The following is a 143,840-nucleotide window of genomic DNA, read 5'->3' as shown; positions in this document are numbered from 1 at the left end:
ATTGAATCAAATGAATCATTTCCAATTAAGTTTACCACACATAAGGGTGAGTTGCTAGGAGTAATTTAGAGCCACAACGTCACATAGTGATGGTCATACTGTTATTGTCTGTTTGAGGACATTGTTCTTTGCTCTTGGAAGAGAACTGGAAGACAACAGATGGAAGTGGGCCACTAAGAGGTTGTTAATGTCATCGATCCATAACAAGAACACTTTTTGCTACTGCCATGGATTATTTAACACAGGCTAATTCCATTTAGGACAAAACCCAATATCTGTATTAGCTGATTATTCAGTGTTGTTAAATCTGGGATTTTGACTAATTTGTCTCTGTAAGACAGGCTTTTATAGCATAAATCCAAATCCTTTCTGCAATTGTCTCATTTTGTCCTCACAATAATAATTGTTTGAATAAGCAGAGTAACTGTCAAATCCAGCATAGCGAATTACAGGGTGTCAGCAGGGGACTAACCCCCCCCTGAATGAAAGATGAGCCCCCTTAAATGCAACAAAAGTCCAATTTTGGACTAATTTAACCATTCTCCTTTTTGTTAAAAAGGCCATTTGTACTGCTGTAGTGGTAAATATGAAAATAAAAGCCTATTCCAAATTTAACAAACACCCCCGCCTCTGTTTCAAGGTTTAAACCCTTTTTCCCCCCATGTGTCTGCACTTGTCATCCCGGGAAAGTCCTGTATTTAAGCCACTTTTCACGTGTGCGAAAAGGTCCTTTGGTCAGCAAGACGCATCAATTAATTGATGCTACAATAGTGTAGACCCAATGACAATTCCCGAATGTCATTACACTTTTTGGTGTTTTGTAACAGATTTTTCTTTCTATTCATCCAATGGCTGGTGCACGGTGCACTGTTTGGATGCTGGGATTATTTTGGAGTGGGATGAACATGTGCAGGTAGCCTACTTTTTGAAGCGATTTGTTTGACAATAAGAGGAAAACATCATGACTGGTTGTGTTCATGCCAAATTTAAAGGTCATAATAGTTTTTTACTGTTAATGACGTCTTTAATATTAGGCCCATAAAAAAATTGTGCACCAGAGGTCCCGTGAAAAAAAATGTGGGCGGTGGCAACAAGTGGGCGGGGCAACAGGAGATATTTGATTGGAAGGCACTGTCACAATTCTTCTGAATACAGCAGTTTTATCTAGTTGTCATTCAGTCCCTTCTTGAAACGTGACGTGCTTTTCAGAGATCTGTCTATAATTTTGCGATAGGAGCCCTTGAAATGTACTTTTTGACTTGTGGATGGATTGTTTGTCGTGTTTTAGGGTTTGGCCTGAAAAATAAAACGCAACAATATTTAGTGAGAGTGTGAATGTTCTTTTAAATAAATAGCTGCTTATAAATAGATTTGAGAGAGAGACTTGAACACTGCACCTTCTGAAACGATTATCTCTAAGTACTTGTTACTCCTATCATTACAGCCATTACCACTCACTGACACCTCTTCAGTTTGTAAATGAGACAGCATATACATTACCATGCATCATTTACATAAATCAATCCATTTAACTGATAATTGACACGCTGATTGGCAGTAATCTAACATAATCACACCACTTTTCCTCATTGCGGGGCTGACTTCCAGAAATATCTATATTTGGCCTGCTATTGACTCGATCTCCAGATCCCCTGAGACACAGTGTATAATCCAACCCACTATCACTAATTATTGTTCAACTCGGATAACTGACCATACGAAAGCGGCTCAACTTTAAGCCAGGTACATTTCTATGGCAACAAATCCTCCAGAACTAACCTGCTCCGGGGCAGGCTAACTCCACTTACCCTGAATGAAAGTACAGAGCCACGAGATGAGGACCAATGAAATCAGGTTCCTTCCCTTCTGCAAAGATTGCGTCATCATCCCCTATATTTGAGGAAGACAACTGATGAAATATTTTACTAAATCAATGTTTATTTGTGTAAAGAAAATGGTAAAATATATCACATTACACATTTAGTAATGGCAGAATGCATTTTAAACTTCACACAATGTAACGCTTTTGCATGACTTTAAAGAAATCTATAGGAGTGGGAAAAAAGGTGCTTGTGCATAGATAAGCACACCAAAGATGGCATTAACGATAAATAAGTTAAGTTCCTCGGTGTCCACATTACTAAGGATCTATCCTGGTTCACACACACCAACACAGTCATGAGGAGGGCACGACCTCGCTTCTTGCCACTCAGGACGCTGAAAATATTTGCATGGGCCCTCAGATCCACAAAACGTTACACATCTGCACCATTGAGAGCATCTTGACTGGCTACATCACCTTTTGGTATGGCAACTGCTTGGCATCTGACCACAAGGCGCTACAGAGGGTATGGCGTATGGCCCAGTACATCACTGGGGCTGAGCTCACTGCCATCCAGGACCTCTATACCAGGCGGTGTCAGAGGAAGGCCCTAAAAATTGTCAAAGACTCCAGCCACCCTAGTCATAGACTGTTTTCTCTGCTACCGCACGGCAAGCGGTACCGATGCACCAGGTCTGGAACCAACAGGTTTTGCTTTCTATTATTTCTCTATTGTCTTTCTCTCTGCCTTTTTGGGAAGGGCCTGTAAGTACAGTCAACACCTGTTGTTAACAAAGCAATCGACAAATCAAATTGGATTGCTAATAAAATAAAGAAAGCCTATTTCACACCATAGCCTGCTGAATTTGCAAGATAACTTTTCCTTCATTTGGATTTCGGCACAAATAATGGTCACTCTTTGCATCCATAGCTATGTCTTTGAATTGATAATGGTTACATTTCTCCAGCGCCGTCCCTCAGCTTTTTACTGAAGCAGTGGCGAGAAGACACACTTTGTTATTGCTTCATCTGCTGATTGCTGCTTGCTGCTTTAAGGTCATAAATTACCATGACATTTTAGCCAAAAACCTGGTTGCATCTGCCAGGAGACTGAAACTTGACCACAAGTGGATTTTGCAGCAAGACAATGACCCCAAGCACACATCAAAATCACAAAATCAACCTTTTGCAATGGCCATCTCAGTCTCCGGACTTGAACCCCATTGAAAACCTGTCGTTTTAATTGAAGAGGGCAGTCCATACGTGCAGATGAAGGATTTCAAGGATCTGGAAAGATTTTGTATGGAGGAATAGTCTAAGGTCCCTACCAATGTGTTCTCCAATCTTAAGCAACATTGTAGAAAAAGGCTCAGTGCCATTATCATTGCAGCAGGAGGGTGCACAAAGTATTGAAAAACACAATTTAAACATAAAATATGTAAAAACATTTTGATACCTACCTTTCTGAAAAACAAAAGTATTACTTGTAAAAATAAAATCTCTTTCTCTTAGAATTTGTTTTAGTGTACAATAATCAACATTTCTATATTTTGGGAGCATACAATTTAGCTCAGTATTGGTATTATTTCTTTTATACAGTCTTTATGAAGGGTGGCAATCATTTTGGAGGTGACTAAATGTCAAATGTGATCCAGGGGTCCACTTGCCCTGCCTCCCGCCTGGCCTTCTGTCAATGTTCGGTTCCAGTGATGTCGTAGCCGGGAGCAGACAGAGTCGCAGTCGCAGGACTGCTGTCAGTTTGGAGCATGAGCTACAGTGGACATTTCCTCAACACCTTTAATAAGCAGGTGTTGCGACTGGTGCTGTCTAAGCCAGTTACTGTTAGCATGTTAGCACATTCTCACTGTAGCCACTGTTCTCACTGTGGCTGAAAGTACAATATTGAATAGTGTCGTGGAAAATTGCAAGATTATGTTATAATGTTTGTAAGAGTATGTTATAATGCTTGTATAATAGTTGTTACATTCGACAGTATAGACTAGAGTATTGTGTGTGTGTTCCACTGAGGATGGGCCTCTATAAGATAGCACTGACAGAGGAGATTTAAGATGTCTTTGGGTAATAAAGCCTAAAGAGCTTTCTGTTATGCTTAGACATAAATCCCCCACGCCCCTGATTTGTTAAATTACAATACTATAATAAGCTTTTTTTCATCTTGTATGAGGACAATTCAGTTAGCTAGCCAATCTGCATCATTCTGAATTACTTTTGTTTTCAAGTGTCAGGCTACAATACATCTGGAAGACTTAGGGGATTTAGGACAAAACCGTGAAACCGTGAAATAATCGCTGCACGCAAGTAATACGTTCTGGGAGAGATATGGGGATGTGGATATGTATGTGGATATGTATCTAAAATGTTTAAAAAACTTGGGCTCTGGTCAAAAGTAGTTCACTACTGTATATATAGGCAATAGGGTGCGTTTTTTGGAGTCTCAGGATCCTGCACAGTTCAATGGTTTCGGGTTTGGGGACAGCCATAGACAGAGAACCCCATAGGGTTTGGGGACAGAGAAACATGTGCAGAAGCACAGCTGCAGCACTGCAACGCTACTGTACTTCTGGCATACACAGCTTGCTCAGGATCTGCTCATACGGACAGAGAGGTTGTATTGTAACAATGCTTTCTCTTTGGCTGGCTCTTTCACCATACTACAAAAAGAGACCCACTGTGAATTGTATTCTGATTTTCTGAAATGAAGTCTAGAAGATTAAGTTTGGCTGCCAAAAACAATGTTCGCATTCCAATCATCATTTAGAGCACACATTAAACAGGTTCCCTAAAGGGCAGAGAAAAAAATACATGAATCTAATTGTCTATATTTGAGCTGAGCAATCAGAGACTCTGGAGAGTCTTCGAAGTAAATTGTTACAGACAACAATCAAGCTGTTCCTCCATTCCACAAACCCCAAACCTGACAGACTCAGAGGTCAAAACCAATCTCCCAAACTGCATCCCAAAAGGCATCCTATTCCCTAGTGCACTACTTTTGATCAGAGCCCATGGGATGCAGACCCACACTATAACTGACTACTGCTGAACAGGAACAGGCTGCATCGAGGTCAAATCCTACAACCAGTGCACTGCGATGTCAGAATCATTTATCTTCATGTACATGTGATTTATAAACAACCTTTTCATCTGATTATCCTGAGGAGAAACGTGCTCTGCCCTCAGAGAACAATCCAATATGACTGACAAAACAAGAGTTCTCCGACATCTGTACCCACAAAGCATTTACAGACGCTGACGTCTTTTGAACGTCTTCTTTTGGTCCTGTCTGGACCGGCCTTGATTTCAACATCCATTTTTGACCTGGTCCAGATCAGTCTATAATTAGTTCAGATTTGGTCTGGTCCGGCTGGACCAAATCTGAACCAATCATGGTAATTTATGTTTCACAAGTTTGGACAGCACAGTACACCACAATACAGTATAGTAGAGCACAACAGAGTACAGTACATGACAATAAAGTACAGAACACAGTACGTTAAAGAAAAGTAAAGCATAGTACATTACAGAACAGTACAATACAGTAGAGCAGTAAAATTGAAGTAAAGTACAGTGTACTCTACTCTACTGAATTAACCCTTCTGCTGTGTTCCGGTCGAAATAGACCAATTTACAAGTTCTCTCTCTGAAACAATATAGCTAATTTAATCTGATTGTCATAAGGTTCCATGACTTTGTCCACACTGGGCATCTGAACACGCAAAATACATTTAGAAGATTTTCATAAAATTTGGGGTGTTTTATTTAACTTTTGTACACCTGTGGTGTTCCCAGTCAAAAATGAAATGAAATGAATGGGTGAGACTACAATTAGTGTATAAAATTTAGTTCAGGCACATGCCCAGTCATCAGATGGACAGACTTCCTCTCCCAGACCCCCACATTCATGCATGTTTGAACACACACACACACACACACACACACACACACACACCTCACTCCCCTTCTTGGCTTCCATGGGAATCTTCCTCACAGGAATCTTTCCCCAATAGAATCTTTCCCCCACAGGAACCACACCCGTTGGCATTCTCACAAACAATCACAATATTGTTTCAATAATATATAGAGCTTTTCTCACAGCTCTGGTATATAAAGCTTTTTTGAGGCCTTGCTCACAATTCATTCAGTGGCAGCACAATGACCAAACGATATACTGTATGTGAGACTCTTGATCATGTCTGATCATGACACTGGTGAGGAGAGAGTCCTTATTAAACTTTGACACAAAGTAGTCTGTGATAAATAGCACAATATATTTCATCGGAGTACTTGTTACAGTTAAAATAATCCATACATTATGCTTTTTTTTAAACTGAAAAACGAGTTGTATGAGCTCAGGTCATGCTGGCCATAAATAGCAAATAGAAGTTCAAAACTTGTAATGTTCACAATAACTTAGGTTGATGAAAAGATCTAACACAACATTAGGTGATAATATATGTATTATTATGGATATATAATCATCTATAATGGGGCGGTCATTTTGGACGGGGAACACAGAATGAATTAACACGAAACAAACACAACAGGAGGGTTAAACTGTACTGTACACTACTGAATTAAGCTATACTGTACTGTACTGTTCTCTACTGTACTTTACTCTGCTGAATAAAACTATACTGTACTGTACTGCACTCTAATCTACTGAATAAACCTCCACAGTCCTGTACCATACCATATCGTACCGTACTCTACTCTACTGAATAAAACTCCACAGTCCTGTACCATACCATATCGTACCGTACTCTACTCTACTGAATAAAACTCCACAGTCCTGTACCATACCATATCGTACCGTACTCTACTCTACTGAATAAAACTCCACAGTCCTGTACCATACCATATCGTACAGTACTCTACTCTACTGAATAAAACTCCACAGTCCTGTACCATACCATATCGTACCGTACTCTACTCTACTGAATAAAACTCCACAGTCCTGTACCATACCATATCGTACCGTACTCTACTCTACTGTGCTCTACTGTACTAAAGTGTGCCGTACTGTACTCTGATGTTCAAACTCGTAAACCATAGCCTAGACGTCCATGATTCGTTCAGATTTGGATCTGTTCCACACCGACCAAATTTGTACTTGTTTGGGAGTGGAGCTCATTAGAATAATACCCAGTTTTGACTACTTTGAACATCATCACTGCCAATTTTAAAGCTTTTGAAAAAGCTAACACAAGTGCATGTGACAGATGGGAGCAATAATAAATATTCTGTTGCAATTTTCAGTTGGCTCCTTTTTCCTATATTAAGAGGCTTGTGCTATAATACTTACTTAATTGAGAATGTTTGTGCAGTTGAAATTTGGCCGTAGAGTCAACAACTGAAAAGGATTTCCACACGGATTTTCCACATCGGAAAAAAGAAACGAAAAACGTATACACCTTTCATTCAGCACCTAAAATGCGCCTGACATCAATGCAGGGCCGTCAGAAAACGTGTGACGAGGCAGATTTTGCCAGAGCTCTTTCCAATCAGGTGTGGCATCGCAACACCGCTTTTGGTTTAGTTTAATAAAATACATTGACACAAAGCGCTGTTTTTCAAATCGATTTGCTTCATGATTTGTCAAATCCCGCACAATTTCCCTGTCCTTCACTTCGGAGTGCTGTTGTTGGCTCTTTGCGTGTCTTGACCAATCAGATTAATGGTAATTCGCTGGTTGTATGGGCCAGGCACAATACAAAAAGCTTTCTTCTACTTTCCACCAGTATTTTTGGGCCTGGGAACTGGCATTCAACTTACTCTAGAAAGTTGTAATAGTAGAATGCACAGGGTGCAATTTCGAAATTGGGTAGTGCATCATCAGTTTTCCTCTTGTCATTTCAGTCATTGTATACCTCAGAGAGCTATTTATAACTTGTAAGAAATGTCCAGATAAACTAGCCCATTTCAACTAATGTTTTTTAGCCTGCGGGATGTTCTCGAATGGTGGAAGGGGTGTCTGAGTGAAAAAGTTTGCTACTATGCGCCATGTCCCTCTGGCCAGGGTAAATTAAGTCGGTAACGTTGTGTAATTATAGCCCATTTGTTTGTGAGAAAATGTGAATGGGATCAAATTGGGTTTATATTCAAACGTGGGCTGACTAGGCTACCTAGACTTTTTCAATCCAAAATGATTAACTGGAATTAATGAATTAACACAACAGCTGACATAGACTGTGAGTACATTTTTTATTAGGCCTACAGTTGCATAGGGCAGTACTACATGATGCAAACCTGCATAAAGCAAGCTCAGGCCTGTGAGTTTTATTATCCAACCATGTTTCTTTCTCTGTGTCTGTGTATAGGAAAGCCCTATAGTCCTTCTTTAAAAAATATATTTCATATGAACAAGTACAAGGTTGCTGCAGCTTAACAGGGTTTTCATCCTCCCCAAGGCCAGGAGTTTTTCCAGGAGTTTTTTAAAACCATGTGACCTGATTCGAAAATCTTCGGTCCCATCATAGCCCATATTAGGGCTCCCGAGTGGCGTAGCGGTCTAAGGCACTGCATCTCAGTGCAAGAGGCATCACTACAGTCCCTGGTTTGAATCCAGGCTGAATCACATCCGGCCATGATCGGGAGTCCCATAGGGCGGCACACAATTGGCCCAGCGTTGTCCAGGTTTGGTCGGGGTAGGCCGTCATTGTAAATAAGAATTTGTTCTTAACTGACTTGCCTAGTTAAATAAAGGATAAATAAATGTTTAAAAAAAATAGTAATATTAAACCTTTTTACAACAGATTAATCACGTCATACCGTATAAGGTCTGGAGTTTAACCTGGTTAGATCAGGAAAAACTATGGGCCTCAGATTTTTTCCCCCCACACCACTCTGGGACCTGACATCTGTCTGGAACAGACAACTAAAAGATGGCTTTCCAATGTAATTTTGCTTACTGGGCACAAGCTATCTGTTTTGCTCGCAATGTCTGGAAAAGACACCTAAAAGACGTCCTTTCAACTTAATTTTGCTTACTGGGTACAAGCTCTCTCTTTTGCTCCTAACTTCAACCAAGGTCATTAGACAATCATCCAACTCGCCAGCTTCATAAAGGCAGTGGATGCATCACAAATGACACCCTATTTCCTATATAGTGCACTGCTTTTGGGCCCTGTTTCCAGTGGACAGTGCCTCTTGTCCTGACCAGGGCTCTGGCACACTCTCATCATCACTGCAGGGCTTCCGGCAGCAGCACAGTCAGTGACTTTAGTGAGGAGAGGCGAGTCAGCCATATACACATCAGTTTTCAGCTTTCAAGTCTGAATGAAATATGTCTGCATCGTGGATGATTGGCTCACTGACAGCAATGACTGTCTAAACTTGTCACATCATTAAGGCAATGTTAATGCTGCTCAAGGTCAAGTGTGTCATAGCCACAGAAATGTAATAATTTAATCAATGGAATAAAGTGGTTCTTTGTGCACCCAGATTTTGTCCTGCTTTACATATAGAAGCATTTTCAACTTTTATGATTTATGTTTTCTATTCATATCTACTATGAACAACTAGTAGGAAATGCCATCTGCTACATTAATATTCACCACTACATACCTGTGTTTTCTTTAGGGCAAAGCACAGGCTAAAATTTTAAAAAATTCACCAGCTTATCAATTTTAGGATATTTTGGTACCTACAAAAAGTAAAAATGTAAAATATGAGTACTTTCAAAAAGTAAAAATAAAAAAAGTTTTAAAAAGTTTTATGCTATTTTTTTCTTCTTGTGTTTATCATACTACCATCATCAAAATTTCATGTAATCAACCATACATAATTTAAAATGCCATTTCATAGAGAATGTTACAAACTGAACTATATGTAGTAACTTAGTTTGAAGAGATTGTGATTGGGTCTAATTAGCCGTTTAGCGATTGATAGGCAAAATATATTGTACTTCTATTTAACTGCCATTTCCCGAAAGTTAAACTCTTCCCACACGCCAACACATTTTTCTTAGCTTCAGAAGCATCTGCCTTCACAAAAAAAATAGTGGTTATCCATAGATATACAGTGGGGCAAAAAAGTATTTAGTCAGTCACCAATTGTGCAAGTTCTCCCACTTAAAAAGATGAGAGGCCTGTAATTTTGCTTGTTTGTAGGTGACCAAATACTTATTTTCCACCATAATTTGCAAATAAATTCATTAAAAATCCTACAATGTGATTTTCTGGATTTTTTTCTCTTCATTTTGTCTGTCATAGTTGAAGTGTACCTATGATGAAAATTACAGGCCTCTCATCTTTTTTAAGCACAGTTGGTGGCTGACTGAATACTTTTTGCCCCACTGTATTTTCCAGTCTTGTATAGAGAGAATTGTTGATATGTTGTCAAAGTTTAATTGTAGATAATATTGTTTTTGCAAATACACCTTTTTTTACAGCTAGAAATATGAAAAAATGATATATCCACAATCTGCTCGACAAAAGTTCGGTCCTGGAGTGTCTTAAGAAAACTTCCTCCAGTGTCCAGAAAAATGTATTTGCGGAATATGCAAACATGCACATATTTAATGAGATATTGCCTCATTTGTATATTTTAATACAATATTTCAGAAAAGTTGTAATACAAAAAAGTATTATAAGTTAATTGTGATATGATTAAGGGAAAACAAAAATCCTATTAGGTGTGATGCCTAGCCAATCGCCATATAATTAATATAGGTTAACCAGAAAAATTTGGCGAGGATAGAAACAATCTAATCACTCTAATGAGCTCTTTTCAGCCTGCAACCCATGATGTTGAGTCATGGGCTCCCTCGCAAATGGCACCCTATTTCCCTACATAGCGCTCTACTTTTGACCAAGGCCAATTGAGCACATAATAAGTCATGCATGCTCAGACTGTGAGCTGATTTCTGGGACAGAGTTGTAGTGATTTATGGTTCTATGGAATCCTTGCGATGACCCATGGAGTACCAATAGGAACCTGCTGTCTCCAGGTGACATTTATCCCACATGGCCCTCCTTCCCTAAGTTAATTGTGACATGATTAAGGGAGAAAAAAAAATATCCTATTAGGTGTGATGCCTCGCCAATCGCCATATAATCAATATAGCGTGTCAATTGTACACGGTCTAATGAAAAATAGCAGCCATATCAACCATTTCCTCTTTAGATAGATTTATCTACAACATTAACGGGTACCCCAACAACAATAGGATGATTACATTTTGTGCAGCGTGGTAGACATCTCAGGGCGGCTTCATATTTCACCCCCACTGTGTTTTGCTGGGCTCAGAGAGCTGTTAATGGAAAAATATTTGTCTGACCTTGTTGCAGACATAACTCTCCCAGACTCCATTTCATTTACAGGCTTGGACTGAGTAGGAACGTAGTTTATCTTAAAGCATATTCCTCACAAAGTACATATCCAGGAAACCATTCTTATGCACACAATGCAGTGGAGATTGGGACTTTTTGACCGACTGCTTCTTTTCTCCACAACAATGTTTTGTGTCGTGTTCTTCTTGTCCGCACTCTTGTATCGAGGTAGCATCTGTCTGATGCAGACTTCCATATATAGACAAGTTCTGCTGCCCATTAGATCCTTGTGCTGTACTCATGCCTCTTTTCCTGATGACAGGTGACTGATCTCAGTTCCGCGCTGCTACTTTGATCCAAAGCTCCCCTCTATCAAGAATTTAAAACACCATTTCTAGTCTACTCGGCTATAGGTTCATATTACTTTCACATCCTGAGAAGCTGTGGATGTGGACCCATTTGAATAATGCAACAGCAATCACTACACTAACCTACGTATTAGTTTTCTATCTGCATCTGAGGTAGATGTTCTCCTCTCCCACTGATCTATTCACCTGTCTGGTAGTGCAGTGGCTTATGGGTACTGACAGGAAGAGGGGGACTGTAAATCAGACCTGTGGTGGACCTGTAGTCTAATTAAATATTCTCCCTGGTGAGCCACAGACTTATTAGTGATAAGCTCACCACAAGAGAGAAGAGAAATGAACACAAAATATATTAATTAATAAATCATATTAAAGGTCCCTACTGTTCGAAACAAAGTTAGAGTTCAAAGGGAGCCATTTTAAATGAATGAATGGTGTGCACTTAGGATCTTTGTAGAGCAGCGCTGGGTGAATTAGCTCTAGACTACTACCTGAGAGATAATGATAGAGATAATCAAGTGTGTGTCGCATAGACAACGGGCTATTTTGTTTACCATGGTTATGTATGGATGCTGCCTGGATGCTGTTACCATCATTGTTGTTTTGTTTTTCCACGTTAATTCTTAAACAATCATCATACATTGGACGCTCTTTTCTATGTAATTAGATACTCTTAGATTTGGGTGATACAAGGATACAGGAGGAGGGAGAGTATAGTGAACAAGAGAACAGCAGATCAGATTATGTTGTTTTATTCTACAATCAATTCTGGAAACTGAGGTTTTTAAAGATTACATGCCACGTTTCATCATTCCATATGGAATAGAATAATTAAAGTCATAATATGCTGTTTGAACAACTTACATAATGATTGTAGGTAGGGTAAGGGCTTGTCAAGTTCAAAATGACTAAAGCCAGTAAGAATAAGCTTGATAAGAGACTCTTGCTTTGGTGTGACTCAGTTTGCAGTGGACAATTAGTATAGGGAAAACCCCAAGTTTATTTACGTCAAATGCTGGTTGTTGGCAGGCAGTATTAGCTACTGTTTCCACTTTGGTGAAGGATATTTTAATTTAATCTCCATCCCACTGGGCACAGATGTCAATTCAACGTCTATTCCACGTTGGTTCAATGTTATTTCATTGACATGGCATTGGCAGCATTAATGATGACACACCTATGGCCACTACTCTGCATGTGACTTCCTTTGACTAATCCTCAGCAGAGGAGAGTTCCTAAAGGCATATAATTAGAAGAAATAGAACAGGCATTCCCATTCAGGTCAATTATACCATAATGGTCAGTGTTTCCAAGCCTGTTCTACTCATTCTATTTCTATGCTTAAAGTTCGTTCCTCTTCTGTTACGTCACATCAATGTGAAATATGGCCATCATAATGAACGGTTCAGGTTAACCAGAAATATTTGGCGAGGATAGAAACAATCTAATCACTCTAATGAACTCTTTTCAGCCTGCAACCCATGATGTTGAGTCTCATGTGGCACCCTATTCCCCTACATAGCGCTCTACTTTTGACCAAGACCCATTGAGCACATAATAAGTCATGCATATGCACAGACTGTGGGCTGATTGCCGGGACAGAGTTGTAGTGATTTATGATTCTGTGGAATCCTTGCGATGGTTGACCCATGGAGTACCAATAGGAACCTGCTGTCTCCAGGTGACATTTATCCCTACATATCCCTCCTTTCCCGAGTTACCGAATTAGACGCAAGGAAACCTGTTCCTGACCTATGAACCTGTTCCTGACCTAATGAACCTGTTCCTGACCTATGAACCTGTTCCGGACCTATGAACCTGTTCCTGACCTAATGAATCTGTTCCTGACCTAATGAACACTCAGAAGTAATCAATTAACTTGAGAGGGATGGATGATGGCCTAATCCAGTAGAAATGCTCTTCAGAGTCAGACTCGTTCTTTGTTTAAGCTATCCCCCCCTTTCAAGCCCAAACTCCTCATACTTCCACTAGGCCAGACGAAACCCTAAAGGGTGATTGCAATGTCTATGATTGCAATGTCTCACACTATATATACAAAAGTATGTGGACACCCCTCAGGGTTGATTTGGCTATTTCAGCCATATCCTTTGCTGACAGGTGTAAAGAATCGAGAACACAGCCATGCAATATAGACAAACATTGGCAGTAGAATGGTCTTACTGAAGAGCCGAGTGCTAGAGCCTGGCCTAATGGTCCAACATCAGTGCCCGACCTCAATAATGCTCTTGTGGCCGAATGGAAGCAAGTCCCCCCAGCAATGTTCCAACATCTAGTGGAAAGCCTTCCCAGAAGCGTGGAGGCTGTTATAACAGCAAAGGGGGGACCAAATCCATATTAATACCCATGATTTTGCAAGGAGATGTTCGACAAGCAGGTGTCCATATACTTTTGGTCATGTAGTATACATACACATTACTGTTATCAAAGTGAGATGCCGTAAATAGACTTCCTGATATGGCTTTCCATTAAAAGTGTACAGCTCCCATGGGATCTTATCCCCAAACCAATTCAACAATGCACATGCTGGTGGCACACTACACCCATGGCTACATGGGTAATATATGCAAGCCCTGACATTTCATCCCTCCAGTATTGTTTTACTTGGAAATAGGAATTCCTGGAGGTCCTCCAAGATGTGCTTCAATAAACGTAATTGTATGGGGCTGAATAAATTATCTAGACCAACTCAGTTGGATCATGTTGATACTTTTAAAGATATTCCTTGACTGCTGGATGCAGTATTATGTGAAATATTGGGACCTAATACAGCACTTTTTGTGAGCCAAAGCCATTGTGCTTTAGATAATGACCAAGAAATGGCAATGATAATTTCATATGAGAGATGGACTAAATGGGCTTTCTGTCTGTGTGAAGACTCCTCTCTCATCCTCCCTCATTGATTTTCAATATTACAGGGGGAAGGTGCGTTTCCTTTTATTCACTTAAAAAATGTTTTTGACTTCCTCATTTGCAATTCTAATCAGATTATCAAAAAGTTGACTGTCCAGTATTTCGACCAAACATTGCTTTCGTCTTTTTGCAGCTGGAATATTTTCCGCATCCTCTGCCTCGGCATGAGGTGCATTATGACGGTGATCGGTAGAACCATAGAAATATATATTTTTGTAGTTCTGCAGGAAGAACGCAATACGTTACAGATACACTTTAACTCACTGTCTAAACTGGTAAAGAAAGAAACATGAGCTTTCCTTAATCTCTTCCGCACAATCTGAGGCTATTTCTCTCACTGTCATTTACACACTATTAACATCTACGCATGTGAACACCTATTTTTCTATAATGAGATGCCATGACATTAACGGAGTTCTTTCCTCCAATTTTAGCTCACATCATCTGTTATCCTTGAGTTATCCTTGTCACAGGCTTGTTTCAATGACTTAAACACCAACTTAAATGCTCCCAGTAATTCTCCTTATTGTTGTCAAGCAACCTGGTCTCAGATAACGATACAGTATAATACTATATGTCATAGTAATATATGCCATTTTAGCAGACACTTTTATCCAAAGCAATGTACAGTCATGCGTGCATACCAATGATGTACTGTATATAAACCCTGGATTGCTGATGCTATGTACTGGGCAATGAGAGGCTTTGAAGCCAACGGTCAGCCATATTGGATCTTTCATAAAATTATACTTTAAGGAAAATGTTTTTATATACTAAACTTGTTTATGTTTAGCTCACATGATCTAATTTAAAAGTATACGTTAAAGTGTCTGTAATATAATGCATGTGGAAAAAACAAATGTATACATTAGTAAATACATTTATAAAGCTTCCAAAATATTTTTTACAATGATGCCATGATGGTTGCATGGTGGCTTCAAAACAGCACCCACTGTTGTTCATCTAGTGTATATATAAATAATTGGTGCAGAGAAGCTACGTCTGGTGTCTATTTGTCAATAACAGCTGGTACGCAATGTTTAATATTAAAGAAGACTCGAGATATTGCTCATCTGAGGTAGAGTACCTTATGATAAGCTGTAGATCACACTATCTACTAAGAGAGGTCTCATCTATATTATTTGTAGCCATCTATTTACCACCACAAACCGATGCAGTCACTAAGACCGCACTCAACGAGCTGTATAATGCCATAAGCAAACAAGAAAATACTCATCCAGAAGTTGCGCTCCTAGTGGCCGGGGACTTTAATGCAGGGAAACTTAACCTCTACAGGATCGGTGTCACCCCCACGGGACAGTTGAGCTAATGTGCGGTAATATGATTATCATGAGGTTGTAAGTAACAATAACATTTCCCAGGACATAGACATTTCTGATATGGGCAGAAAGTTTCCCATGCTATTATTTGAGGAGAGTGCACAGTTATGAACTTTAAAATGTATTAATAAACCAATTAGGCACATTTGGGCAGACGTATTACAACATTTTGAACAGATATGCAATGGTTCATTGGATCAGTCTAAAACTTTGCACGTACACTGCTGCCATCTAGTGGCCAAAATCTAAATTGCGCCTAAACTGGAATAATAGATTGTGGCTTTTCTCTTTCATTTCATAGATGATGCATTATCTTTTACTAGATCTAATGTGTTATATGCTCCTACATTCATTTCACATTTCCACAGTGTTTCCTTTCAAATGGTATCAAGAATATGCATATCCTCGCTTTAGGTCCTGAGCTACAGGCAGTTAGATTTGGGTTTGTCATTTTGGGCGAACTTTAAAAAAAGGGTCGGCTCCTTAAGAGGTTTTAAATCCGTTTTACCTCATTTCTACCAGCATGTCACATGTGCAACCAGAGGGAAAAAACTCTAGACCACCTTTAATCTACACACAGACGCATACAAAGCTCTCCCTCACCCTCCATTTGACAAATCTGACCATAATTCTATCCTCCTGATTCCTGTTTACAAACAAAAACTAAAGCAGTGACTCGCTCAATACGGAAGTGGTCAGGATGGCTTTGTGGAGTATACCACCTCAGTCATCGGCTTCATCAATAAGTGCATCAACGAGGTCGTCCCCACAGTGACTGTACGTACTTATCCCAACCAGAAGCCATGGATTGCAGGCAACTTCCGCATAGAGCTAAAGGCTATAGCTACCACTTTCAAGGAGCAGGACACTAATCCGGACGCTTATAAGAAATCCCACTACGCCCTCAGATGAACCGGCAGTGTCAATACAGGATTAAGATTGAATCTTACTACACCGGCTCTGACGCTTGTCGGATGTGGCAGGGCTTGAAAACTATTAAGGACTACAAAGGGAAATCCAGATGCGAGCTGCTCAGTGACGCGAACCTATCAGACCAGCTAAATGCCTTTTATGCTCGCTTCGAGGCAAGCAACACTGAAGCATGCATGATAGCACCAGCTGTTCCAGACGACTGTGTGATAAGACTCTCGGTAGCCGATGTGAGCAAGACCTTCAAACAGGCCAACATTCACAAAGCTGCCGGGCCAGATGGATTACCAGGACGTGTATTCAAAGTATGCGCGGAACAACTGGCAAGTGTCTTCACTGATATTTTCAAACCTGACCTGATATTTTCAACCCTCCCTGACCGAGTCTATAATTCCAGCATGTTTCAAGCAGACCACCATAGTTCCTGTGCCCAAGGGAGCTAAGGTAACCTGCCTAAATGACTACCGACCCGTAGCACTCACGTCGGTAGCCATGAAGTGCTTTGAAAGGCTGGTCATGGCTCACATCAACAGCATCATCTCGGATACCCTAGACCCACTCCAATTCACATACCGCCCCAACAGATTCACAGGTGACGCAATCTCAATTGCCCTCCACACTGCCCTTTCACACCTGGACAAAAGGAACACCTATGTGAGAATACTGTTCATTGGTTACAGCTCAGCGTTAAACACCATAGTTCACACAAAGCTCATCACTAAGCTAAGGGCAATGGGACTAAACACCTCCCTCTACAACTGGATCCTGGACTTCCTGATGGGCCGCTCCCAGGTGGTAAGGGTAGGTAACAACACATCTGCCACGCTGATCCTCAACACGGGGGCCCTTCAGTGGTGCATGCTTAGTCCCCTCCTGTACTCCCTGTTCACTCATGACTGCACGGCCAGGGACGACTCCAATACCATCATTAAATATGCTGACGACACTACAGTGGTAGGCCTTGATTACCGACAACGATGAGACAGCCTATAGGGAGGAGGTCAGAGACCTGGCAGTGTGATGCCAGAACAACCACCTCTCCCTCAATGTGAGCAAAACAAAGGAGCTGATCATGGACTACGGGAAAAGGCCCATTAACCTCTATGGGACCGGTGTCCCTACACAGGGATGGTTGAGCTAACGTGCGCTAATGTGATTAGCATGACATTTGTAAGTAACAGCAAACTTTCCAGGACATAGACATGTTTTATATGGGCAGAAAACTTAAATTCTTGTTAATCTAACTGAAGTGTCCAATTTACAGAAGCTATTACAGTGAAAAAATACCATGCTATTGTTCGAGGAGAGCACACAACAACAAAAAACGGTTTGATACATTCACCTGTGAAGGTAAATAATGTACTTACATTCAGTAATCTTGCTCTGATTAGCCATGAGTGTCCCAGAGATAAAATGGAGCATAATTTTGTTTGATAAAATCCATTTTTATATTCAACTGTAGGAACTGTGTTCTACAGTTTGAACCCCTGCTGTGTCTGATTTGCTAATGTCATTTTAGGCAAAAATGTAAAAGAAGGGTGCGATCCTTAAGAGGACGGGGCTGTAGTGGAGCGGGTCGAGAGTTTCAAGATCCTTGGTGTCCAGATCACCAACAAACTATCAAGGTCCAAACACACCAAGACAGTCGTGAAGAGGGCACGACAAAACCTTTTCCCCCGCAGGAGACTGAAAAGACTTGGCATGGGTCCTTAGATCCTCAAAAAGTTATACAGCCGCACCATCAAGAGCATCCTGACCGGTTACATCACCACCTGGTATGGTAACTGCTCGGCATCTGCCCGTAAGGCGCTACAGAGGGTAGTGCGATCGGCCCATTACATCACTGGGGCCAAGCTTCCTTCTATCCAGGACCTATATACTAGGCGGTATCAGAGTAAGGCCCCAAAAATTGTCAAAGACTCCAGTCACCCAAGTCATAGACTGTTCTCTCTGCTACCGCATGGCAAACGGTACCTTAACACCTTCTATCCCCAAGCCATAAGGCTGAACAATTATTCAAATGGCCACCCAAACTATTTACATTGACACAACCCCATCATTTGTTTTTACACGGCTGCTTTTCGCTGTTTATTATCTATACATAGTCACTTTACACCTACTTACATATACAAATTACCTCAACAAACCTGTACCCTCACACATTGACTTGGTACCGGTACCCCCAGTATATAGCCTCGTTGTTGTTATTTTATTGTGTTACTTTTTAATTATTTTTTACTTTAGTTTATTTGGTAAATATTTTCTTAACTCTTTCTTGAACTGCATTGTTGGTTAAGGGCTTGCAAGTAAACATTTCACGGTAAGGTTCACACCTGTTGTATTCGGCGCATGTGACAAATAAAGTTTGATTTGATTTGATCTTATCAGCTAGCCTGGCATAGCATCTGCCCAGGACTGATAGGCAAAAGTCTGGCAAATGACAGATCTTTATTTCTCCAATTATCCCCCTGTGCAGGGTGTCCTTTCACTGTTTCACACTCCGGCAACATTCCAGATGGCTTTGTTAAGTTGGATGGGGTCTTGGCTGACTCACTGCCAGACACCTAAAGATGACTCTGTACTCTGTAAACAGCAGAGGTTATGATTACTAAACACCCTCCAGGCATTCCGTTAGAAATGGTCCTGGAGGCAGAATTGAGCGATTTCCCTTTAGATAGGCCAGCTACAAAATTGTATATGTTATAACAATTCATAAATTCCTAATTCTTAATTTAAGGTTAAGGTTACGCATTGGGGTTAACAGTATGGTTAAGGTTAGTGTTAGGTTTAAAATCGGATTTTATTACTTTGTGGCTGTGCCAGCTAGTGACCACTCTGCAGAGCTTCCTACAGAACATGATTCATGACGAAAAACGCAAACCTGCTTAGAAATGGTTCTTCTTTGCACTGCACAGCAGCTTTGTCTCTCCTCTGCATTCCCATGATGCAGTAGTTGTAACCTTTCTCTCTCTCTTGCTCCTGTGTGTCTTTGATCTTGGGTAACCTTTTGGACTATTAAGTCTCCTCACATATCAGATATGTTTCCTTTCAATGGCAGCATGTTTGCGTCCAAGAATCGTTTCACTGCCTTGGTTTTCGGAAGGCTGCTACAGGGGTTCTGCACTGTAGTTGACCTTGTGCTCCAACCTTAAGGTGGCTGTATGTATGTGTGTCTCGGTGGGGTTGGTATAATGCAGAGAGACATGTTTCCTTTTCCTGTGGACATAGACAATAAAGTAATCTTCTCTCTTAATTGTGAGTGAAAAATACAGATACTAGGGGAAAGATCTGGTTTAGTACAGTGTCAAATGGTTTGGGTCATTCTAACCTCATTTTAAAATCCATGAAGAGTTATAGTAGCTAATTCCACAAGTCATCCCGACTTGTAGCAGGCCTGAAATTAATATCCTACTAGACTAGACCATGCACATACTGCCCCGGATAACATCACATAATCCAATGTAACGCAACATGATGCTAACAAGTCCCCTGCTTGCCTGACACTCCCAAGGAGATGTTTCCTGTTTAGAGCACTCAACACTTAGCTGCTCCGCCACTGGGTCGGGTCACCAAGGTTAATGGGTTCTGATCCAATCCATGGCCCTGCGCTGTGTCACAAATGGCACCCTATCCCCTACCTAATGCAATACTTCTGCCAAGGGCCCACAGGGCTCTGGTCAAATGTAGTGCACTATTTAAGAGACGCAGCCCTGGGCTTTTAACGTCTTGCTGGAGTGCACCCACAACTTGTCGTCCTCAGTTCCCTTCCTTTCAGACCTCTAGTTACATCTTTATGAGATTGTGATTCATTACCGTAACAGCATTCATCAAAGCTGTGTAGTAGTCCAATGTCTTTTTCTAGCACAATTACTTACTTTGATACCTATCCGGAGCAGGTCGGTAACGATCTTCGTCTTCATCGGATGAGGAGTAGGAAGGATCGGACCAAAACGCAGCGTGGTAAGTGTCCATGATTATTTATTATAGTAGAACACGAAAATACAAAACAACAAAATGAATGTAAGAAATTAAAATCGAAACAGTCCTGAAAGGTGAAAACACAAAACAGGAAACAACTACCCACAAACACCAGGTGGGAAAAGGCTACCTAAGTATGGTTCCCAATCAGAGACAACGATAGACAGCTGCCTCTGATTAGGAACCATACCAGGCCAAACGCATAGAAAAGAAAACATAGAAAAACAACATCCTGAAGTCCACGATCATCTCCTTAGTTTTGTTGACATTGAGTGTGAGGTTATTTTCCTGACACCACACTCCGAGGGCCCTCACCTCCTCCCTGTAGGCCGTCTCGTCGTTGTTGGTAATCAAGCCTACCACTGTAGTGTCATCTGCAAACTTGATGATTGAGTTGGAGGCGTGCATGGCCACGCAGTTGTGGGTGAACAGGGAGTACAGGAGAGGGCTCAGAACACACCCTTGTGGGGCCCCAGTGTTGAGGATCAGCGGGGTGGAGATGTTGTTACCTACCCTCACCACCTGGGGGCGGCCCGTCAGGAAGTCCAGTACCCAGTTGCACAGGGTGGGGTCGAGACCCAGGGTTTGGAGGGTACTATGGTGTTAAATGCTGAGCTGTAGTCTATGGACAGCATTCTTACATAGGTATTCCTCTTGTCCAGATGGGTTAGGGCCGTGTGCAGTGTGGTTGCGATTGCGTCGTCTGTGGACCTATTGGGGCGGTAAGCAAATTGGAGTGGGTCTAGGGTGTCAGGTAGGGTGGAGGTGACATGGTCCTTGACCACTCTCTCAAAGCACTTCATGATGACGGAAGTGAGTGCTACGGGGCAGTAGTCATTTAGCTCAGTTACCTTAGCTTTCTTGGGAACAGGAACAATGGTGGCCCTCTTGAAGCATGTGGGTTCAGCAGACTGTGATAAGGATTGATTGAATATGTCCGTAAACACACCAGCCAGCTGGTCTGCGCATGCTTCAAGGACGCGGCTGGGGATGCCGTCTGGGCCTGCAGCCTTGCGAGGGTTAACACGTTTAAATATTTTACTCACGTCGTCGGCTGCAGTGAAGGAGAGTCCGAATAGCTACACTGTTTGTATTCGGTCATGTTTCCGGTCACCTTGCCCTGGTTAAAAGCAGTGGTTTGCGCGAATGCTGCCATCAATCCACGGTTTCTGGTTTGGGAATGTTTTAATAGTTGCTGTGGGTATGACATCGCCAATGCACTTGCTAATGAATTCGCTCACTGAAGCGTATTCGTCAATGTTGTTGTTTGACGCAATGCGGAACATATCCCAATCCACGTGATCGAAGCAAACTTGAAGCGTGGAATCAGATTGGTCGGACCAGCGTTGAACAGACATGAGAGCGGGAGCTTCCTGTTTTAGTTTCTGTCTATAGGCTGGAAGCAACAAAATGGAGTCGTGGTCATTTTTTCCGAAAGGAGGGCCTTATATGCGTAGCGGAAGTTAGAATAACAATTATCCAGGGGTTTACCAGCCCTGGTAGCACAATCGATATGCTGATAGAAACTAGGGAGTCTCGTTTTCAGATTAGCCTTGTTAAAATCCCCAGCTACAATGAATGCAGCCTCAGGATATGTAGTTTCCAGTTTACATAGAGTCAAATAAAGTTTGTTCAGGGCCATCGATGTGTCTGCTTGGGGAAGAATATATGCAGCTGTGATTATAATCGAAGAGAATTCTCTTGGTACATAATCCGGTCGACATTTGATTGTGAGGGATTCTAAATCAGGTGAACAAAATGACTTGAGTTCCTGTATGTTCTTATGATCACACCACGTCTCGTTAATCATAAGGCATACCTCCCACGTGGGTAGCATTCCCCCGCCCCTCTTCTTACCAGAAAGATGGTTGTTTCTGTAGGTGCGATGCGTGAAAACACCAGCTGGCTGTACAGAGTCCGATAGCGTGTCTCGAGTGAGCCATGTTTCCGTGAAGCAAAGAACGTTACAGTCTCTGATGTCTCTCTGGAATGCTACCCTTGCTCGGATTTCATCAACCTTGTTGTCAAGAGACTGGACATTGGCGAGTAGTATGCTCAGGAGCGGTGCACGATGTGCACGTCTCCGGAGCCTGACCAGAAGACTGCTTCGTCTGCCCCTTTTACGGCGTCGTTGTATTGGATCGCCGGCTGGGATCCGATCCATTGTCCTGGGTGGAAGGCAAAACACAGGATCCGCTTCGGGAAAGTCGTATTCCTGGTCGTAATGATGGTGAGTTGACTTTGCTCTTATATCCAGTAGTTCCTCCCGACTGTATGTAATAAAACCTAAGATTACCTGGAGTACCAATGTAATAAATAACGTGTAAAAAAAAAAAATACTGCATAGTTTCCTAGGAACGTGAAGCGAGGCGGCCATCTCTGTCGGCGCCGGAAGTTCTAGTAAAAGGTGGATGGAAAAACTGCCCTAGGTCCCCGGTAAGAGGGAGATGGATCAGTAGAAGACAAAGGTAAAGAACACAGGTTTATTGCCAGCCTAAACACACACCAGCATAACAGGAGGAGAGGAGTGATGTGTGAAGATAACATCTGATGTGAAGTGTGAGGTGTGGTATTGTCACGCGGGACTAGGTGGGTGCAGGAATCAGACGCAGAGAGAGAGAGTAACGGAGTAAAGTGCTTTACTCTTGCACAACAAAATAATAAGCCCAACACAATACAGGGCGCAGGACACTATACTTGACAACCCAAAACCACAGGGTGTCAAGTAAAGAAAAGAAAATACACCACGACCTAACATGCACACACGTAACATTAAGACAATCCCGCACAAAACAAGGGCGGGTCAAACTACTAATTATAGGGAAGCTAATTAAACCAAAATACACACAGGTGAAACTAATAAGACAAAACCAACAGACAAACGAAAAAGGGATCGGTAGCGGCTAGTAGGACGGTGACGACGACTGCCGAGCACCGCCCGAACAGGCAGGAGAGCCAAATTCGGCGGAGGTCGTGACAGGTATTTTAGGTAGTGACGCTAACACACTAAAGGAGACCAGAGTAAATGTGTCCAGAGGTGATAGTCCTTGGATGGAGGAGTCCAGAGGTGAAAGGGAGCAGCACAGAGACACAAGAGCATCCACTCTCTCTGTGCAGCTGGAGGAGACTGAGGTCAGAGCAGCTTGAATTGGTCCAAACCAGGTAATTGGTTTGGATAATCACCAGATGTCAACCAATCAGAGGTCAGTTGACCAAGGTCAGGGAGGTGAGGAAGTTCAACAGCCAGACACCTTGGCACCGGAATGAGGAGGGGTGTCATAGTGGGCAGTAGAAAGCTCTTAGTTTTGGGGGAGCCACAGGGAGTTTTTCACACGTGTCATTCAGTCAATCGGCCTTGCTGTATATATACAGTGGTTATAAAGTACTTAAACAGACTGAGTGGGACTTGCATCCCCGAGATGATATCTGTCAGTTCAACCAGTGACGGATTTAGGTATAGGTGACATGGGCAGCCGCCCAGGGTGGCATCTTGCCGGGAGCGGCACCAGCACAAAAAAAAATGGAATGGTGACATTTGCGCGATCGGCTTTCTATCGCTCACTTGCACGTCACGTCAATGATATCATGTCACCGTGTGGGACTGTGGGTCAATTAACCTTGTTGGAGTGGGCGCCCTGATTCTAGTGTGTGAGCTAGGCAGGCTACTGCCTTGGAAGGTCTCCCACTCAGAAGTACTAGATGGGAAGGGGGGCAGAGATAGGTTGATCTCAGGTCTCTCCACCGGAAGCCAGAGGTAGGGGGAACGGGGGAATCTATCAAATAGCGCACCTAACTTTGAACAGCACTAATGCAATTAGTAAAATCAGTTACAGTATGAAATGCTACTAAATAAACCACAATTCATTCATAATACTGAATATATAGTTGTATTTAAATTTTTAATTTCACCTTTATTTAACCAGGTAGGCCAGTTGAGAACAACTTCTCATTTACAACTGCGACCTGGCCAAGATAAAGCAAGTTTCACAGACATATTGTTGCATTTTTCTCTGGTTTGTGCAAAATTGTTAAGAAAAATATAAAACCAGTCTGCACACCATCAAGGTTTAACGTCTGCTTCTCAAACACACAGATCCCCTGAACGCAGCTCACTTTCCAGCCTACTTTCCAACTCACACTCTCAAACACACAGATCCCCTGAACGCAGCTCACTTTCCAGCCTACTTTCCAACTCACACTCTCAAACACATAGGTCCCCTGAACGCAGCGCACTCTCCAGATCCCAATCACCTGAATTCTGATCACCTGTTCACACACCTGTATGTCATTTACACACACTATTTAGTTCAGTTCTTTGCACGCCATCATTGTGAGGTATTGTTTGCTTTGATACACATTCTAGGCGGAGTGCTGCTTAGTTCTGTATTAGTCCTCCCGTGTATCGTAGTTTTTGGCCATCCTCACTAACGATGCCTTTTTGCCTATTCCCTGCCTGTACTTTTGCCTATCAGATTTCCTGTCATAAACCTCTTTCCTGATCGTCCGGACTACGTTATTAGCCTTTTGCCTGCCTGTACTGTTACCTTTTTGGAGTCCCTGTGTATGACCTTCTGCCTGCCCTTGGACCCAGCTATCTGCCTCCTCCTGTGGTCCTTTACTAATAAACACCTGCTGTGCCCTGCGCTTGAAACCAGCACCCTGTCTCCCATCGTACTCATTACACAAGGTGAATTGGTTTAGTCTTGACTCTTGGTTGACAGTGTTGGGGGATGGGTAATGTACTTTGTGTCCTCCTCCCAGAGCGCTAAGAACCTTGGCGTGATCCTGGACAACACCCTGTCGTTCTCAACTAACATCAAGGCGGTGGCCCGTTCTTGTAGGTTCATGCTCTACAACATCCGCAGAGTAAGACCCTGCCTCACACAGGAAGCGGCGCAGGTCCTAATCCAGGCACTTGTCATCTCCCGTCTGGATTACTGCAACTCGCTGTTGGCTGGGCTCCCTGCCTGTGCCATTAAACCCCTACAACTCATCCAGAACGCCGCAGCCCGTCTGGTGTTCAACCTTCCCAAGTTCTCTCACGTCACCCCGCTCCTCCGCTCTCTCCACTGGCTTCCAGTTGAAGCTCGCATCCGCTACAAGACCATGGTGCTTGCCTACGGAGCTGTGAGGGAACGGCACGTCAGTACCTCCAGGCTCTGATCAGGCCCTACACCCAAACAAGGGCACTGCGTTCATCCACCTCTGGCCTGCTCGCCTCCCTACCACTGAGGAAGTACAGTTCCCGCGCAGCCCAGTCAAAACTGTTCGCTGCTCTGGCCCCCCAATGGTGGAACAAACTCGCTCACGACGCCAGGACAGCGGAGTCAATCACCACCTTCCGGAGACACCTGAAACCCCACCTCTTTCAGGAATACCTAGGATAGGATAAAGTAATCCTTCTCACCCCCCCTTAAAAGATTTAGATGCACTATTGTAAAGTGGCTGTTCCACTGGATGTCTTAAGGTGAATGCACCAATTTGTAAGTCGCTCTGGATAAGAGTGTCTGCTAAATGACTTAAATGTAAATGTAAATGTAAAATGTACTGATGCTCGAGTGCCAAATCAACACATTTGTTTCTATTTGTCTTAGTTACTACTTTTTTATATTTGAGTCTTATTTTTGTATATATTCATATAGTTTTAAATGTTGTGATAATTTATTTGTGTTCTTATATGAATGAAAATTACAGTTAGTGCAGAATGGTGCTAAAGGGTGGTGGGGGGTTTGTCCAGTGAGCCATACAAGCTAGAACCGCCACTGAGTTAAACACCTGACTGGGTCGCTGGTGTTGTGTTTCATACATATTTTTTATTAGACTTTTAGCACAGACAGTCTATCAGAAATGAATGGGGTAGCTTACAGAATTATACTGAACAAAAATATAAAAGCAACATGCAACAATGTCAATGATTTTACTGACTTACAGTTCATATAAGTAAATCAAGAATTTGAAATAAATTCAGTAGGCCTTAATCTATGTACTCTTTTACACATGACTGGACAGGGTCGCAGCCATGGATGGGCTTGGGAGGGCATAGGCCCAGCCAATTAGAATGAGTTTTTCCCCCCACAAAAGGGCTTTGTGACAGACAGACAAATAATCTTCAGTTTCATCAGATGTACAGGTGGCTGATCTCAGGTTATTCCGCAGGTGATGTGGCCGGATGTGGAGATCCTGGTCTGGCGTGGTTACACGTGGTCTGCGGTTGTGAGGCCGGGTTGGACGTACACTTTCTTGCAAAAGTATTCATCCCCTTGGCGTTTTTCCTATTTTGTAACATTACAACCTGTAATTTAAATGGATTTTATTTTAATTTCATGTAATGGACATACACAAAATAATCCAAATTGGTGAAGTGAAATGGAAAAGTGGTGTGTGAATACGTATTCACCCCCTTTGCTATAAAGCCCCTAAATAAGATCTGCTGCAACCAATTACCTTCAGAAGTCACATAATTAGTTAAAGTCCACCAATCTAAGTGTCAAATGATCTTATATATATATATATATGTATATATATACATGCACCTGTTCTGAAAGGCCCCAGAGTTTGCAACACCATTAAGCAAGTGGCACCATGAAGACCAAGGAACTCTAAAAACAGGTTATGGAGAAGTACAGGTAAGGGTTGGGTTATCAAAAAATCAGAAACTTTGAACATCCCACGGAGCACCATTAAATCCATTATTCAAAAATGGAAAGAATATGGCACCACAACAAACCTGCCAAGAGAGGGCCACCTACCAAAACTCACAGACCAGGCAAGGAGGGCATTAATCAGAGAGGCAACAAAGAGACCAAAGATAACCCTGAAGGAGCTACAAATCTCCACAGCGGAGATTGGAGTATCTGTCCATAGGACCACTTTAAGCCGTACACTCCACAGAGCTGGGCTTTACGGAAGAGTGGCCAGAAAAAATACATTAATTAAAGAAAAAAATAAGTAGTTATGCACGCTCAAGTTCTGTTTTGTCTTATTTCTTGTTTGTTTCACAATAAAAAATATTTTGCATCTTCAAAGTGGTAGGCATGTTGTGTAAATCAAATGACAAACCCCCCCAAAAAAAATATATTTTAATTCCAGGTTATAAGGCAACTATCATGACACTAGGCGAGGCCCAAATGCAGACTCAGGAGGCAGATGGTTGGAGTTCAAGATGTTTAATAAATCCAAAGGGAATAGGCAAGAGAATGGTCGAGGACAGGCAAAAGGTCATAACCAGATCAGAGTCCAGGAGGTACAGAGTGGCAGGCAGTCTCGAGGTCAGGGCAGGCAGAATGGTCAGGCAGGCAGGTACAGAGTCCAGAACAAGCAAGGGTCAAAACCAGGAAGACTAGAAAAAGTTGAAAAGGCAAAGTAGGAACAGCTCTGGTGGACATTCCTGCAGTCAGCATGCCAATTACACGTTCCCTCGAAACCTGAGACATCTGTGGCAGTGTGTTGTGTGGCCTTTTATTGTCCCCAGCATACCTGTGTAATGATCATGCTGTTTAATCAGCTTCTTGACATGCCACACCTATCAGGTGGATAGATCATCTTGGCAAAGGATAAATGCTCACTAACGGGGATGTAAACATATGTGTGCAGAAAATGTTAGAGAAATAAGCTTTTTGTGCATATGGAGAACTTCTGGGATCTTTTAGTTCAGCTCGTAAAACCAACACTTTACATGTTGCGTTTATATTTTTGTTCAGTGTATACATACACTACCAGTCAAAAGTTTTATAACACCTACTCATTCAAGTACTTTTATTTCTACTATTTTCTGCATTGTAGAATAATAGTGAAATAAAAACTATGAATAACACATATGGAATCATGTAGTAACCAAAAAAAGTGTTAAAATAATTAAAAATATATTTATATTTGAGATTCTTCAATTAGCCACCCTTTGCCTTGATGACAGTTTTGCACACTCTTATAGCAACTGCTCGGCCTCCGACCGCAAGGTACTACAGAGGGTAGTGCGAACGGCCCAGTACATCACCAGGGCCAAGCTTCCTGCCATCCAGGACCTCTATACTAGGCGGTGTCAGAGGAAGGCCCTAAAAATTGTCAGAGACTCCAGCCACAATGGTCATAGACTGTTTTCTCTGCTACCGCATGGCAAGCGGTACTGGGGCGCCAAGTCTAGGTCCAAGAAGCTTCTAAACAACTTCTACTCCCAAGCCATAAGACTCTTGAACATCTAGTGAAATGGCTACCTAGACTATGTGCAGTGCCTCCCCCCCTTTTACACCACTGCTACTCTCTGTTGTCATCTATGCATAGTCACTTTAATTAACTGTACCTACATGTACATACTACCTCAACTAACCAGTGCCCCTGCACATTGACTATGTATCGGTACCCCCCTGTATATACTCTCACTATTGTTATTTTACTGCTGCTCTTTAATTACTTGCTACTTTTATCTCTTATTCTTATCCATATTTTTTTAAACTGCATTGTTGGTTAGGGGCTCGTAAGTAAGCATTCCACTATAAAGTTGTATTCGGCGCATGTGACAAATACAGTTTGATTTGACTTGATTTGATCTGACATATGCTGAGCACTTTTCTTTCACTATGCGGTCTGACTCATCCCAAACCATCTCAATTTGGTAGAGGTCGGGGGATTGTGGAGGCCAGGTCATTTGATGCAGCACTCTCCTTCTTGGTAAAATAGCCCTTACACAGCCTGGAGGTGTGTTGGGTCATTGTCCTGTTGAAAAACAAATGATAGTCCCACTAAGCCCAAACCAGATGTGATGGTGTATCGCTGCAGAATGCTGTGGTAGCCATGCTGGTTGTGTGCCTTGAATTCTAAATAAATCAAAGACAGGGTCACCAGTAAAGCACCCCCACACCATAACACCTCCTCCTCCATGCTTTATGGTGGGAAATACACGTGTGGAGATCATCCGTTCACCCACACCGTGTCTCACAAAAACACCGTGATTGGGGTCCAGACCAAAGGACAGATTTCCACCGGTCTAATGTCCATTGCTCATGTTTCTTGGCCCAAGAAAGATTCTTGTTATTATTGTTGTCCTTTGGTAGTGGTTTCTTTGCAGCAATTAGACTACGAAGGCGCTTGATGGTTTTTCAAATCAAATCAAATCAAACTTTATTTGTCACATGCGCCGAATATAACAAGTGTAGACTTTACTGTGAAATGCTTACTTACAATCCCTTAACCAAAAATTCAGTTCAAGAAGAGTTAAGAAAATATTTACCAAGTAGGTGATGCAACCGGTCAGGATGCTCTCGATGGTGCAGCTGTGTAACCTTTTGAGGATCTGGGGACCCATGCCAAATCTTTTCAGTCTCCTGAGGGGGAAAAGTTTTTGTCGTGCCCTCTTCACAACTGTGTTGGTATGTTTGGACCATGATAGTTCATTGGTGATATGGAAATGAAGAAACTTGAACCTCCTGACCCGCTCCACTACAGCCCCGTTGATGAGAATGGGGGCCTGTTCGGCCCGCCTTTTCCTGTAGTCCACGATCAGCCCCTTTGTCTTGCACAGGGGGGCAATTTTTGTGACTGCACTTAAAGAAACTTTCAAAGTTCTTTACATTTTCTGGATTGACTGACCTTCATGTCATAAAGTAATGATGGACTGTCGTTTCTCTTTGTTTGTTTCAGCTGTTCTTGTCATAATATGGATTTGGTCTTTTACCACATAGGACTATCTTCTGTATACCACCCTTACCTTGTCACAATACCACTGATTGGCTAAAACGCATTAATTAAGAAGGAAATTCCTCAAATTAACTTTTAACAAGGCACACCTGTTAATTGAAATTCATTCCAGGTGACTACATCATGAAGCTGGTTGAGAGAATGCCAAGAGTGTGCAAAGCTGTCATCAAGGCAAAGGGTGGCTATTTGAAGTATCTCAAAATATAAAATCTATTTTGATTTGTTTAACACTTTTTTGGTTACTACATGATTCCATATGTGTAATTTCATAGTTTTGATGTCCTCACTATTATTCTACAATGTAGAAAATAGTAAAAATCAAGAAAAACCTGTGAATGAGTAGGTGTTCTAAAACTTTTGACTGGTAGTGTAGATTTTTCCAGCATGTGATAGACCTGCAATTTCATGATCATTATACAATTGTAGTACATGTTACCCTACAGAATCAAAAATAATGGATTGGATATTCACTTGAGATTATAGTATGTGAATGTTCTTTCTGACAGTAAATGCAGGGCAAGTTGTAACTGAGTTGACCCCAATGCTTGGTACTCTACCACACTGAGGTATTGCATTGGTTGAGATAAAATACACTCATTTTGATATACCAGACCCAAGGTCCTCTGATTACTGCTTTCTGCTCCTTTATGTCAAAGATACAGTACCATTCATCATGCCTGCTCTCTGCATCTGCTTCAGGCTGTGTGTTATCTCTCTCCCCAGCAAGTGTTCATTCATACAGAATTGGCATCATTTCATTACGTTATCAACACTCCGCAAAGGCCCTTTTCATCGGCACACCTGTTCATTACATTGTACCCTAAGCCCACTGTCATGTTCACAAAAGATCACAGCGGGGCAATTTCAGCACAGCACTCCATTTGTAGCAAAGCGACAGGCACTGAGGGGAGTGTGGTGCGTGCGTGCGTGCGTGCGTGCGTGCGTGCGTGCGTGCGTGCGTGCGTGCGTCTGTTTGGGCTTGTCTTGGGCAGCATAGCTCCCATGTGAAGTCCAGAAGTGTCAGACAGGCAGCGAAAAAACACAAGCTGCTCCAATCGATAATATTTTTTGTCCATTTGAAAGCAAAAAAAAATGGACAGAGCAGCTGATACCAGACGAACGTGTTCAGCTTTCTTGGAGAGGGAGATTTGGGCACATTAAGTAAGTAAAGCTTCGAGCCAGAGCGGCCCATAGAGCAGGAGCCTAACAAAATATTTTGTTTCTGTGTGAGGCAGCTTCATGTACAAGTACACCTCCTGGACAGGAGGGTGTATGTCAAATGACCTCACATAGTCTCACAACACTAGTGTGGTAGGGTAATTAGAGAGCAAGTACTAATTCAAAATTCCTCAGTAGGAAGTTATCAATTGAGCCAACATCTCTGACTGTGCAAGCACTCCTGATAAAGTGTAGGCCATACACCCGATGGCAAGAGCATGTTCCCCTCTCTCAGCCTTAACCAAACAGGCTTTCTGAATTCACACGCTGAACAGCTGTTATTTTAAACATACATGTAAACACATATAATTATTCATATTCTACTGAAGAGCTTCAGCAGAGGGTGTGCTTCGAGTGGCTCCAAAGTAGCAATTTGTTGTTGTTGTTGTTATTATTATTAGTAGTATCTTTATCGTTGACCCTTTCATGTCTGTGAAGGTATATTTTTGGTTGCAAAAATGACTATTTATCAGTCTCCCAACCCCCTCCATCTCCATTACAGTTCTTGCACATGAAACCATTGGTAGTCAATTATTAATCTCCTCATTATAACTAATAAAAAATACACCATCCAGGATTCAATTGCATCTACAATTTCAGGGTAATCTAATAATTTTGATTGCAGACTTCTATATTGATTGTGTGCCCTTATCAAATATCATAACACATTTCTATGCAACAAGTTTATATTCTTAGGTCTACAGTACATCCAGAAACAGAAGTACTGTATGAAAACAAAGCAGATTGTAAGACATGAATATCTCCAATAACTACAAAGAAACTTGCCGTAATCTGTCACATTACAAAAACTAAACAAAGATCAAATGACAATGTTGTAGTTCGTGCTCGCCTGGTCCCAGATCTGTTTGTAATTTTGCCAACTCCATTGCTCATTGTCAAACCAAACATTTGGCATGACAAGGAGTTGGCATGATAGCACAAACAGACGACTGGCACTGGCTACCTCCATATTGCATCATAACCTATCCTTTAGCTGTAGCCTAGGCCATTTATTTGTGTTTATTTTATTTATCCTTTATTTAACTAGGCAAGTCAGTTAAGAACAAATTCTTATTTACAATGACGGCCTACCAAAAGGCAAAAGACCTCCTGCGGGGACTGGTGATTTAAAAAATATATATAATATATACAAAACATATAAATATAGGACAAAACACACATCACGACAAGAGAGACAACACTACATAAAGAGAGACCTAAGACAACAACATAGCAAGGCAGCAACACATGGTTACACAGCATGGTAGCAACACAACATGACAACAACATGGTAGCAAAACAACATGGTAGCAGCTCAAAACATGGTACAAACATTATTAGGCACAGACAACAGCACAAAGGGAAAGAAGGTAGAGACAACAACACATCACGCAAAGCAGCCACAACTGTTAGTAAGAGTATCCATGATTGAGTCTTTGAAGGAAGAAATTGAGATAAAACTGTCCAGTTTGAGTGTTTGTTGCAGCTCGTTCCAGTCGCTAGCTGCAGCGAACTGAAAAGACGAGCGACCCAGGGATGTGTGTGCTTTGGGGACCTTTAACAGAATGTGACTGGCAAAACGGATGTTGTATGTGGAGGATGAGAGCTGCAGTAGATATCTCAGATAGGGGGGAGTGAGGCCTAAGAGGCTTTTATGAATAAGCATCAACCAGTGGGTCTTGCGACGGGTATACAGAGATGATCAGTTTACAGAGGAGTATAGAGTGCAGTGATGTGTCCTATAAGGAGCATTGGTGGCAAATCGGATGGCCGAATGGTAAAGAACATTTTGCCGCTCAAGAGCACCCTTACCTGTTGATCTATAAATGATGTCTCCATAATCTAGCATGGGTAGGATGATCATCTGAATCAGGGTTAGTTTGGCAGCTGGGGTGGAAGAGGAGTGATTACGATAGAGGAAACCAAGCTTAGATTTAACTTTAGCCTGTAGCTTTGATATGTGCTGAGAGAAGGACAGTGTACTGTCTAGCCATACTCCCAAGAACTTGTATGAGGTGACAACCTCAAACTCTAAACCCTCAAGAGTAGTAATCACACCTGTGGGGAGAGGGGCATTCTTCTTAACAAACCACATGACCTTTGTTTTGGAGGTGTTCAGAACAAGGTTACGGGTAGAGAAAGCTTGTTGGACACTAAAAAAGCTTTGTTGTAGAACATTTAACACAAAATCCGGGGAGGGGCCAGCTGAGTATAAGACTGTATCATCAGCATATAAATGGATGAGAGAGCTTCCTACTGCTTGAGCTATGTTGTTAATGTAAATTGAGAAGAGCGTGGGGCCTAGGATTGAGCCTTGGGGTACTCCCTTGGTGACAGGCAGTGGCTGAGACAGCAGATTTTTTTTACTTTATACACTGCACTCTTTGAGATAGGTATTTAGCAAACCAGGCCAAAGACCCCCTCAGAGACACCAATACTCCTTAGCCTGCTCACAAGAATGGAATGGTCTACCATATCAAAAGCTTTGACCAAGTAAATAAAAATAGCAGCACAATGTTGCTTAGAATCAATGGCAATGGTGACATCATTGAGGACCTTTAAGGTTGCAGTGAGAATACCAGAGAGAATACCAGAGAGAATACTATGGACATCAAGAAAGCCAGTCAGTTGCCAAGAGTGTGCAAGGCTGTCATCAAGGCAAAGGGTGGCTACATTGAAGAATCCTATATAGAAAATATATTTTGATTTGTTTAACACTTTTTTGGCTACTACATGATTTCACATGTGTTATTTCATAGTTTTGATGTCTTCACTATTATTCTACAATGTAGAACATAGTCAAAATAAAGAAAAACCCTTGAATGAGTAAGTGTGTCCGAACTTTGGACTGGTACTGTAAATCTGAGACACTCCATTTAGTATGAAATGTTACATTTCATATGGTATGTATTAATTTGTGGATGTCCATCACCCATTTCGTATGAAATGCTACAAATTACAATTTGTATGATATGTTACGAATTTTGAAAACGCATGATATGTTATGAATTCTAGCTAGGTGGCTAACATTAGCGAGCTGGTTAACGTTAGCTAGGCTAGGGGTTAGGGTTAAGTTTAGGAGTTAGGTTAAAGGTTTATGGTTAGGGTTAGGGTTATCTAAAAGGGTTAAAGTTAGGGGAATGGTTAGCTAACATGCTAAGTAGTTGCAAAGTAGCTAAAAAGTAGTAAGTAGTTGAAAAGTGGCAAATTAACTAAATGCTAAAGTTGTCCGTGATGAGATTCAAACTCGCAACCTTCGAGTTGCTAGACGTTCGTGTTATACGCACACCCATACACCCTGGCCTATGTAACCATACCCAACGTAACATATCATACTCATTTCAGTGTCCAGATTTACATTTACTATGTTACGTCTAGTTTATGAGACCAGGCTGTTGATATAGATCTCCCTCATACTGATACGGTAGGTCCTCAGAGGGTCCTCACCAATGGACCAGTAGTGTTCTTGTGCCATAGGGGCCTGCCTGCCTGGTCCTGATATCCTTTCAGACCTCAACTCCCATTTTCCATGGGCCTATTCATATCAGCTAAAACCTATTGAGTTGGAAACATCACTCCATATAAATCATGCAGTACGATTGCTATATTAAAGGCGGGCCCGAACTGGTCCCCATTAACATCGACGGGGCTGTAGTGGAGCGGGTCGAGAGTTTCAAGTTCCTTGGTGTCCACATCACCAATGAACTATCATGGTCCAAAACACACCAAGATAGTCATGAAGAGGGCACGACAACACCTTTTCCCCCTGAGGTGACTGAAAAGATTTGGAATGGGTCTCTAGATCTTCAAAAAGTTCTACAGCTGCACCATTGAGAGAATCCTGACCGGTTGCATCACCGCCTGGTATGGTAAGGCACTACAGAGGGAAGTGCGATCGGCCCATTACATCACTGGGGCCAAGCTTCCTGCCATTCAGGACCTATATACTAGGCGGTGTCAGAGGAAAGCCCCCAAAATTGTCAAAGACTCCAGTCACCCAAGTCATAGACTGTTTTCTCTGCTACCGCACGGCAAGCGGTACCGGTGCCCCTAAGTCTAGGACCAAAAGGCTCCTTAACAGCTTCTACCCCCAAGCTATAAGACTGCTGAACAGTTAATCAAATGGCCACCGGACTATTTACATTCACACCTCCCCCCATTCGTTTTTTACACTGCTTCTACTTGCTGTTTACTATCTATGCATTGTCACTTCACCCCTACCTGTACATGTACAAATGACCTCGACTAACATGTACCCTGCACATTGACTCTGTACAGGTACCCCCTGTACAGAGCCTCCTTACTGTTATTTTATTGTGTTTCTTTTTTATTTGTTTTAATTTGATTTGGTAAATATTTTCTTAACTCTTTCTTGAACTGCCCTGTTGATTAAGGGCTTGTAAGTAAGGTCTACACTTGTATTCGCGCGTGTGACAAATAAAGTTTGATTTGATTTGATATTGCCTGGTCAATTTTTATGAGAATGCTCAACTGCTTCTAGCAAAAGGTGCCACCTAGTGTTTGCGTGCGTTTCATTCAAGTGCAACTCACTGACAACCTTGATATTTGTAAGGAGACGACAACTAAAACATCCAAGTGTCTGTAATAACCGGCATAAATATTTTTTTATGAGTTCTCCCGATAAACCTGGCAACGTTTAGAACAATGAGATCAGTGCACTCCTATGTGCAGTGCTAATGTGTCGGATTATTCGAAGGTTCTGCAGACCCTCAGTGGAAAATCTTCAGTTCGCAAATGTAAGGACACCTGATGAACGGTTCAGCGCGGTTCACCGCCGGAAATTGCGCTCAAAAACCTACTGGCTCGTTGAGGACTACCAACGTTCAACGGAGACAGACTTCTTCATTTACATCAAGAATTTGAAATGATGACGCTCCAAAAGAGTTTGGAAAAACGATACACGGTAAGCGATGCGTTGCGCACAAAACTTACCAACACTTCTAAATGAGCACACTATACCTTTGTATTAGGATGTTGTAGTCAGACTGTAGTCTGATCAGTCACAGTTATCTGTATAGGTAAATGTTGCCTTCTTGGTTGTCGACTGCTCGATTACGTTTAGAATAGCTGCATCTGGTTTCTTTGTAAATGTTAATTGTGGCGAAATTATCAATGAAAATGAACTTGTCTATGATCCAGCAAAAAACGAAATAATAATAATAATAATAATAAGGTATATCTGACCTCTTTAGATATTATCTGGCTTACTGTTTTTGGAATGACTTGTTAATTAACTTGAAGAACAAATGAATGTAGTATTTTCTCCTTCAGGGAATGTATGTTTTATTTATGTTTATGTTTAACTGTTTTAATATAATGAAAGGGATCAAGGGTGTATCCTTCCAGAAAAACAAAAATCTAAGATGAATGTGTTTTATTTGGACAATGCTCAACAGAATGCATGGAAAATCCCTTATCGTTCATAAAAGTATGATTGTCCTTTTCATTGATGCGTAGGCCAATAGCCAATCATTGAAAAATTAGGCTATAGGCTCCAGGCTGTCTAGGAAATTTTAAATAAATGATTTCCCATTCCTTTATTGAATCGTATGTGAATGTATGATATCGTATGATAATCCAATAGAAATCGACTGATTCGTCCATATGTTTAACATAAAATCCCATACTTTAGCCATGAGGGTTAATGAATAAAATGTCGATTTGGAACATAAACAGATTCCTGCTTTAACCTTTAACTCTAAAAGTGAGTAAATGGAAATTAAACGGAAAGGTGTATTTTGGACTGAAATGACACCATGGGGAATTGTGTAGGAGAGACCGTTCCAGCGGTCACCATGGACTGCTGCACATCATTTTGTCAAGTTCGTAGTTCGTAATGGAGTGTGTGCGAGCGCGTACTAGTATCTGTGAGATCCAAAGCTTGGAGTGGGGGTTGGGGGTAGGCGTAGGAGCCTCTTCCATCCTTCTTCTGAGATCACCATTACATGCGTTTGCACTCTGTCCTGTAGATGATCTAAACAAAGGTTACAAGTGACAGGAAAGATAACACAAATGTGTGGATATTTGAATAGACATATGGCTCTGGCCCCAATAATTAAACTTGACCTTTACTAGCACTGGAAAAAGCACAGGAAAGAGAATAGGCATATGACTATGGTAATACTTTACTTGCACACCAGGAACTTTTCACTAGGGTAGCTAATACAATCTTTGTACTAATACAATCTTTCTTTGGGGTGTTAATGCTAAAAAATATTCTTAAGGGGGCTTCAGCACCTTCAAGCCCGTCCATGTTTACTAGATGAACACAGATCAACTCTGAGATGAGGGCATTCAGGCACTGGGAGGGCTTTGTCTCTTTTCATGAATCACCCTACATTTAGAATGAGATTGTGCTTAGCCACAAATGAATGATAGGAAAGTATTATGTCCTCTTTTCACATAAATCACCTAATGTTGTGTTTTCTCTCTGGATGATTAGGATAAATCATTTGTAACACCTACAGGTGTAGTATCTTACTTTTCTGCATGCCTTCCTCCTGCACTGTTTCGAGTAGATGTCCTGGATGGGAGGGAGCACGGTCCCAGTGATTCACGGCCCGCTGGACCTTGAGGTCATGAAAGGAGCAATTACCATATCAGGCTGTGATGCAATCGGTCAGGACACTTTCTTGATGATGGAGTTGGTGTCATGCAAAGCCACGCAGTTGTAGGTGAACAGGGAGTACAGCTGAGGACTGAGGACACACCCCTGGAGTGCCCCTGTGTTAAGAGTCAGTGTGGAGAAGGTGTTGTTGCCAGTCCTCACAGCCTGTGGTCTGCCCATCAGGAAGTCCTGATGGGCAGGAAGTTGAATGCTGAACAGTAGTCATTGAACAGCGTTCTCACATAGGTGTTCCTCTTGTCCAGATGTGTTATGGCCGTGTGAATAGAAATGGCAACTACTATGAATCTGTTGGAGCGGTAGGCAAATTGTAGTGGGTCCAGTGTGCCTGGCATGCTGGCATTGATGTGGGCCATGACCAGCCCTTCGAAGCACTTCATGATGATCGAGGTGGGTGATAGTTATTTGGGCATGTCACCTTGTTTTTCTCGGACACTGGGACAATCGTGGTCTCCTTAAAGCAGGTTGAGACTACAGCCTGGAACAGGTTGAAGATGTCCGAGAAGACACCTGCCAGCTGGTCAGCACATACTCTGAGGACGTGGCCAGCGATGCCGTCTGGGCCGGCAGCTTTGTGAGTATTCACTCTTTTGAAAGGACTTGGTCATCCGGAGCAGCTAGTGTCTTCCTGGATGGCTCGGTATTGTGTGCCTCGAAGCGAGCAAAGAATGTGTTAAGCTGGGTACAACACATTTCCTAATGAAGCTTTTGACTGACGATGTATGTGCCTCAATGTTGATGAATGAGTCCTGGGTGGATGAATCTTTGAACATATTCCAATCAGTTATGGCTGCATCCCATATTATACTCTAGTCCCTATATAATGCACTACGTTATAGCAGGGTTCTAGGGCTCTGATCAAAGTAGTGCAATGTGTAATATGGTTAAACACACGTTAGTTTGCAATTTCGTCATGTTAAAAAAAAACGGAAGGTTCGACAATTTACCTGTCTAACATCAGCTTGCTTGCACTGAGGTGGGAGTTGTGGCAATATTTGAGGTGCGTCCTTAAAAACAAAACAATTTCATGCAGCACTAATAGGATGTTTTAAGACTCACGAAAGCAGGTCTAAACGGAAATAATATTGGTATGGATTTTTAGAGAGGAAGCACAGCCAATCCAGCTGTGATGCACAGTGCCCATAAAAGAGAGATGTGCCTTTTGTGCCAGTGAATCTCGTATTTAGAAACATAAAACAATTATTGTTTCTCCTCATTCCTGTATCACATCAAATCCAATTAATCCAACATCCACACAAACAAACAGAGCTTGATTATGTATTCACGTCTGTAATTCTTATGCTCTACGGTTTAGGTTCTGCTATTCTGGCAGGGTGGGGATGTCTGCAATGACAAAAAACTATAACAGAAACAAGGAGATCAGGGGTATATGTACTAGATCAATGTTTTAGTGCTGCTGTGTGGGTGATTTCCCATTATGATCAAATGTTATTACATTTTAGGAGCGGGAAGTCTTACCACCAGCCAAATTTACAACAGATAAGAGTTTAGTGCACTACTTTTGACCAGAACCCTATGGGTCGTGGTCAAAAGTAGTGCACTACAGTATATAGGGAATAGAATGCAGACAGAGAGTTCTTATTGAGTAAAGTGAAACTTTCAATACTCATTCATTCTCTCCCAGGGAGGGATATTACACCTCTAACAGGCATTGAAGGCAATGAATAAAAAGTCTAATCTCCAAAACATTGTTCATAACAACTTTGACAGTGCATTTACAGTATAGTGACATTACTGCCTGGCGTTTGGAAGACAATCAAACAGGAGTTTATATCAATGCATTCTGAGGATTGTTACCCGGCTGGGTTGTGTTAAAAGTCCCACTCAAGTCTCCTTTTCAGCTCATTTATCACCTGATTTACTTAAAGTTCCAATGCAGTGGTATTTATCTCAACATCAAATCATTTCTGGTTAACAATTAAGTACCTTACTGTGAATATTTTCAATTAAAATGGCTAGGACTGTCTGGGAGTAGTCTGAGTTGGGAGGGGAAAACTGAAAACTAGCTGTTATTTGAAAAGAGGTTTGGAACTATCTTTCTTAATGGTCTAGTTACTAAGGCCAAAATTCCATCCCACCAAAACAGGCTGATATTTCAGGCAGTCTTTTCAAACAGCTCTTACAATAAAATGGCATGATCATCATTTTCACAATTTCACAGTATTATTCCAACCTCATAGTGTGGAAATATACACTACATGGCCAAAGTATGTGGCCATGCCTTCACATTAGTGATTTCGGCTATTTCAGCAACACCCGTTGCTGACAGGTGTATAACATTGAGCACACAGCCATGCAATCTCCATAAACAAACATTGGCAGTAGAATGGCCTGTACTGAAAACCTCAGTGACTTTCAACGTGGCACCGTCATGGGATGCCACCTTTCCAGCAAGTCAGTTCGTCAAATTTCTACCCTGCTAGAGCTTTCCCGGGCAGCTGTAAGTGCTGTTATTGTGTTGTGGAAACGTCTAGGAGCAACAACGGCTCAGCCGTGAGGTGGTAGGCCACACAAGCTCACAGAACAGGACCACCGCGTGCTGAAGTGAGTAGTGCTTAAAAATCATCTGTCTTCGGTTGCAACACTCACTACCGAGTTCCAAACTGCCTCTGGAAGCAACGCCAGCACAAGAACTGTTAGTCGGGAACATCACGAAATGGGTTTCTTTGGCCGAGCAGCCACACACAAGCCTGAGATCTCTGTGTGCAATGCCAAGTGTCGGCTCTGGAGCAGTGGAAACACGTTCTCTGGAGTGAGGAATCACGCTTCACCATCTGACAGTCCAACAGATGAATCTGGGTTTGGCGGATGCCAGGAGAACGGTACCTGTCTGAATGCATAGTGCCCACTGTAAAGTTTGGTGGAGGAGGAATAATGGTCTGGGGCTGTTTTTCATGGTTTAGGTTAGGCCCCTTAGTTCCAGTGAAGGGAAATCTTAATGTTACAGCATACAATTACATTCAAGACAACTCTGTGCTTTCAACTTTATGGCAACATTTTGGGGAAGGCCCTTTCCTGTTTCAGAATGGTCAATGCCCCGTGCACAAAGCAAGGTCCATACAGAAATGGTTTGTCGAGATCGGTCTGGAAGAACTTGACTGGCCTGCACAGATCCCTGACCTTAACCCCATTGAACACTTTCAGGATGAATTGTAACGCTGACTGAGAGCCAGGCCTAATTGCCCAACATCAGTGCCTCACTAGTGCTCTTATGGCTGAATGGAAGCAAGTCCTCACAGCAATAATCCAACATCTAGAGGAAAACCTTCCCAGAAGAGTGGAGGCTGTTATAGCAGCAAAGGGGGGACCAACTCCATATTAATGTGTAAATAAACCACAGAAAAATCACGTCTTTGACTGCATTGGGCCTTTATCAAAAGGTACATCTCAATAGGTGGTCCATGTATCCTCATGTGACAAATGTGTGTGTGTGTGTAAAAATAATCACTGGAGGACGTCTTTAAAGATCCACCAAACATGCCGATTGGCTTGTGTGTTTTTAGAGAGCAATCACCGGAGCTGTTCAACCCATGATAGTGGGCAAATGGACTTCGTCAAATCAAAACCCAACTTCCATGTGTTACCCCTTGTGACACATGGATGTTCCAAACGAGACTAACTTTATGATCAAAATGATCCAATTTACACTTTATAGTCAATTTTGAAACTAGAGTAACTGTTTCGGACTCATATCGATGCCAATGTTGTTTTCAAAGAGATTTTCAAAGGTAGTCACTCTTTAAAGCAGAGCAAAGACATGGAAGTGGCAGATGGGATTTCAGGACATGGACAGTACCCCCTGCTGGTTGACCATCTGTTCCTCCACAGCAAGATTTACATCACAACTTTGATATGGTGACATTAAGAAAAGTTAAACCCAAAAAGTTTAAACCAAAACATTCTGAGGACTGTTATCTGGCTGGATGGGTTTATGTGTGTTTAAATCTGAGTTGGCCCTCATCACTAAGCTAAGGACCCTGGGACTAAACACCTCCCTCTGCAACTGGATCCTGGACTTCCTGACGGGCCTCCCCATGTGATAAGGGTAGTTAACAACACATCCGCCACGCTGATCTTCAACACGAGGGCCCCTCAGGGGTGTGTGCTCAGTCCCCTCCTGTACTCCCTGTTCACCCACGACTGCACAGCCAGGCACGACTCCAACACCATCATTAAGTTTGCTGATGAAACAACAGTGGTAGGCCTGATCACCAACAACGATGAGACAGCCTATAGGGAGAAGGTCAGAGACCTGACCGTGTGGTGCAAGGACAACAACCTCTCCCTCAACGTGATCAAGACAAAGGAGATGATTGTGGACTACAGGAAAAGGAGGACCGAGCACGCCCCCATTCTCATCGACGGGGCTGTAGTGGAGCAGGTTGAGAGCTTCACGTTCCTTGGCGTTCACATCACCAACACTAACATGGTCCAAGCACACCAAGACAGTCGTGAAGAGGGCACAACAAAATCTATTCCCCCTCAGGAGACTGAAGAGATTTGGCATGGGTCCTCAGATCCTGAAAAGGTTTTACAGCTGCACCATCGAGAGCATCTTGGCGGATTGCATCACTGCCTGGTATGGCAACTGCTCGGCCTCCGAGGGTAGTGCATACGGCCCAGTATGGGGCCATGCTTCCTAACATCCAGGACCTCTATACCAGGCGGTGTCAGAGGAAGGCCCTAAAAATTGTCAAAGACTCCAGCCATCCTAGTCATAGACTGTTCTCTCTGCTACCGCACAGGAAGCGGTACCCGGGGAGCCAAATTTAGGTCCAAGAGGCTTCTAAACAGCTTCTACCCCCAAGCCATAAGACTCAAATGGCTACCCAGACTATTTGCATTGCAAATGTACTTGTTTTTAAAAGAAAAGCACATTTTGTTGTCCATTAAAATAACATAAAATTGATCAGAAACACAGTGTAGACATTGTTAATGTTGTAAATGACTATTGTAACTGGAAATGGGTGATTTCTTTATTGAATATGTACATAGGCGTAGCCTCCCTATAGGCTGTCTCAAGTTAATAATTCTAAAAGGCTAATTGATCATTTATGTTAGAAATTATGTTAGCACAGCTGAAAACTGTTGTCCTGATTAAAGACTAGTTGAGTATCTGGAGCATCAGCATTTCTGGGCTCGATTACAGGCTCAAAATGGCCAGAAGCAAAGAACTTTCTTCTGAAAGTTCATTGTCCTCAACTGGCAGCTTCATTAAATGGTACCCGCAAAACACCAGTCTCAACTTCAACAGTGAAGAGGCGACTCCGGGAACCTGGCCTTCTAGGCAGAGTTTCTCTGTCCAGTGTCGGTGTTCTTTTGCCCATCTTAATCTTTTCCTTTTATTGGCCAGTCTGAGATATGTTTTTTTCTTTGCAACTCTGCCTAGTAGGCAAGCATCCCGGAGTCTCCTCTTCACTGTTGACATTGAGACTGGTGTTTTGCAGGTACTATTTAATGAAGCTACCAGTTGAGGACTTGAGAGTGTCTGTTTCTCAAACTAGACACTCTAATGTACTTGTCCTTTTACTCAGCCCCAGTTGCACCGGGGCCTCCCATTCCTCTTTCTATTCTGGTTAGGGCCAGTTTGCGCTATTCTGTGAAGGGAGTAGTACACAGCGTTGTATAAGATCTTCAGTTTCTTGGCAATTTCTCACATGGAATAGCCTTCCTTTCTCAGAACAAGAATAGACTGACGAGTTTCAGAAGAAAGTTCTTGTTTTTAACCATTTTTGAGCCTGTAATCGAACCCACAAATGCTGATGCTCAACTAGTCTAAAGTTTTATTGGCAGTTTTATTGCTTCTTTAATCAGGACAACAGTTTTCAGCTGAGTTAACATAATTGCAAAATGGTTTTCTAATGATCAATTAGCCTTTTAAAATGATAAACTTGGATTAGCTAACACAACATGCCATTGGAACACAGGAGTGATGGTTGCTGATAATGGGCCTCTGTATGTAGATATTTCATTAAAAATCTGCCAATCTGCCATTAGTCATTTACAACAATAACAATGTCTACACTGTATTTCTGATCAATTTGATGTTATTTTAATGGACAAAAAATTTGCTTTTCTTACAAAAACAAGGACATATTTCTAAGTGACCCCAACCTTTTGAACGGTAGTGTACATAATTACCTCAATTACCTTAACACCGGTGCCCCCGCATTGACACATTGACTCTGTACCGGTACCCCTTGTATATATCCCCGCGATTGTTATTTAATGCTGCTCTTTAATTATTTGTTATTCTTATCTCTTACTTTTTTTAGGTATTTTCTTAAAACTGCATTGTTGGTTAAGGGCTTGTACGTAAGCATTTCACTGTTGTATTCGGCGCATGTGACAAATACAATTTTATTTTATTTGAACATAGACTTGTTGGACCCTGGAAATTACAAGATGCTCTCTGCCCCATCTTTGACAGTGCATTCATATGGTGACATTACTACCTGATGTTTTGATGACAAGCTAAATTATTATGATCAGAAACAGGAGTTAAAACCAAAGTATTTGAAGATTGTGATCTGGGATGTGTTTAAATTAGAGCCATGGCAGTGGCATCATTGTGATTTCAGCACCATGGATAGCACTCCATATATCATTGTCTGTCCCACTCTCCATCCCACCAATATTTACATCCTGAAAGCAACTGTCAATCAATGTCTGTGTGAAAGACTAGGTGAATGTGGGGACAGAGGCCTCTGCATCGATCAATGTCCTCCTCCTTACACAGTAATATATTGTTCCTGGGGTTCCATCTTAAATGCTCTCAGCTGATTGTTATATTACCTGTTCTTGGCTACCTTGAGAAAATATGGTGTTTCCATTCATGGTCTCGTGGTTCAGAAGTGAATTATTGGCCAATTGTTTATGTCAGACATTTATTTATTTTTTGTGATTAAGGCGGTCAAATTTTATTTGTTGCTTCTGTGGGTGGGTGGGTACATCAGTTGCATTTAAACTGGACATGAATTGTGTTCTTGACAAATAGAAGTGTCATCCCTCCATACACAGCCTTTCAGAAACTTTAAGAGTCCCAAAATACCACTTATTCTTCCTCTACCAAAGGCAAGAATAGGTTAACCAGTTTTCCCCATAAATATATGATCTCTCCCCTGTCCATTTGTATCTGTCATGCAGAGTTGTCCCTTCGCCATGGTCCATCATATTCAGAGCCTGTTTCTGTGTCTCAAATGGCACTCTATTCCCTATGTAGTGTACTTTTGATTTGCCATTTGGGACGCACGCTGTGTCTCAGCTCCCTAATGGTCAAAATGCATTCCAGAGCAAGAGGCTAGTGGGTGGAATAGAGGTGCAAGTAATATGCCTGGATGTCATAACGTATCTAATTGGATATGAAATGGAAATGGAGATACATTTGACCTCTCCCTTCACCTACAGGTGTGGGATCTTAATTTGACCAGTTTCTCACAGCAGGAAAATAATCCTGCAGCAACAGGAAATGTGGATTATAATGAATGGAAATTAATTAATTTGATACATTTTTAGTTGGGGCAAATCTAGTCTGTAATTTTAAAGTAGAAAAACACAAACTTTACTGCAACAGCAGGGTGATCAAATTAAGATCCTACACCTGTATCATTTTTCCATTTCTATTTCCTGTCATCTCTTTGCTCCAGGCTGTTATTTGTTCCACTCATCAGGTACCACTGTCTATCTCTATTAATGTCCCCTTTTCCAACAACAGGCTTAGCAAAGAGATCATTAACGGGTTTGAATGATTGAATCGGATCATTATTGGCTACAGTGTATGTTGATGATGGATTGTTCACCCACAACTTGATATACAGAGCCACAGGGACCTGGCAGTTTTATAATAATGCAAGATCACCATTGCAATCTCCACTCCTGAAAGGTCATCCATTCCCTGGTGAGATGATAGCTGAGTAATAGCATCATTTGCCGACTTCCTGAGTGTGATTTGCCTGGCTCCGTACAAAATTAAGCACAGTCAGCGTAGTCAGTGAGTGATTTAGATGTCGTCCATCAGTCTTCTACCTCGAATGTGCCAAAGCTGTAAAAGAAAATGTCTACATCCCAAATGGCAACCTATTCCCTATGTAGTGCACTATTTTTGACCAAGCCCTATGGGGAATAAGGTGCCATTTGGGACGTAGACAGTGTGTTCTATCACAACCTGGTCTCTGGGCAAGTCATAGGATTTGGTAGGTAAATGTATTCCCTCCATTTAGTATGATATATTACGCTAGGTTGCATTATGAATGGAATAGCGGTCATACAATATCATACGAATTGGAGGATGTATAGTATCACACGTCTTACCTAGTCGAACAATATAATACGAATTGGAGGATGTAACTTATCATACATTGGCAGATGTATAGTAGAGGACGTATAGTTTTATACGTCTTTCTCTGAGACCAGGTTACTTGTTGCGTTGTAACAAATTGTCACGACTTCCGCCGAAGTTGGTGTCTCTCCTTGTTTGGGCGGCGCTCGGCGGTCGTCGTCACCGGCTTTCTAGCTGCCACCGATCCATGTTTCTTTTTTCCATGTGTGATGTCTTGATTGTACACACCTGGTTCCCATTAAGTTATTATTATTTCCCTATTTAACCCTCTGGTTCCCATTATGTTTTGTGCGTGACTATTCCTGGTTTGTGTTAGGGTTTGTTATCACTGCGTGGATTGTTTTGGCAGATTTATTTTTCAGAATAAAGTACGTTATTTTACTCAGTTCAGCCACTGAGGCCCCTCATGATCAGTTTTTTTGGGGGGGGCCCCCACCTCCATCAAAGTTGCCCATCCATGGTCTAAAGTTACTAGACCATGAGTACATCATACATCTTGATGTACTCATCAAATAGGTATAGTATCAGTGCTCTGATTTACATTCATTTGCCATTTTCCTGGCCTACTCTTGTCTCATTATCTGAAACGGCCAAACTGCAGGATTTGTGCCCATATCTAGAAAGATCAGCATAACATTGGATACGTGATGCTGCAGCTGCCCTCAGTAATGCGTTGGTCCATATTTTCAGCTTCTGTTTTTGCCGAGTAGACAGGTCATAGACTTGGGTTAGCATAGGTCATGTGAAAGAGATATGTGCCTTTGGAGGTTTTTGTTGTTGGAACTTCCTTCCCAGTAGAAGCGAATGGGGCATCTGAGTCCAAAGCAGAGTTATTTCAGTCACTGAAACAGAGTTTTGCGTTAGATTTGAGAGGGACTTGGTGCTCTTCAGAGGGATGACTAAACGCATCTTTAATTCCCATTTTAATCCCATGTTTAATGACACCCTTGTAGCAACTTTGCTTGAATCAGAGAGGGAAATACTCCAAAGGGGGGAAATGATTGTTTGGTGTGTGAGAACCTTTTGATGTTTGAAGCCCTCAAAGCCCTACGGATTCTATCTCAATACAAAGTGATGGGAGTGTTTGAGACATGCTTTCGTTTCCCCGGGGAGGTAAAGTATAGTAAAGCAAGGGGTGTTCAAATGGCATGATATCATAACTAGGTCAATGAGAGGAAAGGGGTCACATTACTCTCTAGTACACACTACACACAACAACACGCAGAGTAAAGGAGTGTCATGTTCAATTGAGTGATATCTTTATTGTGCCAATATGCAATTATGCATTCTCAAGAAATATGAAAAGCATTTTGAAGAAGTGGTTGTTGTGTAAAGATCCTTGCGACATGGGGGTGTGCATTATCATGCTGAAACATGAGGTGATGGCGGCGGATGAATGGCACGACAATGGGCCTCAGGATCTCGTATCTAATTGCCATCGATAAAATGCAATTGTGTTCGTTGTCTATAGCTTATGCCTGCCAATACCATAATCCCACCGCCACCATGGGCCACTCTGTTCACAACGTTGACATCAGCAAACCGCTCTCCCACACGACGCCATATACGCTGTCTGCCATCTGCCCCTTACAAATGAAACCAGGATTCATCTGTGAAGAGCACACTTCTCAAGTGTGCCAGTGGCCATCAAGCATTTGCCCACTGAAGTAGGTTACGATGCCGAACTGCAGTCAGGTCAAGACCCTCGTTAGGACAACGAGCACGCAGATAAGCTTCCCTGAGACTGTTTCTGACAGACATTTCTGACAGAAATTCTTTGCTTGTGCAAACCCACAGTTCATTAGCTGTCTGGGTAGCTGGTCTCAGACGATCCTGCAGGTGACGAAGCCGGTTGTGGAGGTCCTAGACTGGCGTCGTTATACGTGGTCTGCGGTTTTGAGGCCAGTTGGACATACTGCCAAATTCCCTAAATGACGTTGGAGGCGGCTTATGGTAGAGAAATGAACATTAAATTCTCTGGCAACAGCTCTGGTGGACATTCCTGCTGTTAGCATGCCAATTGCACGCTCCCTCAAAACTTAAGACATTTGTGGCATTGTGTTGTGTGACACAACTGCACATTTTAGAGTGGCCTTTTATTATCCCCAGCACAAGGTGCACCTGTGTACTGATCATGCTGTTTAATAAGCTTCTTGGCAAATGAGAAATGCCCACTAACAGGGATGTAAACAAATTTGTACACAAATTTGAGAGAAATAAGCTTTTTGTATTGAACATTTCTTGGATCTTTTATTTCCATGAATCATGGGACCAACACTTTACATGTTGCGTTTTATATTTTTTGTTCTGTGTATTTTGAGTCATACTTTAATAAAATATCAGGCTCACAGTGATGTCTTTTAAAGCCATGGATAAAAGCAAAATGTGCTGTCTCTTTACTCTGCTCTACCATGGTATGACAGTGGTGTGCTGAGACCTTTTTCCCTCAGTGGAAATGGCCTTTCAGATGCCAGACTGAGCGGTGACATGAAATGGCTCTGAGGGGGAGGCAGTAGGATGTATTGCACACACACACCTCTGTATTCTCCCAGAGAATGCTTGACAGGTTAAGCCTGTGATGACTCACCTTCAGATGAGTGGAAAGCAATTTTTGAAAGGTACTGTATTCTTTGAAAAGCAACTTTCAGGTCTCTGCACACCTCCAATGTTGACTAAATGGTAATACGAACTAAGACATGTTTTACTGGTACTTCCAAAGTAAGTGAGATGATATTTTTCAAATAGAGATGTATTATGAATTTAAAGTTTCCTTTTTTTTCTCTCCACTCTCCTTTCCCTCTACTCCCACCAAGTGGATAGTCTTAGTAACTAGTTACATTCCGTTTTACTGGCTCATGCAAATCATTATCAGCAGGGTACAAGACTGAGGATTTGGCTTATTTTCAGTATGGAACCCAGGCTAAATCAAATAAAGAACTAGGGCTATCTTCTGTATACGACCCTTATCTTGTCACAACACAACTGATTGGCTCAAAAGCATTAAGAAGGAAAGAAATTACACAAATTAACATTTATTGCTATATACGTATATATTCAACTGGTGAAAGTTAATTGTTATATGAGTAAGGGGAAAAAATACCCTATTAGGGTGTGGTGCCTCACCTTAAGTTATCATTGTTATTTTACAACTGTATCAGTCTATGACCTTAGTTGCTCTGCCTCATGTTGAGACAGATGGCCAGGACTAATTTGCACATGGCTAATTCACACCATGCCCTGGCTTGGCCCACCTGTCATGTTTATATTGACTCAGCTGAGGTGTGCGTTAAGAGGTGCACTAAGGGGCAGTAGTGAACCATGTCCATGCTGACAGCTACCATTGAAATGTTCTGTCTACCTGGTCTAGCTTAGGTTTGCGTCCTAAATAGCACCATATTCCCTACATAGTACCATGGGGTTCTGGTCAGAAGTAGTGCACTATTTACAGAATAGGGTGACACTTGGGATACAGTGTCCTTCAGCACTCTCATGCCTGCTTGCAGATATAAAGCCCAATATGTCTGCCTCTCAGAGAGGATGAGAGAGATTGTATGAGATACAGTGGGGCAAAAAAGTATTTAGTCAGCCACCAATTGTGGAAGTTCTCCCACTTAAAAAGATGAGAGGCCTGTAATTTTCATCATAGGTACACTTCAACTATGACAGACAAAATGAGAAAAAAAAATCCTGAAAATCACATTGTAGGATTTTTAATGAATTTATTTGCAAATTATGGTGGAAAATAAGTATTTGGTCAATAACAAAAGTTTTCCACCATACTTTGCAAATAAATTCATTAAAAATCCTAAATGTGATTTTCTGGAAATTTTTTTCTCATTTTGTCTGTCATAGTTGAAGTGTACCTATGGTGAAAATTACAGGCCTCTCTCATCTTTTATATGCATCATTTTACACTTGCCCCATTGCTACATTCACTCACTGTAACATAGATGATTCTCTTTATTCTCTGTCTCAACAGTTTGAGCCTTATTAATTTTTTGTAAGAAGCAATTACTTTGTCAGATTGTAGGGTATTTTATGTTGGATAGAATTGGAAATCTGGTACAGTAAAATATCTTTATATGTCAGTGAAGTAATGGAGGGTCAAATTAATGTTTTATGGAACAGCGTTTAATTACAATTTTTTACAATTTTTTAAAAAATGCTGTGATAATTAGCGGTGTGGACTCTACTTTAGGAATTCTCCCCTCGGTTTTATAACTACTCTCTGTGTTAAGTGGTTTTTCATCTCCCAAATGACATTGCTTAAAAAAGTTTCCAGAGTATAAGTCCGAACCCTTCAACCTTCAGAAGCTCAATTACTGCTGTGGGCTGCACTAGTTCACCTTGATTGTCAGTCATTATCCTATTTTATAACAACCCCCAATAACCAAGGGCGTCTTCGATTCGAAAGGCAGGTGAAAAATACTCATTTAATGTTTGCCAGAGCAAAGAAACTTTGTGCCTTCTATTGTGTAGCAGCTATTGCAAAATATATACAATATATAATGATGTCTAGTGTGCTTGTTAGAAGTCTTATAAAGTATCATAGTGAAAAACACATTTTCACCAAGGTCTCTGTGATATTGTAAAATATTTGTTCTGAAATAATAATATTTATGCACTTTTTTTGTGTGTTACAGAGTGGCCTTTGACCCATAGTGTGGATCATCCTATCCTTGGGAGAGATTGTATCCAGCAGAAGAGGGAGATCTGGCCCTGTCCGGAGATGGAGATGGAAAGGTACCATGGGGACAGCTCCACAGGGCCCAACATCACCAACAGCACAGGAGCCCCAGCCAGCGCTCTCCCAGCGGTGCTGGTTACAGACAGGATGGTGGTGCTGGTAGTTCTACTGGGGCTCCTCACCCTCCTCACTGCGCTGGTCAACGGTGCCGTCATCACAGCCATCTGCACCACCAAGAAGCTCCACCTACCTGCCAACTACCTCATCTGCTCGCTGGCGTTCACAGACTTTCTGGTGTCTATCCTGGTGATGCCAGTCAGCATCCTCTACATCGCCACGGAGACCTGGTCGTTGGGCCAGGTGGTGTGTGAGGCCTGGCTGAGCGTGGACATGACTTGCTGCACCTGCTCCATCCTGCACCTGTGTGTCATAGCGCTGGACCGCTACTGGGCTATCACCAAGGCCATCGAGTACGCCCGCAAGAGGTCGGCCCGCCGGGCAGCTGTCATGGTGGGCATCATCTGGGTCATCTCAGTCTTCATATCTATACCGCCCCTCTTCTGGAGACACAGGCCCGGTAGCCATGGCCCAAAACAGTGCATCATACAGCACAACCATGTGGGCTACACCATTTACTCCACTTTTGGGGCATTTTACATCCCCATGACCCTTATTCTCATATTGTACTATAGGATTTACAATGCCGCAAAGACACTTTACCAGAAACGGGTCTCGTCGCGGCACCTGAGCAGCCAGAACTCTCTAAATCACTGCCGTGTGGCACACACCTTCTGCGTATCGGACCTGTCCACCTCAGACCCCACTCTGGAGTTTGACAGGCTCAATGTCACCATCCGTATCCCCTCATTTGAGACAGAGATGGAGGCGGCAGATGAGAGGCACCAGATCTGTACCTCCCGGGAGAGGAAGGCAGCACGTATCCTGGGCCTCATCCTCGGGGCTTTTATCCTCTGCTGGATGCCTTTCTTTCTGAAGGAGCTTCTTGTAGGCTTACAGGTCATAACTGCCACCCCACATGTATCTGATTTCTTAACCTGGCTGGGCTACTTCAACTCACTCATTAACCCTCTCCTTTACACCAGCTTCAATGAGGATTTTAAGTTGGCCTTTAAGAAACTGCTCAGACGAAAGGAGCATGCATAGGTTTGCAGGCCCAGGTTAAACGTACAGTATTGTCCCATCAGAGAATGTATTTAGGAAAGTTACATGCAGTGTGTCCATTGGCTATATGACTTGTGTGATGTTGTGAGTTTCTAAATAAAAGTCTTAAATGATCTGCTTCTTATTCTTTGCTGAAACACAAACTTTGACCAAGAATAATCATGGCCCATAAATGCACATCCATACACAAAGACAAACAATCAGGTCCAAAATGATTTGCCCCCTTGATAAAGATGAGCACTAAATATATAATACCAATACTGAGCTACAGTATACTGTATGCTCGAGAAAAAAAATGTATTTGATCTGTCACGTTCGTTGGAATGAATATCGGACCAAGGCGCAGCGGATGTTGAGTTCCACATAATTTTAATGATAAAGTGAAACTTAACAAAGACTAAAACAAATAAACAATAAACTAACAACGAACCGTGACTACAGAGATGCTACGTGCACTAACTCAAAACAATATCCCATAAACACAGGTGGGAAAAACAGCTACCCAATTAGAGACAATGATTACCAGCTGCCTCTAATTGGGAATCATACACAATCACCAACATAGAAAAACAAACCTAGAACCCCACATAGAAATAATAAACTAGACTAACCCCCAGTCACGCCCTGACCTACTCTACCATAGAAAATATGGACTCTCTCTGGTGACGACGTGACATAATCCTAATACAATTGCTCAGAAAAAAAGATTTTGTTGCTTTTCAACCGATCGCTGCCTGCACCCGCATGCCCGACTAGCATCACCACCCTGGATGGTTCTGACCTTGAATATGTGGACATCTATAAGTACCTAGGTGTCTGGCTAGACTGCAAACTCTCCTTCCAGACTCATATCAAACATCTCCAATCGAAAATCAAATCAAGAGTCGGCTTTCTATTCCGCAACAAAGCCTCCTTCACTCACGCCGCCAAGCTTACCCTAGTAAAACTGACTATCCTACCGATCCTCGATTTCGGCGATGTCATCTACAAAATGGCTTCCAACACTCTACTCAGCAAACTGGATGCAGTCTATCATAGTGCCATCCGTTTTGTCACCAAAGCACCTTATACCACCCACCACTGCGACTTGTATGCTCTAGTCGGCTGGCCCTCGCTACATATTCGTCGCCAGACCCACTGGCTCCAGGTCATCTACAAGTCCATGCTAGGTAAAGCTCCGCCTTATCTCAGTTCACTGGTCACGATGGCAACACCCATCCGTAGCACACGCTCCAGCAGGTGTATCTCACTGATCATCCCTAAAGCCAACACCTCATTTGGCCGCCTTTCGTTCCAGTACTCTGCTGCCTGTGACTGGAACGAACTGCAAAAATCGCTGAAGTTGGAGACTTTTATCTCCCTCACCAACTTCAAACATCAGCTATCCGAGCAGCTAACCGATCGCTGCAGCTGTACATAGTCTATTGGTAAATAGCCCACCCATTTTCACCTACCTCATTCCCATACTGTTTTTATACTGTTTTTTATTTTATTTATTTATTTACTTTTCTGCTCTTTTGCACACCAATATCTCTACCTGTACATGACCATCTGATCATTTATCACCCCAGTGTTAATCTGCAAAATTGTATTATTCGCCTACCTCCTCATGCCTTTTGCACACATTGTATATAGACTGCCCATTTTTTTTTCTTTTTTTTTTCTACTGTGTTATTGACTTGTTAATTGTTTACTCCATGTGTAACTCTGTGTTGTCTGTTCACACTGCTATGCTTTATCTTGGCCAGGTCGCAGTTGCAAATGAGAACTTGTTCTCAACTAGCCTACCTGGTTAAATAAAGGTGAAATAAAAAAAAATATTAAAAAAAACAAACAAGGCAAGCACGAGAGGCAGCCCCAATAATGTTTTTTTGGGGGGGCATACGAGGAGATTGGCTGAGTCAGGTTGGAGACCTAAGCCAACTCCTCGTGCTTACCGTGGGGAGCGTGAGTGTGACTGGTCAGGCACCATGTTATTCCAGCTCCTCGCATTTGCTGGGCTAGAATGGGCATCCAGCCAGGATGCACTGGGCCAGCTCTACGTTCCAGATCTCCAGTGCGTCTCCACGGCCCAGTGTATCCTGTGCCTCCTCCCCGCACTCGCCCTGAGGTGCGTGTCTCCAGCCCGGTACCACGAGTGCGGCACCACACACCAGGTATCCAGTGCGTCTCCACAGTCCAGAGTTTCTGGCGACAGTACCCAGTCCAGAGCTTCCGGCGACAGCTCCCAGTCCGGAACCTCCAACGACGGGCCACAGTCTGGAACCTCCAACGACGGGCCACAGTCCGGAACCTCCAGCGACGGGCCACAGTCCGGAAACCTCCAGCGACGGGCCACAGTCCGTAGCCTCCAGCGACGGGCCCCAGTCCGTAGCCTCCAGCGACTGGCCACAGTCCGTAGCCTCCAGCGACGGGCCACAGTCCGGAACCTCCAGCGACGGGCCACAGTCCAGAACCTCCAACGACGGGCCACAGTCCGGAACCTCCAGCGACGGGCCACAGTCCGTAGCCTCCAGCGACGGGCCACAGTCCGTAGCCTCCAACGACGGGCCACAGTCCGTAGCCTCCAACGACTGGCCACAGTCCATAGCCTCCAACGACGGGCCACAGTCCGGAACCTCCAACAACGGGCCACAGTCCGTAGCCTCCAGCGACAGGCCACAGTCCGTAGCCTCCAACGACTGGCCACAGTCCGTAGCCTCCAGCGACGGGCCACAGTCCGTAGCCTCCAGCGACTGGCCACAGTCCGTAGCCTCCAACGACGGGCCACAGTCCGGAGCCTCCAGCGACGGGCCACAGTCCGTAGCCTCCAGCTACGAGCCACAGTCCGGAGCCTCCAGCGACGATCCCGTCCGAGGCCTCCAGCGACGGTCCCCAGTCCGGGGTCTCCGGCGATGATCCGCAGTTCAGAGCCTCCGGCGAGGATCCACGGTCCGGTGTTGCAAAGGCGGAGGGATCAGAGTAGGGAGGGGTGGCTGCATCCAGAACCGGAGCCGCCACCGAGGGTAGATGCCCACCCCAACCCTCCCCTATAGGTTTAGGTTTGCGGCCGGGAGTCCGCACCTTTGGGGGGCAGCTGTTTATCGTTGTCTCTGATTGGGGATCATATTTAGGTTGCCATTTTTCCTTTTGTGTTTGTGGGTTCTTATTCTATGTTTAGTTGCCTGTCTGCACTATTCGTATTAGCTTCACTGTTCGTTTTGGTATTTTGTTAATTTGTTCAGTGTTCAATCATTAATAAAAGAAGAATGTACTCATACCACGCTGCACCTTGGTCTCATTCGTACGACGGCCGTGACACTTGCTGCCAAGTTTCAGCCTCCTGGCAGAGGCAACCAGGATGTGGGCTAAAATGTCCTGGTACTGGGTAAAGTTCACGATCCTGTTTACTTTAACATTAACCAATGGAAGCAAAATAGCTGGGTGTTTGCATTTGTTGGAGGACATAAAAATGGAGCTCTTTGGCCACACACACCAGTGGTGAGTTTCGTGTAGAAAGAAGACTGCATAGACAGAGGACCTCATCTCCAGGCCATCAGACTGTTAAACAATCATCACTAGCTGACCTCCACCCAGTGCCCTGCCCTGAACCTTAGAAACTCTACCCTGCACTTTAAAGACTGATGTCCTATGTACATTGAGTCCTTGAACACTGGTCACTTTAATAATGTTAACATACTGTTTTACCCACGTTATATGTATATACTGTATTCTAGTCATGGCTCATCCTATATAACTACTGCTGTACACACCTTTTCTATTCACATACTGTCTATACACACTATTCACATACAGTGCCTTGCAAAAGTATTCAGACCCCTTGGATTTCTTCACGTTTTATTGTGTTACAAAGTGGGATTAAAAGACTATTACACAAAATACTCTCATGACAAAAGAGAAAAAAAATTGGGGGGGGGGATTAACGGAATTTACATAACTAAAATATAGTCGTTGCATAAGAATTCCGTTACCTGAGTTAATACATGTTAGAAACACCTTTGACTTCGAAATCAGCTGTGAGTCTTCTTGAGTAAATCTATAAGAGCTTTTTTCTTTTCTGCAGGCTTTGTCAAGATGTTAGGGATAATGGCTAGACAGAATTTTTCAAATCTTGCCATAGATTTTCAAGCAGATTTAAGTAAAATCTGTAACTTGCTAAGCAACTCAGTGTCTGGTGTAAAGCAGACTGAAAGGATTTTAGTATTTTGCCTGTGCTTAGCTCCATCCCATTTCTGAAAAACTCCACAGTATTTGCCGATGTCAAGCATGCCCATACCATGATGCAGCCACCACCATTCTTGAAAATAAGGAGGCAGTTACTCAATGATGTGTTGTGTTGGATTTGCCCCAAACATACAGGTTTGCATTTAGGCCAAAGAGTGTATTCCTTTGCTGTGTTTTGTTGTTGTTGCAGTATTACTTTAGTGCCACGTTGCATACAAGATGCAAGTGTTTTTATATTTTTATTCTGTATATTTGTATTCTTTCTTTTACTATGTAATTTAGGTCATTATTGTGGAGTCACTACAATGTTGTTCATCCGTCCTCAGTTTTCTAGCATCACAGACATTTAACTCTGTAGCTGTTTTAAAATCACCAATGGCCTCATGGTAACATCTCTGAGCAGTTTAATTCCTGTCCTGCAGCTCAGTTCAGAAGGGCAACTGTATATTTGATGTGTTTAGCTGGTTTAATATATAATCCACAGCATAATTATTAACTTGATCATGCTTAAAGATATGTTCAATGTCTGATTTATTATTGTTACCCATCTACCAATCACTGCCCTTCTTTGTGAAGCTTTTGAAAAGCCTTCTGGTCTTTGTAGTTGATCTGTGCTTGAAATGCAATACTTGACTGAGAGACCTAACAGATGTTGTATGTATGGGGGACAGAGGAAGGTTTAGTCCCTCAAAAATCATGTGATTTGTTAAGCCAAAATGTACTCCGGAACTAATTTAGACTAAACAGAGGGGATGAAAACTTATGAAACAACTATAATTTAGTTATGAATGTTTTATTTATCAAAACAGTAATTTACCACTTTGACATGACAGAGTATTTTGTGTAGATTGTTGACAATAAAATTACAATTAAATAAATTTTAATCCCACTTTGTAACACAATAAAATTTGAAGAAATCCAAGGGGTCTGAAATACTTTCGCAAGGCACTGTACATATCGGACTCTGTTCCAGAAACTCATTTTCTACAATATCAAATCAAACCAAATGTGATTTGTCACATGCTTCGTAAACAAGAATTGTAGGCTAACAGTGAAATGCTTAATTATGGGTCCTTTTTCAACAATGCAGAGTAAAGATTGTAGAATTCTCTGAATTCTCTGTCATCAGCAAACTTGATGATGGTGTTGGAGTTGTGTGCGGGCACACAGTCGTGGGTGAACAGGTAGTACCTACGGCTGGGGATGCCGGCCCAGACGGCAGCCCCAGCCGCGTCCTCAGAGCATGCGCAGACCAGCTGGCTGGTGTGTTTACGGACATATTCAATCAATCCTTATCCCAGTCTGCTGTTCCCACATGCTTCAAGAGGGCCACCATTGTTCCTGTTCCCAAGAAAGCGAAGGTAACTGTGCTAAATGACTATCGCCCCGTAGCACTCACTTCCGTCATCATGAAGTGCTTTGAGAGACTAGTCAAGGACCATATCACCTCCACCCTACCTGACACCCTAGACCCATTCCAATTTGCTTACCGGCCCAATAGGCCCACAGACGACGCAATCGCAATCACACTGCCCTAACCCATCTGGACAAGAGGAATACCTATGTAAGAATGCTGTTCATCGACTACAGCTCAGCATTTAACACCATAGTACCCTTTAAACTCGTCATTAAGCTCGAGACCCTGGGTCTCAACCCCGCCCTGTGCAACTGGGTCCTAGACTTCCTGACGGGCCGACCCCAGGTATTGAGGGCATGAAACAACATCTCCACCCCGCTGATCCTCAACACTGGGGCCCCACAAGGCTGCGTTCTCAGCCCTCTCCTGTACTCCCTGTTCACCCATGACTGCGTGACCATGCACGCCTCCAACTCAATCATCAAGTTTGCAGACAACACTACAGTGGTAGGCTTGGTTACCAACAACGACGAGATTGCCTACAGGGAGGAGGTGAAACAGCAGAGGGAGCAGCCCCCTATCCACATCAACGGGACAGTAGTGGAGAAGGTGGAAAGTTTTAAGTTCCTCTGCGTACACATCACGGACAGACTGAAATGGTCCACCCACACAGACAGCGTGGTGAGGAGGCTGAACCTCAGTAGGCTGAAGAAATTTGGCTTGTCACCAAAAACACTCACAAACTTTTACAGATTCACAGTCGAGAGCATCCTGTACGGCAACTGCTCCACCCACAACTGTAAGGCTCTCCAGAGGGTAGTGAGGTCTTCACAACGCATCCCCGGGACACCTACACCCCCCGATGTCACAGGAAGGCCAAAAAGATAATGAAGGACAACAACCACCCGAGCCACTGCCTGTTCACCCCGCTATCATCCAGAAGGCGAGGTCAGTACAGGTGCATCAAAGCGGGGACCGAGAGACTGAAAAACAGCTTCTATCTCAAGGCCATCAGACTGTTAAACAGCCATCACTAACTTTGAGTGGCTGCTGCAAACATACTGACTCATCTCTAGCCACTTTAATGATGAAAAATGTATGTAATAAATGTATCACTAGCCACTTTAAACAATGCCACTTTATATAATGTTTACATACCCTACATTACTCATCTCATATGTACAGTGGGGAGAACAAGTATTTGATACACTGCCGATTTTGCAGGTTTTCCTACTTACAAAGTATGTAGAGGTATGTAATTTTTATCATAGGTACACTTCAACTGTGAGAGACAGAATCTAAAACAAAAATCCAGAAATCACATGGTATGATTTTTAAGTAATTAATTTGCTGGAGTTGCTTACCAAGATGACATTGAAAGTTCCTGAGTGGCCTAGTTACAGTTTTGACTTAAATCTGCTTGAAGATCTATGGCAAGAATTTTAAACGTCTGTCTAGCAATGATCAACAACCAACTTGCCAGAGCTTGACAAACCTTTAAAATAATAATTTGTAAATATTGTACAATCCATGTGTGCAAAGCTCTTAGAGACTTACCCAGAAAGACTCACAGCTGTAATCGCTGCCGAAGGTGATTCTAACATGTATTGACTCAATCAAGATCTTGACTTAATCAAGATATATTTGTGTTTTATTTTTCATATTTTGTTTTTTACAAATGTTAGAATTTTCCTTCCACTTTTGACATTATAATATTTTGTGTAGGTTGTTGACTAAAAAATGACAATTAAATACATTTTAATCCCACCTTGTAAAAATGCGAAATGTGGAAAAAGGTGTGTAAATATATTACTACTGTAGATTGCATTTTAGTTACACTTGTTTATACACACTGCATATTTATTGAGATACTTTACTCTTAACATAGCACACTCTAACATACCTACAGTACTGTTGTACATATCATTCTTAGTATATCTTGAGTACATTTTTCCGGTATAAATACATATAGATTGTATTTGGATTACTGGGTTGTTAATTGGATTCGTATTTTTAATTTTTATATTCATACAAAATTGCCAATAAAGTTTTTTTAATACATTTTGTATCAATATGACGTTACGCAATTACATAACACTAATATCAACAAAAACATAAAATACAATTATTGTTTTATTATCTGTGTACTTGTTTGACATTTTATTGTGTTGTTAGGCGCTAGGAACATTAGAATTTCGCAGCGCCTACGCGACCAATACACTTTGATTTGAACTACACGGAAAACACGTGGTATAAATTGAAGAGGGCAGTCCATAAACGCAGACGAAGGATGTCAAGGATCTGGAAAGATTCTGTATGGCGGAACAGTCTTAGATTCCTCCCAATATTTTCTCCAATCTCATAAAGCATTCAAGAAAAAGGCTCAGAAGTATTGAAGACATGGGTGCCAATCAGTTTGACCTCTATCTTTTTAAGAGAAAAATATATTACTTGTTAAACAAAATCTCTCTCTTTGTGTTAGGATAAAATAATATAATTTTCCAAATTTTTGGAGTATACAATATAGCTCAGGAGTATGTATTTTATACAGTCTATTTTGCTCATCTTTATCAATGGTGCCAATAATTTTGACATCAATTTTAAAATAGCCATGTGGGTTAGTTATGTTTTTGTCTCAATTAGTTTTACCCTACACCCTCAACATTACATTTTTCTCCACTTAATTCACTGTAGGTATCCCTCCATATTGGCTTTTATAGACGGTGTCTTGTTTTGCACACTTTGTACAAAATAATAAAATGCAGTACTACAGGATATTTCTTAACGTAGCTCTTTATTAGCTACCTATAACTGGCATGTTCACGTATCGCCAACCAGGATCAAACGGACCATGACCTAACCATTTGGGTGGTCTTAACCAATCATAGCACAGTATGATATGGCTGTAAAATGCATCCAATTACAATTCAGTATGTTTACACATATGAATATTACAGACGGTAGCCTATGTGAGTGACCAAAGACCTGTACAGGAAACTGACATTTGCACCCATCAATTTGATTTTTTCCCCCCTAAAGGGCCCGATAAGACTGATAGATGAGTCGCTTACCTGCAGGGTGGTATGCCAGCAGCATGCCACCCTGCATCCCACTGCTGGCTAGCTTCTGAAGCTAAGCAGTGTTGGTTCTGGTTGGTCCCTAGATGGGAGACCATAGTGTTGGAGGGCCAGTAGGAGGCACTCTTTCCTCAGGTCTAAATTTTTTTTAAATCACACTGCCCTGTGTAGGGTGCCATCTTTTGGATGGGAAGTTAAACGGGTGTCCTGACTCTCTGTGGTTATTAAAGATCTCATGGCACTTATTGTAAGAGTAGGGGTGTTAACCCTGGTGTCCTGACTAAATTCCTAATTACATTTACATTTACATTTAAGTCATTTAGCAGACGCTCTTATCCAGAGCGACTTACAAATTGGTGCTTTCACCTTATGACATCCAGTGGAACAGCCACTTTACAATAGTGCATCTAGGTCTTTTAAGGGGGGTGAGAAGGATTACTTTATCCTATCCTAGGTATTCCTTAAAGAGGTGGGGTTTCAGGTGTCTCCGGAAGGTGGTGATTGACTCCGCTGTCCTGGCGTCGTGAGGGAGTTTGTTCCACCATTGGGGGGCCAGAGCAGCGAACAGTTTTGACTGGGCTGAGCGGGAACTGTACTTCCCCAGTGGTAGGGAGGCGAGCAGGCCAGAGGTGGATGAACGCAGTGCCTAATCATCCCTCTCCCCTGTAACTATTCCCCAGGTCGTTGCAGTAAATGAGAATGTGTTCTCAGTCGATTTACCTGGTTAAATACAAATTGTGGGACCAGCATGGAGCTTAGAAATCAAAGGGGTGATGAATACAATCACTAGTGATGTTTTGAACTGATAACCTAATCTACAAAACTCATGGTAAAGAACCAGTTCATAATTTTTTGGGCACTTGAAGAAGTTTTGTTGATTTATGATAGTTGAGGCACATACAAAAAACATAATGCATGTAGCCTGCTACTTACTACCACTTAGTTTTCAACGTAGCAGTGGTAGGGTGCCCCGCCATGGACCACACTTGATTTTGCGTCAGTGCGTAAACGATTCTGGTCACATGTTGTTTGCGTACGCGGCAGTGGTACGCGACTGAGTTGGGTGTGAAGATGGCGGACGACGAGGCCGAACAAGGCAGCGCACATACACATAGCAGTGCAACGATTACGGCACTTCGAGAGAAATTACAAGAATTAGCAATCGCGCTGAAGAACAGTGCGGAATCTCCGACTCAGTCGTCTTCTCAGTATTGCCAAGACTTTTGCCAGGTTAGTTATTTATTTCGCTGTGCGTGCTGGTCATTCCAAAATAACCCCTCGAGCCTGTCAGACATTAGCATAGCTAACGATAGTTGCCAATAAGACTAACGTTAGCGAGTTGGTTTTCATATTTTGTGTCGACATAATTGCATTATCATATGCGCAATTAGGTGTATTATCCTTGCTTTGTCATGTCTAATTTACGCAGGGATTTATACAGCTGTTGGTAAAACAAAACTATAACAATGACTGTCCGTTTTTCTAGTTACCTAGCTAGCGACATTAGCTAGCTTTTATTGTAATGGTATATGTAACTGTAGTTACCCAGCTTGGGAACGTTATCATTGTTCCTAAATGTGCGGTATGAAATCAATTTCTTCTTAGCGTTAGGTAGGCTATTCTGTTTCTCAAACTCCCCCAACCCCTCTCCTCATGACCAGTTTGCCTTACTGTGAGAATGTCAAAGGGATCCTTTAGATTTCGTGAAACACATTCTCACGTCAAGTCTGACGCTCTATATTGAAGGTGCTTCACTGGTTTCCTGGCCCTTTCATGTAGTAATAATTTGGTGGGTGCTTAGATCTGTCCTATTTCACAAATGTACAAGTGTGTATTTATACGCACTGTGTGAATTGGAACTGTGATTTGGGCATATCCCACTCTCCCTGAGACACACTAGGAGAGTGGGGTCACGGCCAGGGTTAGCCCAATATTGGACGAAAGGAAGCCTAACGTTACTCCTTATTTCAAGGACCTTACATGTTCAGTTTAAAGGGCGAATTGGCGCTGGAAGCCAAAACAGCCAAATACCCCATCTAAACTTGAATATATTATCCATTATGCTACGGTTCTAGAAACATAAATCCATCTACGTTCATATCGAATCAAAATTATTACTGGCCCAACGCTCTAACTGCTATGCTACCTGCCACCTTTTTTTTCTGTTGTGTAAGCATGAAGCTTGCTACGGTAATCATTTGCATAGTAACAGAAACCTGAACATAGGTCTTTACCACAGTATTTACAATGGTAAATTAGCTAAACCGTTGTTGAATCCGCTAAACCAATACTTAAGATTTCTGTAATAGTATATCATTTGCTTAGTAACAGAAACATGAACAGTGGTCTATAAAGTATAAACTGTTTAATTTTGTAAAGAATATTGTTCAATCAAAAATAGCCTGGGTATTTCTAAGACTGTAGTCTACATACATTTTTTTCAAGTGCAGTGTGTTTGATAGGTAATCACTGGCAATATAATAATAATATGCCATTTAGTAGACGCTTTCATCCGAAGCAACTTAGTCATGAGCGACCCCCGCGGGAGTCGAAACCACAACTCTTGACATTGCAAGCGTTACCATTTTGGAATAAGATTAAAGGATAAAAAGGAACCGTTTCAACCCAAGACCTTGGTCTTTCTAATAATGTTGAAAAGAGTCATAAGATGTGACACAGCTCCGGTCTCCCCAAATATGATGCGTTGCGCTGTAATCCACAACATTTTACGGAGTGTTAAATTTAACACTGCATGAGGTTTCAGTCCACCTGGGTAGGCATCAAAAAGTATGCTTTTGGAATGTCCCAAATTCTGTGGTGATTGGCTCATGATTTGCTAGTGTCAAAGTCAAACCATTAGATTCTCCGGGAGAATTTCAGCAAACGGCCTCCAACACACTCCCGACATGCTCCGAATTTTCATTTACCTACGGTCGTGTCCAAAATGATTGGCACCCTTGATAAAGATCAGCGAAAAAGACTATAAAATAAATTGAAATAGTGAGCTATATTGTATTTAAAATATATACATATACACTGCTCAAAAAAATAAAGGGAACACTAAAATAACACATCCTAGATCTGAATGAATGAAATATTCTTATTAAATACTTTTTTTTTACATAGTTGAATGTGCTGACAACAAAATCACACAAAAATTATCAATGGAAATCAAATGTATCAACCCATGGAGGTCTGGACTTGGAGTCACACTCAAAATTAAAGTGGAAAACCACACTACAGGCTGATCCAACTTTGATGTAATGTCCTTAAAACAAGTCAAAATGTGACTCAGTAGTGTGTGTGGCCTCCACGTGCCTGTATGACCTCCCTACAACGCCTGGGCATGCTCCTGATGAGGTGGCGGATGGTCTCCTGAGGGATCTCCCAGACCTGGACTAAAGCATCCGCCAACTCCTGGACAGTCTGTGGATGGAGCGAGACATGATGTCCCAGATGCGGGCCAGTCCATAGCATCAATGCCTTCCTCTTGCAGGAACTGCTGACACACTCCAGCCACATGAGGTCGAGCATTGTCTTGCATTAGGAGGAACCCAGTGCCAATCGCACCAGCATATGGTCTCACAAGGGGTCTGAGGATCTCATCTCGGTACCTAATGGCAGCCAGGCTACCTCTGGCTAGCACATGAAGGGCTGTGCGGTCCCCCAAAGAAATGCCACCCCACACCATGACTGACCCACCGCCAAACCGGTCATGCTGGAGGATGTTGCAGGCAGCAGAACATTCTCCAAGGCGTCTTCAGACTGTCACGTCTGTCACGTGCTCAGTGTGAACCTGCTTTCATCTGTGAAGAGCACAGGGCGCCAGTGTCGAATTTGCCAATCTTGGTGTTCTCTGGCAAATGCCAAACGTCCTGCACGGTGTTGGGCTGTAAGCACAACCCCCACCTGTGGACGTCGGGCCCTCATACCACCCTCATGGAGTCTGTTTCTGACTGTTTGAGCAGACACATGCACATTTGTGGCCTGCTGGAGGTCATTTTGCAGGGCTCTGGCAGTGCTCCTCCTGCTCCTCCTTGCACAAAGGCAGAGGTAGCGGTCCTGCTGCTGGGTTGATGCCCTCCCACGGCCTCCTACACGTCTCCTGATGTACTGGCCTGTCTCCTGGTAGCGCCTCCATGCTCTGGACACTACGCTGGCAGACACAGCAAACCTGTGGCATTGATGTGCCATCCTGGATGAGCTGCACTACCTGAGCCACTTGTGTGGGTTGTAGACTCCGTCTCATGCTACCACTAGAGTGAAAGCACCGCCAGCATTCAAAATTGACCAAAACATCAGCCAGGAAGCATAGGAACTGAGAAGTGGTCTGTGGTCACCACCTGCAGAACCACTCCTTTATTGGGGGTGTCTTGCTAATTGCCTATAATTTCCACCTGTTGTCTATTCCATTTGCACAACAGCATGTAAAATGTATTGTCAATCAGTGTTGCTTCCTAAGTGGACAGTTTGATTTCACAGAAGTGGGATTGACTTGGAGTTACATTGTGTTGTTTAAGTGTTCCCTTTATTTTTTTGAGCAGTGTATATTATTTTATACTAATACAATTGCGTAGAGAAAGCTCTATTTATTTTTTCTTAAAGATGGGGGTCAAAATTATTGGCAGCCCTGTTTTCAATATCTCACCTTGTGAGGATAACGGCACTGAGCCTTTTTAAAAAAAAAATATATATATTTTTTTTAAATTGGAGAACACATTGGGAGGGATCTTAGACCATTCCTCCGTGCATAGTTGGATCCTTGATATCCTTTGCCTGCGCTTATGGACTGCCCTCTTAAATTCAAACCACAGGTCCGGGGACTGAGATGGCAATTGCAAAATGTTGATTTTGTGGTTAATTAACCGTTTCTTTGTCAATTTTGATGTGTGCTTGGGAATATTGCCTTGCTGGAAGTTCCTCTTGCGGCCTAGTTTCAGCCTCCTGGCAGAGGTAAGTCAGTTTTTGGGGTAAAATATCCTGTTACCGGGTCAAGTTCATAATGCTGTTGACCTTAATAAGGACCCTAGGACCAGTGGGAGCAAAATAGCCCCATAACCTAAAAGATCCACCACCCTATTTTACAATACATATGGGATTATTTTCTGCACAATTACAATCCTTCTTTCGATGCAAACCCCACCGCTGGTGTACATGGCCAAGGATCTCTAATTTCGTCTTCTAATTTCACCAATGCACTTGTATCTTTTAAAACGGGGACCGATGTATATCGGTGAATCATTACCTCCCTAGTACTTAAAGGGATACTTCAGGATGTTGGCAATGAGGGCCTTTGATTAATTCGTGGATACCATTTTTATGTCGGTGTCCAGTATGAAGGAAGTTAGGGGTACAGCTAGCCGATACCCGTAGACTTCCAGCCATTGTGCTAGTTAGCATTGGCCCCAGGAAAAGTACCTATAACTTCAATCAGGGCCAAAATCCCGAAGTATCCCTTTAATTCTTCTGCATTGGCTAATCTAAATTCACCTTAAAAGCACTGTAGCAGACCTTATTAGCATCCGGTTTCTTACTCTGTTGAAATGTGTTACTGAGTGTAGTTTTTTTTAGTCTTTGATGTTGCAGCCATTGTTGCAGTAGAATATCAAGCATGGATGATTATCTGTGGCTAGAGGCAATGACTGTCCTTGTGCTGTGTGGGAGGATGTAAGGACACAGAGAGAGAACAGATGAGCAACATGGTTCTTCATCTCAACACTTAAATCATGTACATTTGAATTCAACGCTGTGTGTTTTACAAAACAAAATAACATCTCTTATTTTAAGTCTCTGTTGGAGATTCAAGATAATAAAGCATTTTTCAAGCAGCCTACATTGTTTTTTGCATTTCCCTTTGCTGTCTGTGTTTCGAGAAATGTTTGTTTTCCACCCTAGCACGCTCGGCTGCACTATGCACCACCACCTTGGTGAATGATCCCTGAAAGAGCGTTCTCCCCAGGTGGCCAGCTGGGTTCTTAGATACACTGTGCCAGTGTTGTCTGGAGAGTGGAGACACGCCGCTGCCCCTGGTCTCTGCATGGAGAGTGATGAATATGGATGATCCCACTTTGCTGTTAAGGCGTCTGCATACTAGGTTTAGTTTACCCCTAGCAGAACTCTGCTAAGCCAAAGTGAATGTATGTGCCTCGCATACTCCCTTAAAAGACCTTTGCTTGAAAAACAAGTCAAATGCAGCAATGGTAACGTTTGTCCCTCTTGAGACACCATAGCCAGCATACACTTCCTCAAAATAGTCAGAATTAATCTAAAATTACTCAAGAAATCTGTAATTAATTTAGATGTTTTTGCACAAGAGGTCTTTGTCATGCCATTTTTAAATCGAAATAAGATGTTTGTTCCAGTATTTCTCAAGTGACAAAATGTGCATGAAAATGAGTAGTCTCTCGTTGAATGACAACGAACACTTAATTGAAGAATCCCTACTGTTGCCCTATTACAGATGAAGGGGTGTAGACTTCGGCTACCGCACTTTGGCTCGCCTCAGGAAAAATGTGTGCACTAACAGCCGAAAAAACTAAACCAACAGAAATGTCAAATGTCATAATATATGCACAAACTGTTTCGGATTTGAAGCATGCGGATGCCTTTAAGCTGGCGGAACTGTCTGGCAGTGTGTGTGCTTTCTACCAGATGTCTGCTAGTGCCAGCCCAGGTTCCCCCCCCTGCCTCTTTTCTCTAGGTCAAAATGGAGGGGTAAATAGGATTCTATGTATCTAGTTTACATGAGGCTTATTCCATCCATGAGCCTTTGCAACAAGGATGTAGGTATATTACATTAAATAAAGATTATAGCCTAAATAAGAACAATTGATCATTTGATTTATTTTCATTTGTTATTTTTCTTCAGAAAATTATTTGGTCTCACAGATTTGTGATGAGGCAAACAACCAGTTAGAATGAATTTTGTCCAGTGCTTTTGATTTTCTCTGTTTATAGGGGCTGTGTATGGAGACAGTTACACATTTGAATGTCACATGCACAACTATAGTGAAATGCCTTTCTTGATAGCTCAAAATCCAACAATGCAATAATCACAAAGGCAATGTAATACTAGAAAGATAGAAACACGAGGAATAAGAAATATGAAATACACAATTTAAGTAAGCATACTATATACAGGAAATATTTATTTACATACTGGAGTGACGGAGGTAGAAGTGTATAGGTGTAAGGTGACTAGGCAACAGGATGTAAGATAAACAGAGTAGCAGCAGCTTTCATGTGAGTGGGTGTGCAGATGTGTAAAGTCAGTATAAATGTATGTGCATATTTTGTGTGAGTGAGTGTGTGTGTGTTGGAGTGACTGTGTGTGAGAGTGTAGGGCCCTGTGATTGCACAGAGAGTGCAAATACTGACATAAAAGGTCAATAAAGATACAAGGTGAACTCAGTCCGTGTAGCTATTTTGTTAGCTACTTATCAGTTGTATTGCTTGGGGGTAGAAGCTAGACACCGAGTGATTTGGACACCGAGGAACTTTAATCTCTCTCTACCTGCTCCACGGCCGCACTGTCGGTGTGGATGGGGGCGTGCTCACCCCCCGTTTCCTGTAGTCCACGATCAGCTCCTTGGTCTTGCTGACATTGAGGGAGAGGTTGTTGTTCCGGCACCACACTTTAGGTCACTGACGACCTCCCTGTAGGCTGGCTGATCAGGAGAAAAGCAGGGTAAATCCTAGTCCAGTCACAGCTTACAGTAGGCACACTGGGCAGCTCACAATTAAATGAAATACAGATGACCTCTGACCTCAGCTGTGTCTGGCAGCTGTGATACAGTTGAAGTCTGAAGTTTACATGCCAAATACATTTAAACACAGTTTTTCACAGTTTTCCTGACATTTAATCCTAGTAAAAATGCCCTGTCTTAGGTCAGTTAGGAACACCACTTTATTTTAAGAATGTGAAATGTCAGAATAATAGTAGAGGGAATTATTTATTTCAGCTTTAATTTCTTTCATCACATTCCCAGTGGGTCAGAACTTTGCATACACTCAATTAGTGTTTGGTAGCATTGCCTTTAAATTGTTTAACTTGGATCAAACCTTTCGGGTAGCCTTCCACAAGCTTCCCACAATAAGCTGGGTGAAATTTGGCCCATTCTTCCTGACAGAGCTGGTGTTACCGAGTCAGGTTTGTAGGCCTCCTTGCTCTCACACAATTTCAGTTCTGCCCACAAATGTCCTATAGGATTGAGGTCAGGGCTTTGTGATGGCCACTCCAATACCTTGACTTTGTCGTCCTTAGCCGTTTTGCCACAACTTTGGAAGTGTGCTTGGGGTCATTGTCCATTTGGAAGAATATTTTCGACCAAGCTTTAACTTCCTGACTGATGTCTTGAGATGTTCCTTCAATATATCCACATATTTTTCCTCCCTCGTGATGTCATCTATTTTGTGAAGTGCACCAGTCCCTCCTGCAGCAAAGCACACCCACAACATGATGCTGCCACCCCCGTACTTCACGGTTGGGATGGTGTTCTTTGGCTTGCAAGCCTCCCCCTTTTCCTCCAAACATAACAATGGTAATTATGGCCAAACAGTTCTATTTTTGTTTCACCAGACCAGAGGGCATGTCTCTAAAATGTACGATCTTTGTCCCAATGTGCAGTTGCAAACTGTATCCTGGCTTTTTTATGGCAGTTTTGGAGCAGTGGCTTCTTCCTTGCTGAGCGGCCTTTCAGGTTATGTCGATATAGGACTCGTTTTTACTGTGGATGTAGATACTTTTGGGAGTGTGGTCCCATGGTGTTTATACTTGCGTACTCCAGCATCTTCACAAGGTCCTTTGCTGCTGTTCTGGGATTGATTTGCACTTTTCGCACCAAAGTACGTTCATCTCTAGGAGACAGAACGCGTCTCCTTTCTGAGCAGTATGATGGCTGCGTGGTCCCATGGTGTTTATACTTGCGTACTATTGTTTGTACAGATGAACGTGGTACCTTCAGGCATTTGGAAATTGCTCCCAAGGATGAACCAGACTTGTGGAGGTCTACAATTTTTTTTCTGAGGTCTTGACTGATTTCTTTTGATTCTTCCCATGATGTGAAGAAAAGAGGCACTGAGTTTGAAGGTAGGCCTTGAAATTCATCTACAGGTACACCTCTAATTGACTCAAATGATGTCAATTAGCCTATCAGAAGCTTCTAAAGCCATGAGATCATTTTCTGGAATTTCCGAAGCTGTTTAAAGGCACAGTCAACTTAGTGTATGTAAACTTCTGACCCACTGGAATTGTGATACAGTGAATTATAAGATAAATCTGTCTGTAAACAATGGTTGGAAAAATTACTTGTGTCATGTACGAAGTAGATGTCTTAACCGACTTGCCAAAAGTTTTAATAACCTAAGTGTATGTAAAGTTCTGACTTCAACTTTGTCTCTCTCAGAACGTTTGACGTTGATGGATTATATCCCTGTGCTGATTCACTTCATATAGAACATTTTACCAGCATGTGGTGGTGGGTTGATATGTGTATCAGTGACAGTCAGTGTGGTCTTTACAGATTATCTGTTCATGTGATGTGGAGCGTTGTTTTTATCAGCTAAATATTCTAGCAGTAAAGATTAGCACAGGCTGAAGGGTTGTTTTGAAGGCCTTTTTATAGTTGTTTGTGATCCAGTAACTGCTGTGTTCCACTCGCGCCGACCAGAGCCCAGGTGAATTAAAAAGCGAGAGCAGGAGACTGGAGAGATTTTTAAGCAGCTACTGTGGGCTATAGTGTGTCTAAGTACACTGCATATTTGTAACCTTTTAGTTTTACAGGTGGCAGGATGTTGTTTTTTGAGTTGGAGGTGATCAGTCATTCTTCAGCAGTGGAGCCAACTTGCCATTGGGTGAGAAGGTGTTAATGGAGCTGCTTGTGGCTCAGTTCACCTCCCTGGCTGCACTTCTCCTCTGCAGGTGACTGGCAGGCCTCAAATCATGTCTGCCTTGCACAAACCTTCCTAATGAACCCCTCAATGCCTTGATTTTATAACTAGTAAAGGGGCTTTTTGTCATTTGAGATGTGAATCTCAATGCACATGGAGACAATACATTTTCTCCATAAAATTGTTGATCAGTACAGGCGGGAAGGGGTTCAATAAACTGTTTGTTGTGGTGGTTGAGTTACAGACCTGCTGATGTCTAGCAGCTATCCTCTCACCTTGTGTTACCTTTTACGTGTCATATAGGGTCATGTTCTAGCATCTAGCTAGCCTTAGCTCTGGCCCTTTATTTCCTGAAGAACAAACGAGGGAGCTCTTACTGGAGTGACCTAGAGGTTGACCGATTAATCGGAATGGCCGATTAATTAGGGCCGATTTCAAGTTTTCATAACAATCGGAAATCGGTATTTTTGGACACCCAATTTGTCCGATAAAAAAATATATATATATATATATATATTTTACACCTTTATTTAATCTTTATTTAACTAGGCAAGTCAGTTAACCTATAGCGACGAGCAATCCCGTATCCGGGAGCGTAATCATAGCCTCAAGCGCATTACCATAACGCAACGTATCCTATTCATGAAAATCGCAAATTAAATGAAATAAATATATTCAAACACAAGCTTAGCCTTTTGTTAACAACACTGTCATCTCAGATTTTCAAAATATGCTTTTACAGCCAACGCTAGACAAGCATTTGTGTAAGTTTAGCATGGCATAATGCTATGCTAGGCTGTGCTGGCAGCAGGCAACATTTTCACAAAAATAAGAAAAGCAACTAAATGAAATCATTTACCTTTGAAGAACTTAAGATGCTTTCACTCAGGAGACTCCCAGTTAGATAGCAAATGTTCCTTTTTTCCCAAAATAATATTTTTGTAGGCGAGATTTTTGCTTGGCTGAGAAATCGACCGAAAATACTTCAACTATAACGCCAAACTTTTTTCAAAATTTGCTCCATAATATCGACAGAAACACGGCAAACGTTGTTTAGGATCCATCCTCAAGGTGTTTTTAACATATGTATTCGATAATATATCCGTGGAGGCAGTTGGTTTCTCATAAGAAACGATGGGAAAAATGGCTACCTCAGTATTTTACGCGAGGTTTTCTCCGGGAGACACCATGCGTCCACTCGCCCTATATGGTCTCTTACAGCCATTCTCCAATGGAAATGCCTAAAAAGACATCACAATGCTGCAGACACCTTGGGGAAAACGTGGAAAACGTAAGCTGACTCCTAGCTGCTTCACAGCCATATAAGGAGGCATTGGCATGAGGCGGTTTCAAAAAATGCGGCACTTCCTGGTTGGATTTTTATCTGCGTTTTGCCTGTAACATCAGTTCTGTGGCACTCACAGACAATATCTTTGCAGTTTTGGAAACGTCAGTGTTTTCTTTCTAACCTTTCCCCACCTCTCTCACTGTCTCTAGACTCTGGTGGAGTATGCTGGTCGATGGAGGATGGAGGAGGACCCACTGCCCTTGGTGGAGGTGTACACAGTGGCTCTGCTGAGCTATGCCCAGGCTTCCCCCTGCCTCTCCTCCCAATGTGAAAACGTTCCCCTCGTACTTGAAAGGCTCTCACTGTAAGTACACCTGTCTTATTGGAGGGGTGTAATGTGCTTGTTGTTCTCCGTGTGCTTGTGAGATTATTAGCCATGTCATTTGTTTAGACGAACCTCATTATACACCCTACATGTAGAATAAAAACAGTTGTTATTTTGATGTGCTTTTTTACTATTCTTGATTATTACAAGTCAGACCTGGCTTTATTCTTCAGATGATCATGTTTAAATCACTGCTCAAGATTTCAAAGGGTTTAGTCATCATGAATTTAGCTGTTTGGGTTGCCTCATTTAGTTTCCTATTGATTGTACAGGAGCTGTGTGGAGCTGCTGCTCTCCCTGCCAGAACACTTCCCAGGTGCCTTGTGGGAAGAGTTCCAATCATCTGTTCAGGTAAAGTGCAAAATTGTCATACACAGGGTGAAATGTTTCTCTTTTTATATTCAGTAAGATATCTTGTCAGCTACCCTTGTTTTACTGTAGAATTACTGTATTTCTGAATTAGTTACTTTATCTGTTCAGGACGTCATTATAATTTTGTCTAAGAGATCTACTCCATAATATATTATGTGTGTTGCTTGGCTGCACCATTTTTAAATGCATAATTGCTTCTAAAAGTACTTACTGTGATGAGAAAAGTGTCAGAGTGAGTCCTGTGTTGCAGTCAGCCCAATCCCAGCTGCAGGAGAATGGCATCACACAGCTGTCCCTCCTGTCTACCGTGGCCCAGGAGACTGGTGTGTGGACCAACGCTACCCTGCATAGTCTTCTCTCTAACGAGTCGCCACAAACAGAGAAAGGTGAGCGTTCTTTTAATATTCTGCATCTAAAATTGCACCCTTTTCTCTATATACTTCTCGGAACTATGTAGAAAGTAGTATGCCGTTTGGGACATCCCCTGCATTGTTATTCAAGTCTTGAACCAGTATTTTATACAACAATGATATTTGTAATTTTTTTACCTGAATATCCCCATCATTCTCTTTAGTTCATAAGTTCCTTGAACTGGAGGGACCCATTCTGTTGGAGCTAAGAGTAAAGCACCTTATCAAGGAGAACTACATGGAGAGGGCTGTACTGCTGGCAAAGGCATGTGCAGAGTATCCCGAGTTTGAAGGAAAAGGGCACTTTAAGCAGATGTACCTTGTCTGCTTGTGTGCCGTCTCAGCACAGGAACCACTAATGGAGGAGGTAGGTTACTTGGGGCAGTCTGTGAAAAAAAGACAATGTTTTTCAGTGTTTAATTGTCAGGCCCGTGGTTTCATTGCATCATTCAGAATTGCTCGGTCTTCTCTATTGATTTAAATTGGACGAAATTGAGGTTATCATCCACAAGAGGGCATGGAAATATTGAAATATTCATGGCAGCTTAAAGCTGGAATCCGTAGCGGTGAAACTGCCATGTCTGTCTGTTTGCTATATTACAAGAGCTAAGCCATTTTATTGTTCTCGGACTTCATTACACACACGATACAACTAGAGTATGTACTATTACACACACGATACAGCTAGAGTATGTACTGTTAAAAAATGTTTTTTTAAATAATAATTACAAATGTGCCTGTGGCGACCAGTGGCGCTGTTTTACCTTATGCGGAGCTTAGCTTTAAGGAAGCTATTAAATACCACAGACATCAAGTGGACAGTGAAATATGTTTTGAATGCAATTACTCTTGCTTAAAAAATATATATTTTTTTTTACACAGCTCTCCAACGTAGATTGCCGCGATGCACTAGAAATGATCTGTAACCTGGAGTCAGAAGGGGATGAGAGGGGAGCCTTCAGCCTATGCTCGGCCTTTCTGACACGGCAGCTTCTCCAAGGAGACACTTACTGTGCCTGGTAACACTGCAACATTTCATACATCAAAGCCCGCCTTATTGAAGCCCTCCTATCTCTGTTTGACATATGCAATGTATGAATATTGTGTTATTAATCCTTCCCTCTTAACTTAAAATTGCCTTTTTCTTTTCTTTTTCTTTTTTAAACCATTGTCTATACTTTACTGTAATATCTTTCTTCAGATAAATCGGAGATTATAGAATTATATCATGATTATTATTTATTTCCTCAAGGGAGCTGACACTGTTTTGGAGCAAACTGCTGAAGCGGTTAGAGTCGTCTGAAGAGACTTTCCTGGACAGATGTCGTCAGATGTCTTTGCTGTCCAAAACAGTCTTCCACATCCTCTTCCTCATCAAAGTCATTCAATCAGAAGTAAGCTTCATTCCAGATACATAAATGGTTTTGTTCAGTGTTGTGCATGCAGATACAAAAAAACATGAACATTGTATACTCAGCACCTTCTTGCTATGTACTCTTTTGTTGAATTCCAATGAGACTCAAAGAATATCCCTTTTTGTTTATTTTACAGGTGGACAAGGTTGGACTGCCAGTGTGCGTTGACATGTGCATACGGGCTCTACAGTTGGAATCAAGTGACGTAAACACCAAGGCTACCATTTGCAAAACCATCTCCTGTTTGCTGCCCACTGATCTGGAGGTAAAGCGGGCCTGCCAGCTGACAGAGTTCCTCCTGGAACCCACAGTGGACTCCTACTACGCCGTGGAGACTCTCTACAACGAACCGGACCAGAAGCTGGAGGAAGAGAATCTTCCCGTGCCCAACTCGCTCCGCTGTGAGCTTCTGCTGGTGTTCAAGACCCAGTGGGCTTTTGACCCTGAGTTCTGGGACTGGAAGACACTGAAGCGTCACTGCCTGACCCTTATGGGCAAGGAGGCCTCCATTGTGTCCTCCATTGACCTGCTGAATGACAATGAGAGCCCAGAGGCCACCGAGGAGGAGGACACAGCTCAGGGTGAGGAAGGATTCAGAGACGTCACAGACTGCTTTATTGACACCACACATGAACTGAATGAAATAGCCGATAAAAGACAGAAAAACCGGGAGACAAAGAAACTGAGAGAGAAAGGGTTCATCTCGGCCAGGTTTAGAAACTGGCAGGCATATATGCAGTACTGTGTTCTGTGTGACAAGGAGTTTCTGGGTCACAGGATTGTACGTCATGCTCAGACTCACTACAAAAATGGACTTTATAGCTGCCCGATATGCGCAGAGACCTTCACCTCAAAAGACACATTGGAACCACACGTGGCATCACACGTAAAGCTATCATGCAAGGAAAGACTAGCTGCAATTAAAACAAATAAAAAATTGGCGAATCCCAAAACGGCTGCTCCTGTTATAGCGGCTCTAAAAGCTAAGACTGAAAATCAACTTTGGACAACAGATGCAAATGGCGAATCTCAAGAACAAAATGGGCAGTCGCTTCAGACAGAAATGGTTCAGACCAAAGTCTCTGGACTTAAGACCGAAAGCAGCACTGAGGAAAACACATGCCCTATTGCAAACTGCAAAAAGGGATTCAAGTATTTCCGAAATCTTGTTGTCCATGTGAAAGCACATGGAGAAAACGATGAAGCCAAGCGCTTCCTTGAAATGCAGAGCAAAAAGGTGATTTGTCAATATTGTCGTCGCCAGTTTGTTAATGTCACCCACCTTAACGATCATTTGCAAGTGCACTGTGGCGTCAGACCTTACATTTGCATACAGTTGAACTGCAAGGCCTGCTTCCTATCTAACACAGAGCTGCTTGTACACAGGGAAGAACATGTCGTATTTAAAGCCAGATGCATGTTTCCTAGATGTGGGAAGATTTTCAATGAAGCATATAAGCTTTATGACCATGAGTCACAGCATTACAAAACGTTCACCTGCAAAGTCCCTAACTGTGGGAAAGTGTTCCATTCTCAGTCACAGTTGGATCTTCACCAGGAGGAACATGTCACAAAAGAGGAGGAGGACCCAGCTACAGACTCCGACCTTTCTCATTCTCTGGACCAGAGGATGCTTTCTGATCAGGCTTCCTTCTCAGAGGATGTTGATGAGGCTTCTCATCCACCAGCATCTGTCGCGGTGAAGCACTCTATAGACCACCTGCTGAACGCTTCTCAAGGTCCTGTTCAGAATGATCGACGATACGTGAACAACAGTGAGCCACAAGAAAAAGAACTTTACCCATGTTCAGAAAGCTCTGTGATTCGGTCGACCAGAAATGCACAAATGCACGACCCAAATCAACTGCAACGTAGACCCCAAGACCCCTCAGTGACTGCTGCATATGACTATATGAGACCCAAATCACAGCCACATAATCCATTAGCTTCATACCAAGATACTGGGGATTTGCACCATGCCTTACAGCCAAATGTGTTACAAGGTCAGGACCAGGGTTTGCTGAAAGGGAGAAGTTATGGATCCAGGAACTACAATTCGGACTACAGAGTACCAGTGCAATTACAACAACAGCATCCACATATGTCTGTTACCATGTCAGCAGCAAGCCAGACCCCCAATTACCTGTCAACTCCAATGCCTCAAACTCTCCCATATGCATCTCATACACTTCTTCCACTAGTCACTCATTTGCCAGCCACTGGTTGCAGAACAGAGAATTCAATAACACAGTGCCCGTTACCAAGCACTCCTGCCCCACAGCAGAGCCCATTACCAAGCACTCCTGCCCCACAGCAACACCCATTACCAACGGCTCTTGCCCCACCCCAAGGACAGAAAGAAAGACACCACTGTGCTTTGGATACATGCGATCGCAACTACAGCTCCTACAAAAGTGTTACCAAGCACATGAAAGCAGTTCACCCAGAGTTTTATACTGAATGGAAACTTGCTAAAAAAAAAATCAGGGAACAAGAAAAAGTTGAAAAGGCCAGGAAAGCTATCCCATTGAGTGTTCCTCTGATTGGGAGCCATAACTATGTTGCTCCACTACAACATCAACAGGCTAATGTTGTCCCAGTTCATAGGCAGAATGTCATTCAGCCACCCCAGTACCCAAACTCACACCACTCCTATGCTTCCCATTCAGCTGCTGTCCAAAGCCAGGCTTTTCCCAATCAAATGGACAACATCTTAGATCCAATTGTACTCTCCCAGCTAGGAAACAACCCCAATCAATATGCACCACCTAGTATGCCATGGCTACAAACACCAGGAAACAACCAAATCCAGAATTGTTATGCCTCCCAAGTATACCCTTCAAACATTCAAGGGATGCCACAAATGGATGCTGTCGGTGGAGGAATGGATGTTTATGTTATTCCGTCCCGTCATATGATGGGATCTAATATGGAAAGACCAGCAGAGCCACTCCAACCATCACCTATGGATAATGGTCTCCAGCCTGTTTTCCCCTCTTACATGGACATTCTGAAAGACTCCAGTCTTTCAAATCAACTGGAAAATGCTGCACCTTCCTACAAACCAGCCTCTCAAAATAATCCAGGTTTTAAAAGTAGAGGATTGCAGAAAACCAACATGGAATCCCACTTTGCCCCTGCAGGAAGCTTGCTAGCAAAAAGCAACAGTGCATCTCAAGATGGCACGATAAACTCTGGAGATGCAAAGAATCAGATGGGCAAAAAAGTCAAGCGTAACAAAAGAACAAAGTGGCCTGCTATTATTAAAGATGGAAAATTCATTTGCTCTAGGTGTGGTAGAGGATTTACAAATCCCAAATCACTTGGAGGCCATTTATCCAAGCGTGCACACTGCAAAGCTTTTGATGAGACTGAACTCCTGACAGCAGACTTGCCTTCATCATTTCTGGATCTTCTGAATTCAGAGCAACTTCTCAATACTCAGCCCCCGCCATCTTCACTGTATAACCCTACTGCACCATTTGCAAATGATGGCGAACAACCTGATGACATTCTTAAACAAATTATGGATACTCCAAATATTTCCAATGTGTTTGAGCCCTTAGCAATTCCCCAGCCAACATTCCAAAATGCATGCGGCCCCTACGGACCTGTCGGGCGCTTGCCAGAAAGTACAGTTATACAGCACACAGGAAATATCCAAGTGAAGAATGAAATTGAGTCGTATAGAGATGGTTATCTTCCACAGTCATGTGACCCTGGGTTTGGAAGCAGTGCATTCTCTGATCCACTTCTCTTTCAGATGCTTGCAGAAAACAACCCTACGGTTTCACTTCACAGACTTCCCACTGACCATATTGATCATTTACTCAGATCAGAAACACTAACGAAGATGAAAGAAGTAAAGGGAACTTCTGATTCTGTCTCCAGTTCAGGAGGGCTGTCTAATGATGGACTTCTGGCTGCAATGGCCAGTTTGGCACAAAATCTTATGACAAACCCTATGTTGCAGATCACTTCACCAGACCCTCCACCTCAAAGTCCAGCAGCAACAAGTAGTGAACTGGCAGAGAGACAGAGGAAGAGTACAGAACATAATGTCAAGAAAAGATTGCGTGAACAGATTTTAGCTGGAGACTTCCAAAGAAGAAGCAGTTTATCTCAAGCAAGCAGCACTGACACAAATGCCAGTTTGAGTCCGGTGTCGTCCAATCCAGCAACCAATGTTGTACCACATTTTGGAGCTCATCAAAGTCCTGAGCCTTCCACGACGATTGATCACGGAATCCCCTCTGTGTCCTCTGACCAAATGAACGGAGCCGCATCCATGCAGAGTTTCACTAATTTCAGAGAGGCTTCCTCTCAACACCATGAGGCTACTGCACCTACCAGTATTGTTGCAAATGATGTTGATCTTGGTCCCAATCTAACACCTGTAAACCAACAGCATTGGATGGTGGACATTCAGACTGCATTAGAGAGGCTAGACTTAGACAAACAGGTCTGTGATATTGCTCCAACGTATTCCTCCATAAAAGCTAACGGCAATGATACTGAGTCATTCAGGCCTAATGTCTTAATAGAGAAGGACATACAGATTCCTGGCGGCTTAATGAAGCCGTTTGCCTGTGAGAGTGACAACTGCACTTACAGGACCATGACAAAATGTGCCATTTTAAAACACCTCACCAAGACTCACAATTACACCAATGAGATGATCAATTCGATTAAGAAAGACCATGGGAAATTTGCTCCATTCTCTTGTCAAATGTGTGATAAGACTTTTACCCGAAATTCAAACCTTAGGGCACACTGTCAGACAGCTCACAGATTAACACAGCAGGAGATTGCTCAACTAAAAATGAAGTGCCAGTCAAGCAACACGGTTGGATTTGTTAATAAAGACGATAAACCAAGTGTGCATTCAGAGCCTCCTTTGTCTGGTCAGATGGTCACAGCTCCCCACTCAATAACAGAGAATATTACACGTCAATATTCACTCCCGGATGTTAACCAAAATCAAGATGTGACTGGAAACAACTTGTTTGCTTCAGGAGAAAGGACAAAGCAAGAATACCACTTGCAGCCTTTAGAACAGCGGACTTCTCAAGGCATGGCTAACTCGAGATTTAATGATAACAGTCTCTCCATGGGAATGCAGCCAATGCAAAGGATACCCATGCATGATCAGACAGTGACTCCATTGATGCCAACATCTGAATATCAAATGAATGCACACTGCTCAACAATACCGCAAGTCCCCTTAATGACTGCTCCTGATACTGATCAATGGTCAAACGGACAAAACATACCAGTTCATTCTATGCCTAGTCATTACAGTCAACAGTCTGGAGGCTATCTGACAGACAGAGCTGCTTCAATGACACCGGCTTCGTCAGATCCCCTTCAGGTTTGTGGTCCCTCGCTAGAAACGTCACCCAAAGTCAAGCAGCAGAGAGGACCAAAGCCTAAAGTTGAAATTCCCAAGAAGACAAAAGAGAAGAAGTCTGAGGCAAATAATGCTTTCAGTCCATACAGGCCATATCGCTGTGTTCATCAAGGATGTGCAGCGGCCTTCACCATTCAGCATAATTTAATCCTCCATTACAGGGCTGTCCATCAGTCTGCTCTGTCCACATGTGAAATGAAAAATGATCAAAATGATGAACCGGCTGAGAAAAAAGACATCAGGCAGGAGAGAGTTATGGATGAGGAACCAGAGGGGGAAGTCACCCAGGTAACGGAATTCCGATGTCAAGTGAGCGACTGCTCGAGAGTATTCCAAGATGTCCCCAACCTGTTACAGCATTACCTCCAGCTTCACAAGTTCAACCTGGATAAAGCAGGATCTCTAATGTCCAACATCAACCTAGGCAGATTCAGTTGTGATCAGCAAGGGTGCACAACGTCCTTCACTGCTTTCTGGAAGTATATAGGACATATTGAAAAAGAACACGACAAGGCAAAACTATCCAAAATGGAATCTGTGGATGGGATGTTCCAGTGTGATGTTGATGGCTGTGCCCACGCTTATGCTACAAAGTCAAACCTTCTGAGGCACACCATGAAAAAGCATCATGACCTTTACAAACTCCAACTGATGAACCAACGGAAAAGTGAAGATCTTGGGAAACCCAGCACCAAGAATTCCCATTACCAACTGACTAAATCAAGTGATGGGAAAGAAAACATAGAGAGCAACAAAAAGATTACAGAGAAGGTAGGTGACAAAAAGAAAACTGACAAGACGGAAAAAAATCATTGGACTAAATATGGAAAACCTTCCTTGAAAACTAAGGATGAAGCATCTGCGATGTGCATAAAGAAGTCCACCTTGCAATACCCTTGCATGATAAAGGGCTGTGATTCAGTGCTGAAGTCTGAACGGAGCATCATGAAGCACTACATGGGGCACGGACTTTCCGAGCGATACTTAGAAGAGCAGAGAAGCCACTTCATATTCTGCAAGAAATACCCCCGACGTAGGAACCCTCGGTCTGGCAGGAGCGATGACTCCAAGTCCGAGACGACATCCGAGATATCCGACAGTGAGGACACAGCAGACACGGGCCAAGAAGGAAGTGAGTATGACGAGTATTCAAAACCCGCCTTACGGAGAAGGGGGCAGGGCGGACTGTCTGACACCAAACCCTCGTATGATGAAACTTCAGAAACCGTATCTGATAGCTCTGTGGTGGTGAAACGCAAGAGAGGGCGACCACGGAAAATTAATTTAGAAAAAATTGTCAAACGCAAGAGAGTGTCCAGACTGACTAGGAGTAATGCAGTTTGCTGTGGAGAAAATGGATCTGACTACGACTCCTCTAGCACTGTCCTTACCCAGGATGAAATGAACGATCAAAGTGAAACATTGACCTCCTTTAAGCCCATGGGGTTCGAGATGTCTTTCTTAAAGTTCTTAGAGCAGTCAAACCCACCTAAAAATTCTGTAAAGAAGAGGATTCAACTCGGAAACGCTACAGTGTTGTGCAAAAGGTCAGATGCATATTTGCATTACCCAAAAGGCTTTGATACCCTTGAGTTCAGGAACCCTCAGAAGCTGACATCTCTTAACAATGTGAAAATTGTAGTAGACAAAGCCTTTTCAGACGTTGCTGATAATCTGCTAAAGCAGCTCCAGGAAATGCGACCCACAGTGATATTAGAAAAATAGTTTTTTCTTGTCGAAACACGGTAACTCAGGATTAGAACGGTTTTCAACCTGCAGCTGAATGGTGCCCAAAAACAATAATACTTAGAATTTTCATTTTTCACTGCAAAATATAAATCCATTTTTTTAGTGGACTATGTGAAAGTTGTTTTAAAAATATACAATAATACAAGTTATTTACTGTAACCTTTAGTCTGTAAAAATCCTTCTCTTATACAGTGTATATTGAGCTCATTTTATATGGTGTTATGGGTAGGAGAAATTAAGCATGCTTGTATTTATGAAGCTTCCCAGCACATTATATGGCCTTTGCAAACAACATTTTAAATGGAGGGGGAAAACATAACATCCTTTAAGTATCCCCATGGGACATTTAATGAAAGGGTCTTTAAAAAAATGGAATGTGGTTTTGTGTATAGTTTGTGAATGTTGTTTCAACATGCCTTGTATATTTTTATTTGTATGTAGACAATGTTTTGTGTACATATTGTTTTTTTGAATCAATTACTGCCACCAGCAGTCTAACTTAATTGAGATAAACGTTTTATTATAGCTTGGATTTCTCACTGGTGTTCATTTTTATCAAGTGGTCATATGTCATTTTGTTTTAATTATAGGGGATTAGAAAACATATTCCCCCACAGGAAAAATAGCTTTCAGGGAAATTGGTAGAATGATCTATTAAAAAATAACTTTTATATTATATTTATACTATATTATGGCCCAGACACGTAAAACCACACAAGTACAAGAGATGCATTGCACAAGGAAGAATGCTAGAGCTCCTATAATCAGCAAAGAGTCAGTAAAAAGTGCTCGGTGTAAAAGAGGAATGTAATTTAACAATAGACTTGTGATATCACACACTAAAACAGCATACCATTTGTTATGGAAGTTTTATGGGGGTCTATTCATCATGAAAGATCAGAGTACTGCATAAACCTAAAATTCAATAATATTGATATTTCTACCAATCAAAGTTGTTTATCATAAAAGCTAGCACATGCACCATATCCCATGAAAGATGAAAGCAATGGATGGAATTACACTGACAGTCATATTTATGTAAATGGCCTCTACTGGAGACATGACATGAACACAAAATGAATGCCGGAATGTCAGTAAGGAAAAAGTCATGGTCTATGTATGAATGGAGTCCATCAGCACTGAAAGTGGAAGCATAAAAGTTGAATTTTAGATTTCAGCATAAACATAATGCCGAAGGTGATTAGCAAATAAATTATACTAGTTACATGTATCACACAAAGTTGAGACATTAATGCCTTCAATACAACCCTAATACTATAAGTAACCATATATGTTAAAGGTGAATAACTTCAGTTTCTGAAATCATTAAAGTTCAATGAATTCCTGATCACACTTAATAAATTAGAATGTAATTTAAAAAGCTGCAGTATGTAACTTCTAAATGTCAAGTGCTATTTCTATGATATTTTACTTTTGGTTTTGTGCACCAGCTGAAAATACAATATCTTTGGTTATGTAAAATATAGTGGTTTAGATGGTACAGTGATTCTCTACACTATACTTGCTTGTTTTGTCACAAACTGAAATTAAGCAAACTATTAGAGTTTTAGCAACCAGGAAATGGAGTTGCAATTTCTGCTTAGTGGGTCTTTCAAGAGGGGATGGGTTTGGTTGTCCTTTGTTGCTGGATCTTGTGAGCCCATCATATCTTTAAGTGTGGGCTGAGGTACTGTTGCTGATGGCGACACTGCCGACTAGCCCTCTCTTCAATAGGGATGTAGTTCTTGCTGAAACACTTCCAGCACTGTTTTGATGGAATGTACACATCTCTGAGACATTCAGCTCATGATGTAAAGAAAGACCTCAGTGGCTTTGGCGGTGTAGCAGTCGACGGTGTTTGGGCAAGAGTCCAGGCTGCAGCGAAGCAGTCTGGGAACGTCAAAGCCACTGTAGAGGAAGTAGAAGGCCAGGAGGGAGCCCACCTCGAAGGTAGTCTTGAAGACGAGGCTGATGATATAGAGCAGGCCTCTGTTTAGTCCTGCCTTTGTCCTCATAGAGCTTCTTCCCATGCCTCCTCCCTCTCCCTGTTCTCGCGGTAGGCCACATGTAGAGCCACCAACAGGGAGCGAGTGGACACCATGATGAGCTGGAGGGCCCACATGCTGAGATGGGGAAGAAATGTTCGAAACACATGTTCTCACTGCCAGGCTGCTGGATTTTGCGTACAAAGTCCTTGTTCTCGTCCTTCCAGACATGCTCAGCAGCCGCCACGTACACAAGGATGCGGAAAATGAAGACGATGGAGAGCCAGATGCGCCCGATGACTGTGGAGTATTTGTTCACCCCACTCGGGATGTTTTCCAGAAACCCCCAGTTTGACATTCTCTAATTACATGAGCCTGTGGAGGATCGCAAAACTGTAGAAAGCAGCATACGTCCCAAATGGAACCACATTCCCTACATAGTGCACTACTTTTGACCAGGCTGTTCAAAGGTAGTACACTATGTACTCGGGAATAAGCTGCCATTTGGGACAAAGCCCTGTAGATACAAGGCCAATACTAAATTCTGCCTGTTATGAAGTCATCTAACAATAGAAATCGATTACAATCATACATAGGACATAGAGTTCTACTGTAGTTTTTTTGTTGCTCTGTGGCTACATTTCTCATTTCTAAATTCACCATTATGCTCTCCACTGTAAATAGAAAAAAAGTATTATATATACTTGTTAACACTGTAGGCTACTTACACATTACAGTGTAATAATGACAATGTTATGTAAAGTGTAACCCCCCAAAAAAAAAAAAAAATGGAAAGGGCAAATATCAAGTTGATAATATCTGTGTAGGAAGGAATATGTTCCTCTTTAATAGGCGTGTTGCACTTTTTTACAATGAGAACTTCTACTGGCTCTGTATTTCCTGGGTAGCCGTACAGTAGCATCATGTATAAATGAGTTACCCTTTTACAAAAACCGAAAGCTTATATATTTTCTATTACTCTCAGGTGAAAAAAATGCCATTGATTTATTTCAAGCACTCAACTTGATCTGTGATAGTGTGCATTTTCCAGTAGCATAGATTAGATAGGTTTAGCCATTTTAGGATCACTATTATGTTCAGACAAATACAATATTGAAAGAAAATAAAACAATTAACTCACAGATTAAGAAACCGGCTATTGCAGTTTTTTTTCTGTTTCTTTCAGGCGCCAATTTTCTGATGCTTGCTACTGCAGTCGATTTCCACGTTAAACACACCTGTCAAAGAGGCCACACCTATTTGGTACGCAGAGGGCTTGTTATTTGGATATTCTATTGCGGACGAGCGGCACTATAAAAATCCTTAGCATAGTTAATTAAATGTACCCTGTATGTGTATTTTTCTATTAAGCGTATATGGCCTATCATTATCTTTATTAGATTGTAGGTTTAACATTAAAGACGGTTTCTGAAGGTATGTTGAGCAATGTGACAAAGGTAAACAAAAAATAATCCTAAATTGAACACGGTCTATTTTCAAATATGCCGTTAGATTTATAGCCTGTAGCTACCATTCATGAGTCAACCCATTCATCTGCATTCATCTGTCGTCAACCCAACAGTTTGTTTTGGGACAGAGAGTATAACCATGGTCACATTAAACACACATGGGACTGAACATCAGTGGTAGGAAATATCAGTCAATGAGTTCAAATTGTGTTGCTGAAAGAATAAAAAAAGTCCTACAGAATTGTATCCAAGTTAAATTGTTTTTTGAATGTCCCTTTCAAGTGCTGACTTCTGTGTGGCCACTGGTCATTATTTTTTTTATTGTCATTCCAGGTGTCCTATGACTTGACTATTAATAATGGGTCTTCACTTTTCTCCCTGTGTAAGGCTAAATAGCTATTAAACTTTTTTCTGAATACAGGGAAATAAAGTACAATTGTTTATGCTGAGTCTTTGGTATAGGCCACTGTAACGCTAAATGCCGAACCAAAGGCTGTTCCACATACTGTCGAAACCAGCCTGTGCCGTAGCAGTGTACTCCATCCACGCGGTGGCGCTGTATAATTGTATCATACAGACATTTCTTGTTGCATTCGTTGACTGTTATGACTTTCAAAACAAATGGACGTTTTGTGCATGCGCTTTTGATTGCTCGGGAATGTTTTCCATCATCAATAACGTTTCCTCAAACGCTTTGCACTCTTTCATACAATAGAGTTGCATAAATAAAGACTCAACATACTTTTGCAATGGCATCTGGAAACGATAAGGATGCCCCGAAAGAAGGGAATTTCAGGATTCCTGGCCTGAGGGGAGCGAAGACCACCACACTTTTCCGAGCTGTTAACCCCGAGCTCTTCATTAGACCAGTAAGTAAGGCTGATGAACTCCTCGGCTACAATTTTATTAGGTACATAGGAGTTTGTTATCAGTGTCGTCTGTTGTTCACATGTCATTACATTTGTGGTTTATTTATTTTACAGAACAAGCCTGTGATGGCCTTTGGACTTGTAACTATCACCTTGTGTGTGGGCTACCTGGGCTACCTTCACGCCACCAAAGATAACGACCAGCAGCTGTATGAAGCTATTGACAGTGAAGGGGAGAAGAACATGAGGAGGAAAACCTCGAAATGGGACTGATCCCAGCAGATATGCAATATATCCTGAACATTATTGTAGGGAAATGGCATGGGCGGAAAGCAATGGATCTGTGTATAAAATTATTATGGTTATTAAATATTGTTAAAATGAGGCAATAGCTGTTGGATTCAGTTATTCAACTATTGAAACAACAATTTACTTTAGAGAATAAATACAATAAGGTAAGCCTATAGATGATTCCACGTCAAGAAAGAGGACACAATAGGATGCATCACAATGAGTTTTTCCTTTTTCAGATACATGCATTTGAAGTCAGACGTTCTTATTAAAAAAATCTTCTACAAAGCAGCATTTGAAGTACTTTAAACAGTAGCTAGTTTTAAATAGAGCAAGATATCCCACCCTATGGGTTGGGAGATAATACTTCAATCATTATTTACTTTGTGAGGTGAGGTCCAGTGTACAAGCTAAAATGGACAGAGTCAAAGAGCAAGGGAAATTCCCAACGTGGGAATAGAAGCTTCACAGAATCCTTCCTGTGTCTAGAGGTGAAAGACGAACTGCAAGAGAGCGAGAGCCCACAAGCCGTACTCACAGCTTTGTTTGGCAACACTGATAAAGCTGAAGCAGTTGAGTACTCACTCAAACCTCATTGGTATGTCCAAACCCCCTTTATTAGATTCACTCCAATGATACTACTTATCAATGATAGCAGTCTGTAACAGATGTTTAAGCGACTATCACATTGAATTGTATATAAAAGAGAAAACATACACCAGTATTACATGACCGAGTTTCAAAATGAGAAGGAGAAGTGTATTAAAGCTGCTACCGAAGAGGCGTGGTGTAAGGTAAAAACTACGGTTTGCAACTGCACATGGGGATAAAGATCGTACTTTTTGGAGAAATGTCTGATGAAACACAAAATAGAACTGTTTGGCCATAATGACCATTGTTATGTTTGGTGGAAAAAGGGGGAGGCTTGCAAGCCAAAGAACACCATCCCAACCGTGAAGCACGGGGGTGGCAGCATCATGTTGTGGGGGGTTCTTTGCTGCAGGAGGAACTGGTGCACTTCACAAAATAGATGGCATCATGAGGGAGGAAAATTATGTGGATATATTGAAGCAACATCTCAAGACATCAGTCAGGAAGTTAAAGCTTGGTCGCAAATGGGTCTTCCAAATGGACAATGACCCCAAGCATACTTCCAAAGTTGTGGCAACATGACTTAAAAACAACAAAGTCAAGGTATTGGAGTGGCCATCACAAAGCCCTGACCTCAATCCCATAGAAAATTTGTGGGCAGAACTGAAAAAGCATGTGTGAGCAAGGAGGCCTACAAACCTGACTCAGTTACACCAGCTCTATCAGGAGGAATGGGCCAAAATTCACCCAATTTATTGTGGAAGGCTACCCAAAACGTTTGACCCAAATTAAATAATTTAAAGGCAATGCTACCAAATACTAATTGAGTGTATGTAAACTTCTAACCCACTGGGAATGTAATGAAAGAAATCAAATCTGAAATAAATAATTCTCTCTACTATTATTCTGACGTTTCACATTCTTAAAATAAAGTGGGAATCCTAACTGACTTAAAACGGGGACTTTTTACTTGGATTAAATGTCAGGAATTGTGAAACTAAATGTAAATGTATTTGGCTAAGGTGTATGTAAACTTCAACTATATATACTGTATTTTATACCATCTATTGCACCTTGCCTATGCTGCTCGGGCCATCGCTCATCCATATATTTTTATGTACATATTCTCATTCACCCTTTTTAGATTTGTGTGTATTAGGTAGTAGTTGGGGAACTGTTAGATTACTTGTTAGATATTACTGCACTGTCGGAACCATAAGCACAAACATTTTGCTACACTCGCATTAACATCTGCTAACCATGTATATGTGACAAACAAAATTTGATTTGACCATAATTATTCCAAATAATGAGTAAGACATGAGGAATCTAATAAAATGACCAAAAGCCACCCATGGACTCCCCCAACAACCGTACAGTATCAGTTCTCTGTCCGACAAGTAGTATGGAGCTGCGGCTTGGAGTAGTGCTTCTTCATCCATTGTAATGTATTCCCTGTGAATCTGGTGATGTTTTTCCACCCCAGTATCAGAGAAATTTGCAATTTTGAAGTTACTTGCATTACTTACCATAAATTAGTGTGAAAGTCACAGGTTTTGCCCAGTATATGCCACTGCTCCTCCTACTGCCACACCCTTTAATCAAATTTGATGGTTGCTTGTACTTTATTAAATGGATCACGCAACTTTGGGTAGAAAACCCACTAGCTTTTGCTCTTGATAAAATAGTCTGGTCATCCTCACAATTGAATTCCTCCATGAAAGCATAAACAGCAATGTAAAGCGTTAACATTGACAGACATAATATTTATTGAATACACCATATATACAAAAGTATGTGGACACCCCTTCAAATTAGGGGATTTGGCTATCAGCCACACCTGTTGCTGACAGGTGAATAAAATCGAGCACACAGCAATGCAATCTCCATAGACAAACATTGGCTGTAGAATGGCCTTACTGAAGAGCTCAGTGACTGTCATCGTGGCACTGTCATAGGATGCTATCTTTCCAAGTCAGTTCGTCAAATTTCTACCCTGCTAGAGCTTCCCCAATTAAATGTAAGTGCTGTCATTGTGAAGTGGAAACATCTTGGAGCAATAACTGCTCAGCCGGGAAGTGGTTTGGCCACACAAGCTCTCAGAACGGGACCGCCGAGTGCTGAAGTGCGTAAAAATCGTCTGTCCTCTGTTGCAACACTTTTTCATGGTTTGAGCTAGGCCCCTTAGTTCCAGAAGGGAAATCTTAACGCTACTGCATACAAGTCATTCTAGACGATGCTGTGCTTCCAACTTTGTGGCAACAGTTTAGGGAAGGCCCTTTCATTTTACAGCATGACAATGCCCCTGTGCGGAAAGGCGAGGTCCATACAGAAATGGTTTGTCGAGATCGGTGTGGAAGAACTTGACTGGCCTGCACAGAGCCCTGACCTCAATCCCATAATAACACCTTTGGGATGAATCGGAACGCCAACTGCGAGCCAGGCCTAATCGCCCAACAGCCGCGCCTGATCTCACTAATACTCTTGTGGCTGAATGGAAGCAAGTCCCTGCAGCAATGTTCCAACATCTAGTGGAAAGCCTTCCCAGAAGCATGGAGGCTGTTATAGCAGCAAAGGGAGGACCAATTTCATATTAATGCCCATGATTTTAGAATGATATTTTCGAGCAGGTGTCCACATACACCTCATGACCATGACTATGTGAACCCTATACATTAAAATGTCCAATATGGGCACAATCAAGTAGCTTCATTTCTGAGATTAAATTAACAAAATCATGTTGGATGAATGCTAATGTTCTGTTTCTAACTATAGAAACTATTTCAGAACAATCTGTGATGGTAGGTGTTCCATGGTAGATTAACTGAATCTATCTGGAGAGAGGAGTACGCAGTCAGTGGCCTTTTCTCATTTGGGGAAAAAGTCTGCCCTCCACCCTCTCTCTGTCCTCTCTCTGTGAGTCGGAAACCGAGTGGTCGAAGAGATGCCAATTCGTTAGTAGGTGAACGGACGAGTCCTCCCCTCTAGCCACCTTTCATCAGTATAGTCATGTGGGTCCTTGTGGAAGAGTTTTGAAGTCTGCCACACCCCCTTTCAATCTTCTTCTGTTTTGTCTAAGGAGAAAAGTGTGTACACATTTAGAACGATAAGTAGCAAATTGTTTTAAAATGTCTTGCACATCTAACTTAATTTATCACTTTACACTTATTTTGGGATTCACCCCGTAAATGGCATTTACTGACGTGCGAGTGAAGGAGTCTCATTTCATACAAGCGCATTTTCGTCCATGTTTCCTCTTCTCGATTTACCTTTTTCAAAAGGAGCTGAGAGAGGACTGAGGAGAGGAGACAGGAGTTGAGCAAATCCAATTGAGAAAAGGCCAGTTATTCAACTGTCATCCTGTATGGAGATCTTTCATTCATTAATCCATTCATGCGTTTCAGTGATGCAGCCCCAGAGCCATTGTTTGTTACCTTGGTGAAGCTTGCAGAATTGCAGACTGCAATCAGTTGACCTCATTACCAAGTGAAAGGCAGCCCCCTCTCACCATTTGGTCATATTCACTCGTTCGACTGGGCATTCATCCATGTTGACAGTATTCATTAGTACTTTGAGGGTAGTCTGTTTTGGGACGCTATATTGCACATTCTTGGCAAAACAATCTGTATATTTTTAGCAGGTTATGGCTGTATATTTGGGTTGTATTTTGCGTAATTGGTTTGTGGTTGTACAACTTAGACAAGTATATGAATAATGCTTTTCTGATGCAACAGGACTGACATACATTTTTTTTTGTTACCTACTTTATAATCCACCTCTGATTTTTCCCTCTAACGTCTCTTCTTGGACTGTTGTTTATGCAGGAGATTGATGCCTTTGTCCAAGAGTTTCTCTCAGTGGTCCAGAGGCTCTCGTCGTGTATTTCCACCCTGCAGACACTCTCCAGACAGCCTGTGCCCTCTGCCTTCACCGAACTGAGTGACTTCTGTTACAGCAGCGAAGCCAAGTTCCAACTGCTGCCGAGGTGAGGGTCTCCATTTTCACCACTGCTCTCTCTTTCAGTTGGACATGACAAGGGCCTACTTTGGGTAGTACAGGTGTAAGCTGAGTTGATCTGCACCTATAGCGCTGCTCACTTCTGTCAGGGTTGCGTCAATTCGAATCTGGTATCAGGATAAATATGACAATGAGTCACCGATTGTATGCTATGCATTTTTTATTAGCTAAGCAATAAGTGGTAAATGCAATTTTCGTATATACGGGTTCTCTGTCCCACCTCGCAGGGCAAAACAGAGAACTGACTTGTTCTTGACAAAGATACTATAAATATACTCTGACAGAAATAGTTGAGTAGAGACCCGGCGTGGTTTAGACTCACCCAGCCTATCGTTGATTGTTGGCACCTAGCTGGTCCCGGCCCCCGGGCGCTCCAGTTGAGAGATGTAACTGTTGCTGTGTAGAGTATCTATGCACTCATGCTCGATACCGTTATCTCGCACCTGGCTCCTGTTATCTGTTCTCGCAACACTACGTTCTGAATGTGCCCCCCCAACTCATTGCACAGGTCCTGTCTTAATGTTATTCTGTATTTTTCCCTCATGAGAAAGGCCCATGGCCCTGAAACTGTTAACAATGTTTCAAGTCAGCTATGTTGCATAACACATACATACATCCACACAAGCCAACAGCAGATAATATTCAATCACATATATGGTAACGGGCTATAGTGCATAACACAGAATCCTCATACTTACCTGCCTCTCAAGTTGCAACGCCTGGTGAATGATCTACCTGTGTAGTTCCATGAATCTAAGTCCTCTGCCCCTGTATTGACCGAGTGCCTGTGTGTTTTATAAAGTTGTTGGAATGGCTGTTTTTGTGGTGTAGGGAGCTGGGCTTGGATGAGCTGCTAAGGCACTGTGAGCGTGTGGTGGAGAAGCTGCGCTACCCTGAGAATGACTCGTGCTATCAGACAATGGCCGGGACGGCCCTCTTCACCCACACAGCTTTCAATATGCTGCAGAACTACAGCAGGTACGGTATTGTACTGTATAGCAGGGCCCGGTTTCCCGATAGCGATGGAACTTAGGCTTACGAGTGTTTTTTTTTTTAACGATGCAGCTTTCCAACAAAACACGTTGAATGCGTTTCCTAAAACGCCACGCAGAGAGAACGTTTGCTAAGTGCGTCGAGGCATGTTGATACTGGTCGGATCGAAATAAATGGTCAGTTTTTTCCCTTTCCAATCTCTCCTTAACGTTCAAATGATTCCACAATACTGATGGATCCTAGAGATATTATCACCTACAGTGCATTCGGAAAGTATTCAGACCCCTCTACTTTTTCCACATTTTATTACGTTACAGCCTTATTCTAAAATGGATTAAATTGTTTTTTCCCCTCATCAATCTACACACAACACCCCATAATGACAAAGCAAAAACTGGTTTTAGATTATAATTTTTTTACAAAAAAAATATAGATATATAGAGAAATATATAGATATTGCATTTATATAAGTATTCAGACCCTTTATTCAGTACTTTGTTGAAGCAGCTTTGGCAGCAATTACAGCCTCGAGTCTTCTTGGGTATGACACTACAAGCTTGGTACGCCTGTATTTGTGTAGTTTCTCCCACGCTTCTCTGCAGATCCTCATCCTTGTCCTAAAGCCACTCCTGCGTTGTCTTGGCTGTGTGCTTTGTGTTGTTGTCCTGTTGGCAGGTGAACCTTCGCCCCAGTCTGAGGTCCTGACCGCTCTAGCAGGTTTTCATCAAGGTTCTCTTTGTACTTTGCTCTGTTTATCTTTCCCTCGATCCTGACTAGTCTCCCTGCTGTTGAATAACATACCCACAGCATGACATACCCACCATGCTTCACGGTAGGGATGGTGCCAGGTTTCCTCCAGACGTGACTCTTGGCATTCAGACTAAAGAGTTGGTTGGTTTCATCAGACCAGATAATCTTGTTTCTCATGGTTTTTAGGTGCCTTTTGGCAAACTCCAGTGGGCTGTCATGTGCCTTTTACTGAGGAGTGGCTTCTGTCTGGCCACTCTACCATATAGGCCTGATTGGTGGAGTGCTGCAGAGATGGTTATCCTTCTGGAAGGTTCTCCCATCTCCACAGAGGAACTCTAGAACTGTCAGAGGGACTATCGGGTTCTTGGTCACCTCCCTGATCATGGTCCTTCACCGATTGCTCAGTTTGGCCGGGCGGCCAGCTCTAGGAAGAGTGTCGGTGGTTCCAAACTTCTTCCATTTAAGAATGATGGAGGCCTATGTGTTTTTGGGGACCATCAATGCTGCAGAATTGTTTTGCTATCCTTCCCCATTGTAGAGTAATAGTGAAGACATCAAAACTATGAAATCACACATAGAATCATGTAGTAACCAGCATAGTGTCAAACAAATCAAAATATATTTTAGATTCCATCACTCTCCTTCTTGGTCAAATAGCTCTTACACAGCCTGGTGGTATGTTTTGGGTCATTGTCCTGTTGAAAAACAAATTACAGTCCCACCAAACGCAAACCAGATGGGATGGCATATCGCTGCGGTAGCCATGCTGGTTAAATGTGCCTTGAATTCTAAATAAATCACCCACCGTGATGTCCATTGCTGGTGTTTCTTGACCCAAGCAAGTCTCTTTCTTATTATTGGTGTCCTTTTAGTAGTGGATTCTTTGCGTGAATCAGGCCTTCGAATTGCTGCAGTCTCCTCTGAACAGTTGTTGTTGAGGTGTGTCTGTTACCCAATTTTTGTATTTTAATTTAACCTTTTATTTAATTATTTAAGAACCTTTTATTTAATCAGTTAAGAACAAATTCTTATTTACAATGACAGCCTACCCCGGCCAAACTCGGACGACGCTGGGCCAATTGTGCGCTGCCCTATGGGACTCCTAATCACGGCTGTATGTGATACAGCCTGGAATCGAACCAGGGACTGTAGTGACGCCTCTTGCACTGAGATGCAGTGGCTTGGACCGCTGCGCAACTCGGGAGCCCAAATAGGGCTGTCTTCTGTATACCACCCCTACCTGGTCACAAAGCAATTGATTGGCTCGAATGCATTAAGAAGGAAAGAAATTCCGTAAATTAACTTTTATCAAATCGCACCTGTTCATTGAAATGCATTCCAAATGACTACCTCATGAAGCTGGTTGAGAGAATGCCAAGAGTGTGCAAAGCTGTCAAGGCAAAGGGTGGGCATCTTTGATGAATCTCAAATAAACCAATCAAAATATATTTTCTAACACTTTTTTGGATACTACATGATTCCATGTGTGTTATTTTTAATAGGAGAAAATAGCAAAAATACAGAAACTCTTGAATGAGTAGGTGTGTCAACTTTTGACTGGTACTGTAGGTCTGTAGCCTATACCGTTTATCTTTTAATACAGTCATCTCTTGTTTAATTTGCAGCGTCTTTATATCCTTTGCCATGTTAGGCAAAAAAATGGGCAAGTTTATTTGTAGTCAGTCAAATTTGGTTCAGCGGTCACAAAGACGGATGAACATTTTGATTTTGCGTTTAGCGGATATCTTCTGTGTATAAAGTGACGTGGAAGGCCAAAGAAAGCATCAAGCGACGTGCTTAGCTGTTCCACGACTGGTCTGAAGCAGTCGTTAAATAACAAGCGTTTTCAAGAGCAACTTTGGTAACGATGGTTTTGAGAAAATGTGAACTTAACATGCAACAATTTTAAAGATTTTACTTAGGTACAGTTCGTATAAGGAAATTCATTTTAATTAATGAATTAGGCCCTAATCTATGGATTTCACATGACTGGGAATACAGATATGCATCTGTTGGTCACAGATATCTTCAAAGAAAAAAATGGGCCACAGGATCTCGTCACGGTATCTCTGTGCACTCAAATTGCCATTGATAAAATGCAATTGTGTTCGTTGTCCGTAGCTTAAGCCTGTCCATGCCATAACCCCACCGCCACCATGGGGCACACTGTTCACAGCTTTGACAGCGTTTCGCCCACACAACGCCATACACGTAAGTCCGGTTGGACGTACTGCCAAATTCTCTAAAACGACGACGTAGTTGGCTTATGTTCTCAGGCATCAGCTCTGGTGGACATTCCTGCAGTCAACATGCAAATTGCTCCCTCAAAAGTTGAGACATCTGTGGCCTTTTATTGCCCCCAGCACAAGTTTCACCTGTGTAATGATCATGCTGTTTAATCAGCTTCTTGCTATGCCACACCTGTCAGGTGGATGGATTCTCTTGGGAAAGGAGAAATGCTCACTAACAGGGATGTAAACAAATGTACATGGGACCAACACATGACATGTTCTGTAGATGTTTGTTGTTGTTCAGTGTAGCTTTTGGAAAACCAGGCCCAGGTAGAAGCGCTTAACCAGTACATTTTGACGAATCATTTAGAGGGAGGAGTATAGTGTGAGTTTAAATGTATTGTTGAGGAGACGAATTACGCATTTTACACACATTTCTAACTTTCTATGCAATGCAGTCAATGGATACATAATGCTGTTCTATTTCAAGGTTCAGCATAGGAGTCTTCTACAATAAGTATTTTCCACAGGTTTAAGGTCTCTTGTCTTTGTTGAAAGGATAACTGAGGCTGCTGAAAGAATAGAGTTGCTGTGGCAACAGGCCTTTTCTAAGGCCCACCTCCAGGTGCAGGTCTACCAGCTGTGTGATGAGGCACAGCAGGTGGGTTATAATACATAACAATTACTCCAGGGTTGTGTTCATTAGGGCATGTAACAGAAAATATTTGTGCAAAATATCCAGGTAGTCCCTCACTGTTTTAAGTGCGTTTTTCTTCCATTTGGTGCCCAATGAAAATGACCCATCATGCGTTTTTGTTTATTTTTGGTTCATTTACCTCCACTTGCAGATAGCTTTTAATCTGTTCAGTTATCAAAAAGAGAAGCTCCAGACGTACAGAATCGAGATTGCTAAAGATGCGAGGAAGGCTGAGACGTTAACATCTGAATTTGAGGCATCCATCTATACACCTGCCATGGTAAATATAGGCTACTCTGATATTTTCCTCCTAAGATGGGTGCATTGAAGTATTAAAGTTGCTGTATGGATCCTGAACAACAGCGGTGTTGTGTTTACATGTCTTCTCTCCCTGCTACCAGGCTCTAGGCTGCTGTGCTGAGGATGTGATCCACACGTTAGCTGACACTCTGCTTCCTGGTGATGCCCAGACCAGGGAAGAGTGGGTGCAGGATCCGGACAGACTGAAGGAGAACTTCCACTCTGCTGTAGAGCGCCCTCATCAGACCCTCGGAGCAGTCACCGACTTCGACCACTACTACAACAAAGTAGGTATTCTGTTGGACTGACCTTTTTATGATTTCTGAGTGTATATGCTAACTTAGAAATGTCTACATAATACTGAAGTGGTAATTGAAATTGACAACAATTATTGAAGATTATTAGGAAGATTATTGAAATTACATTTACGTTTTATATTTATAATAATGTGGTCTATTTAATCTAATGTCATGTACTCAATTTCTTTCATCTCAACAGGCCAATAGCTGGTACAGCATCGTCCTGTGTGAGAACTTTCTCCAAGACCTTCTGTGGGGTGTGAACTGTGACAGCCTCCCCAAACGGTACCACCCGCTGGAGATGCATGGCCCTGACCCTGTGTGGAGGCAGGCGGTCTGTGACTTCCTGAGAAGGAACCCCTCCCCAGACATGGAGTAGCTGGTCCAGCTGACTCACCTGGCCAATGTCATCCCTGACGCCCAGCTCTAGCAGAAGGGCAAACAGCTGTCACAAAGGTGAGAAACTCCAGCTTGTGTGTTGGGAAAACTTCTGTTGCATAATCATGTTTAAATGCTTTAGGAGGGTATTAACTAGTTAAAACTTCTATTTGCTATTTGATTTGGCAACTTGTATGGCAGTGGCCCTGCCACCTTCTCTCCAGGTGCATGACCCTGCGAAAACTCCTGACTTCTCCAGGGGCAGTACCTATCAACAACTTCCAGTTGGCACTGCAGTGGGAGTATGAGTTTCTGAGAGCCCGCCACAGGAAAGGGCCTGGGCCACACACTGCTGTGGGGAATACTCCCTCTCTCAGCTCCTCTGACTCTGGTGTTTATGGAGCAGGAAGCAGCCATGTGGAGGCAGGGAGGGAGGGATGGGAAGGGCTGTCCAAGGTACCAGCCACAAGGCAGCCCCAGATCCACGAGGAGAACATCTCTAGCGTGTCTGACTCGGGAGGACTGTAGGGAGGAGTTTGACTTTGGCTCTGTGGGCAATACCTCCATGGCCAGCATTCAAATTATCCCTAAAATAACGGTGGACTCGCTAGATTTTGAAATGAAACTGAAGCAGTCGGCTACCCTGCCCCAGAACCCCTGGCTCAGTCTGCCTGTGGATGACCTGGAGAACTCTTACACGGTCACCATCACCCAGAACCCTTCACCACATCAACAAGACATCAAGAGCCCAAACCCCTCAGAGTGCTCCCACCACACCGACCAATTATCCAATCGGTCTCGAGACCAGCCCACACAGACGGAGGTACACACCAGTCCTCAGAGCAGAGGGGCACAGCCCAGTGACAGTATCCTATAGGCACAGGACAGCTTTGAGGAGTCAGAACTGAGCCCCACTTGTAATTCCCTCTCCAGCACCATCACAGATGCAGGAGACGTGCCCAACTACACTGCAGAGAGCATTCCCACTCTTCCCTGGGATACGTATGACTTCCATAACCCGAAACGGGACACCTGTGAAAGGTAATGACACATTTATGCTCTTGTCTCATGACATGGTCCACATAGCCGCTAATTGTGCCTAGCACTTATATTGTTTGTGTTTGTAGGATTACAAGCTCCATGTGTAACGGATCTCATCCTCCTCTTCTGAGGAGGAGTAGCGAGAAGGATCGGAGGACCAATGCGCAGCGTGGTAAATGTCCATAATGTTTAATCAAACACAACAGAACACTGGAACAAAACAATAAATGTGAATAACCGAAACAGTCCCGTGTGGCACAAACACTAACACGGAAAATTAACACCCACAACTCAAAAGTGAAACCAGGCTAAGTATGATTCTCAATCAGGGACAACGATTGACAGCTGACTCTGATTGAGAACCATACTAGGCCGAACATAGAAATCCCAAATTATAGAAAAACGAACATGGACAACTCACGCCCTGACCATACTAAAAGAAAGACATAACAAAGGAACTAAGGTCAGAACGTGACAACATGACTGAAGTCTCGTAAATTGACTGGGACCTAAAGGAACAGTGGGGTCTCAGGCAGGTGGCGGAAATACTGGAGGCAGGTTGACTCAAATGTTCAATGGATTGTTTTCATGCCAAAGCAGTAAATAGTTCGGAGCATTAGATTTGCACATTACCAAGATTGGGTAATAGTGACCTAAATCACATTGGCTTAGGCCAATACCTTGCATTTGTAAACACTTTTTGTACAGGTGGAAGAGAATGTGATGGCACAGGAGCAGATGTGGAATGTTCTTCTGAATACTGGGAGCTCAAGCAAAGTGTGGGCGTCATGGGGCAGCGAGGAGCAGACAAGTTTGGTAGGTCGTGATGATATACAGTGCCTTCAGAAATGATTCACACCCCTTGACTTTTTCCCCCAAAAATGGTGTTACAGCCTGAATTTAAAATGGTTTTACATGTTTGTCATTGGCCTACACACAATACCCCGTAATGTCAGAGTGGAATTATGTTTTTTTTTTTTTATGTTTACAAATAATAAAAAATGAAATGCCATGAGTTTAAGTATTCAACCCCTTTGTTATGGCAAGCCTGAATAAGTTCAGGAAAAAAAACATTTGCTTAACAAGTCACATAAGTTGCATGAACTTACTCTGTGCAATAATAATGTTTTAACATGATTTCTGAATGACTACCTCATCTCTGTACATACAACTACTTGTAAGGTCCCTCAGTCAAGCCGTACATTTAAACCACAAAGACCAGGGAGGTTTTCCAATGCCTCGCAAACAAGGGCACCTATTGGTAAATGGGTGTATAATTTTTTGAATAATCAATACATTTTTAAAAAAGCAAGCAGACATTGAATATCCCTTTGAGCATGGTGAAGTTTAATTAATTACACTTTGGATGGTGTAGTCACTACAAAGGCACAGGCGTCTGTCCTAACGCAGTTGCTGGTGAGGAAGGAAACCGCTCAGGGATTTCCCTATGAAGTCAATGGTGACTTTAAAACGGTTACTTTAATGGCTGTGATAGGAGAACTGAGGATGAATCGACAACATTGTAGTTACTCAACAATACTAACCTAATTGACAGTGCGAAAGGAAGCCTGTACAGAATAAAAAATATTCCAAAACATGCATCCTGTTTGTAACAAGTCACTAAAGTTAAACTGCAGAAAATAAATAAATGTTTTTGTCCTGAATACAACGTGTTATGTTTGTGGCAAAGCCAATACAAAAAAAAATCAAGCATAGTGGTGGCTGCATCAGGCTATTGGTATGCTTGTAATTGTTTTTCAGGCTAAAAATTAACAATGGCTCTAAGCACAGGAGAAATTCTAGAGAAAACCTGGTTGTCTGCTTTCAACCAGATACTGGGAGATGAATTCACCCCTCAGCAGGACAATAACTTAAAACAAAAACACAAATGTACACTGGAGTCACAAGTCAGTTTGTCAAATTTCTGCCCTGCAAAGCTGCACCGGTCAAATGTAAGTGCTGTTATTGTGAAGAGGAAACGTATAGGAGCAACGATTTCGGAATGAGATGTTCGACGAGTAGGTGTCCACATACTTTTTGTCATATAGTATGTATTAGTGTTTTATTGTTAAATTCTAACATTTGTTTAAAAAAAAAATATATATATATATATATATTTTTTTTTACCTTAGAGTATTTTGTGTAGATAATTGACAAATTGCAATTAAATCCATTTTAATCTGTAACGGTTTTCTAATGGAGAAGGAGAGTCGGACCAAACTGCAGCGTGTAGATTTCGATCCATGTTTAATAAAACAACGTAACACGAATCAAAATATAAACTCAACAAAACAATAAACGTAATGAAAACCGAAACAGCCTAAACTGGTGCAAACTAACACAGACTCAGGACATCAAGACACTAAGGACAATCACCCACAATACAACCAAAGAATATGGCTGCCTAAATATGGTTCCCAATCAGAGACAACGGTAAACACCTGCCTCTGATTGAGAACCACTTCAGACAGCCATAGACTCTCCCAGAACACCCCACTAAGCTACAATCCCACTAAGCTACACACCACATACAAAAACCCATTTCACACCCTGGCCTGACCAAAACATAAAGAAAAACACAAAATACTTCGACCAGGGCGTGACATAATCCCACTTTATAACACAATAAAATATGTGGAAAAGGTCAAGGGGTGTGACGACTTACTGAAGGCACTGTAAATGTGTTCCTGTATATCAGACTTGGATCATGGGACCACTTAAGCTGGTGAACTACAAAGTAGACCATTGCCCATACATTACAAATTAGATTCCATAAATTAGATTGTGGCTTTTTCCTCCAATTACAAAATGCACTGGTCAACAAACAACCATTTGTACTATTTTCGTAGACTCCCTGCACATTGGTAAGAAAGTATTGTTTTTACAAGATTGAACAGAGATTTAACTTAATGCAAGACAATTGTTTATCTTGTTTAGTGGCCTTTAAATCGTAATAGATACCCCATCAGCTGGTTATCTCCACTGTTATTGTTAAATCAATAACAATGTTATTGTTCTTGTTCTTGTTTCTAGATGTCCTCCAGTGATTTAAAAGCGGCGGGTGTCCTGGGTCTTGATGACAGTCTTGACTCTGCCGACACTGACAACCATAGTGAATGCCGGTCATCAGAGGCAGCCAGTGAAACTGAGGCATCAGAATGTAGCATGAGCCACAATGGAAGGCCAATGGAGAATGGGCCGACGGGGTTGAGGCCCCCTCAAACCAAAAGGGGACAGTTCCTGAAGGAGCTTAAAGGACTGCACGTTCTCGATGAGCTCATCATGGAGGAGAAGCTCAAGATCCACAAGCTCAGACAAGCTGAGAACGAGAGCCTTGATGAAAAGCCCCCTCAATCGACGGGCTCCCGAAGTACGTGCAAGGAGAGGCAGGCGTTTCTATTTGAACTAGAAAGAGAGAAAAGGGAAATGGAGAGGATGGAAATGAACCTAGCTAAAGAGATGACTAAAAGATGTCAACTCACAAAGAGGATAAGCAGAACCAAGAAAGTAGTGAAATGCTCTATAATGGACAGGACTTCTAAACTGACTAACTTGGAGGTTGGTGCTCTCTGCGATGATCTTATATCAGACCATAGAAGCCTCAACGTAAAGCACTTGCCAACCCTGCCCAAACACACCATACACCTTGATCCTAATGAATCCCTTGTTATTACTGCAACCTTTTCTACCATAATGCCTGTATCACAAGACTTTGTTCAAAGTGTAAATGGTCAGTATCCACATGCGGACTCTAGTATATCTGGCTGTGGTGATGCCGTGGTAGAAGTAGATGCTCCCAGCGACAGTGAGTTTATGGAGCCCAGAGCATCACAACCAGTCTTAACTCTACCACAAAGCTATTCTGATCCCAGTGAATTTATTGAAGAGGTTGGAATCCAACACCAAGAGAGTACAGATGAGGAAGGCTTAGATTTCAGATTGGTGTACAACTTGCAATTTCCCCAAGAGGCCACCTTGACACCTGAAATGTGCCCAGAACATGGAGTATTTGACCCGAGTTGGAATTATAACAAACCCCCCCCCCCCCCAGTGCCTAAACCAAGAAAGGCATCACTTCCTGTGAATGACAAAGGGCTAGAACTCAACATCTCAATGGAAACCATGTATTTAACCCTCTGCCCTGATAGTGATTCAGACCCTGACCCCAGACTCGCACCAGAAGTCATGCCAGAGTTCAGCACTCATCCGAAGCCTAAAGGGCGAAGCCTCAAACCTGTGAAGGACCACAGCAATATCCACAACAACAAACCCCTCACAGCTCAACAGGCATCATTATGCAATAACCCTTTGGAGTCCCGTGAGCAGTCCTCTCTTGACAATTCCTCTGTTGAATCAACATTAACACCTGTTGACTCTGCCGGTGTTCAGATAGAAATCCAGACAGAAATCCAACCTCTCCCAGAAATCCAACCTCTCCATCCAATGGCACATTCTGGGTTTAATTCTGAAGAGCTACCTCGTATGTTTGCTGAAGCGATATCTGGGTCATGTGAACCAAGCGGAGCTGATGAGTGGAGAGAAGTAGAGCCCTGATGGGTTTCAGAGGTGTAGGACTGCAAGGAGGGCCATCTCTAGGTCACCTGTCAATCAACCCAATGTCCAAGTAACCACCAGAGACGTAAGGATTAGTAGTTGTTTGGAAAGACATTCACGTTATTCACAATTTGAATATTATACGTTCTTTCAGTTAAATGGGAATGATTATATCTCTCTGAACTTGTATTTACAGATGACCAATTTCAATACTCCAACAGTGCTGGACACAGGATCTGATTTGATGAAAGCAGGGTTTGCTGATCAGGACCTCCCAAATACTAGATTTCCAAATATCATTGGGCTGCCTAAATATGAGGTAATTGTATGAGCAAAGTATTTGGTGTTTGTCCTCGGTCATGTGGCTATTCATATGCTAGGCCGCCACCATACGTTTCCCAACATGGAGACTGGCTTTCTGATTTGCCTATTGTTTTGTCAACAGGAAATAATGAATGGCAACTTTGAACGGGAGACTTTCATTGGACATGAGGCTCAACACATGAGAGGAGTCCTGGTACTGAAGTATCCCATGAAAAACGGAATTATAAGCAACTGGGAGGAAATGGAGAAGGGTTGTCTACTGTTGACATAATTCTATCCCATTGATGTTCTGATGAAGCTGTAGTACCTGGCGGTTATAGGATTTAAACCTCACTGGTCTCGCTTCAGATTTGGCACCACACGTTCCAGCAAGCTGCAGGTCGATCCAGACGACCTCCCTGTCCTATTGACCGAGGCAGCCATGAACCCGCTGGAGAACCGCCAGCGCATGATGGAACTTATGTTTGACTGCTTTATAACGTTCCCCTCGCCTATGTGACCATGCAGGCAGTGCTGGCACTCTACGCAGCAGGGAGGTCCACAGGTGAACTAACTTTTATCTACTCTGTTGATGTAAGTAAATATACAGTAGATTCAGTCAATATATGAATCCATTGATTCATGATTATATTCCTGAGTAAAGGATTGCATGCTTTCACTCTTGTTCAAAGTAAAGATTCAAATCTAGGAGAGAAATTATGTATTTTTAGCTTTAATAATGGATAAGATTGCTAATCATTGTAGCCTTTGTCTTCTAATAGGTATAGTGTTTGACTCTGGGGATGGAGTGAGTCATAGGGTGCCAGTGTTTGAGGGATACTGTCTACCTCACGCAGTGGCTGGCCATGATGTTACAATGCACCTTAAAATGGTATTTGATGTTAACAGTTTATGTTTTTTTTTTTTACAGGGACTCTGTTATATATGCTAATTTGGTCAAAAAAACAATTTGTTATTTTCACCTTTGCTTTCTGCTATCCTGTGTCCCAGCTTCTGCAGGAGCAGGGAGTGTGCATGCACACTTTTACTGAGATGGAGATTGTGAGAGAGATAAAGGAGAAATGCTGCCAGGTGGCCCGGGACTATGAATCGGAGTTAACCTGTGGGCTGTCGGCTAGCAGTGATGTATTACATCATGCCTGATGGACAGGTTGTCCACCTCAGCACAGAGCGGTTCAGGTAAGCCTCTAACCGAACCCCTGTATCCCCACTTTAAAGAACACTCACCCTTATGAGTGGTGATGGTTAAGTGATCTGCTGCTATGTATTGAGGAAATTGAGACTAAGAACTGCAAGTGTTTTAACTCTGCCAACAGCTTTTGATTATGGTACTACCAAGTAAGCCATTGGATGGCCACCAGGGGTCAGCTTTGATCTGTTAATCAGTGATGTCTTCCATCCACAGTGTAAGCCAGATCTGATTGGACGAGACCATTACGGGATGCATGAGAGTATTTTCAAGTCAATCCTCCTTTCAGACATTGTCCTCCGGCGGAGCTTTTTGGGGAACATTGTCCTATCAGGTACATAGTTTTGCTTTATCAGTTGCTGAATACTTGTCCACTCATCCACCCATGTCTACTTCTGTGTCCCAAATGTCACCCTATTCCTATGTAGTGGTCAAAAGAAGCCTGGTCAAAAGTAGCCATTTGACACAGCCGAAAAGTCTTATTTCCTCTGTGAAGGTGGAAATACCCTGCTGGCTGGACTGCCTGAGCGGCTTCAGAGTGAAATTAGAACCATGGTGCCTACAGACTTGAGGGAGTGTGTGCGTGTGACCAGCCCTAAGGACAGAGGTGTATCTGTTTGGAGTGGAGGTGCAGTGCTAGCTAACTTGTCATCCTTTGACTTCACCTGGATCAACCAAGAGGAATATGAGGAACATGGCCCACAGATCGTCTTCAGGAAGTGCTTCTGAGCTGGACTCATCATCTGGACTGGATGGTCCTGAAATGGATGGTGCAATATAGCTCTACTGCATAATGCCAGAGGACATTTCAGCTTGAAGCTTCCAACGCTCTATTACTTTGAGTGTGATATAAAATTGTTCTACTGTTGTCAGGCAGATCAGACAATAGTTGGGAATGTTCTGATTTATGCTTAAGTGACATAAATCCTGATTCAAGACGGTTGCATTCATTAAATTGATGCCTTTGTCAAAGATGTCCTGAGGATGTCCAAAGATTTACTTAGAATCTTCTTATCAGGGTCTGGCAATATGTAAAGAAAGATTACAGATTTGTACGCGCTTCAGAACAGGTTTGAACATATTTCTCTGTGTGCCTCTTGAAATATTAGTTTGTTTTCCCACCCTTTTCTCCTCTTTTCAAATTGTTTTTTTGAGGGGGTGAACCAGGTATTTTGGTGATGGTAGGAAAACCAATCTACTTTATCTGTTTTTGACTCGGGTACACGTTTGTTCACAATATAGACTTTTCTGACTTACGAGTATTGATAAATCGTTCTACGTTTTGTAATGAATGGGACACATCTGTTAAGTGCATGTTTTTCTACTATAAAAGTGTTTTGACAGCAAATACCTAAACTTGATGAGAACGTTGTATGTTGATTCATTGCGGCTATGACTTTCCCATTTGACGGTTACCTTGTACCCTTCCAAAAAATGGCCTGTTCATAATGGACACACAATTGGCCTTATTAGTTTGGACCTTGCAGCATTTTGATAAACCTGACCTGAGTATCAACCCCATTTTGTTGACAGTAGACCTACTACCTAGTGTATGATTCACGTGTTACTTAACCCAGTCTTTGACGCACCATTTTTACATGTACTCTTCAGTGTTTTTTAAGAACTGCCATGTGTTTTTCTACTCTAAAGAAGTGAGGTTGCCATGTGATCTTAATCTCAGGTCTTAAGTGGAAGTCCGTAATCAACCCCTGTGAAATGGAAAGGCCTTATCCAAGGGCTAAAATATGGAGACCGATGAATACTCAGCTCATTGACGTTAGTTCTTGGTCAGAGGTTGAGTTAAATTTCCAGCCTCTCCTTTTTGAACTGTACATTCCATGCTTGAGATTTGCTCCCTTCATCTAGACCAAGTTGTGTATGTAATGTCTGTTTTTATAATAAATATTTTTATCAAAATGTATGTTTCCATTATGTCCTTGTCAGGATATGAGTGAAGGGCTGTAGGAAGTCAGGCGCAGGAGAGCAGATAGTTGGTAGCAAAACGGAGCCTTTTATTTGGCGACCCAAAAGCACACAGCACAACTAACACGAAATACAAATAAGGGTTTAACATAACCCAGCTTAACCAGCCTAATGTGTGCATACATGAACAGATAAACAATACCACACAAAGACATGGGAAAACAGAGGGTTAAATACACAACACATAATGAGGGATATGAGAACTAGGTGTGTGGAAAAACGAGACAAAACAAATGGAAAATGAAAAATGGATCGGCGATGGCAAGAAGACCGAAGACTTCGAACACCGCGGGAACAAGGAGAGGCATCGACTACGGCAGAAGTCGTGACAGTCCTGCATGACAATGTTATGCAAAGTTTAAAAAAATAATTAATGATTATTTAATGACATGAAATTAATGAAAAGGCCAGTAAGATGTGTGCATCAATGCATTATGCTAGCTACTACAGTTACAACATTGCAACTTTTACATCCTGTGGCTCATGCAGTGTTACATTGATTACCATGGCAACCATGAAGATGTGGTACAGAGGTGGGGAATTTGCATGATCTCTAGTATAGCTTGCAGGCTAAAAACATGTCACATACTCGACCAGAAAGTGTAATTAAAAAACATAATTAGAGAAATTGCTCAGGAATGGGGCATGGTGTCGGCAACGTTAGTGGCTTTCCTGATGGGTCCCTGGCTTACAATACTGTCAAAAATTATAAACATATCAAATCAAAGTTTATTTGTCATGTGTGCCGAATACAACCTTCGAGTGAAATGCTTACTTACAAGCCCTAACCAGCAGTGCAATTATTAAGTAAAAATAGGTATCAGGTAAACAATAGATGAGTAAAGAAATATAACATTTTTAATGAGGAGTTCTTCTTTGCCATGATAATTAATGCACCTGACAAGTGTGGCATATCAAAAAGTTGATTAAACAACAGGATCATCACACAGGTGCACCTTGTGCTGGGGACAATAAAATGCTACTCTAAAATGTGCAGTTTTGTCACAACTCAGTGCCACAGATGTTTTAAGTTTTGAGGGAGCGTGCAATTGGCATGCTGACAGCAGGACTGTCCACCAGAGATGTTAATCTGCCTCCAATGTCATTTTAGAGAATTTGGCAGTACATTCAACCAGCATCACAACTGCAGACCACGTGTAATTACGCCAGCCCAGGACGTCCACATCTGGATTCTTCACCTGCAGGATTGTCTGAGACCAGCCACCCTGACAGCTGATGAAACTGAGGAGTATTTATGTCTGTAGTAAATCCCTTTTGTGGGGAAAAACAAATTCTGATTGGCTGGGCCTGGCTCCCAAGCGGGTGGGCCTATGCCCACCCATGGCTGTGCCCTTGCCCAGTCGTGAAATACATAGATTAGGGCATTATTTATTTATTTCAATTGATTGATTTCCTTATATGAACTGTTACTCAGTAAAATCGTTTAAATTGTTGCATGTTGCATTTATATATATATTTTTCTGTATAATTAATAACGTGGCTAGCTAGTTAGCCTTGTGTGATAAAGGCAAGCAGTGTCAGTGACAGTGTTTAGCTACTTTGTTAAATCAATGTTTTTCCTTTTCGGTAAAAATGTTGTGTTGGACCCACAAGTTCTATTCAAAGTTGATCGGACTGTTACCCAGCAAGATGTTAGAACTTCTGGAAGTGTGTAGATTCACTCCATTTCATTATAACAACCAGGTTTGGCTGGTATCATGCCTGAGATCTTCGAGCAATGGGCTCATCGTCATCCGTGTTGTTTTTCCTTTGCAGTTGTGTGTGGACAAGCTCATGGACCAGGGGAGCCCTGCCCTTGACACGATCAAGAAGCGAGCCTACTTTGACATGAATTACAAGTCTCGACGTAATTGGGGGCTTTAAAATGCTCAAAGGATGTATGAACCAACGTTTTATTCATATGGTCTACTAACTAAACACTATCTATGTTGAGACATGAGGCCATTGTCAAGTACCTTCTAAAGACATGGCATACTGGTCTTGTACCTATTCATCAGTTTAGCCTCAAAGGTCGTGTTTTGTGTCCCAGGTGAGTTCCTTGAGGATCACCAGCAGGTACTTCAGTCGAAGCTAGGCCCAGTGAGTCGAGAAATCCCTGACAGCCGAGGGAAAACACGTGAGGATCTGGAGGGCCTTTACCATAAATAAGATTGTCAGTAATGTTCTGCTGAGCTCAGGTCTGGTTTCCCCCACAGACATCACAACAGTGCGAGAGGCTACAGGTACTCACAAGGACTATTTTATTCTCATTTTGTACAACAAGTTAAAGTGGCCATCCTTAGTTGCTACATCAATTTTTTGGACTAATAAATTAATTAATTTTTGAATAAAAATGAATGCCTTATGAGCATAGTTCAACTTGTCATACCCCATCAGAAACCAAAATACAAGCTTGTTTTTCTTCAGTGTTTGTAATAAAAGTACATTTAAACAAACACTGCAAAGCCTAAAAACTTTATTAAAACTATAATGTTGATATCATGGATGGTCAATCCTTAAACCCATAGCGCTGTCTATGAATTTGAGTGGTTACATTTCTCCAGCCCCATCCCTCAGCTTTTTACCGGAACAGAGGTGGGGAGTATGCTTTGTTATTGTTTCAATTAAGGTATCCCTATTCACAAAGAAGGGAAAGTGCAAAATGGTAATTTGTAATTACACTGGCCATGGAAGTGATAGTATTTACAATTTGGGAATCATCCCATTTTCCACCATTGATCAGTTTGTTCCTGTTTTGCTCGTGTGTGTGTGTGTGTGTGTGTGAGTGTTTTTAGCAGCTGCCTTACAAATAATATTTTCCCAGTTGGAGCTGGGGACCTTCTTGTCCCTCATAAAGAAGGTCAAAGAGCAACAGCTCAACTGAGAACAAATGACAACAATCTATAACATTCATCATAATGTCTAGTAATCATCAACCCGCAACTAAAATGTCGCAAACAGAACAATGGAAAGCATGTGTATTACAGAAATATACATTTGATCACTCTTAGTTATCTTAAATATTCCCATTACAGGGCAGTTTCCCGGACACTGATTAAATCTAGTCCTACACTAAAAAGCAAGGGAATCTCCATTGAAAGTGCTCTTTAGTCCAGGGTTATGCTTAACCTACAGTATGTCTGGGAAACCGGCCCTTAATCTCTAGACCTCAACTCTCATACTCTATGTCCTCTTCCAGACCCATTTCACAGCTCCAGCAAAGTATTGGTCAGGTTTTCAGGATGAGATGGTGCTGTTGAGCAGCCTCAGTAACATGATGGTGAACCTGCAGCCCTTCGTGGTTGCTTAGTCCCAGCTCTTCCCTGATGTTCAGTTGGAGGACATACTGGTGTCGGAGATCAAGAACGACGAGAAGAAAATGAAGGAGTCTTCAGGTAAGTACTGTGTTAACACCCTCACATTCACCAGCAGTATAGCTCTGCGTTTCTTACACCATATTGACCCCCTTTGAGATCAAAACACAAGAGTAGCTCTTGCCTGAGATAACAGCTGAATTTGACAAATTACCACTGCAATACAAGGGAATTTGTGGTTATACACAAGTGGAGGCTGCTGAGGTGAGGAGGGCTCATAATAATGTCTGGAATGGAGTCAATGGAATGGTATCAACCACATTTCATGTGATTGCCCATGTGGTTGATACCATTCCATAGACTCCATTCCAGCCTTTATTGTGAGCCCTCCTCCCCTCAGCAGTCTCCATTGTTATACAGTACACTCGTGAAGGATGGGCCAGGTGTGTAGATTTTTGAGGTGGCAATTGTATATATTGCTACATTGTTGTACAAATAATACATTTCCCCCTTTTATTATTAAAAATATTCAAAAGAAGTGACTATGTTTTTTCATGCAACCCAAGCATAGGAGTCCTGAAACATAGGGAGAAATACTATGTTTTCAGCTCCAAGGAGGCATGTTTAAGATTTGGATCCAAACCAGATGAGTACATAGCCCGTGTGGCAGAGAAAGCAAAGCGGTCCCCTGAGCTTATCCAGCTCCTCCAACTGCCCGTGTCACTCCACATTCTGAGGTATGTTCACTTACAATATCATAATTCTTCAATTCCATCTTCAGAACTTGGCAGTGATATTTTTTTTTACCAACAGTGCACTGAAATTCTGTCTCTGCAGATCCAGTCAGGGGAGAGACTGTTGGTAACAGCAGCACTCAGGTGGACACTTATTTGTTGTAAACCAACATTGTGAACTCATACGAGTGGAATGAGTGGGAGCTGAGGAGAAAAGCAATCAAATTGGTCAGTGATTTAATTGGCTCATTATTGAGTGTACTGTTACCATGGTCTTCTTGCTTGGATCTTTTTTTTATTCAAGAAGGTAAACCTTTTAACAGTCTTATGTCCTGACGTTTTTTTTTCAAGACAATCTTCATAGTAAAGTAGCCCACTCAATGCAGGCTAATCTAATTCACACGAGGAGGGATAATGTCACCCAAACCTACCTCCCCGAAGATGGTGCGTGCCAGTGCAAGAGGGATAGCAAGAGCAACGCCCCCAAACCTAATTTTCCACCGCTGAATAGTGGTATATAGGTGTAGTGGTGCAATTTATTTCCTTTTCATTTTTGTATCACAAAATGTAACATGAGCGGCCACCACACTCCCGCACTCTAGGTGGCGGTATGCACAAACAAATAATGTGCGAACGCCATGATACCAAAGAAGAAGAAGACGACCTTATTCAGGATTTCATATCTGATAATCATACATGTAATGTTCAGTCAGAGGTGTCGTCAGACAGACACATCGGTAGGTGATCACGTTAAGTACCCAAGCATTCGTCTGACAACGGATCACAACAATCAAGTTTAACCATGGCTAACGGTAAGTTAAATCTGCTAGCTATGCTTAACGTTATTTGCAATGTTATTTACTAGTTCCTGTTTCGGGAACTATTTAACGCAACAAGTTAGCCTAATACACTGAACTAAACAAATTGTCTTCGGAATTTTGCTGTCCAGCTTCTCTGAACGGAAGGGCAATGCGAAATAGCTAGTTAGCCACCTGCTGAGTCCAGATACAACTAGCTAGGTACCTGTCTAAACTTATCCCCCGGCTATATAGATTGTTCTTTTAACGAATGCCAATCTCTTCAGTGAGTGGCCGTCCACACTGATTTTCGGTTCCTTGCCTCAATTGTCTTACTTTCTGTGAACTTCACACTTCATGCTGTCAAGAATCATTGTCCTCCCTCTACAGAGCCAGTGAGTGTGATGTTCAAGGTCTACTGTCTGTCAGTGATGACACTGGTGGCAGCAACTTACACCGTGGTATTACGATACACAAGGACAGTATCATCAACAGTTATGTACTTCTCTACAACAGCCGTCTGCACCACGGAAGTTATTAAATTGTTCTTGAGCCTTGGGATGTTGAGCAAGTAAGTATATCCAATGTACTACCGTTTTCATAACCGTGCATGTTCCAAATGCACTTGGATAGCCTTTTTCCATTGGTCTCTGCCTTGAAGAAATACTGTAGAACACCCTTGTGTTGAGTATTTTGTTGAATGAATATAAATGTCCCAGTAGCTCAGCTTTTATACATGTTTGTCTTCATTTTCACCTTGCAGAGAAACTGGCAGCTTTGGCAGGTTAAAAGCGTCCATAGTTGAACATGTATTTTGGAGTCCAAAAGAGCTGCTGAAACTGAGTGTTCCCTCTGTGGTCTATGCAGTTCAGAATAACATGGCCTTTATTGCCTTGAGCAATCTTGATGCAGCTGTGTATCAGGTATAAACTACACATTTCTTGATTTCTGCAGAACATCTCACATTAAGGCTGGATGTACGGTACCAGTCAAAAGTTTGGACACACTTACTCATTCAAGGGTCTTTATTTTAAAAAGATTTTCTACATTGTAGAATTTATAGTGGAGACATCAAACTATGAAATAACACACATGGAATCACGTAGTAACCAAAAAAAGTGTTAACCAAATCAAAATATATTTTAGATTTTTCAAAGTAGCCACTCTTTGCCTTGATGACAGCTTATCACACTCTTGGCATTCTCACAACTAGCTTCATCTGGAATGCTTTTCCAACAGTCTTGAAGGAGTTCCCACATGCTGAGCACTTGTAGGCTGCTTTTCTTTGACCATGTGGTCAAAATTATCCCAAACCATCTCAATTGGGTTGAGGTTGGGTGATTGTGGAGGCCAGATCATCTGATGCAGCACTCTATCACCCTCCTTCTTGGTCAAATAGCCCTTACACAGCCTGGAGGTGTTGGGTCATTGTCCTGTTGAAAAACAAATGATAGTCCCACTAAGCGCAATCCAAATGGGATGGCGTATTGCTGCAGAATGCTGTGGTAGCCATGCTGGTTAAGTGTGCCTTGAATTCTAAATAAATCACTGACAGTGTCACCAGCAAAGCACCATCACACCACCTCCTCCATGCTTCACGGTGGGAACGACACATGCGGAGATCATCCGTTCACCTACTCTGCGTCTCACTAAGACATGGTGGTTGGAACCAAAAATCTCAAATTTGGACTCATCAGACCAAAGGACAGATTTCCACCGGTATAATGACCATTGCTCGTGTTTCTTGGCCCAAGCAAGTCTCTTCTTATTGGTGTCCTTTAGTAGTGGTTAATTCGACCATGAAGGCCTGATTCACACAGTCTCCTCTGAACAGTTGATGTCTGTTACTTGAATTCTGAAACATTTATTTGGGCTGCAATCTCTGAGGCTGGTAACTCTAATGAACTTATCCTCTGCCGCAGAGGTAACTCTGGGTCTTTCTTTCCTATGGCGGCCCTCATGAGAGCCAATTTCATCGTAGTGCCTGGTTTTTGAGACTGCACTTGAAGAAACTTTCTAAGTTCTTGAAATGTTGCGTATTGACTGACACATGTCTTAAAGTAATCTTTTCTTTGCTTATTTGAGCTGTTCTTGCCATTAATATGGACTTGGTCTTTTATCAAATAGGGCTATATTCTGTATACCACCCCTACCTGGTCACAACACAACTGATAGTTTTGATGTCTTCACTATTATTCTAAAATGTAGAAAATAGTAAAAAAAAAAATTAAAAAAACCTTTGAGTAGGTGTATCCAACCTTTTGACTGGTACTGTATCTATACTTCCCCTCTGGCTCATATTCTCACTGTATCTTCCTTACCTAGGTGACCTATCAATTGAAGATCCCGTGCACAGCCTTGTGCATGGTCCTCATGCTGAACCGCTCTCTCAGCAGGCTGCAGTGGTTCTCAGTCTTTATGCTGTGTTTAGGTGTCACACTGGTCCAGTGGAAACCGGCAGAGGCCACTAAAGTCCAGGTACCCTTGGTGTTTCTGTTTTGGCTTTTTATTTAACATTTATTTATCCAGGAAGTCCCATTTGAGGTCAGAATACCTATTTTACAAGGGAGACCTGGCCAATGGGCCTGTAAAGTGTATACTGGTTCGTTGCTGATGTTCTAATGGCTTGTTTACAACCCAAGTCTGAGGTTTGGAATTCTCTGCCTTGTCTATTTATTAAGAATCTTATACACTTTTCACATAGGATTTATGGAATGTTGCCTGTAAAAATGTTTTTTTTTAAATTGGGGGCAGTGCAATGTTTATATGACCCCCTTTCAAAACAGGCCCATTTTTACCACATTATTGCCAGCATAAACCTTTTAAATACATCCAATGGCATGAATAGAATATCATATTTTTAGTTTTATGTTACTGGTCTGTGCAGCCTATAAGCTACATGGCTGCCCCTTGCAAATGAAATCATTAAACAGATAAGACACATTAAGATTCCCTGTATGTGCTTTAGAAACCTTAGAAAATAAAATAGCAATTTATATTTTCCAAAGCATTGTGTTCACATTTCAACCTTTTTGGATTTGCCAATACGCCGATCGAGCAAACTAATAGGTCTACACTTGATTTCTGCTACATTATTGCATGCGAAACATTTCTGATCCGTGATAGATGAGCAAACGAATAGATGACATTATCTATTCGTTTGCTCATTATCTCATATTTATTTTAGACTAACATTTAGTTTAACAGCAGAGATTTGTATACACCTTGCTGTCTGTGTCTCCCTGACATTTACAACATTGTTTCGATATTCAAATTCGATCTCCAGCTGTCCCATAGTAATGAACGTGTCGGGACGAGACAAAGGCAGGCAGCGTTTCTCAGGCAGTCAAAATCATGAATCACCTGGCATAATTTTTATGGATATATACACAACCGTTCAAAAGTTTGGGGTCACTGAGAAATGTCCTTGTTTTTGAATGAAAATATTTTTTTGTCTGTTAAAATAACATAAAGTTGATCAGAAATACAGTGTAGACATTGTTAATGTTGTAAATGACTATTATAGCCGGAAACGGCAGATTAAAAAAAATGGAATATCTACGTACAGAGGCCCATTATCAGCAACCATCACTCCTGTGTGCCAATGGCACTTTGTGTAAGATAATCCAAATGTATCATTTAAAAGGCTAATTGATCATTAGAAAACCCTTTTGCAATTATGTTAGCACAGCTGAAAACTGTTGTTCTGGTTAAAGAAGCAATACAACTGGCCTTCTAAACAGAGTTCCTGTAGATATTCCATAAAAAATCTGCCGTTTCCAGCTACAATAGTAATTTACAACATTAACAATGTCTACACTGTATTTCTGATCAATGTAATGCTATTTTAATGCACAAAATGTGCTTTTCTTTCAAAAACAAGGACATTTCTAAGTGACCCCAACCTTTGTGTGTGTGTGTACAAAGAAATGTCAATTGAAAAAAGGTCAAACGAAATGAAGTTCAGCTACTTTCCAGTCTTTCCCGTTTCAGTTTGAAAAGGTTGTTAGATGTGTTGTTGGCCAGCTCCTCTGAACAACAGTGTCCTGAGGAGAGAGCCCATTTTCTATGCCAGGAGAAATCACGCCTCATTAGCTCATTGTTATAGATGTGTCTAAATAAATGTCACTAGAAAACAGCTTAAACGACAAATGCAAATGCCATCACACTGTTATTCTGAATGCACTGTTTGACGCGACTGTACATTAGCAGTAGTTGGCTAGCTAGCAAGCCAGTGATAAGAACATTGCCAGACAGTAATGGAACATTTAGGACGAACGACTGGGTTGTGTCCAAAGATGCAGAACAAAAAGACTGAACGGCTGGGTCGTGTTTTTGGCAAACGGACCGATAGAACGAACAACCAGCCAGCTTGGGTAGCAACCCTAGTTTTGTGTCAGGACTATATCTTGTGTAAGGATGAAATAGTATGAACAAATTAATCAAAATATATTTTTAAATTAAACTATCAATCATTTTTTCAATATGTTGGAAAACCCGGTTTGCCAGCCATCGACTTTGTCTCGGGACTAACAACCCCCGTGCCAATATATCCTCCAAACATCGGCTTCTCGGACATTATCACTTAATTATACCATGGCATTGTTGAATACTTGTTTCTGATTGGCTTGAAGGACATTCTAGAGCATTTATTATTTCCCTATAATGCACAGTATATTTGCATGGTAGAATTCAGTGGCTATAGTTCATTTTTACGTGTTTGAGTTGCTTTTGAAAGCAAAAGTAGAATTGAAAACATTGGCATTGTTGAATTTGATTTTCATAATAGCAAGCTAGTACTGATGGTTTTGTTAGCTGAACTAGCAAGTCTGTTTGTTTGTTTGACTACCAAGGCAACTACTGTCGCTATCTAGTGAACTTGCTAGCTACTTCAGTGGATGTTGAACACATTTCTAGCGGCAAATGTGTTACATCATAGCCATGGTATAAAAGAGATAATGAACTCGTTATCTGGAAAACAATGCAACTCCTTGGAAGGTGAGTTCCACTCCTCTAGACGTCATGGAACACACCTTCCATGAACACACCTTCAACTTGTTGTTGATTGTCCCTTACACAATGCTGATTACTATAATGTGAAGCTGGGGAAGTTGATGCATTATCCCATAATGTTTTCAATATTTCTGACCAATTTAAGATCAGTCTGATGTAAATCTATTATAGCGATTGGATGGCGGGGAGTTTCAGTAAGCAGCCATTTGATACATGACTTTTTGCATTCGCCTACTTTATTCCAATATTTTCGTCATTCAGTGGTATTCAACCCCACAGTAATTCTTAATGGATTCATCCAGGTGTGGTTCAGAGAACAGCCCACCACTAAGAATGCACTATGTGAAGTGATGGGATGGTTACAGCCTAGTAATGGGTGCTGCCTAGCAAATAAATGTCTATTTGTGAGTGCTATTATATGATGCAATATCAGTACTAGTTGCATTTACAAGTTGTCTAAGTCCTATCATCAACTGATTTCAGCCGGTAGAATGACTGTTGTTTGAATGGAATATTGGCAGTTCATTTGCCAGTTCCTCTAAAACTGTCTGGCTAGTGCAGAAATTCATTATTTTATACTTATCACAGCACTGGCAAGCTTTGGTTGACCATTATGTCTGACCTTTATCATCTCATCATAAGAAGGTTCATGTCCATTCTAGTATTCTTAATTCTATGGTAGTTTGTGCCAATGCCGCTTTGGCATTACGGCTACGTTTCATACTAAGCCGTAGACAACTTTACCGCAATCATGAATTGGTCAGTTGGCGGAATTAAAAGTACAGGCTTTCCTTTGTTTACTGGCAATACCTTTTCAGATCTAAAGAAAAGCGTCAAAAAGTTGGGGGCTAAATGTCTTGGTATGTAAGGTGTATTCGATATGTTCTAATCTTTTTTAGGTGGAGCAGAACCCATTTTTGGGGTTTATGGCCATTGCTGTGGCTGTGTTGTGCTCCGGGTTTGCAGGTAATCTTGCTTTATCTTCTATACCTTTTTTAATATTCTATGATGATAATGGCAGGTAATCTAATGGTGTCCCTTTTTTGTGTTTGAGCAGGTGTGTACTTTGAGAAGGTCCTAAAGAGCTCAGACACATCCCTATGGGTGAGGAACATCCAGATGTACCTGTCTGGCATTGTGGTCACCCTCGCTGGAGTTTACATGACTGAGGGCGCTCAGGTCATGGAGAAAGGCTTCTTCTACGGTTACACACCTTGGGTGTGCTTTGTAGTCTGTGAGTCAAAATTTAATATTGACACATGAACATATTCCTGATTTTCTACAATGCAAAAAAATGTGGGTTTTTTTTTTTTAATAAAAAAATGTCCTAACCTAAATTTGTGCGGTACATTTACATTTACATTTGGTATTTTCTTCTTCCAGTTTTGGCCAGTGTGGGTGGTTTGTACACATCAGTGGTGGTGAAGTACACAGACAATATCATGAAAGGCTTCTCTGCTGCAGCCGCCATCGTTCTCTCTACTGTGGCATCCGTCACTCTGTTTGGGCTACAGATAAGTGAGTCAAATCATTCACATCTTTGTGGGCATGGACTATCATAAGTTACTGTTCAGCCACTAGGCTTTTGTGTGGTCTCTGACACTCGAGTACTAATATAGTATTTTTATTTTCAGCCTTTTGTGGCAAAGGTCGTGGGGGGTACATTGCTACTAGCGCAATGATATGCTACCTGTTCCCATAAACTTCCAGTCATTAAGTCAACTACTATCCATTTGTGTGTCGTGGCAGAAATGTATCTTTATTTCTTCCCCTAAATTAATGAATATAGGGGAAACACTGATTAGAAGTGAAAAAATCTGAAAATATTTTTGAGTGAATTCATCAATAGTCCATGGCAGTAACCATTTTCCCTTTTCATGCAGCTGCTACCTTTGCTTGTGGAGCAATGCTGGTGTGTGTCTCCATATACCTTTATGGACTTCCGAAACAAGACACCACCAAGCTTCCAAGAGCAGACACAGACAAGGAGGCCAGGCAGAAACTGATCACTGTTTGAAGCCTGGGTCTGGAATAGCAAAGGTTTATGGTCTTTCCTGACCTCTGTGTTGGAGCTGCCCATGAGGCCCTCTTTCACACTGCGGTCTACTGTTGTCCCATAAGAGCGTCGGCAAGGAACGTCAATCTAGATGAATCATTATATCAGTAATGATGGAGCATAAAGTAAGGGAAGTGTGGCGCTGAGGCAGAATGTATACATAGAAAATAAATACCATTTGGGTTTTTATTCCTTATTTTTTGTTTACTGTGGGACTGCTGTTTAGTAATGGACAACAATATTTGTGTTGAACCACTGTCAATGTCAACTACTCCACTATTGACAAAGTACTGAATGTATATACACAGCTGACAGAATCTCACCTGGGAGAGAGCATTTGCGGTGCATTCGGAAAGTATTCAAACTGCTTCCATTTTCCCACATTTTGTTAAGTTACAGCCTTATTGTAAAATGTATTCAATTAATTATTTCTCAATCTATACACAATACCCCATAATGACAAAGCAAAAACAGGTTTTTAGAAATGTTTGCAAATGTATTGAAAATAAAAATCATACCTTATTTACATAAGTATTCAGACCCTTTGCTCAGGTGCATCCTGTTTCCATTGATTGTCCACCTGTGGTCAATTAAATTGATTGTACATGATTTGGAAAGGCACACACCAGCACACAGTTGACCGTGCATGTCAGAGCAAAAACCAAGCCATGAGGTTGAAGGAATTGTCCGTAGAGCTCCAAGACAGGATTGTATCGAGAAACAGATCTGGGGAAGGGTACCCCCAAAAAAATCTGCCTCATTGAAAGTACAAGAACACAGTGGCCTCCATTATTAAATGGAAGAAGTTTGGAACCACCAACAATCTTCCTAGAGCTGGCTGCCTGGCCAAACAGCAATCGGGGGAGAAGGGCCCTAGTCAGCGAGGTGACCAAGAACCTGATGGTGAACCTTCCAGAGGTCTCCCAGGAGGACAACCATCTTTGCAGCACTCCACCAATCAGGCCTTCATGGTAGAGACGGAAGCCACTCCTCAGTAAAAGGCACCTGACAGCCCGCTTGGAGTTTTCCAAAGGGCACCTAAAGGACTCGGACGATGAGAAACAAGATTCTCTGGTCTGATGAGACCAAGATTCAACTCTTTGGCTTGAATGCCAAGCGCCACGTCTGGAGGAAACCTGGCACCATCCCTACGGTGAAGAATAGTGGTGGCAGCAACATGCCGTGAGGATGTTTTCAGAGGCAGGGACTGGGAGACTAGTCAGGATTGAGGGAAAGATGGAGTAAAATACAGAGAGATCATTGAAAACCTGCTCCAGAACACTCCGGATGTCAGACTGGGGCGAAGTTTCACCTTCCAACAGGACAATGACCCTAAGCACACATCCAAGACAGGAATGGCTTCGGAACAAGTCTGAATGTCCGAGTGGCTTTCTTTATTAATTTACAAAAAATTAAGAAAAATAGTTTTTGCTTTGTCATTATGGGATATTGTGCGTAGATAGAATTTATTTTACATTTTAGAATAAGGCTGTAACAATGTGGAAAAAGTCAAGGGGTCTGAATACTTCCAGAATGCACTAAGTGCCTGTACAGTTACATGTTAAAGTCATGTTATTGGTGTGGCTGTCTTTGTCCATGTATATACTGAATACAAAAATATAAACGGAACATATAGTGTTGGTCCCATTTTTCATGAGCTGAAATAGGAGCACACATTTTCCATATACAAAGCTTTCTCTCATTTTGTGCACACATTTGTTTACATCCCTATAGTGTTCATTTCTCCTTTGCCAAGATAATCCATCCACTTGCTAGGTGTAGCATATCAAGAAGCTGATTAAACAGCATGACCATTACACAGGTGCACCTTGTGCGGTGGACAAAAGGCCCCTCTAAAATGTGCAGTTTCGCCACAGATGTCTCAAGTTGAGGGATCATGCGTATGGCATGCTGACTGCAGGAATATCCACCAGAGCTGTTGGCAGATAATGTTCATTTCTCCAAAGTTTTAGAGAATTTGGCAGTACATCCAACTGGCCTCAACCGTAGACCACGCCAGCCCAGGACCTTCACATCCGGCTTCTTCACAAGCTAGGTTGCATCCCTGAAAACCGGATGCATCCGCTTGTTGGCAACTCCACTACGGGTGCTTAAATTAAAGATCACTTGTAATTCTGATTAGTAAGCAACTGAGTTACTGCACACAATTAAGGCAGCATTTCCCAAACTCGGTCCACGGGACCCCAAAGAGTGCACGTTTTGTTTTTGTCCTAACACTACACAGCTGATTCAAATGATCAAAGCATGATTCATTGGTTATTTAAAAACCCCTTGGGGTCCCGAGGACAGAGTTTGGGAAACGCTGCCTTAAATGTGTGCAGTAACTCAGCTGCTTACGATAAGAATCTGCCATTACTGATGTGATGGCGTTGATAGTTAGTGTTGAGTAGATGCAAATAATTAGGAAACCCTGCATTAAGTGGTTGGGCAACAAGGAATACAGGTAGGACAGGCTGTCAAACAACTTTGCATATTGAAGATTACAGTAAGTTTGGTACAGAGAAATGCTCGGAGGGATCGTCTGCTGTAGGCCTTGCTGTAACAACAGTGTGGAATGCACAGTGTGGTTGGATTGACAGCAGCATGGTTGCAAAACGAGATCTGTCAGGAATATATCATCAGATATTTGGCCAGTTCCCTAACCTGTCAAAGCAAAGACAATTGGATTTGATGCAACCAGAAACCAGTCATTTATCATGTGGAAGTGTTAAATCAAGACAACATTTATTTACATTAATTCAATAACAGTAGTTACATACACAGGAACATTGATCAAGCAGGCGTTGATTGGTCACATTTTCTCGACTGGTGTGATGCCTAATATTTTCATCCCGTTGGCCAACACCGTGCAGACACCACTGAAGAGCCGCAGCCTAGCCTATCGACGAGGATGAACAAATGATCTGAATCATCATCTCAACGGTTTACATCATGAACATGTTCCTTATCAAAGGACGGTACTAAAACCTGTTAGCAAATGGTCAAAAGTAGATTTGTAATCTATATGGCTATGCCTGTATTCACAATTAATGGATAGCATTGAATCTGAATACACCAGGCCCTAAATGCATCCATTGACTGAAATGACACTTATGCACATTGTGGAATTTCCTACCTTGGGTCTCAGGCTATTTGTATTGAATAAGATATATGAGCAAATGATCCGTGTTTACCTACCTGTGCAACAGCTTGAGGGCTTCCCTTCACTGGCAGCTCCCTGTGTGCTGACGCAGCCAGGTGACTAGCCAGGCAGGAGAACAAAGACATTTTATGATTAGGTAATATAATAATATAATCTTGTCCACACTGCCTGGATGTCAGACATTAAACACCCTGCTCCTTACCTCAGTGTCATAAGGAAGTTGACGAGATGTTTTGGCTGCAGATCCTGTACAGACTGGTATAGAACTTCGTCATAGCTGAAAGTAGATAGTGAATGATGTAGGATAAATATTTTGATCACAATGGAAAACAGCATGTTCGGGTGTGACTGCATTTATTTAGCGACACTGACCGTGTAGGTGAGTACCCCACCTACACATGCTTACATTCCTCTATGATGTAATCAAATGCAACAGGAATGAGAGCAGGTTATTTAATTGGCTTCCAGTACACTTTAATTAGGGCTCAGAATAGTTCCTGGTTAGGGAACCATCCCGGCCCAACACGTAATCAGTGAAGAGTAAGCCTGACCATTCTCCTATGTGTGGGGTTAGAGGGCATTCGCTTACCGAAGGAGGTGCTGGAGTATCGAAATACTCCTCTGATCTAGAAGAAGTGACGGGTCAAAGGCACCTTCCTCTCCGTCGCCATACCGATGTATTAAACTGAAATGACGACAGTTGGTGAGAAGTCAGACAATGAGTTGCTTAATCAAGAGTCAGTTTATGTATTGTACTAACGTTCTATATTATTGAAAGTCCTGCAGTTTGTGAAATGATGAATGCTTCCTCATCACTCACCTACAGAGTCTGGCATGTGTGTACTGTAGAAACACCCCTGTATCACCTTGGGCCTGGAGGATCCTGTCCCAGTCAAACTTGTAGTCTGATCCTAGAGGCCCTTTAAAGTCCTGAGACGAGAAAGACAGAAAACAGGGTCATGCCTGAGCATAACCTGCAGCAATCTTCCATTGTTTTCATGCTTCAATAACCTATTTCCAAAGACACAGCTGTCGCTACACCTACAGACCCACAGTGTTCTTACCCTTTGTTTGCCCTTCGTTTCATACAGCAGGTAGGTAAGTTTGAAGAATAGGATGTTTGGTTGGTATGTCATATTCTTTAAGGTTGGGTCAAATTTGTTCACCTGAACTATGAGTGCGCTGATCCCCACTTTCTCAGCTGTGTCTTCTGGATACACCATTTCCTTGGTGGCTGAGGAGATAAAGAATGTTAACTGACAGATTATTAATGACTAATAACTATACACCTAGGCTGAATCCCAAATAGCAACCTATTCCCCGCATAGGGCACTATTTTTGACCAGAGCCCTATGTCACCTGGCAAAAGTAGTGCACTATATAGGAAATAGGGTGTAATGGGAATATTTAAGATGAATAAAGTTCGTATTCAGTTTAGAGTGGTACATAGTTTAGCGTATTCATATATTTTCCCTTTCTGTAATACACATGATTTACAGTGTTCTGCTTGTGACACTCGGGTTGGTGGTCACTAGACTCAATGCAGTATGTTATGGATTCAACTCATATCTGTTGATAGTGATTGAGGTACAAGGACTCACTGAATATTTTGGTATTCTGTGAAATGTTGTGCAATTCTTTAGCAGCTGAGGAAGTCACTGCCTTTTGTTTTGACTTCCTACAAGCCTATTGGGCTGGTGTTTACAGAACAGTTACTTATGGTACTGTATAATGAAGGCCAAATAGACATTTTCTCTGCCTCTGTTGCTGGGTGGCATCTCCCCGTTGCAACTTGTAATACATTTTTGATGGACTTTTATCTGGGGCTGCCCTTCTCTTTTGTTCACCTGGAAATTCCTTTCATTTGGGACGCTGCCAAAAATCTCTATAATCAATCCCATGTCGTGTCCTTACTCTTGGACTGGCTCATGTTCCTGAACATCCTAGCCCGGGCTTCATCCAGGACGTCTTCCAGGAAAACCACCTCTCCTAGCCTCGTCTTCATACCCTGCACCAGGCCAAACGGCACATGCTGGCACCTGCAGCCAAACAGATGAAACAATACCTACATATAAACTCAGCAAAAAAAAAGAAACATCCTCTCACTGTCAACTGTGTTTATTTTCAGAAAACTTAACATGTGTAAATATTTATGTGAACGTAACAAGATTCAACAACTGAGACATAAACTGAACAAGTTCCACAGGCATGTGACTAACAGAAATTGAATAATGTGTCCCTGAACAAAAGGGTGGGTCAAAATCAAAAGTAACAGTCAGTATCTGGTGTGGCCACCAGCTGCATTAAGTACTGCAGTGCAGTGCATCTCCTCCTTATGGACTGCACCAGATTTGCCAGTTCTTGCTGTGAGATGTTACCCCACTCTTCCACCAAGACACGTGCAAGTTCCCAGACATTTCTGGGGGAATGGCCCTAGCCCTCACCCTCTGATCCAACAGGTCCAGACGTGCTCAATGGGATTGAGATCTGGGCTCTTTGCTGGCCACTGACATTCCTGTCTTGTAGGAAATCATGCTCATAACAAGCAGTATGACTGGTGGCATTGTCATGCTGGAGGGTCATGTTGGGATGAGCCTGCAGGAAGGGTACCACTGTAACTGACAGCGTTGATATTGCCTGCAATGACAACAAGCTCAGTCCGATGATGCTGTGACACGCCGTCCCAGACCATGACGGACCCTCCACCTCCAAATTGATCCCTCTCCAGAGTACAGGCCTCGGTGTAACGCTCATTCCTTCGACAATAAACGCAAATCCGACCATCACCCCTGGTGAGACAAAACCGCAACAGCGAAGAGCACGTTTTGCCAGTCCTGTTTGGTCCAGCGACGGTGGGTGTTTGCCGATAGGCGATGTTGTTGCCGGTTATGTTTGGTGAGGACCTGCCTTACAACAGGCCAAAAAGCCCTCAGTCCAGGCTCTCTCAGCCTATTGCGGACAGTCTGAGCACTAATGGAGGGATTGTGCGTTCCTGGTGTAACTCAGGCAGTTGTTGTTGCCATCCTGTACCTGTCCTGCAGGTGTGATGTTCGGATGTACCGATGCTATGCAGGTGTTGTTTCACGTGGTCTGCCACTGCGAGGGCGATCAGCTGTCAGTCCTGTCTTCCTGTAGCGCTGTCTTAGGCATCTCACAGTACGGACCTTTCAATTTATTGCCCTGGCCACATCTGCAGTTCTCATGCCTCCTTGCAGCCTGCCTAAGGCACGTTCACGCAGATGAGCAGGGACCCTGAGAATCTTTCTTTTGGTGTTTTTCAGAGTAAGTAGAAAGGCCTCTTTAGTGTCCTAAGTTTTCATAACTGTGACCTTAATTGCCTACCGTCTGAAAGCTGTTAGTGTCTTAACAACCGTTCCACAGGTGCATGTTCATTAATTGTTTATAGTTCATTGAACAAGCATGGGAAGCAGTGTTTAAACCCTTTACAATGAAGATCTGTGAAGTTACTTGGATTTTTACAAATTATCTTTGAAAGACAGGGTCATGAAAAAGGGACGTTTCTTTTTTTGCTGAGCTTACATAAATATAACATAGGATAAACATAACGGATAAAACAACTGCATAACAGTGCGGGGGGACACACCAAACCATGAAACCAAATAGATTTAGTATGGGATTATGTGTAGAAACAAATCGATTGTTTGTATTGTGACAGCTGTGTACACAGCGTTACCTCTCAGCCCACGAGTGTCCCATAGCCAAGAGGATCTGGAACAGCTGCTGGAAATGAATCCCTTGACTTTTGTCTGTCTTCACAAAGAAACAAATGATAATACGTTTAGATAAAAGTTCATATAACACTGCTTTTTGTAGCCATTGCTGAGTGTTAGAGCAGTTTGGCCGAATGCTTACCACATAGATCATCTCGTCGAAATTGTACCTTTCCTTTCGATCTATAGCTGCAGCAAGATCTCTGGAAAGACACAACATGACAAAAATTATCATCATGACTCACGTGTCACTTGATAATTACTAAAGTATTGCACACCAGTCATAACAACACTGTCAACCTTCTAAAGCAGCACAGACCTGGTGATATAGAGAGATGTCCCATCACTGCGTAGTACTGTGGAGTAGCTGGACATGTCTCCAGCTGAAGAGAGATCCACCACGCCTGTCCCCTTCCTGTTAACAGATATATATATATATATATACACACATATATACACTGCTCAAAAAAATAAAAGGGAACACTTAAACAACACAATGTAACTCCAAGTCAATCACACTTCTGTGAAATCAAACTGTCCACTTAGGAAGCAACACTGAATGACAATAAATTTCACATGCTGTTGTGCAAATGGAATAGACAACAGGTTGAAATTATAGGCAATTAGCAAGATACCCCCAATAAAGGAGTGGTTTTGCAGGTGGTGACCACAGACCACTTCTCAGTTCCTATGCTTCCTGGCTGATGTTTTGGTCACTTTTGAATGCTGGCGGTGCTTTCATGCTAGTGGTAGCATGAGACAGAGTCTACAACCCACACAAGTGGCTCAGGTAGTACAGCTCATCCAGGATGGAACATCAATGCGAGCTGTGGCAAGTAGGTTTGCTGTGTCTGTCAGCGTAGTGTCCAGAGCATGGAGGCGCTACCAGGAGACAGGCCAGTACATAAGGAGACGTGGAGGAGGCCGTAGGAGGGCAACAACCCAGCAGCAGGACCGCTACCTCCGCCTTTGTGCAAGGAGCACTGCCAGAGCCCTGCAAAATGACCTCCAGCAGCAGGCCACAAATGTGCATGTGTCTGCTCAAACGGTCAGAAACAGACTCCATGAGGGTGGTATGAGGGCCCGACGTCCACAGGTGGGGGTTGTGCTTACAGCCCAACACCGTGCAGGACGTTTGGAATTTGCCAGAGAACACCAAGATTGGCAAATCTAGACCTCATGTGGCTGGAGTGTGTCAGCAGTTCCTGCAAGAGGAAGGCATTGATGCTATGGACTGGCCCACCCATTCCCCAGACCTGAATCCAATTGAGCACATCTGGGACATCATGTCTTGCTCCATCCACCAACGCCATGTTAGGATGTCATCCACCAACGCCATACTTTAGTCCAGGTCTGGGAGGAGATCCCTCAGGAGACCATCCACCACCTCATCAGGAGCATGCCCAGGCGTTGTAGGGAGGTCATACAGGCACGTGGAGGCCACACACACTACTGAGCCTCATTCTGACTTGTTTTAAGGACAATACATCAAAGTTGGATCAGCCTGTAGTGTGGTTTTCCACTTTAATTTTGAGTGTGACTCCAAATCCAGACCTCCATGGGTTGATAAATTTGATTTCCATTGATAATTTGTGTGATTTTGTTGTCAGCACATTCAACTATGTAAAGAAAAAAGTATTTAATAAAAATATTTCATTCATTCAGATCTAGGATGTGTTATTTTAGTGTTCCCTTTATTTTTTGAGCAGTGTATATACACACACATCACTTTTGTTTGTTAATTGGACACTCTTATTCTACATATACTATCACTGTTAACTGTGATCAATGCACACTTTTGTTTTATTTCTTATTAATTTCTACATACTTACCTATAAATAATCCATAGATTATTTCTCCGTTTAATTTAACACCTAGTAGTACTAGATGTTGGGTGGGAATGTTTACTTAAAGGTATGTGGTGACAGTTTGCTTAGTGTATGACATTTACCCAGACTTTTTACACAATGCTCTTTCATAACTCATAAGGATGTTTGCTTCCGTGACATACTCTGTGGTTTTCAGCAGGCCTCGTCTCTGTAGCTGCTGCACCACCTCCTGGGCTTGTTGTTGGTGAAAAGACTCTCCAGAGTAGATGTCAAAGTGAACCCCTAAGCGCTGAGAAACAGAAACACATTGCATCAATATTGACATCTGATAACAAAACGGTGTGTTACAAAGGCGCTGACGTCTTGTGCACGTCCCTGGAATGACAACCCTGTCTGAGTTCATGTTAGGCAGTGCATGGGCATCAATACAAACAGTGTTTGCTTGAGTAGTGTACATTACTGTTTTAATTTAATAAAACAGTTTAGGCAAAAGTTTAGTCCTACAAAAGCCTTTTGGCTAGTTGGTCAGAGGTGTGCCGGCCGGGTCAATACCTTATAGACTTGTTGGTACTCCTCCACTGTGATCTCTCTAAACTGTTTCCATAGTAACAAGGCCTGGTGTTCCTGCTGTTCCAGCTGTCTAAAGAACTCTCTGGCCGCCTGTCCTATGACCTCATTGTTCTCCGCCTCCTTGTTCACCTGAACGTAAACCTACAGGACATGTATACACACAAACAAACTTAAGGGAAGGCCGCCAAAGACGTGTTCACACCTGCTGACATGACTGTATAAAAAAACACAACACAAGAGGGCAGTGGTTCAAGTTCTCTCTCAGAACTACTATGATTCTCACAACTTACATCAAATAGGTGTTGTAAGGGATTCTTTTTCAATTTCTCCTGACAGCCAAAGAGCTGAAAGCCAGCTCCCAGCAAACCTAAAATCCACAGGCAAAGAAGAGGTTATGGAAACCTGGTCCCATTTCCCAAGGCAATGGTTTACTATACCTTTCAGCAAAAACGATCATTCTTATTTTCAAAAAGTAATCAAATCACATATAGATCTATATTGCTTAAAGATAGACTGATATGACGTAGGTGCCCAAAGTAAAATCCCCCAAAGGAAGTTGAAGCTCATTTACTGCATTTCTACACAATTTAAACTCTAAAATTATATTTTGGAGAAAAATTTCAAATTTAAAAATTTAAAAAATTAATTATCACCACAATATTAGGTTTAAAGGTCTGTGGAACGGCATATACAATGTCAACCACTACTCAACCTCCTCATAAATTGACTCAACTGAGGAAAGGCACATATATTCCAATGTAAAATAGATATACAACCTATCAAGTCACATCAAGGCCAATTTTTTTTTTACACTAAAGGATTGCATGCATCCATCATTCCATTTGCAAAATAATGCAAGATACTACTCCTAATGTGATTGCATAGTCATAATTTAGGCTAATAATATACCTCAGTTCAGAACAACGCATGCCTGAGCACACAGTGAGTAGGCCTAATCAGAGAGGTTTCTTATCCTTTCTTTGCATGGGAAGAATTTGGCATTTTAGAAACACATTTCATGCAATTTTACTACACTTTATATGACTGGAGACAATCAACATGTTTTTAATACGACACAAATTAGTATCTCACTCTGCTGATACTGACAAGCAGATCAGTAAATACGACCTGGTCTTGAATTTTTTTTATTTTTTTTATTTTACCTTTATTTAACCAGGCAGGTCAGTTAAGAACACATTCTTATTTTCAATGACGGCCTGGGAACAGTGGGTTAACTGCCTGTTCAGGGGCAGAACGACAGATTTGTACCTTGTCAGCTCGGGGGTTTGAACTCGCAACCTTCCGGTTACTAGTCCAACGCTCTAACCACTAGGCTACGCTGCCGCCACGAATGCAACCATCTAACATAGATCTACGAAAACAAAAGACACAAATTGTACAATATGACGTCCATCTAGTGTGGAGGAAATTATTGTCCCCAGGTGTACTGATCCAATAATAAAAGACAGATGTGTGTGACGTTGTGGGAGCGAAGTCTTGCATCTCACGCGTCGCAATATCTGCTTTGATGCTCGCGGCTACGTCATTTCACTGAGTCTACCTTTACAGCTTCTCAGTGGAATTCTTTATGCTCTTCTGCTCTGCTTTACTCACCAAACTGCATGCCCCAATCTCCTAGGTAATTCACTCTAATGACGTTATTTCCCAAGGATTCTTTCAGGTTGGCAATGAAGTTACCTAAAAAAATAACAGTGCATTTTTCAGTCACAATAGATACAATATTTCAAACACATCCTGAATTTAGCCTGAGGTAAGGAACAATATCAAAAATGAACTCTGCCCTCTCCTGGTATGTTAAAGAACTTCAACTGAGTCTCACCAATAATGGTGGAACGCAGATGTCCAGCGTGAAACTTCTTGGCAATATTTGGAGAACTGTAAGAAAAACAAAAGGGAAATATTGTTAATAAATTCATAAAAAGAAGGTAGCTATTTCTTTAGTGCTTGCCTCTTAACACTTTGCCTCAACATCCTAGACTCTGAAACAATACAAAAGAATGGAAGTTTGAGGAGAACATATTTCAATACCTAAACTCCACCACAGTTGTTCCTTTTTTGAGGCCATCGAAAAGTTCACTTTTCACACCAAATTTGTGACGTTCTTGGCACAACTGCTCTAAAACTTTCTGAAACAAAACAAAAACAAATGTGTAGACTTTCCAGACCGTCTTGTTCATTTATATACATTCTATTCCTACACGCTGGTTGATAAAAATATTTCAAACAGAGTCTGCAGTTTTCCGACTGACATGATCAAAATGAAAAGAGTAGGGAAAAAGGCATATTCACCTGTACTAACAGATTCCGACTAACTCTAAAGTGTATCACTCCCCGTCCAGCAAATATTTCTTCCACCACACTGTCTTGCTTTAACTGAAAGGAAATAGCATGCACTGTAATTCTGACAGGAGGATTAAATCTAAATATCAGCAAAGTGTGAGTATGTGACTGACTACTAAACGTTTCAGGGTGAAGTTTCCCCTAGGTAACGATTTAGGATCAGTTTCTCCTCCCCCAAATCAAAACCTTACCAATTAGTGTGGAAAATGTTAAACTGACCCAAGATCTGCATCTAGACTACAACGCTATTGGTCCCACCTGACTGGCCAGAGCCTCTGTCTGTGCCTGGAGGTCTCCATTAGTTGGCAGGATCCCATTCCTCAGCAGAGTGTTGACGGACAGCCGGAAATCTGGGGATTGCCTGAGATGAACAATATCAGAAGAACTATTGAGAAACATTGTGACTGTGTAGTGATAATCATGTTTGATTGAGGGATCTGTAAGGACCAGACTAGGACTGAGACTTCATTCAGTAGATCTCTCTCCCCCTCTCACACACACACTGGTGTAAAGTACTTATGTAAAAATATCCATTAAAAATACTTAAGTAGTATTTTAAAGTATCTGTACTTTACTATTTATATGTTTGACGACTTTTACTCTACTACATTCCTCAAGAAAATAATGTACTTTTTACGCCATACATTTTTCCTGACACCCAAAAGTACTAGTTACATCTTGAATGCTAAGCAGGACAGAACATTTAGGTGCCTCGTTTGTAAATTATGTCTGAGTGTTGGAGTGTGCCCCTGGCCATCTGTAAAATAATAAAAACAAGAACATGTTACTGTCTGGTTTACTTAAAACAAGGAATGTGAAATTATTCATCCCTGTATTTTTTAATACTTGAGTATATTTTAGCAATTACATTTACTTTTTAATACTTAAGTATAGTTAAAAACCAAATACTTTTACTCAAGTAGTATGTGACTTCCATTTTTACTTGAGGCATTTAAGGCATCTTTACTTTTACTCAAGTATGACAATTGGGTATTTTTCCACCTCTGCACACTCACACTTAACTGTTTTTTGGAGACTGGGATAGCACAGAGAGCTGAAATGAAGGCATCTTCAGACCGTCCCAAAGCCCTAGAGAGCTAAACCAAGAGAGGTCAAATATGAAAACTGCAATACACATTGTTGTTGTGTCAATTGAACCCCATAGCATAGATTATTGGTATGTTTTGAAGTCGTGATTACCTACATTGACCAGCTTGAAATATTCAGAATACTCCGCTATCAATGTTAATTGGCCGATAGAAATTATAGTTATAAATTTAAACAAACCGAAGGCATCTTGGTTCTTAAGAATAATGACAGGCACAAACATGCGGATACTATTTTCTAACATTACGCACGAAATGAAACCCCACATAGCTAACGTTAGCCAACTACACAAATTACACAGAACACATGCACTACCTTCGATGCAATACTTCTTCTGAAATAACAAGCCATGTGCATACGTCAACATCAATGCCGTGTTTTCATAAATTACATTCAATGGTCATAAAATAGATTATTCCATATCACATTCATGTGTGCTTTTGCAGCTGATGACATTCAAACACTCATTTCCTGCTTAAGTGATCTTTGAACTCAGCCTCACACGTTTCATCCAATCATAGTGGTGTATTTGCCGACTACGTCATAGAAGAGTGGCACGTTAGATTTCCACTTCGACGCTCTCTGGCGTCGTCTGTCGTCACACAGACTGTGATACCAAAATTAAATATGCTCTTGCAAATAATGATATATTTATGCAGTACTAACTTTTTCATTTATTTTGTATTCATAGTGATACATTTTCTGAAATGAATTGGCTCAAATAGGTCAGATATATGTTCCAATACCATAGAATAAGAATTAAGAACATGTATATTTCTAAAGTCAATAATACACCTGATACTGTAACCACACAATTGCTATGAGAGCAGTGATTATTTGACCAGTAAGTAATAACTCAACAGATAAAACAGACAAACAACAAATCAGTGTTTTAGGTTTGAGAACATGAAGTCATAGGCTTCATGTTCCTTCCGCTAACTAGGTTTCCATCCAACCTTTTTATACAAGTAAAGTACATGTTGGATAACAAAATGTCATGACAGGCCTGATAGAAACAGAAAATGTGTCAGTAAAATTTCCAAACGTCAAAAAAATCAAAATATGCTGGACAAGGTGGGATATTTTTGTGTTGGTAAAATGTATGTGAGAAATTTTGATGGAGCGCTTTTATTGATATAATAAATCATATCAAAGTAAACACAATGACGTGGTCCAGGCACCGAAGACGTGGATGTCGATTAAGGCAGCCCACCGCACCTCTCCGATTCAGAGGGGTTGGGTCAAATGCAGAGGACACATTTCAGTGGAATGCATTCAGTTGTAAACTGACTAGGTATCTCCCTTTCCCATCCCACTGACTGGTTGGGAAAGCCTGCAGTTTATTAGGCTACAGATTAAACTAATTATGAACTTCACAGGGTGGTGAAAATGCAAGGTGATGAGCATGATGCTCCATTTCAATAAATATCGAGGGTCTTATTCTGGTGACACAAGACGCTTGGCTTCCGTTTGAAAATGTAAAAAATAATCTCATTAATTTGTCCATAATAATCTCATGTACCCACACTGGATCTGCGAGCTGTTGCCTAGAACACACATGCCAATATCAATGAGCACCACGACACACATTTCTTATTTTTTGGGAAAACCATTAGTAGAGCTGAAAATGTGACAGAAACCCATTTAACTTTAACATTTTTATTTGATACATGGGAATTTAACCACAATATGCATTTGTATGTCCACTACGTCATCACGCACAGCCTTTTATCCATAACAAGTCAATTCAATGAAAACACATCTGGTGGGAAAAATTAACATTGTTTTTATGCAGATTATACAATATTCACCTGAAAATCTATCACCAATTGGATGGAAACCTAGCCACTATGAACATGTATGTGTTTGGACAAGATAAAATACCTTCAAAGTACTCCTTCTCAAATGGTGGAGGAGATGGATTATACACAGTCCAAAATCAACACCATCAAAAGCAATCACTGAAGTGGAACCTTCTCCGGCACACTTGGAAGAGATAAATTGAACAAAGATGTCAACTATTCTAGCATTTTTTACTATGAAAAAGACAATGTGAAACTGGAACATCCTTTAATGTAAACCTATTATTCATTAGCTTTACCCAACCCAAGTCCATTAAGCTACATAGGCAATAATATAAACAGGGAAAAAAATAGCACTTTTTTTTTTTTAATTTTTTTTTTAAAGGATAACTGTAACAAAGGTCAGGCAAAACGACATAATTTACACAGGCCATTTACCATTACAATGTAACCATAGCTGATAGATCGTAGGATGTCCTCTCCTGGAGTCCAGTCCAGAAGCTTCCTTGGATTATCTGCTCTTTTGTAGTGGACCACCCCTCCTAACTGTAGAAGTTGATTTGATTAAAAAATAAAATAGTTGTCTTGCCATTTTTGAAACAAAGAAACATGTTTATGGAACAAAATACATCTAAATGTGTGGTGGCAGAGTCATAGCCTGAGTGCCAGTCTGTTTGGGCTATAATGCCAACTCCTTGTCACTCATGGTCTTAGCTTGACAAGGACAACAATGTAGTTGGAAAGAGCACAAACAGATCTAAGACAAGGTCAGCAGAGTTGGGAATGGCAGGTCACTTTATAAAAAGGCCTAATAAATATCAGTACAGCAATTAAAACAATGGAGGCCACTGGTAGAGTAATAGGTAGCAGAGGTCCATATATGTGTTGACAGCAGGAAGCACTCCAAGGTTTCATCCAAAATGGCACCCTATTTTATATATAGTGCACTAATTTTGACCGTAGCTCTATGGGCGCTGGCCAAAAGTAGTAAATTGGGTGCCATTTAAGCCGCAGCACAAATACCAGTCGCTGAAGAGAACGTAGTTGCCACTGACAGAAGCTTGAGGAATCCTAAGCCCACAGGGGAGATATGGCACTGCTACAAGTCCAAATAGAGCCTGTGAGTCTCTGGAGAATACGGTTGGCAGATAATCAAATGGGAAGCTTTGAGCAATAATAAAATGGGAAATTGGTATTCCATCAAATATGAGGTTTCACTCAGGAAACATCTGGGGAGGAAGAGAGAGCAGCTATGAATACAGATTCATGGAACAAAGTTCAATATACATTAAGCATGATACAGAAGTGACAGGGGTCTTTATAAAGAAGGGAGGAAGCATGTCAGTGTTTCCCCTAGGTGTTCTTTCCGCAGTGGCAAGAGTCACAAAGGGGGGGGGGGGGGTTCAGGTTCACTCTCCAATCACTTTTTTTTTACATAGAAAAGCAACACAATTGGATGTTCCAAGTACACAGAAATCCTAAAACCACACCAGGAGACCACCTTCGAGGTTTGGAAAACATTAAGATATTTAGATTTAATGTTACCCTTTTATTCAAGTCATCACGCACCTAGGACTGTTTGGTTAGCAATGTTTCTGTAGCACATGTGATGGCATTTGAAAAACAATTGCCCATTGGATTGATGGAAATAATCATGATATAATTTTACCAGGTAGGCATAGGCTACTTTATAGCAAGTTAACATTTAATTGAGAAGGTTTTTGGGAAAGCCTTTCCATCCTCCAAGTCATTAGAGTTGCCACATTTCCCCCAGTCAAATTGTAGGGGTGTGGTGGCAACAATTTAGCAGCGGCGGTGCGATGCTGCTAAAATAATATGGGAAACACTGCACTGACAGAGGGAAGTATATTACTCACAGCTAGCAGGTTGCTCTCCAAATCGCCGCATTAGCTGATCGTGAGTGAACTTAACGAAAGCATCATATTGCTCTGCAAAAAGAGAGAAAAAGGTCTGACAATAAATAGAGTGCTATATATTCTGCAGAGGTCACAGAAACAGTTTCTCCAACACACCTGCTAGTTTTGTTGTCAATATTTCGTCATATTCTTCCCTTATCTTCTCCTCTCGTTCTTTAAGTAGTCGTTCACAGATCATCCCAACCTGTCTCAAGGTAAATAGAGGTTGCTCTTTTCTAGATGGGGAGACGGCACCAGAAGATGTTCCTATATAGAGAATAAGTATCCATTATCAAAGAGAACATTCTCAAAACCACATGTGAAACTTGACCAATAAAATGATGACATTAAATGAAGCCAAGCGACATACAACTGCAAGCTAACAAAAGGGATAACAATTGTTGTGAGGTAACCAATGGTTTCCATTTGATGAACACCCTCATATGTGTCTATTCCTCCTGATGTCCTTCCTGAGTAAAAGCAGACTGGACATACCTGGCAGACTGGACCCATTAAGGATGGAGCTATGGGGTTGTGACTCCAGGGGACAACAGCCCTCGGTCTGCTGAAAGCTGTTCTCCAGGTGCCTTCGCTTCTGCATCCGCTTGTACTCTTGCTTGATATTGTGCAGGATTTGCTCTGAATGGAAAACAAGGGCAAGATGTGGTTAGGTCAAGCTAATCAATCATTCCAAATACGAAATTGCACATCATACTCAAACAATATACCCTGTGAGTCATCTTGATACTTCACTAAGTAACTAACAACAATATGACCTTAATTCAAGGACAAAGGCTACAAAACACGAGCTATCCACTTCCGTAGCAAATGAGAACCCCATCCCAACCCCTGCAGGAAGCAATTCCACTGCAAAGACTAGGCCATGTTTGACCAGTGGTGGAAAAAGTATCCAACTGTCATACTTGAGTAAAAGATAACTTTAATGGAAAATGACTCAAGTAAAAGTCCCCCAGTAAAATACAACTTGAGTAAGCCTAAAAGCATTTGGTTTTAAATATACTTAAGTACCAAAAGTAAATGTAATGGCTAAAATATGCCTAAGTATCAAAAGTATAAATAATTCCTAATTCATTATATTAAGTAAATTTACAGACAGACAGGGGCACACTCCAACATAATTTACAAACTATGCATGTCCACCAGATCAAAAGCAGTAGGGATAACCTCTTGATAAAGTGTGTGAATTACACAACTTTCCTGTCCTTTAAAGCATTCAAACTATAACAAGTGTCAGGGAAAATGTAAGGAGTAAAAAGCAAATTATTTTCTTAAGGAATGTTGTGAAGTAAAAGTAAACAAAAATATAAAATAGTAAAGATGTAAAGTAGTTTTACTAAACCTAAAGTACTTTACACCAGTATTTGACTAATATATTGCCCATATGGCTACATGGCATCATCCTGTTGCTGTTAAATAAGTATTTATCAGATACATGTCTGGCTAAATGTAAAATGCTCATTTATAAGACCTATGCTAGCTAGCTTAGCTTGAAGGTTTAGCACCGGCCTCCTAGCTGCCGTTAGTTAGCAAGCTAGTTGAACAAACAGTTGTGCCTAAGTCACAGGTTTCAACAACAAATGCAAGAAGTGTTTACAAGTTTATCGTTAACTTACTGTAGCTACTAGTCATGCATTTGATATTGCTTAGCCAACTAGTTAGTAGTTAGCTACGCTAACATAGCTAATCTCATCAAGGTGCCCTAACAACACCTTTCATTCATAGATTCACACTCCTGCCTTAAAATCTAGTAGCTATTAACTGTTACTAACCCGTTGTGAGTCTGGACGACACTTCTCCAAATGGTGAGGGCTCCATACGCAGATATTTCTGGGGTGAAGAAGTCGAGGCGGCTTGAGACATTGGGGTGCACCTCCTCCTTTTGGGTGACGCCTGGTTCATCAATGGATCGAAATCCATAGTCCTTTTCAAAGTAGCCCCACAAGCCATTCCGTTGGCAATATTATGGATCTATAAAAACGAGAAAGCTGTGGTTTTCGCTATCAGAGGGCACACCAGAGCTCCTGTGACTGGGTCCCTCCGCTGGCTTTCTTCGACTACGCTCAAGGGAAAATTCAGGTTATGCACAAATGGCTTCGTTTTTCACCTCTCGAGTCTTAATACCATCCAAAACGCAGACCCTGTAATGGCCTAATGTTAGTAGAAATTCATCCAATCAATTATTGTATGTGAATGATCATATAAAACCAGATGACAGTAGATTTCGGACAAACATTTCCTTCTCCCAGCGCCGTTGTCAAATTCTCTCCTCGATGACAACCAACATGGCGTCAAAACAACGTTCATTTTACATTCTGAGCTCATGGGCATGCGCACTTAACGAATCTCGTGTTAGTTCATGTAGTTTATTTTTGTATACAGTTTATACTTGTTCATATGCAATACTTGGCGCCTTTGCACTACATTCCCCACATAAACCGTGAATGCCAAAAGCACTCGCCAATTTGAAATGGGTGTGTGCAATCTGGTATCCTTGGGACGTTCATTGAAATGTAAAATTTTTAAGGTAAGGGTTAAGGTTTAGATAAGGGTTAGAGTTTAGGTAAGGGTTAGGCTAAGGGTAGGGGTTAAAGTTAGGGTAAGGATTTCGGGTAGGGACGTCCCAAGGATTCCACATAGCACTGACCAATTTAAATGCCACAGTACTTTCAAATTATTTACAGAATTGGAATAAAGCTATTAGTTAATTCCTAACGAAGAACAGAACGTTTGAAAACGTGTCCTCCAGTCATTGTCTCATTTCTGAATGTGCATATTTGATTCAACTTATTTTATTGTTCTTGTAAATAACAGTACTTTTCTAGATCTATTCTCTATTGTTCTGTGCTGCAATGTGACTTATTTACCAGCAGGAAGAAAGAACCATGAGCTGCGTTTAGACAGGCAACCAAATCCAGTTTTTTTTTACTCAGCTCTGATTTGGTTGGTCAAAAGACCAATTAGTAGAGAAAAAATATCTGCCTGTTTAAACGCAGCCCGTGACGTTAGCAGGAAATCTATTATTACAGCTAATCCCACAGACTTTTCAAAAGATTGGACAAAGTAAAATATTCCTTATTAAACGTTTCTCGCTCATATGAGACATCCCCATGTCAGCAGGCTACATACTTTCAGTTTAGGACTGGCCCAATTGTGTTTGAGGTGCACTTCCTTATTTAGATGTTGTTTATGTCCAGTTTCAGATATACCTGAACGAATGTCGGTTAAACCAGAACTAAAGTCTCACGTAATACATCAGCTGCTCGATTAAATTCCTGGTTCATATGTGTTAAGATAAGAGATGAGGAGGTGCAGAAAAGCTCTCTCTTTGCAAATTACAGGCCGAATGTTCTCTCTTTTGAAATTCTAAAGATGCTAACACCAGCAAAACCATGAGTTGTCGAAACCAGTGACGAAAAATCGAACTATAATCAAATTGTAGTTGTCACATGCTTTGTAAACAACAGGTGTAGTGTTTACTTACGTGATCTTCCCAACCCTGTAGAGAAAAATATGAGTAAAGATAAATGGCTATATAGGCAGTGGTGACCCCTCATTCAGGGCAGAATAAAATACATATATATTTTTTTTTATGGGGGGGTTGCATGTTATTTTAGCATTATTACGTGTCACATATCAGTTTGCAAACAATGTAAAAAAATTAAAAATAATTCATTGTAAAGCCACTTACAAACATTGTCTCTTTTTTGCTCCCTTGAGTAAGGCAGCTCCAAAATGCAGGTGTTTCAGCCTAGCTTAGTGCTTTCTGTGGTGGTGGGGCAGCAAACGGAAAATACTGAGAGTAGGGGTTGGTAATGTTCTCTAGTTGTGACGTGATTGGCTCAGTGTTCTGTCACTCATGGGGACTCTATGTCACCACCAAATCTAAGGGTAGAGCTTGAAAATTCAAGCCCCTTGGGTGCTGCCATAGAGTTACATTAGAAGTGCCCATCCAAGAAGTCTCAAGGTAATTGGCCACAGATAAAAGAATACCAAATCACGTTAGCTTTGATACTTTCAAAATCTTAGCTAGCAGTCATCATCATGAATCAAGTCTACAATCTACTGGCAAATCCTTTTTAATCCTTGCCATATGAAGAGAAATAACAAAGATAAATTATAGATAAAACGTATCGGTGCTCATCTGCTATTGGACATAAACAAGTTGGAAATCACAAATTCAACAATTTAGTGGTTTGGAAGGAATCAGTAGCTAACTGCAAGCATTGCAAAGAAATCACTAGCCTGATATTCAGTGGAGTGGCTGTGTGGTCCCAAGTCTGGGATTAAGGGTCTCTTTTCCAAGATTAAAATTATAAACATTCACCATTGGCCATGCTGTCAATCCAGCATGATTTCTGCCCAGCTGAAAACAACTGTTAACTCGGAACTGGGAAATCTGACTTCAGTGAGTTCAAGACAATTGGGAACTCGGGGGAAAAACGAGCTCCGACTTAGAAAATACGTTTTGAACTGTCATCCAACTCGGAATTGTAAGTCAAGAACCCGTGCCTCTTTCTAGAGCTACGACTTGAAGATCACTGACGTCATCATGATTCAACCTTGTTTTTGTTCTGAGTTCCCAGTTGTCTTGAAAGCACCATAAATCCAGAGAATGCCGGACATTGAGTCCAAACATGTAATGTATGCTGCTGCATAAATTATGTAATATGCCAGGGAGATATGTATGCGGTAGTTAAGAAAGTAATACTAATTACTATGTTGTGTAGTAAGCTGTTTGTAGCCCATGTGCCTCACCCTAATAATTTGGTCTATTTTCCCTTCTTCATTTCGCCTACTGTTCTTAGTACACATGTAGCCTATAACCTGTTTTAGAGAAATGTAATCATTGAATATTGTAAGAACTTTCATTGTCTGCTTATATGACCCCCCTTTATTTATCCTACGGTTCTGACTTGGTGTACAGGGAGAACACTGTAAGAATGGCCGATGTTCTGAATTCTGTCGCTGTACATTTCAAAAGTGCTGAACAAATAGTTATATTGACTACGTCCATCCTAGCTCGCTCAATAATGTCTTAATCGAAATTACGGATTGCCTCTTATGCGCTTGTTGTCCCCTTATGCCGTAGTTTGTCAAATCAAATCAAATTTTATTTGTCACATACACATGGTTAGCAGATGTTAATGCAAGTGTAGCGAAATGCTTGTGCTTCTATTTCCGACAATCAGTAATATCTAACAAGTAATCTAACCTAACAATTCCACAACAACTACCTTATACACACAAGTGTAAAGGGATAAAGAATATGTACATAAAGATATATGAATGAGTGATGGTACAGAACAGCATGTACATCTCAATTGTCAGTAGAAATCACATTTGTTGAAGCAAGGCAGCCATATCAGCTATGTTTTTTAAAAGGCAGTAAATGAGGCTCAATGAACTGTTTCACTGCCAGACAAGGCTCCGCTGATAGCCAGGTGTAGCAGTGATAAGCTGTTGGGACTACTGACACGACACTGCTGTTGGGACAGCTGTATGTAGGCCCTAACAGTTTGCGGGCACCGTTTGTCACCGTTATAGTGCAATTAATGTATTATTTAGTGTTGTGTTGTGTAGTGGCTTTGCTGGCATGCAAAATCTGTCCACGAGAGATTATACCTGAACTGACATCCTATGAAATCATGTTCATAGCATTGCCTCTTTCACGTGTCTCTGTTCAGCTGTAAATCTGAACTGTTCAAAAAAAAGTATTGTCTGTTTATAATATGCATAGCACTGCTATTAGCACTGTCAAAGTCCCACGTAGGGGGCCCTATGTATCAAGCGTCTTAGAGTATGAGTGCTAATTAAGGATACGTTTTGCCATTTTTAGATCACAATGGATGAGATCACATGGAGAGTGGGAACTGATTGGAGATCAATGCTCAATCGGAGGTGCTTTATACATACAACCCTAAAGCCCTCAGTTTATAACAATTGTATTGTATTATATTGTATTGTATTATAACAACTATATTATAATTATTCATCCTGCAGGATTGTAATCCCAGCAGGCCTGTTCTGATTAACTATCTTCCAAAAAGGCCTATAAAGTGGACAATGCAGAGTTGCTGGGAAATTCCCATCCTGTGGATGTGAGACAGTGAGGGCAGTGTTGTATATCGTCCACAAGAGGGCGGGAAAGCGTCAGGAGTCCATGCTTCCCTTTAAAGCCAACTTATACTTTATCCAAAAATGTGGTCATAAGCTTTGTATAGGGGTGTGATGCGATTACAACGCCTCTAGAGGGGTGCAGAGGCCAAATCAAGCTCCATACTGTGCCCTCTCAAATTGTGTAACAATGCGGAGGGCTCTGTATAGCTCCACATTGACATAATTGGTTGATGGTAAGGTGGGTCCGGAAGGTCCTGTATAAACACAAATGCACTTCCTTGAAAACTTCCTTCACAACAGCTCTGCTCCACGAAGCCAAAAGGTGTATTTTCTCTGACTTCTGCAGGCTGCATCATAGCGTTCTATTCTTGGGAAATAGATTTCTGTTCAGTGTCCTTCCTTTATTGCCTTCTTGAGTGGAGTAATAACATACCGTACCTGACATGGTTGGTGTAGGTGTATAAGCTATGGGTGTATGGTTGTATAAGTTATATGAGTGGATCTCTGCTTACACCTATTTGTGACAGATCTAACGCCTTGTTATCAGAGATGACTTCAAAGAGGAAGGAAGGGTGCTATTCGAACAAGACCTTGGGGTCACTTATTACAGTTTATCAAATTTGTTCTATTGCGATTTTCTTCTCTTTTGTAGGCTGAACACATTATACCTACTAGCCTACAGCTTTTCATCAAATAATCATGAACTTGGGCAGAAGACATGATAACCAGCTGTGACTTTATTCAAAAGCTTGGAAACATTACATTGCAATATGAAAAAAAACTTTGAATACCGCAGATTTTTTTCCCCCCCCAAAGACTTCTCAGATGCCACCACAGTACAGAAGCCACTTAACAGTTTGACATTTGATTTCCAACACTCAACATTACAAGAGGCAGCAAAGCACACTGGTAAACAGCTGTCGGTAGTAGTTTAACACCAAGATAAATGTCTAAAGAACAATGTTAACTGAGTGATAGTTCTAGATTAAAAGTCCTATATAATATAATTGAAAATTACCATTTTCATCAACACTGGTAAGAGATTCATTCTAATGTTTTGTCTGCTAACGAATGAAAGGCTTGCCTTTGATTAGAATGAACTGCAGTCAACCTAAAAACTGACAGACAGGCTATCTTCTTGTTTTGTTTATCTAAAAGCTGTGCTGTATGTCTACTCTAGGGTAGCTATTGTGATCTCCTCAAATATCAAAATAATCCTAATCAAGTTAAATTATGTTTACGGTAACACTGACACAATTTGATGAGGTGTCGAACAGAAGGTAGATTTCAAAATAAAAAAATGATCAAGTTGTAAAGTTATTCACAAATGTACTGAAATCAATTAAATCCACTTACAAGTCATCTGAATTCAATCCATTGCATGTAGTTCTATGATTATTATGGTAGTGTGGCCAGCACACTGCAACCAGATTTCAATTTTCATGACCTGTGCTCAAGCTTTAGCCATACAATACATTGTTGCGTTGACAAACTGTTTTAAAGACAGACTCATAATGAAATCATTTTTTGGAACTGCATTGTATGTAACACTGTAAAATTGTTTGGTATACATTCATTTTTTATTGAAAACATACCACTATACCCAAGAGTAGAGACAAAGATATGAAAGGCACAATACCTTATAATGACATTGTAGATTTTTGACTTCGTGAACACATCTCATAAGTATTTAAAGCAGATTTAGCTTACTGTGGCCTCAAATGGCACATTTATTTCATTAAATTGAAGACTGTGGTTTTCAGATTCATCCAGCTTCTATATGAAAGATGACTCAAACAGTCAATGGAGCTGTCTACACAAAGTCAGGTCAGATTTGATTTCCTGTTAGTTATTTCTGCATAAAAAAATAAACTCAGACCGGTCGGTATAAAAAGAAAATACAAAGGCAACGGTTCCTCTGTCGCTTTATGGATCATACATGTCTTAAATTAAAGTTAGACCCTTATGTAAATCAAATGGAACTCTTCACACAACACTGTATATTTGTACATAACGCCTGGACAAAGCCAATGCCTGTTCTGGCTTCTCAAAGCCTAAATGATTTATCTTCTTCATGGAACACATATTGACATCTTGATAACATACTGAAACATACATCTAATCTCAAAAACTTAATTAGCCCCTTATCCCATGAATGAATATATCATTGGTTCAGAACCTGAATTCACAGTACAAAAAAATATGCTAAGCCTTCTACAGTTTGATCATCATGAAGTCTATGGCCAACAGTCCCCATCCCACTGTCTTCATCACCTTTAAAAATCTATTTGGCACTTAGGCACTGGAACACTATACTGGCACACCTCGTAAACATAAAACAATTAAGTAATGAACCGCTGAAGCATTTAGCTATGTGTGTAATTCATTACATCCTGTGGAAGGTCCATCCCCATCTCGTGACGCAATATCGCTGTGACATGATGATGACCAGCTAGACAGCTTCTGCAGATGTCTCAGTGGAGACAGACATGGTCACTTTGGCTATTTTCACAGTGGTCTTCACACAGCTCTCTGCAGCCCTGTTGGCAGCAATGTGCCTGTTCTGGCAGTCAGACTCCAGGCTATTGTCCAGCTGCTGGGCACTGCCCCGGCACGCCTGGCATGAGTTTAGGAAGGCGTGTCGCATGTCCTTGCTCCTCAGGGCGTAAATGATTGGATTGACGGTTGAGTTGAGCAGACAGAGCATGCTGGCGAAAGCAAACACTGTCTTAATATCGTCATCCATCTTCCAAAACAGGTCGTAGACCATGATGGCCAGCACAGGACCCCAGCAGATGACCAGCACCACCAGGATGAGGACCAGTGTCTTGGCCAGGCGGATGTCCATGCGCGTCTGCTCAGGGCGCATGGTCTGCGACTTAGTCCCATCCGCCGAGTACACCACCAGGCTCTTCTGGGAGGTGCGGCTCAGCATGCGCACGGCGTGGTGATGGGCCTTCCACAGGATGTACATGTAGGCGTAGATGATGAAGAAGACAAGCACACTAGTCACCCCGATCCAGAACATCAGGTACTTCTCGTCGATAAGCGGAAAGATGTCTGAGCAGACCGAGTTGAGCTGCTTGCAGTTCCAGCCCAGCAGAGGGAGCACTGCGAAGACAATGGAGATAGTCCACATCACGCAGAAGGCGATGACAGCCTTGGTCCGCGTGACGATGCGCCTGTAGGCCAGGGGCCTGTGGATGGAGATGTAGCGGTCTATAGCAGTGAGAAACAAGCTTCCCACAGAGGCTGTGAACGAGGCGGTGACTCCGCCCAGCTTGAAGAGGAACACATTGGGGCTGTCTTTTCTGTGGAACACATGGAAGTCCAGAAAG

At 41.9% G+C, this 143,840-nt stretch overlaps 9 protein-coding genes, 1 long non-coding RNA gene and 2 pseudogenes across 17 annotated transcripts in view; 7 read left to right on the top strand and 5 right to left on the bottom strand.

Annotated features, from left to right (window-relative positions):
* Positions 1 to 51,214: 51,214 nt before the first annotated feature.
* On the top strand, positions 51,215 to 52,490 carry LOC115140518 (5-hydroxytryptamine receptor 1E). Its single transcript, XM_029678850.2, has one exon. It carries the CDS (start codon positions 51,296 to 51,298, stop codon positions 52,415 to 52,417), a length of 1,122 nt encoding a protein of 373 aa, XP_029534710.2. The 5' UTR covers positions 51,215 to 51,295; the 3' UTR covers positions 52,418 to 52,490.
* Positions 52,491 to 62,143: 9,653 nt separating this feature from the next.
* Positions 62,144 to 82,535, top strand: LOC115139602 (zinc finger protein 292-like). The gene is made up of 8 exons (XM_029677160.2): positions 62,144 to 62,323; positions 72,479 to 72,633; positions 72,927 to 73,005; positions 73,277 to 73,412; positions 73,601 to 73,803; positions 74,319 to 74,455; positions 74,689 to 74,830; positions 74,988 to 82,535. Exons 1-8 carry the CDS (start codon positions 62,165 to 62,167, stop codon positions 81,984 to 81,986), a joined length of 8,010 nt encoding a protein of 2,669 aa, XP_029533020.1. The 5' UTR covers positions 62,144 to 62,164; the 3' UTR covers positions 81,987 to 82,535.
* A 268-nt stretch (positions 82,536 to 82,803) lies between these two features.
* LOC115139600 (gap junction beta-7 protein-like) lies at positions 82,804 to 84,418 on the bottom strand (annotated as a pseudogene).
* A 1,640-nt stretch (positions 84,419 to 86,058) lies between these two features.
* Positions 86,059 to 86,718, top strand: LOC115139601 (small integral membrane protein 8). Its single transcript, XM_029677159.2, has 2 exons — positions 86,059 to 86,333; positions 86,448 to 86,718. The coding sequence occupies exons 1-2, from the start codon at positions 86,214 to 86,216 to the stop codon at positions 86,604 to 86,606; spliced, it is 279 nt and encodes a 92-aa protein (XP_029533019.1). The 5' UTR covers positions 86,059 to 86,213; the 3' UTR covers positions 86,607 to 86,718.
* Positions 86,719 to 88,951: 2,233 nt separating this feature from the next.
* On the bottom strand, positions 88,952 to 92,068 carry LOC115142860 (uncharacterized). 2 transcript variants are annotated; one of them, XR_010465578.1, is made up of 4 exons: positions 91,555 to 92,068; positions 90,650 to 91,339; positions 90,419 to 90,510; positions 88,952 to 90,289 (listed from the first exon to the last, which is right to left on the bottom strand). It is a non-coding gene; the product is annotated as an uncharacterized LOC115142860 (long non-coding RNA). The 2 variants fall into 2 exon arrangements; XR_010465577.1 differs by having other exon boundaries at positions 90,419 to 91,339.
* Positions 92,069 to 92,122: 54 nt separating this feature from the next.
* Positions 92,123 to 103,193, top strand: LOC115139598 (uncharacterized). 5 transcript variants are annotated; one of them, XM_065026450.1, is made up of 11 exons: positions 92,123 to 92,210; positions 96,055 to 96,183; positions 96,305 to 96,490; positions 96,702 to 96,958; positions 97,082 to 97,703; positions 97,814 to 97,921; positions 98,008 to 98,093; positions 98,630 to 98,737; positions 100,955 to 102,560; positions 102,672 to 102,794; positions 102,921 to 103,193. In XM_065026450.1, exons 5-9 carry the CDS (start codon positions 97,558 to 97,560, stop codon positions 100,966 to 100,968), a joined length of 462 nt encoding a protein of 153 aa, XP_064882522.1. In that variant the 5' UTR covers positions 92,123 to 92,210; positions 96,055 to 96,183; positions 96,305 to 96,490; positions 96,702 to 96,958; positions 97,082 to 97,557; the 3' UTR covers positions 100,969 to 102,560; positions 102,672 to 102,794; positions 102,921 to 103,193. The 5 variants fall into 5 exon arrangements, with proteins under 5 accessions (XP_064882522.1, XP_064882520.1, XP_064882519.1 ...); XM_065026448.1 differs by lacking the exon at positions 97,082 to 97,703; XM_065026447.1 differs by having other exon boundaries at positions 97,140 to 97,921.
* On the top strand, positions 102,927 to 104,717 carry LOC115140435 (actin-like; annotated as a pseudogene).
* Positions 104,718 to 107,621: 2,904 nt separating this feature from the next.
* Positions 107,622 to 110,540, top strand: LOC115140434 (cilia- and flagella-associated protein 206). Its single transcript, XM_065026980.1, is given in 10 exon segments — positions 107,622 to 107,639; positions 107,748 to 107,838; positions 108,022 to 108,047; positions 109,171 to 109,370; positions 109,426 to 109,532; positions 109,812 to 110,000; positions 110,003 to 110,022; positions 110,123 to 110,147; positions 110,150 to 110,251; positions 110,371 to 110,540. Coding segments are annotated over 10 exon segments (948 nt in total).
* Positions 110,541 to 110,651: 111 nt separating this feature from the next.
* On the top strand, positions 110,652 to 119,514 carry slc35a1 (solute carrier family 35 member A1). Its single transcript, XM_029677157.2, has 8 exons — positions 110,652 to 110,831; positions 111,207 to 111,387; positions 111,580 to 111,739; positions 113,142 to 113,294; positions 116,729 to 116,795; positions 116,887 to 117,063; positions 117,213 to 117,347; positions 117,713 to 119,514. Exons 1-8 carry the CDS (start codon positions 110,822 to 110,824, stop codon positions 117,844 to 117,846), a joined length of 1,017 nt encoding a protein of 338 aa, XP_029533017.1. The 5' UTR covers positions 110,652 to 110,821; the 3' UTR covers positions 117,847 to 119,514.
* A 1,094-nt stretch (positions 119,515 to 120,608) lies between these two features.
* On the bottom strand, positions 120,609 to 131,128 carry rars2 (arginyl-tRNA synthetase 2, mitochondrial). Of its 2 annotated transcripts, XM_029677154.2 has the most exons (21): positions 130,962 to 131,128; positions 130,563 to 130,636; positions 130,215 to 130,296; positions 129,798 to 129,900; positions 129,489 to 129,572; positions 129,228 to 129,325; positions 129,019 to 129,074; positions 128,793 to 128,876; positions 127,469 to 127,545; positions 127,161 to 127,319; positions 126,791 to 126,897; positions 125,099 to 125,194; positions 124,922 to 124,982; positions 124,743 to 124,819; positions 122,963 to 123,087; positions 122,215 to 122,282; positions 121,869 to 121,978; positions 121,638 to 121,733; positions 121,251 to 121,325; positions 121,084 to 121,147; positions 120,609 to 120,784 (listed from the first exon to the last, which is right to left on the bottom strand). In XM_029677154.2, exons 2-21 carry the CDS (start codon positions 130,606 to 130,608, stop codon positions 120,698 to 120,700), a joined length of 1,755 nt encoding a protein of 584 aa, XP_029533014.1. In that variant the 5' UTR covers positions 130,609 to 130,636; positions 130,962 to 131,128; the 3' UTR covers positions 120,609 to 120,697. The 2 variants fall into 2 exon arrangements, with proteins under 2 accessions (XP_029533014.1, XP_029533016.1); XM_029677156.2 differs by lacking the exon at positions 130,215 to 130,296.
* A 1,161-nt stretch (positions 131,129 to 132,289) lies between these two features.
* akirin2 (akirin 2) lies at positions 132,290 to 136,694 on the bottom strand. Of its 2 annotated transcripts, none has more exons than XR_003865129.2 (5): positions 136,155 to 136,694; positions 134,860 to 135,003; positions 134,482 to 134,631; positions 134,326 to 134,419; positions 132,290 to 133,677 (listed from the first exon to the last, which is right to left on the bottom strand). XR_003865129.2 is itself a non-coding variant. In XM_029677153.2 (5 exons), exons 1-5 carry the CDS (start codon positions 136,330 to 136,332, stop codon positions 133,667 to 133,669), a joined length of 555 nt encoding a protein of 184 aa, XP_029533013.1. In that variant the 5' UTR covers positions 136,333 to 136,691; the 3' UTR covers positions 132,290 to 133,666. The 2 variants fall into 2 exon arrangements, 1 of the variants encoding a protein (XP_029533013.1); XM_029677153.2 differs by having other exon boundaries at positions 134,326 to 134,397; positions 136,155 to 136,691.
* A 4,525-nt stretch (positions 136,695 to 141,219) lies between these two features.
* Positions 141,220 to 143,840, bottom strand: part of cnr1 (cannabinoid receptor 1) — a 4,998-nt gene continuing 2,377 nt past the window's right edge. The window contains exon 2 of the mRNA XM_029677152.2: positions 141,220 to 143,840. This exon is cut by the window's right edge and continues 571 nt beyond it. Within this exon, the coding sequence (XP_029533012.1) occupies positions 142,955 to 143,840 (886 nt within the window). The 3' untranslated portion in view covers positions 141,220 to 142,954.

The sequence above is a fragment of the Oncorhynchus nerka genome, linkage group LG13 (genome assembly GCF_034236695.1).
Source record: "Oncorhynchus nerka isolate Pitt River linkage group LG13, Oner_Uvic_2.0, whole genome shotgun sequence".
Lineage (NCBI taxonomy): Eukaryota > Metazoa > Chordata > Actinopteri > Salmoniformes > Salmonidae > Oncorhynchus > Oncorhynchus nerka.
This window is presented reverse-complemented; position numbering and strand designations above follow the sequence as displayed.

Coding starts and splice junctions, on each gene's coding strand:
- LOC115140518 (XM_029678850.2), top strand. CDS start 51,296: ATGGAGATGGAAAGGTACCATGGGGACAGCTCCACAGGGCCCAACATC.
- LOC115139602 (XM_029677160.2), top strand. CDS start 62,165: ATGGCGGACGACGAGGCCGAACAAGGCAGCGCACATACACATAGCAGT. Junction 73,804..74,318: donor AGGAACCACTAATGGAGGAG/GTAGGTTACTTG, acceptor TTTTTTACACAG/CTCTCCAACGTAGATTGCCG. Junction 74,456..74,688: donor GGAGACACTTACTGTGCCTG/GTAACACTGCAA, acceptor TATTTCCTCAAG/GGAGCTGACACTGTTTTGGA.
- LOC115139601 (XM_029677159.2), top strand. CDS start 86,214: ATGGCATCTGGAAACGATAAGGATGCCCCGAAAGAAGGGAATTTCAGG. Junction 86,334..86,447: donor CCGAGCTCTTCATTAGACCA/GTAAGTAAGGCT, acceptor TTTATTTTACAG/AACAAGCCTGTGATGGCCTT.
- LOC115139598 (XM_065026448.1), top strand. Junction 98,738..100,954: donor GCGAGGAGCAGACAAGTTTG/GTAGGTCGTGAT, acceptor TCTTGTTTCTAG/ATGTCCTCCAGTGATTTAAA.
- slc35a1 (XM_029677157.2), top strand. Junction 111,740..113,141: donor TTGATGCAGCTGTGTATCAG/GTATAAACTACA, acceptor TTCCTTACCTAG/GTGACCTATCAATTGAAGAT. Junction 116,796..116,886: donor GTTGTGCTCCGGGTTTGCAG/GTAATCTTGCTT, acceptor GTGTTTGAGCAG/GTGTGTACTTTGAGAAGGTC.
- rars2 (XM_029677154.2), bottom strand. CDS start 130,608: ATGCCTTCATTTCAGCTCTCTGTGCTATCCCAGTCTCCAAAAAACA. Junction 127,320..127,468: donor CCTTACAACACCTATTTGAT/GTAAGTTGTGAG, acceptor CATGTCCTGTAG/GTTTACGTTCAGGTGAACAA. Junction 122,283..122,962: donor GAACATGAGCCAGTCCAAGA/GTAAGGACACGA, acceptor TTATCTCCTCAG/CCACCAAGGAAATGGTGTAT.
- akirin2 (XM_029677153.2), bottom strand. CDS start 136,332: ATGGCTTGTGGGGCTACTTTGAAAAGGACTATGGATTTCGATCCATTG. Junction 134,632..134,859: donor TAATGGGTCCAGTCTGCCAG/GTATGTCCAGTC, acceptor TTCTCTATATAG/GAACATCTTCTGGTGCCGTC. Junction 134,398..134,481: donor ATTGACAACAAAACTAGCAG/GTGTGTTGGAGA, acceptor CTCTTTTTGCAG/AGCAATATGATGCTTTCGTT.